The 144,179-nt window shown below is 37.8% G+C and overlaps 1 pseudogene; it reads left to right on the forward strand.

The window, feature by feature from the left end:
• The first annotated feature begins 22,888 nt into the window (after positions 1–22,888).
• On the forward strand, positions 22,889–91,469 carry LOC149247869 (putative alpha,alpha-trehalose-phosphate synthase [UDP-forming] 9; annotated as a pseudogene).
• The last annotated feature ends 52,710 nt before the right edge of the window (positions 91,470–144,179 follow it).

Raw genomic sequence — 144,179 nt, forward strand, 5'->3', positions numbered from 1 at the left:
TAGACCCTGTATTTGCTTGACAATGGGTTTGTATGGATTATGCAACAAAAATTATGTTTTCGATGCTACCCACCTCTTTTAATTGTAACAGTCCCTCCCACACCCATGAACCATCTAAGGATGTGGGAGGTGTTACTTATTAATTAACCCGACCTCCATGGTCCGTATGAAGATGGGGTTACAGAAATCCTTATACTCCAAGGTTAGCATAATTAAGTTTGTATATCACCATCACATTTAGTTCATCACAAGATTTCCAACAATATAAGCTTTTAACTCAATCTCAGATCAAAAGTTATGACCATTTATAGGCTGGCCAACAAAGAACTATCACATGGAACCCACATGTGATTGTATGTGGACCTCCCATGTCATCATTGGCTATAGAAATTCCTCATGTATCCTATGCATGTAACAACCTTGGTGAAAATTCCATGTAAAAATATATAAATACCACGAATGATGGGACACGTATTCCAAGCTAAATGGTGGGTAGGAAATCCTAGGGGGTGTTCATTTGGTTGCTTATGGCTAAGGAAATTGGTAAAGGCAATGGCTAAGGCATTAGAAAGGCAAAAAGGTATTTTGGCACATTTATTTATGAAAATAATGGAAATTAGAAGAAAAGGAAGGTGAAAGGTCACATTTTGCATGTGACATGGAAATTGAAGGAAAATAATGGGAAATGAAGAAAATAAAGGCCTTATTAATAAAAAGGCTTATGAGGATCAGTGGGCAAGACTTGGTCAGTTTAGATTTGGAGCTCTCTCATTATTCTCTCTCTCTCTCATACTCTTGGACACTTAGAGTTTTCTTGGAGCACTTTGGCATTGGAGCAAGAAAATAAAAGAATGCAAGAGGAAGCAAGGATCAAGTAGGGAAAGGCAAGATCAAGCGGCTACAACAGGCTTCATTGCAGGTATCAAATTGCATGTGTATTTTCCTTGCTAGATTTGGTATGCATGGGATTGCATGTGTATTTCCTTGCTATATTTGACATGCATGGGATTGCATGTGTTTCTTTTCTACCATGGCATGGGTTTTTTCAAGTGTGACAGTATTTTCAACCTAGCCTTGCCATTTCCTGATAGCTTCGATGAGATGGGTTCTCTCATGCGTTTTGTGGGGGATGGTTGATTGGATTCGAAGTTGAATGGGGTGGATCTCCGAATTGACAAACACATGGTGGTAGTGGTCCCTGAACCAGACTGAGGATGCACGAAGCCACTGGCCTAGTAACCCATGAACTGGATTGTGGATTGCGGTAAAGCCAGATTGTGTGCCTCGGTGGGCCTAAGAATCCTTATCGGTGAATGGTGGGATATATGGTAAAGCCAAGAGGTGTATTTTCTCTTCGTTGGGCCTAGTGATTTCGGGATGGAGTGCACGGTAAAGTCTGGAGAGTATGTCTCAGTGTAGGGCCTAGTGATCCCTGGATCAGATTGTGGATGCACGGTAAAGCCTGAGAGACTAGGAGGCACTCAAATTCCTCATGGTGTAAGTGGAGAACTCTGATGGCATCCACATTGATTAGTGTTTTTTGATGTGTTCTATGAGTCCCACATTCATGCTTGGAATATGGCACGGGGGTGATTGGCTGAAGAGAGACTTGGCTCAACCAATCTTTGGTTGGGTGGAACGTGGTAGTCCCATCACCAGTTGGTAAATTGCATTATATGAAAAATTCATTCCTTTGATTTTCATGTGCAAATGTACTGATGTATATATGGATTTTGATGGCTGATATATTTATTGTATTTCTGTTCCTATTTTGTTTTTTATATTAAAATTTATCCTAGAGGGTGTTACAAGTGGTATCAGAGCATGGTTTAAACACTTGGACTAGATGGGCTCTATCATAGGTAAAATGAAGAATAAAGGTTAAATTTTAGACCTTTCTATCATATCTGTTATAAGTTTTCTTCTGTAGAATATTAGAAGTTGGAAATTTGTCCATATTGAAGGTAAATCCCACTAATAATGTGGGAGAGAATTTAGATATTGGATCACAATACTTTAGGAATTATGATCTAAGGAAGATGACCTTCCTGAATGCACCTTTAAACAGGTCACGTTGGAATTTATGTAATAAATTTTCTTTTGTAGGCTTTCAGAAGCTAACAAATTGTCCACATTGAGGAGAAATACCAATGATTATATGGTAGAAATTTCAAATATTGGGTCGCAATATTTTAGGAGATATGAGCAGAGGGAGTCAAGCCTTCTCAATGCTCCTAAAATCAGGTCTCAAACAGGTCACACTGACATTTTTGTTATAAATTTTATTCTGGGCACTCTCAAGAGCTGAAATATTTTCCACAATGAGAGGAAATCCTTCTTATATTGCGATAAAAATTTCAGGCATTTATTCACTATATTTTAGGAGATATGACCAATGGAAGTCGAGCTTTCTGGATACTCCTAGAATTGTGCACCAAATAGGATTGTGTTGGTATTTTTGTTATAACTTTTCATCTATGAAATATCAGAAGTTGAAACTTGAACCATAGTGAGGGAAAATACCACTGATCATATGGTTCAGTTTCCATAACTTGTACTACTACAGTTTAGGATATATGCATTGAATCATTCACTATATTAGTTTGCATGCAAAGTGTTTGATGAAATGCTTAAATGGTTCAATGATTAATTGCATACAAACTGTTTGATAAAATGCCCCAATGAGTATGTTGTTTGTAGTTGGGGATAGTATTGATGTGTAATACTATTTCTGTAGTTGATATATTCTTACTTGTACGCAAATAGTTTTCTATATTAGTTTGCATGTAAAGTGTTTGAAGAAATTCTTACATGCAAATGTAATAGTATAGTAGTTGTTTGAAGAAAATGTAAAAGTATGGTAATTGTTTGAAGAAAATGTTATTTTTTTGGATGGGATAGTATTGTATTATGATAATATGGATGTAGCTGATCTATGCCTATTTGCATGCAAATAATTTGAAGAGTTGCATGTAGGAAATTCAAAAGGTTGCATGCAAGGAATTTGAAAAGTTGCATGTAAGGAAATGGAAAAGTGGCATGTTTTTAGTTATTATGTTACAACTGGAATAAGTGAAATGTTTTAACTTAATCTCATACAAATGTATGAGAAGTAAAAAGAAATTTCTTTTCAAGTATGGTTAAATTTAATAGAGATTTAAATTTACACATACACGTCATTCTGCCCCAACTCCTCTTTTTTTGTTTGTTTCATTTGAAATGAAATCCCCGAGGCTTCAATTATGTCATATCGTCCCATGTCCATTCTGAACTATGCCCCATATTTGATTAACTTAGAGTACCTGAGGTCACAAGCCTACAAAATAAGCAACTGCATTTACTCGCATTTATCACAAAGGGGTGACAAGCTAAACTTCAAATATCTAGCTTAAGGCACAAGGGCTTAACATCGAAAAGCCACTAACAATGAATAATCAACATTGGCAAAGCGAGCGCTTCTTAACTCCTAAAGACAGTGGATTCAGAGATAAGAAAGGTCACAAGAACCTAATATTGTTTCATAATGCATTCATGGCTTAGCGAAGTAATATGCTAGTTACTCAAACCATCCTAGTCTATTATTGAACTCATTTAGAGAATCTTCATTAGTAATTGACTAAGATCACACCTAATTTATAGCTCATCCATAATAAAACGTTGGGTTGCACGACCTAGATTCACATCACACAGAGCTTGTGCCACATTGAGCATAGCTAAATGGATTCATATTTTAGTCATGAACAAAGCAATGAACACTATTAATCAAACATTCATGCCTACTTATGTAGCCCATACTATGGATCAAACAATGACAACGACACAAAGTTCTACGAAACTAGCATAACCATGAGAACATGTAAGCAAGCATTCATCGTAAACATACATGAATACTAGCAATTCTCTAGGGATATCATCAATCCATGCACTTTCATATTACTTAATAGACATTATTAACTATTCATGACACTAATAAATACATGAATATATACACTTATGCAATTAACTTGAATAGCTAACAACAAATAGAGGGATTTCAACTCTCCACCCAATCATAGGCGAGCTACAAGGCAATCTTTCTTGTAGTTGAACACCTATTGAGGCCTAAAACACCCCCCTTAATTTCTTCAAAAGTATGAGGCCCTCCATGTAAATTTTTCTAATATTGCTTCTAGGATGCTTTAATTTACTTTACTTTGGGTGATTTTCATTTTGATGCCTCCATTGCTTTCATTTTGCTACCATATTTCCAACAATAATAATTTTGCTTGATTCTGACTTATGTTTTGAAAGTTGTGATTGGTCAAAGTTTGGTCTTTTTTATTGCCTGGACATTACAATATGTAAATATATATAATTTTAATGTTTTATAAATTTTATAAATCAAATCAATTTAAAATATGTAAATAAAATATAAACAATTTAGTTAATTTATTGTTAAGTTGATTATCATTTTTTTTGTATCCCAGAGGAATCTAATAGCCTGTGAGACACGTAACTACTAGTAAACCTCTTGGGGTTTATGACCTATCCTCCTTGTCATAAACTAGGCTTGCTACAAGGGGGATTTCAACCTAGATTTCATTGTTTCCATGATTTCACAAACTTTGACTTAACCAATTGAGGTATCCTTGAGACAAGTTAATTATCAATTTAATTAATATATAAATATAGCTTTAATTTAATTATTATAAATATAACTAGAATTTAATTAATTAATTATTACTATTTATATTATAATAGATAAAAAAATTAATTAATTAATTATTATTATTTATATTATAATAGATAAAAAAGAATAAGGAATTTTTTTTACTATCTAATAGAAAATTTCTTAGTTTAACAAAGTGTAAACAACATATTTATCTTTTTACCCACCTTATATTAATATATTTTGTTTTTATTTAATATCTAATCTCTTAATTTAACAAAGTGTATACAACTTATTTATCTTTTTACCCACTTTATATTAATATATTTTGTTTTTATTTAATTTACAAAGATGTATATAACCTATTTCTTCTTCAACAACCTCACTCATCTCATATATTTTGGTTTTGTTGTAACACGCTAGGATGCAAACCCAACAAAACTAGAAATTTGTTGTATGTTTCTCTTAAAAGTCTACAATCTAGTTTGTTATTTCTCCACTCAATCTCAATTAAACCCCATAATCACATTTCTATCACCTCATTTTTCCAAACAACCATACTACCTATCTCATGGTAAATATTTGACTATTTTAGATTATTTGAAAATTCAAATGCGATATTATTGATAAAACCCTTTCTTATACCCCATAGAAGAAATGCACTGATCTAAGAATTTCAACTAAAGCCTAATTATATTGTGTTTCTTCTATGTGTGAAGCAACTTACAAAATGGTAATATACTAAATATGAAAGGAATTATACTTCACTAAATTTTGTTATGCTATCTTGATTAATAAAGGTTTGTCACAATAAGTGAATATGAAACAACTAGGTAGACTTCTTAGATGCTATTATCTAAAGCTTGTTCAACCTTACCTCAAGCACTAGCCTAGGGTTGAGCCATTAATACTCATTAGTTGGGTTATATTTCATGAAGACTTTAAAATAATTCCATTTCTAGTGTGTGCACTACTAGGTTAGGATAAGCACTCCAAAGTTAAGGAAAATGTGACTAGTGACTAGACCCTGTATTTGCTTGACAATGGATTTGTATGGCCTATGCAACAAAAATTATGTTTTCGACACTACCCACATCTTCTAATTGTAACGCTCCCTCCCACTGTGTGAACCATCTAACGATGTGGGAGGTGTTACTTATTAATTAACCCGACTTCAATGGTCCGTTATGAAGATGGGGTTACAAAAATCCTTATATTCCTTGCTAGATTTGGCATGCATGGGATTGCATGTGTATAATTTTCCTTGCTATATTTGGCATGCATGGGATTGCATGTGTTTCTTTTCTACCATGGCATGGGTTTTGCCAAGTGTGATAGTATTTTCAGCCTAGCCTTGCCATTTCTTGATAGCTTCGATGAGATGGGTTCTCTCATGCATTTTGTGGGGGATGGCTGATTGGATTTGAAGTTGAGTGGGTGGATATTTGAATTGACAAAACATGGTGGTAGTGGTCCCTAAACTAGACTGAGGATTAACAAAGCCACTGGCCTAGTAACCCATGAATGGGTTTTGGTAAAGCCAGATTGTGTGCCTCGATGGGCCTAAGAATCCTTGTTGTTGAATGGTGGGATATACGGTAAAGCCAAGAGGTGTATTTTCTCTCCGTGGGGCCTAGTGATTCCGGGATGGAATGCACAGTAAAGCCTGGAGAGTATGTCTTGTTGTAGGGCCTAGTGATCCCTGGATCAGATTGCGGATGCACGGTAAAGCCTGAGAGACTAGGAGGTACTCAAATTCCTCATGGTGTAGGCAGAGAACTCTGATGGCATCCACATTGATTAGTGTTTCTTGATGTGTTATATGAGTCCCACATTCATGCTTGGAATATGACATGGGGGTGATTGGCTAAAGAGAGACTTGGCTTAGCCAATCTATCGTTGGGTGGAATGTGGTAATCCCATCACCGGTTGGTTCATTGCATTATATGAAAAATTCATTCCTTTGATTTTCATGTGCAAATGTATTGATGTATATATGGATTTTGATGGCTGATATGTTTATTGTATTTATGTTCCTATTATGTTTTTTATATGAAAATTTACCCTGGAGGGTGTTACAAGTGGTATCAGAGCATGGTTCAAACACTTGGACTGGATGGGATCTATCATAGGTAAAATGAAGAACAAAGGTTAAATTTTAGACCTTTCTGTCATATCTGTTATAATTTTTCTTCTGTAGAATATTAGAAGTCGAAAATTTGTCCATATTGAAGGTAAATACCACTGATGATGTGGTAAAAATTTCAGATATTGGTTCAGAATACTTTAGGAATTATGATCTAAGGAAGATGACCTTCCTGAATGCACCTTTAAACAGGTCACGTTGGAATTTCTGCAATAACTTTTCTTCTATAGGCTTTCAGAAGCTAACAAATCATCCACACTAAGGGGAAATACCAATGATTATGTGGTAGAAATTTCAGATATTAGGTCGCAATATTTTAGGAGAGATGAGCAGAGGGAGTCGAGCCTTCTCAATGCTCCTAAAATCATGTCTCAAATAGGTCATGCTGACATTTTTGTTATAACTTTTATTCTAGGCACTCTCAGGAGCTGAAATATTTTCCACAATGAGAGGAAATCCCGCTTATATTTTGATAAAAATTTCAAACATTTATTTGCTATATTTTAGGAGATATGACCAGTGGAAGTCGAGCTTTCTGGATACTCCTAGAATTGTGCACCAAATAGGATTGTGTTGGTATTTTTGTTATAACTTTTCATCTATGAAATCTTAGAAGTTGAAACTTGAACCATAGTGAGGGAAAATACCACTGATCATATGGTTCAGTTTCCATAACTTGTACTACTACAGTTTAGGATATATGCATTGAATCATTCGCTATATTAGTTTGCATGCAAAGTGTTTGATGAAATGCTTAAATGGTTCAAGGATTAACTGCATACAAACTATTTGATAAAATTCCCTAATGAGTATGTTGTTTGTTGTTGGGGATAGTATTGATGTGTAATACTATTTCTGCAGTTGATGTATTATTACTTGTATGCAAATAGTTTTCTATATTAGTTTGCATGTAAAGTGTTTGAAGAAATGTTTACATGCGAATGTAATAGTATAGTAGTCGTTTGAAGAAAATGTACAAGTATGGTAATTGTTTGAAGAAAATATTAGTTTTTTTGGATGGGATAGTATTGTAGTATGATAATATGGATGTAGCTGATCTATGCCTTTTTTCATACAAATAATTTGAAGAGTTGCATGTAGGAAATTCAAAAGGTTGCATGCAAGGAATTTGAAAAGTTGCATGTAAGGAAATGGAAAAGTGGCAAGTTTTTAGTTATTATGTTACAATTGGAATAAGTGAAATGTTTTAACTTAATATCATACAAATGTATGAGAAATAAAAAGCAATTTCTTTTCAAGTATGGTTAAATTTAATAGAGATTTTGAGATCCCATTTCCATAATTAGACATTGGAGATCGGACCATTATAGTAGGTTCCTCCTTCTACCTTAGTGTGGACCATGGATAGTAAGGGGGTATGCTTATAGGTTGCTTGAATGCTTGATTAAATGTGTGATATGTGTGTGTGCTTATAAAATTGTATGAAGGAATTCTTTTGTTTTAATAATATGGTTGTACTCACACAATATGTGTTGAGACAACTGATATGCACTTGCGTGCAAGTGGGTGCTAGTTTTAGTACTATGACTATGATTGTGAGTTGATTGCAGACTATGCTTATAGGTTGTTAGTATTGGTGAATGTTGATTTCAAATTAATATACACGATGTCTTGATGTTTGGAACATGTGACTGGCTGTGTATGAATTATACGTCACTTACATGTTGATTTCATGATACCTACTTACAACCTTGTATGTTAAGTTACATTTTTTAATATTTTGGTTACATGTATCAATCTTGTAGGTTGATTACAAGAATTGATCACTTATCTTCAACTACATGCATTTATGCATAGGTGTATTTGATTTGACATTGCTTATGCATACTGTTGGTTGCATGTGGAAATGTGTACAATGGAGTAATGATTGTTGTTATGCATGTATGGTCATGGCTATGATTATGCATGTATTGTAGGTCAAACATGTCTTGTGAAGTCATTGTATGCAATTTAGGTCCTCATGATGCTATTAGTCGTTATGATGCTAATGAGTTAGTTGAGATAGAGCAACAGATGCAGATTATCATAATGAGGTTGCAACATTAGACTTTGGGATAAGAGAAGATCAGCATACGGGTAGTGTATATTTGGCATGCAGGTATGTAAGTTAAGGATTATTATATGCATTAGGGTTATATACATTAGGTTTATGAACATGTATTTGATGTTATGGTTACATTCATGATAGATGTTAGATGATTAGTGTGGTTATATGCACATGTGTCAGATAGTCAAGAATGATAGTAACTTGTAGTTGTTGCATTGCTATTGTTGTTTTATATTAGATAACCTGATGATTATGTTGTATCTTGATGATGAGCATGATATATAGATTATTGTTCTTATATGCTATTAACTTGATGATTAGGATCATTTCATTGAGATATTGATGTTATAATTTGGATTGTTCATATGCGTGATGGTTATGTCCATTGCCTTGAAGACCTTTGATGTTATATGTATTGTGTTAACCTGGTTTGACCTATGCAGATGGTTATGGTTGCGATATTCAAGTATGAACCAAAATATTTGTGAGATGGTGTTATACTAATATGGATTGACTTTGCATATGTGTATGAGTTTACAATTTGAACATGTTAGCTAGATATTGTTATGGATATCATGATCTTATGAGTGCTTGAGCTGATGTGTTGTAAAGTTATATCCTTCTAACTAGATTGATTGTGCAGACAAGATCACCTCCCCTGAGATACATTAAGGTATCAGTTTCTTATGTCGTATATTTGGTGCTTGGTTGTTTGATTATGATGTCTATTTGGTGTTTTAGTGTTTGGTGCCTAGTTAATTTATTTAACATGGTATGTTTGCAAGTGGTTGAATGATTGATGAATTGCTTAATAGGAGTATGTGTTTAAATGATTTTGTTTTAAGATGATTGTACTAACATGTATGTGTTGAGACAGTTGATATGTACTTGAATGTAGTTGATAGTTGTAGCATTATGTCTAATGACTATGGATTATGACATGATTGTTTGTAAAAGTTGATTTCAAATTAATAAATATGATTGTCTTGATATTTGGAACATGTGGTTGACATGTGTGAGCATGATGTAGGGAGTTGCATGACAAGAGAGGTTGCCATGAAATCTTGAAGAAGGCTCGGGTTGAGCTTTCCTCGAGAACCATGGGGATTGAGTCATGGTGTTTTTTGTTAGTATTGTGCTTTGGTCTTTTATGAATTGTTGAGCTTGATTTGTGGCTTTGTTTATGTCTAGTGTATGGCCATACCACTTTGTTTGCAAAGTCATGTTGTTATCGGTTTTTATGGTATTCTTCTTGTTTATTTTTTGTCTTAACTTTTATGTTTTGAGTCTTGGGAATTGGCTGGGAAAGAGGAAAGTTTATGGAAATCGGGAGAGATGTGTGGTACCCAACTGATGATATAAGACGCAGATGAAGCTCCGTGTATGAGTAAGCGCAGGAGAAGGTAAGACTATGACAGTTGGTTGGATTGGTTGGGTCCATTGTGGTAAATGGACAGAAGTAGTGTAGACATGAGAAAGATAACCAGAAAAGGTAAAGTAAATGGATTTGAGGCGTCATATGCTTGGCTATGTTGGGAACAGTTGTTCTCAATGTTTCACATGTGTTTCATGAATAAAGGAATTTCTCTTAACCTAAACCTTATGTTATTTGGTAATTATGTTATGATCATGATTATCTTGATGTTTATATATGTATACATGTATGTATGTATGTATGTCATTATCTGATAGGATCATGATAATTTGTTTTATGCTAATGTTTATATACGTATATATGTATCCATGTATATATGTTACTGTTTGACAGGGTTGTTAGGGATCATTATTGTGGAGGAACGATTTCTTATGCAGGAGAACAACATGAAGAGGTTCTTGGTCTTACAAGGAATCAATTAAGAAGAATAGTCACGACAAATATATGAGGTCAGTATCATGTGGATATGATTTGATATTGTATACTCATTTTATTCCTATGTCTATGTTATAACATGTAATGTTGAAGGATACATCAACAACGTGAAAGCAGTGTGGTATGCAACATGCTAGGATAAGCATGGATGAGATACCAGAAGCAAGGTTTCTTGGTAAGGACAGTGTGGTTTCAGATGTGTGGTACTATTGTGCATATACTGTATATGTTGTACATGTTTCATATATGATGTGTGCACATGTGGTGTTTTGTATATATAGTATGTGTACATGTTTCTTATGCAACGTTATGTACAGGATGGTACAAATAGTGTTGTGTGAATATTGCATACGGGGTTTTGTACACATATTGTACTATCTTCATGATGTATATGTGGCATGTATGCATATGGTTCTTTGTGCATGTTGGATGTGTAGTGCTATGTACGGATGATGCTATGTACATGTTGGATATGATGTGCTATGTACATGTGGTGTTGTGTGCATGTTGTACATATGGTGTTGTGTGCATGATTGTACAAGTGATGTTGTGAGCATGTGGTGCCATGTACATGTTGTACATAAGGTGATATGAGCATGCGGTGTTGTGTACATTTCGTACATGTGATGCTATGTACATATGGTGTCACGTACTCATCGTGCGCATGGTACTGTGTACATGTGGTATTGTGTACACGTTGTACAATGGTGTAGTGTACACGTGGCATTGTGTAGGTGTACATGTGATGTTGTGCACATGTTGTGCTTGTGGTGTAGTGTACAAGTGGTACTGTGTACATGTTGTACATATGGTACTAGTGCACATGTTGTATTGTGTGCATGTCATTCATGTTGTGTTGAGGGCATGTGGTATTATGCATTTGCATCATGTAGTCATGGTATTGCGACATGTTTACTCGTTGTGTTGTACTATGTGTAGGTACATGTATTGGGTGGTATTACACATCATGTATAGATGGATGCACTGTGTTGTACATTGGGTGTAGGTGTATGTTAGGTGTAGATGCATGTATTGCATGGTGTGGTATGTCGTGTGGTTGTATGTGTTTGATGCACACACTGTGTCTATGCACATGGTTGAGGAGATGGCACTGGGTGTTTGTCGGGTGTAGCAACTGATCTGGAGTACGTACGGAATAAAGACGAAGCTAGAAGCTAAGGATTGATGAAAGGATAAGTATCAATATTGTATTTTGGTTTTATTATGCATGTGATTTATGATTTTAGTATATGATGATTATATTTGATTTATGATTTTGGTTTATGATGGTTAAATATAATTTATGAATTTGATGGCTATGTTTTGAGTTAACTTGATGTGATACCTTTATACATGTTGATTTGGTCAAATATGTTAGTTTGACTTGTTGTGATAGGAAGCGAACAAGATTGAAAATGTACCTTATTGATAAGCTACCAATGAGGTATGACGTGAATTTATTTAAATTTATTTTAAATCTAATGGAAGTTATGTGCTTGGTACAAGAATGCATGAAATGCTCGATTGCGTGGTTGAAATTGACTGCAAAAATTAGCAGCAACATCAAAGGAATTGAAACATGCAGCGGTATGTTGGTAAAGAACTTTAGGAGTAGGGCCATTGTGGGACGCTGGTACCCAATTGTGTCCATTGATTTCCTTGAGCATGCTATGATTAGTATGATGGTTTTGAGGTAGGTATATGACTTGGTCTTTGAATCTTCTGATGTGAGGAAGCCTTGCCAAGGGATGGACTGTCCAGGATGGGGGTGCCAGTGGAACTTGGAAGGTGAGTGACTGCACAAAAGGGGTGACTAGATTCCCAAGGGACTGTGTAGCAGAGAAGGGAAGGTCACGGATGGATTTGTTTTGGTCATTAGCATTGCCCAATGGAATTAGATGCACATTGGTAGTGCGCCCTAGAATAATGAGCCGCTAACTGTTCGTTGAGAGGACAAGTGGCGTGGGATTATAGCGTTGGACATTGGATGCATATTTGACTTTGCAGTGGATTCTGGGCTTCCTAGGTAGGAGGTGAATCCTGGTATTACTTTGAGGGTGGAGGTGTGAGCCTCTGGATTCCCTTTTTGATTGATACAAGCATCATATCCTTTATTTGTTGGTTGAGCAAATGTGTATATGTGTATATCATTGTAAATATCATAATGGGCTATGTTATAAAGCTCCAATATTTGATATGGTTTTTATATGGTCATGTTGTCATGATGTTTTTTCTTTTGAGTGGGTCGTTCATTGTAAATATTGCAATGAGATGTGTTATAAAGCTCCATGGGTAGTATGTTTTGTTTTCAGCAGTCATGTTGGTTATACGTGTCATTGAACACTGAGGACGGTGTTCCCCCAAGGGGGAGAGTTCTGTAACAGCCCTAATGAAAATTCCATGTAAAAATATATAAATACCACGGATGGCGGGACATGTATTCCAAGATGAATGGCGGGCATGACATCCTAGGGTGTGTTCATTTGGTTGTTTATGGCTAAGGAAATTAGCAAAGGCAATGACTAAGGCATTTGTTGTAGGGAAAAGTATCCGATTCGGATGACCCTATCCCACTCTAAGGGTGATAGTACCTCAGCAACAACTGTAAAGCAAACTACTTAAGGTTTACTTCTTTATGAAAGCAAAAGAGAATGGAGAAATGCACTAACCGTTGCCTTGCGCTTAATGTCGAATCCAAACTCTTCTCTTTGGCTGCTTGCTCCCAGCTCCTTGCTCTTTTGCTGGCCCAACTACAATGAGATCCTGCAAAATAACAAAGAAGGAAACTACAAGAAGCATGCAATCATAACTGGTTCAAGGATTAGTATAAACCAAATATACAATTATCACAATATATCATTGAAACAAGTGCATATAGAAGAACCTCAATAGCTTTTATTAATGAAGAAGTAAAGTTCTGAGAAGGTTACAACCATTGAATGCCCCAATCCAGCAACACCTCCCAGCAGAAAGAATTTCTCCTCTTCACTTCCTTCAAGAAATCACCCAATAGCTCTATAGTGAAACCAACAGCATATCATTACTTTGCACAAAATTCCAGCCTCCTGAGCTCATAGGAGAGAGCTCAATATATAGATGAATTGAGAAAGGATGAGTCAGCTTGCAACTGATGTGTAGCTGCCTTGTGTCCTCTCTCTCTTCAGTTGATCTTCAGTTCTTGAGTCCACTTGGAGAACCTTGCTTCCACTTGGAGAAACAGAGCCTCTGACTCATCACAAGGCGAAATCCCTGATCCAAGTGTCATTTTTGGAAGATTCCAGAGCAATGACTCAGTGTGCCAGTTGTCCCATCTCGCTCAGCGCAGGTGGCCTTTGTTCTACCTGCTTTGCAACGCAGGTACACCATGGAGGAGTTGAGTTTCAGCGCAGAAGCCTAGTGGAGCACCTGCTTTGATTTCAGGATTGCTTGTTTTTGAGTGTTTTCAGGTGGAGAACTGATCTGAGAGCTGTTGGTTTGCTGACCTTGTTCCTCTAGGGGTAGGAACATCATGTTTAGGGACTTTGGATCCCTTGGATTATTGACAATTCATGCCTGATGCTGCAAGGCACAAAATTGTTTATAACAGATGCCCCCTAAAGTATGAGGTCGTTTATCGGGTGAAATGCTTTATTAGGAGGATCCGAAGTTCATTCAATCTGCTGAGAAGTGTCCTGTAATAAGATACAATACAATACATTATTTTTCATTCTTTTTCATGATCTAGCTGAGGCGGGCATTCCCATGCTCAGCTTTATAAATTCATTTTGGTACATAGCACAGACGATCGTCTGATGATAGACTGATAATTCTCTGCTGAAATTATCATCCTTTGAGAAGGATGATCATCTGCTGTAATGATGTACATATCAAATGTCTTTATATCCTGAATATATATCGCAGCCCGGATGGATGAAACTAGATCCGGGGTCTTCAATCTCTTCCGATCTTCACTCGATGTACAAGTCGATCCATGTGAGAATTTCTTGAAGTCGAACATGGAAAGACATCGCTTGATTACCGGTCAATGATGTAAACCATTAACAAGCGCGAGAGGAATCACCGATAAGGATGATGACCCTCAAGGTACGGCAGTACAATTTACATGGTGGGAATAAAGGACTTGGCGTCGACCACCATGCAAAATCTTCTGGTCGAAGGTCATTGATGTATACCTGTCGCCGGAAGTGAGAAACTTGCCATTGAGGCATGCAAGCTTCAAAGTACTGAAGGGGTTGTTCCTAGATCAACTCCTTGGAAAATGAGCTAATGTCGACAAGGAGCGATCCGTCAAAGGAGAGCCTTAATGAATCCCACATCAGTGACACGGAACGGAGCTAGTGATTGTGATGAGGTGAAAACAAACTGTGATGTATGATTCAGGGTGGCGGTCATGAAATGGATGAAGGACAATGTATGGCAGTGGATGGGACACGGTTGACTCTTTGCAGAACAACATCTCTTGAACATATAACGACACTGATGTGATGGATTGGTAGCATTACCCCAAATGTGGATGGTGTGGCGAGGACCATGGTGATGAGACCGGTGAATGAAACAACCCAACCCGATGTGATACGGAGGACAAAGTGTCATGTTCAAGAGCGACTTGCTACCATTAAAGCTGTGAGGTTCTCCCAATTTTTCCCCAGTCATTGCTGACCAGTACCTCTTTATTTTTATCAAGCTTGAGGAGGATAACATATGCTTGTTCTATAACCTGCCCTTCGGGCAAGCCCATCGCTATGTTTTAACGAGCCTAGCGATAGGGAAACTCGTTCTCGTCTAAAGACAAGTTTGTCGCTATTTAATCATTTTAACGAGTCTAACGACAAGGAAAACTCGGTCCTTTTCATTTTTAGAGAGTCTGAAAAGGTACGGAAAGTTAACTCCAAAATTCCTTTTTCGTCATCTAATCCCTTAAGTCTGAAAAAGTATAAAACAATACAGAAGGGATGAATTTTCGATTTCTTTGACGAGCCGAACAAAACAAGCGCTCGATCTTTTTGTGCAATAATCCCTCAGGTCCAAAAAGATTAAAATCTAGAGGAGGGATAGCTCTTTCGGTCCTTTTAACGAGCTGGAAGGCCAAAACTCGGCAAACTTTTCATATTTTATGAGTCAGTGAAAAGAGCTCAAAGAAGACTCGTCTTTTGAGGAACGAGTGATGAACAGGGATAGCAGCAGATTCCAGGTACAGGTTGGAATTTTCCAATCACGGCAGTGTCACAAGGATGGCTAAGTGAAATCACTCTTCGCAGCTGTTCCTCAAAAAGGGTAAGCAAACATATGGAGATGAACGATTGGCCAAATGAACGGATGGAGGTGAGACTGCAAGAACACGACCAAGGGCTTTAATATGGCTTTCAAAGGTTACATTTCTCAAGGTTATTTACCGGTTCATTTTTTCTGGATGAGCTTGAACTGTAGGGAAAGATTGCTCACAATTTATGTTTATTTTTTAACGAGCATGAACTCTGTACAAAAACTGCTCGATTATGGATGCCCCCAGCATAATAATGCAGACGAGGCATATGCCCCCTAAACTTTAAGGGGCAGTTCATTTTTTAACGAGCTTGAATGCGTTCAAACCTTGCTCAATTATACCAGTCTTAATACAAGGAATGCCTCAGGTGAGGTAATCTTATTTAAGGAGCGATACCTCACTAATTACTCCAATTTGGCAAGTTTTAACTTTTGCCCCACATCCTTTCTTTATGCAAGCTGGAAACGGCTAATCCTACGAGTTTAACGGGTTAGACCTACAGGTTTAAAGGGAGGACCTAAAAATTTAAAAAAATAAATAGTCGTCCCGTGCTTGCACTCCAAAAGGTTCGCATGCCCCCAGGTATAAAGTATAATTTCAAGGCTCTTCTTCTCCTCTGTCCCACCTCTGTTTTTCTACTTGTCGTCTTGCTATATTTTTAACGATACTTGTCTTCTCGTTATTTTTCGGTGCCGACGGTACTTGTCTTCCCATCAGTTCAATTTTTTATTTTTGCAAGATCACAACAGATAAAACATTGGTGTTACGGAGGGAGGTCCTCTTACTTATTATCCGAAAAATGGTTTTGTTCGCTGCCGCAAACTAAACTCTCTTTTCGGCGATGTCTATCATTAGGTTGCTAAGGACGGTGACTACTTGTGGCAGCAATTTCATCTCTTTCTTTGAAGACTGCCCCTACTTATCCTTCAAAACATATGTTTTAATGGGTGAGGCTTGACATTCGAAGATGGTGGCTACTTGCCGCCACAAATGGATCTCCTCCTTAGGAGAGCCTACTTTTTTAGACAAAGGGAGTCGATCTTTTCGCTCACATAACTTTGACAAAAGAATTTTATCCTAGAACAACCCTCTCTTCCTTTTTCGGACGGGGTCCGGACTAGTCCATTCTTCTGCGGAAATTAACTTTATACCCAAGGTTTCCTCTGCCCAAGGCAGGCCAGGGTGCATGCCCCCTGGGTCCTAGTTCTTTCTTTCCAAATTACTCGCATTCATCGGGAAGTAGAACCGGGGGTGGAGGCATTCCTTGAGTGAACAAACCGTTAAGGGATGGTATTTGACTATTTGCGATGCGTGATCCTGGAAATGAAAGTTGGTCTACGAGCTTGACCATTCTTCCTTCGTGTGGAAAACACATGACTCTAAAGAGCGAGGACACTATTGCCTCCATGCAATATATATACTCTCGTCCAAGGAGTAAGTTATACACCAAGGGTCCCTGGACGACCATGACGTTCATATGAACTGTCTTCCCTTTCAATGTAATTGGAACATTGGGGAGAATCCCTAACGGGTGACTGGTTCCTTTATCAAAACCTGATAGATTTCTCGTCTCAGGTAAAAGCGCCGAGCAACCCAGTGCTTTCCAAGCAATAGAGGAAAGGATACTCACAGATGCCCCTTCATCAATGATAGTTCCAGCCATCACCATTCTGTAGATTTGGACTATGATTCTGAATGGGATACTGGCTGGTAACCGGGGTCTGCCTAGTTGATTCCAATCAAAAGATACAACCAGGTTGCTTGGTGGTGGGACCGAATACACGGCCGGATACGACCCTGACGACGTTCCTTCCTGCGATAAAGGAATGGGCGCATTGCCCTGATGCTCATCAGAGTCTGTGTTGATGAAAAGAATATGGACGGTGTCATCCTTATCCTCTTCAGTGAGGGTGTCATTTGAAGATGGGTCTTCAATGACGGAGTCATTGGAGGATGAAACCTCTGAAGGAAGAACTGGGTCAACTGCCGTTTCGACCTTTAGACTTTCGTCTGGTCTGGATTCAGTAGGTTCATTCTTAATGACCGACACTTCAGCTGACCACTTGAGCGGGTCAGCTGGATTTTCAACTATCGAGGGATTTGGCACGAGTTTTTGGTATCCAGGAGGAAGTCGTAACGGTGAAACCGGACGATCTTCCAAAACTCTCTTTGCCTCATCTAAGAATGGACATCGGTGGATGGCGTGATCGCCTTCACACAACATACAGGGTGATCTCCCTTTTCGTCCTTCACTCTCGCTAGTTGACGGAATGCAATCAACATGACTACCAGAGGTTGATGCTACCGGATTGTGCAACCTTGGGGACTAGTCCCTTAGTATCCGGGGAATACAAGGACAATCACGATGGAAGTGGGTCCCTTTGCAAATGACACATGGCGATTTAGGCCCGGTCGGTGCAGTGTGTGGATTTTTGTCAGATGTCTTTTGCTTGCCCCCAGTCGCCTTCGCCATGGGCCCCTTCTGCTTCTTTTCTCTCTTCTTCTTTTCCTTCTTCTCCATGGGAGGCTGACTTTTGCCGGCTCTACCTTGCGAAGATGAAGGATCAGAGGAAGAATTATAAGAAGTGGAAGGCTGGTGGGTAGCTCTAGACTGGTCTGACTGTTGATTCGACTGCTCAGGATTAGTGGCGATCTGAACTACATTAGTTGAAAAGAGCCATACAGGTAGGCCAATTGTCAATCCTGGAAGTGACAATGTGGCCATATGAGGCACACCAACATCTCCCCAAGAGGAGAAGGGATTGGGACTTCCGCCAAGGTTACTTCCTTGGTTGGTGGGCTCCATACTTTTCAACTGAAAGATCAACGTGGGAATAACATGTTAAACACACATGGATAGGAAAACAATAGGAAAGATAAATCAGTGAGTACTTTTTTTATTAACAATAGATGTACATTTATAGTACAATAGGTGACTCTTGGGATTCAGATCCCAAGGTCTCTTGGACTGCTTTGTCCATTCAACTTCCACGCTAACCCTTTAGGATTAGGTGTCCAACATTCCCCCCCTTAATCCGAAGGGTTATGTATGAGTCCAAGAAAAGAGCTGTAATACAAAATGTGCAAAGAATGCATGGCAGCACTAGGCTGATTGTGCTCTATGAAATGTTGGTATAAAAAAGGGTGGTGGTTTAAGGATGACCACCAACACTGGAACGCTTAGTGCAGTTCCCGGAACTCTTCCAAAACTGGCAAGAAAATGAAGTTTTCTGCTAGAGGAAGTGATCCTATTGTTTCAAAGGGGGAAACCTTCAACCATAAAAGGGAGGTCTCACCCCGCATAAAAGGTAAAACTTCAACCTGAAAAGGGAAGTCTCAACCTGTGATGGTTTAAGGATAACCAACAACTCTGGAATGCTTAATGCAATTCCTGAACTCTTCCAAAACTGGCAAGAAGCTGGTGTCTTCTGCTAGAGGAAGTGTTCTCAATCTGTGTTCACGGGCATCTTTGTCTCTGGCTGCAACTCTGAAACTGGTGTGGTAGGTTGTGGCTCAGCCTCGCTTGATGTGACTTTGAAGCTTGTAGATGACCATCATTTCCTCCCCTGTCAGATACAAGGTGAGAAGATGGAGAAAACTCAGCTGCAAGACTGTTCAATACTCTGGAACAGGTTCTGACATGTGTTTGGAATATCTTCTTGGCTGTTGATGCCCATTGCCAAGAAGCGATCCATCCAAGATGAATCTTCGTTCTTGCAGGTCGTTTGTTTTTGAAGCATCTGTGTGAAGAATGGCTGGTTTTATGACAGTGCTTACATGGATGAAGATCAAAACAATGATCTTTCAAATGGCCAACTCGGTCACAGTGTTGGCATTTCACGATCTGTTGTTTTTGTTGTTGTTGTTGCTGTGGAAGAGGGGCAGAATCTGGAACAGCTGAAGGTGAGCTGCCATGAGAAGCAGGTGAACTGTCATGAGGAGCAGGTGAACTGTCATAAATGAATCCAGCACTCTGAAACTGAATGGGCTTGGCATAGTCTGGAATATGAAAGGACAAGTCCTTGTCATATCCAAGACCGATTTTGTGCTTGTTGTGGACAAGCTGTTCCCAAGGTCTGATGATGGGCTTGGGAAGTGCAGACTGAACCTCTGCATCTGCATGTAACTTTGCTGCTTTATTTGAATGAACTGTAACATTATTAACAAGCTGTTTATGGGAGTCTGCTTCATTGTTCTGAACAGAAACAGGTTCAGAATGATGACTCCACTGGTGTAATTCTTCTTGCTGTAGCTTTGTTTCCAGCTGCAAAAACTCAATATTTTCTTGTACATTTTTCAAACAGATTTGAATGTTTGCGACAATGGCTTTATCAATCATAATTGTATTGTCCGTGGTGGAATGTATTAGAGTGTTCAGCAATTCTAATACAACACCCATTCTATCCATTTCACAATAATATCACTGGTTCTTCAAAAATCTAGATCAATATACGACACCCCAAACATTTGCAAAAGTCATAACACTTGTCTTATAACTTGAATATCTATGTATTTCAGCTGCCAAACTTGAATTTCAAAACCCCTTCAAATAGGAAGACCAATGTGAATTGCTTTGGGTCTGCTCAAAGCTTGAAGTCAAGAACATAAAGAATTTCATTACATTTCAGTCACCATAAACTTGATATGACACCTTCAATCTTCATCATCACTGTATGCATAATTGCAATTCTTGATTGCAAATCTATAACATATATTTCAAGTTTCTACAATAAATATCAAGCAGTTTCAAACCAAAGAATTCTTCAGACTACCAGCATAACAGGATCAAGAGAATATCTGGAACAGTGAAAATACAAAATAATGTACCATATACAGTCGCAACTCTGGCTCAGGAATCGATTACCCGTCCGAACTAATACCGAATTTCTGGAAAGAAGCGGTTCTGGTGAGTTTACATAATCTGTTCCACCTACTGTCTCATACAGAAATATATTATATCCTGAGTTAAAGTAACAAACACATGTATTGGAATACGTGCATAAGGACCCACTGGCTCAATGCCACAATGAGAGCAAGTGTAGCATTCCTTTGTGCAGGTTGTCTCCTATTCACTGGCGGATTCTCTCACCTATGGAATTCCACGTGAAGAGGAAGTTGTGATTTGGCTGTATAAGCGCGCAAAGGAATCTGACCCATTCATGAAGACCACAAGTTGTTCATGGATGCTGCATTAGAGAAACGCCATCGACACATTCCTCAGATCGGTAGTAGAATAACCTGTACTTACACTTCGATGTTTTGTTGTTACTGTACAATGTAATCTCAACACAAAAGGAAAGGAGTGAACTTTTAACTTTAGCACACAAAAGCCAACAACCCGTACATTATAACACGTGGGGTTTGTATTATACGTCCTTTCTCAGCACACACAAAAAGAAAATTGAAGCAGTGACTTTGTTGAACCTCCAACGCATGGAGTAGTTCTTCGTGCTCTTGCTTCTATTGTGAAGCTTGACCAATAATGCTACAATCTCGTTGTATCAGGTCATTGTTTCTCATTTTCTGGATGAAAAGCAACGCTTCAAAGATTCCACAATCGCTAGTTCACATGGGAGTGGCTGGGAGCATTTGTATTTGAAGCAATAGCTAGAGCTGGTTTCGAAATACAACACAACAAAAATTTACAAAGCTTTTTCATGCACTCAAGTACTAAGCCCCTTTCGCTGTGCACAGGTACCTGCACTGGCGAGCACGGTGTAGGAACGGGTAAAATGAAGTATCTTGAAAAGGAGCTAGGTAGTGAGGCACTGAGAACAATGTTTGTTCCACATTTCTGAATACTATAAATTGAGGAATAAGCCCCACAGGTATTTCACGAAGTCGAAGCAAGAATTTTCCTCAGCCAAGAGCGCGGGGAGAAGAGTAAGATTGTGTACAGAGAGCGCCCAGGAAGAAAGAGGGTGCATGATTTTTCTAATGGAGAGTTTGATGTGCGCCAATATCTCTCCACTTCATCCAGATATGGTGCTGGAAAAGAAGCAATGGATGATGATTATCAAAATTCCGCAGTGCCTCCCAATGGATGTACTCCGATTCTTTTAAATCTTGTGGCCAGGCATGGAACTCGTGCACCGACCAAGAAGCGCATAAAGGAGCTAGCGCAATTATCTATACGTTTGGAGAGTCTTTTGAAGTCTGCAGATGATACACTTACAGGGGAAACACATGGTTCACAACAAATACCATCATCAAAGCTTAAAAGTGAGTCAGCAGCAAACCAGAAATCTCACCAACAGTAACCGCAGAAGAAAATGTCTCAAACAGTCCATCCACAAAACTCTGCAGATGCGGATCACATTTATCGTACTTTCCTTCGTAAAATCAAATGTTCACCAGGAGAACTCGTCGCATAGTTGTTGAACTCTCTGTTGAACTCTTTTCTCGGTCGTTAGATTCTCAATCTAATTCTGCAAGGACTTGACAGAGAAGGACGACTTTTACGCAGAAATATTTTGGGTACGATGCACCGCACATGGCGTGAGGTTGGAGAGAAGCACTCAGTCCATGCCAGCATCGGAGGATTTCGCAGAGAGAGTAAGAAAGCCAAGCAACTTGCAGAATGCTTATTTCTTACATTCTAATTTTTTTTTTATTGATCGTCACATTTACCCAAATTTTCAATAGATACTTTCATTCAAACAAGCTCCCAACAAACTATTGCGGAATTTCAATGTGCAAGGATGGGTTACAGTGTTGGCAGTGTATGCGCAGAGAGGGTAGCGTGAACGGTGTATTCAGGGAAAAAACGTTACATGCATCTCTGGTCAGCGACAGAGGCAAAGAACGTTAGATGCGTTGGCATATGGACAATTCAGGCAGATGCGTTGTCAGGTCAGATTACTATAGAGGAATAATGACTGAGCAGACTCAGAATGGCAGGAAAGAAAATGGCAGAGCATCGATGGTGGGAGGACGGTGATGGTTCAAAACGGATGCGCAGAGAATTAACCAACGCATCTCTGATATGTCAGTCCAGCGACAGAGGTAGAAACACTCAAGTATACAGCCCAGAGAATGAAACGCATGGCAGAGAGGCAGCACTCAGATATGAGCAGCTTAGACACAGAATTATGGGCAGAGGTGCAGGACTGACTTGCACATAACAGGCCACAAAAAAACAAGTGGCTCTGATACCATGTTAAACACACATGGATAGGAAAACAATAGGAAAGATAAATCAGTGAGTACTTTTTTTATTAACAATAGATGTACATTTATAGTACAATAGGTGACTCTTGGGATTCAGATCCCAAGGTCTCTTGGACTGCTTTGTCCATTCAACTTCCACGCTAACCCTTTAGGATTAGGTGTCCAACATAACAGGTGATTATGTTCCGATTAAAATAAATTTTATTAACGACGCTTTAGACACAAACTTGCTTTTTCATGTTTTAAGAGTCGAGAAAAAGCTAAAGATGACTCTAGTCTCCTTCGATGTTTTAACGAGCCCGAAGTGACAAATGCTCGGATGGACTTTTTCAGTTATAGAGTTTGAAAAAGGCCAAAAGAAACTTCTCTGGAGTTCTAGGCAGAGGGTGTGCCAAACTTTTCGCGAAACCACAGAATACGTTTTACGGTACGGGTGGTCGATCTTCGTGAATGCTGTGTTCACTGCATCGTGATCAGTAAGGCGGCCGACACGGCTTCCTATGGATAAAGGCTTAGTTCCTATAGGGGTCTCCCAATATATACATGACGGTACGTGGGAGCACAAGTCCGTATTAGTGCCACCGACTCTCAGGAGGAATCACCCACCTTCGTAGAGATCGACAGTCACTATGTTTAACGACGCCGGAACACGTCTCTACCTAGACCTCTATATGTTTGCGTTATGTTTCAAAGCGTTGTTAAGTAAATTGGATTTATTTTAATGTTGATCTTGCTTAGCAGTTTGCCTTTAAGGATCACCACGAGATGTATGTAACAAATTCCTGAATGCAGTCTAAGATGGAAAGCAAACTTTTCAATCTTTCAACTTTGAAAACCTTAACTACTGAGGGAAAAGAAAGGCAAATCTTTTCGCACAGATCATAGAGCACACACTAATGCAAAATTTCCTAAATCGTCATGCAAACAGTCAAATGCAAAATGCACAATGCATGTATTTTCTTTTCCCTTTCTTAATGTTGATGGGTTACAAAAAGAAAGTTGTTATATAACTTTGATTTCGATTTAAAGCGAAAAGTAAACAAGCTTGTCCAGAATCAAAAGACACCTTAAGATTTACTTGTTTAATCACTGGAAATACATGAAATCAAACCATAATGACGAAAGTAAAATGACTAATCAGCTATGGACAGCAAACAAGCTAACTCTTTAGACCAGCAAAATGCCTAACACAGGTTCAGATCTAAGAGGCCAAAGCAAGACTAGTTTACTCTTCGTTATGGGAAATTGTAAATGGAGTAAGAAATACAAAAGAACAAGTACAATTTCGTTATATAACAGAGGCGGAATGATGGCAAGTAAGGTTGGTTTCAGAACAGGTGCAAGACTGGTAACTGGCAGCCAAATCTATAGTGAAAACAGGCAAGAGAAAGGGAGGAAACCCCAAATGCACTAGGCAAATTTGGGCCAACGCAGGTGCTGCACAGCCAGTTTGGCTCTCAGCGCAGGTAGCCCCTTCGGGACCTGCGTTGCAAAGCAGGTAGCCTGTGTACTACCTGCTTTGGAAAATGAAAGTTGCGTTTTCCCAGTTTCCGGGTCACAATTTTCTCAAAAATGCACAGTTTTTGCTCAAATCAGAAGCAATCAGTCAAGCACACTCAAAGGGATGACAAGGAAGGTGAAAAGCTATCACTAAGAGCTTACAAGGATCCTTGTAGATCAGCTCTTCAAATCATGAACATGCTTAGAAATGAGCTAGAGTAGCTGCCCTCTACTTCGCTTTTGATATAGTCAAAAGCTTTTCGATTCGGTACTCTTTTGTTCAGGAAATGAATAGCAAAATACTACAAACACAATCAAACAGATACGATCCCCAGTGGAGTCGCCAGTTTGTTGTAGGGAAAAGTATCCGATTCGGATGACCCTATCCCACTCTAAGGGTGATAGTACCTCAGCAACAACTGTAAAGCAAACTACTTAAGGTTTACTTCTTTATGAAAGCAAAAGAGAATGGAGAAATGCACTAACCATTGCCTTGCGCTTAATGTCGAATCCAAACTCTTCTCTTTGGCTGCTTGCTCCCAGCTCCTTGCTCTTTTGCTGGCCCAGCTACAATGAGATCCTGCAAAATAACAAAGAAGGAAACTACAAGAAGCATGCAATCATAACTGGTTCAAGGATTAGTATAAACCAAATATACAATTATCACAATATATCATTGAAACAAGCGCATATAGAAGAACCTCAATAGCTTTTATTAATGAAGAAGTAAAGTTCTGAGAAGGTTACAACCATTGAAGGCCCCAATCCAGCAACACCTCCCAGCAGAAAGAATTTCTCCTCTTCACTTCCTTCAAGCAATCACCCAATAGCTCTATAGTGAAACCAACAACATATCATTACTTTGCACAAAATTCCAGCCTCCTGAGCTCATAGGAGAGAGCTCAATATATAGATGAATTGAGAAAGGATGAGTCAGTTTCAACTGATGTGTAGCTACCTTGTGTCCTCTCTCTCTTCAGTTGATCTTCAGTTCTTGAGTCCACTTGGAGAACCTTGCTTCCACTTGGAGAAACAGAGCCTCTGACTCATCACAAGGCGAAATCCCTGATCCAAGTGTCATTTTTGGAAGATTCTAGAGCAATGACTCAGTGTGCCACTTGTCCCATCTCGCTCAGCGCAGGTGGCCTTTGTTCTACCTGCTTTGCAACGCAGGTACACCATGGAGGAGTTGAGTTTCAGCGCAGAAGCCTAGTGGAGCACCTGCTTTGATTTCAGGATTGCTTGTTTTTGAGTGTTTTCAGGTGGAGAACTAATCTGAGAGCTGTTGGTTTGCTGACCTTGTTCCTCTAGGGGTAGGAACATCATGTTTAGGGACTTTGGATCCCTTGGATTATTGACAATTCATGCCTGATGTTGCAAGGCACAAAATTGTCTATAACAGCATTAAAGAGGCAAAAAGGTATTTTGACACATTTATTTATGAAAATAATGGAAATTAGGAGAAAAGGAAGGCGAAAGGTCACATTTTGCATGTGAGGAGGAAATTGAAGGAAAATAATGGAAAATGAAGAAAATAGAGGCCTCATTAATAAAAAGTCTCATGAGGATCAGTGGGCAAGACTTTCTCAGCTTAAATTTGGAGCTCTCTCATTATTCTCTCTCTCTCTCTCTCATACTCTTGGACACTTAGAGTTTTCTTGGAGCACTTTGGCATTGGAGCAAGAAAAGCAAAGAAGGCAAGAGTAAGAACAGATCAAGTAGGGAAAGACAGGATCAAGTGGCTACAACAGGCTTCATTGCAGGTATCAACTTGCATGTGTATTTTCCTTGCTAGATTTAGCATGCATGGGATTGCATGTGTATTTTCCTTGCTAGATTTGGCATACATGGGATTGCATGTGTATTTTCCTTGCTAGATTTGGCACGCATGGGATTGCATGTGTTTCTTTTCTACCATGGCATGGGTTTTGCCAGGTGTGACATCATTTTCAGCCTAGCTTTGCCATTTCCTGAAAGCTTTGATGAGATGGGTTCTCTCATGTATTTTGTGGGGGATGGCCATATTGGATTCGACGCTGAGTGGGCTGGATCTCCGAATTGAAAAACACATGGTGGTAGTGGTCCCTGAACCAGACTAAGGATGCATGAAGCCACTGGCCTAGTAACTCCTGAACTAGACTGTGGGTTGCGGTAAAGCCAGATTGTGTGCCTCAATGAGCCTAAGAATCCTTGCTCGTGAACAGCGAGATATACGATACGATAAAGCCAAGAGGTGTATTTTCTCTCCATTGGGCCTAGTGATTCCGGGGTGGAATGCATAGTAAAGCCTATAGAGTATGTTTTGGTGTAGGGCCTAGTGATCCCTGGATCAGTGTTGGGTCCCTATAATACTAGTGATTACCCCATTACTATTGTAGTTATACCCATTATTTATATTGTTGTGCCCCTATTACCCCCATGTTGTTATTTCTATGCCCCATAGAATCCCTCTATTGTTATTTTTGTGGCTTTATATTATTATTGTTAGGTCGGCTGGATTATATTGTGACTCCTTAGACTCCTATATATAGAAAGGAGGTTTTGTCATTTGTATCATCCAAGAATTGTTCATTTATGTAATGTAAAGGAGGTTGCCCCCTCGAAGAGGCTGAATTATAAGGCGTTGATCTATCTTTTCTATCTTTTCTTGAGCTGGTTTCATAACATTTGGTATCAGAGCTTTGGATTCTAGGGTTTCGCTGCTCCAAACAGGTCATCGTGGCATTTTCGCTATAACTTTTTTCTGTGACGTTTCAGAAGTCGCAAAAAAACCCATTTGAGAAGAAATAGCGCTGAACCTTGGGCCCAAATTTCAGAGATTTTCGTGTGATATTTGCGGAGATATGATTTGAGGAGGTTGGTCTTTTTGCAGACTCCTGAATTACATTCAAAACAGGTGACCTGGGGAAAATCGTCATAACTTTCTCTCTGGGGATCGGATTGAAATTTCGTAAGAAGGTACAGAAAGAGAACGGATTGTAGTTTCTTGTATGCATTTTTCAGATCCATAGGTCGAAACAGTGACTTGTGGCACGTTGTACAAGTTCGCTCTACTGAACTAGTCTATAATCAAGTCACTGTGGGAGATTTCGCATAACTCTTCCTTGGAGAATCCAAATTGGGTCAGACTTGTGGCATTGGAAAGAGGACACAGAAGGCTACTATAGGTCGCAATTTCAGAATTGGAGGATCTGGAATTACAGAGATACATCAGATTCAATATCAGGCTTCTACAAAGTGAAAAAAGGTGTGTAGTTTTTTTTTTATTTTTGTGTAAGCTGGGTTTGAAGGAATTCAAAGGGCATAGTAAAGAATTATTATCGGTAACTGATGCCCCGAGGAAAGAAAATGCAAACAACTAGTAAGGAACCTGAAAGCTCTAGCATGACTCATGAAGAAGAGGAAGAAATGCTACATGATATATCAAAATTACAAGAACAAGTGCAACAAATGTCACGCTCACAAAAGCTAACAGAGGCTAAGATAAATGGCGTGGAATCTAAGATAAATGGCGTGGAATCTAAGATAAAGGGCATGGAAGCTAAGATGGATGATTCGAAGACATATTTGAAGAGAGACAGGGCAGATTTGAAGACGGACATGGCAGATTTGAAGACAGATTTGACAAATTTTCTACAAGAAATACTTACTAATGATGAAAAGGTTTTAAAGGAAACTCATGATGTGAACAAAAGTAATGTTAATCATGATTCCATAGAATCTAATGTTGGATCGAAGACCCACCATATTCCAAAAATCGATATGAGGAAGTTTGATGGCAAGGATCCTGCCACATGGATATTACAGATGGAGCAATTCTTCGATCTCAATAATGTGCAAAACACACAAAAGGTACGTATGGCAACTGTATATTTGGAACCAAATCAGTTTGTATGGTATCAATGGCTTTGCTCTCGTAAAAAATTTATCACTTGGGCAATTTTTACGGAAGAATTGATAGCACATTATGAAGATACAAAAAGCAACACTTTTTTTAGCCAATTGATAAGTCTCAAACAAAAGGGTTCAATAATGGAGCACATTGAGGAGTTCCAAAAATTGAACATAAGGGTAAAAGATATTCCAGAGGAGCATAGGATTGATGTGTTCATAGGGTCTTTAAAGGATAATATCCAACATGATGTTCGCCTTTGGGAACCTGATTCATTAGAGAAGGCATTCAGGTTAGCAAGAAAAATGGAAAGCAAAATTATGGCAACCAGGAAGCATACCACTCACAACTATAAAGACGGAAGTGTTGTTGCCCCTAGTCTTCCACAACCTATAAGGTTGACACCACAACAATTGGAAGAAAAAAGAGCAAAAGGGCTTTGTTACATTTGTGATAGCAAATACACTAAAGGTCATAAGTGTGCTGAGAAGAAATTATTCTACATAGATTGTGAAGAGGAAGAAGAAAAGGAGCAAGAAAGGTCAAAAGAAGAAGATATACTCCAGGAACAAAGCCTAGATGAAGAACAAATAAATCCGACCATATCTTGTAATGCATTGGCGGGAATTACCACTCCTCAAACCATCAAGATAGAAGGACAAATCAAGAAGAAAAAGGTAATAGTGTTGATTGATTCAGGAAGCACCCACAATTTTATTCATTGTAGGGTAGCAAAAGAATTGAATTGCTTCCTATATCCAGCACCAGAGTGTCAAGTGATGATTGCAAATGGAGGAACAATAAATTGCTCTGGAAAGTGCCATAATATCAAGCTATCCATGGGAGAATATGTATTGACTAGCCCAATGCTTTCCATTCCAATGGGAGGTGCTGATGTTGTACTAGGAGTCCAATGGCTACAATCCTTGGGTACAATAGCTTTTAATTTTCAAGAACTTTTCATCAAATTTTCTACGGAAGGAAAGGAAGTTGAATTAAGGGGTATTGCAGGGAAACCAGGAAAGATAATCAGCTCTAATGGTATGACAAAGCTTCTAAAAAAGGAGCAAAGAGGTGTAATTGCACAATTATGTTCGCTAGATGTTTCCACATTGGAATCATCTATTTCTCCAGATCTCCAAAAAGTCCTGGACAATCATTCCAAGGTATTTGAGACTCCCAAGGGTCTCCCACCTATGCGTGATCATGATCATGCTATTCATCTGATTCCAGGAAGTGTTCCTCCAAACATCAGGCCGTACAGATATCCCTATGTCAAAAAAAGTGAAATTGAACGTATGGTTGCAGAAATGCTAGAGGCTGGTATAATTCAACCAAGTCAAAGTTCTTTCTCTGCTCCAGTAGTATTGGTGCACAAGAAGGATGGATCATGGCGCATGTGTCCGGATTATAGGGAGCTCAACAAGCTCACTATTAAAGATAAGTTCCCCATTCCTGTCATTGATGAATTACTGGATGAATTGCATGGATCAATTTACTTCACCAAGTTGGATCTTCGTTCAGGATATCATCAAATCAGAATGAAGATTGAAGACATTCCGAAAACGGCATTTAGAACTCATGAGGGTCATTATGAATTTTTGGTCATGCCTTTTGGCCTTACCAATGCACCTTCAACATTTCAAGGTTTGATGAATTCAATTTTCAAACCATTCCTTAGAAAATTTGTGTTAGTATTTTTTGATGATATACTAATCTACAACAAGTCTTGGAAGGATCATGTTGAACATGTTGACAAGGTGCTACAACTATTGGAGGAGAAACAATTATATGCAAAAAGATCCAAATGTTTCTTTGGAGTCCAAGAGGTGGAATATTTGGGTCATATTGTATCTCATGAAGGAGTTAAGGTAGACCCTAGCAAAATTAAAGCCATTAAGGAATGGAAAATCCCCACATCCATAAAGCATCTGCGAGGATTTCTTGGGTTGACAGGGTATTATCGCAAGTTTGTTAAGAATTATGGGAGAATAGCAGCACCTCTAACAACATTATTGAAGAAAGATGCATTTTCATGGACTCCGGAAGCAACAAAGGCCTTTGAACATCTTAAAGAGGCAATGTGCCAAGCACCGGTCTTAGCTACACCGGACTTCACAAAAACCTTTATTGTGGAATGTGATGCTTCAGGAAATGGAATTGGTGCTGTTCTAATGCAAGATGAAAGACCCATTGCTTTTGAAAGTCGTCCAATCAAGGGAAAGTTTTTAAGCAAAGCTATTTATGAGAAGGAAATGTTGGCAATACTCCATGCACTTAAGAAATGGCGACCCTACCTAATGGGAAGACACTTCAAGGTAAAAACGGATCATGATAGCCTTAAATACTTTTTAGAACAAAGATTATCCTCTGAAGAGCAACAAAAGTGGGTCACAAAGATGTTGGGTTATGACTTTGAAATCATCTACAAAAAAGGGAAGCAAAATGTGGTGGCAGATGCACTCTCAAGAAAGGATGAGGATGTGGAAGCATTGTTGTGCGCCATTTCTATTATCCAACCAGATTGGATAAACGAAGCAAGGGAGGAATGGAAGAATGACGAAGAAGTGTGGGCACTTATTCGAAAGCTACAACAAGATTCCAGTACGTCTGATACATTTAGCTGGAAAAATGATTCGTTATGGTACAAAGATCGCTTATACCTCTGTAAGAATTCCCAGCTAAAACAAAAGATTCTTATGGAATTGCACACTTCTCCCTTAGGAGGGCACTCAGGATTTTTAAAAACTTACCACAGGGTTAAGAAGGAATTTTTTTGGGATGGCCTTAAATCAGATATTCAAAAGTTTGTGGCGGAATGTTTGGTTTGCCAACAAAATAAAGTTGAAACAATTAAGACACCAGGTCTATTACAACCTTTATCCATTCCAAGCCAACGTTGGGAGGAGGTTTCAATGGATTTTATCACAGGTTTACCCAAGTCTGAGGGAAAGAGTGTCATCATGGTGGTAGTTGACAGACTTACCAAGTATGCACACTTTTGTGCATTATCACATCCATTTAAAGCCAGTACAGTTTCTACTGCATTTATGGAAACAATTCAAAAGCTACATGGAAACCCAAAGATTATTGTAAGTGACAGAGATCCCATTTTCACTGGAAATTTTTGGACAAAATTATTTTCTTGTCTTGGTACTCAGTTAGCTCATAGCTCATCTTATCATCCTCAATCTGATGGGAAAACTGAGATAGTAAACAAATGTTTGGAAGGATATCTTCGTTGCTTTGTATCTGATAAACAGACACAATGGGTCAAATGGTTGCCTCTGGCTGAATGGTGGTATAACACTTCCTTCCATACAGCAACAAAAATGACCCCATTTATGGCACTTTATGGGTATCAACCACCATCCATCACATCATATTTAAGAGAAAATTCTAAGGTTCAGGCAGTGGAACATCACATCGAACATCAACAACAAGTCCTCCAACTCTTAAAGGATAACCTCGTGTTGGCACAAAATAGAATGAAACAACAGGCAGATCAACATCGCAGTGAAAGAAGTTTTGATGTAGGTGATTGGGTATTCCTACGGCTACAACCATATAAGCAAATGTCCCTAAAGCAAGCTAAGAAGGATAATAAATTATCACCAAAGTATTATGGTCCTACAAGGTGTTGCAAAAGATTGGTACTATGGCATACAAATTGGAGCTTCCTGCAGCTTCTCGATTGCACCCAGTTTTCCATGTTTCATGTTTAAAGAAGGTTATAGGCGACAAGCTCCCAGTTCAAACAATATTGCCAGAACTTGACGAGGAAGGAAAAATTATATTGGAACCGGAAGCAGTCACAGAAACAAGAACTCGACAGCTACGAAATCGATCAATTTCAGAGTATCTTATCAAGTGGAAGAACTTATCCGCTGAAGATTCCACATGGGAGGATGAGAATTTTATGCAGAAGTATCCAGAACTACTCAAGCGTTGAGGACAACACTTTTTTGAAGGAGAGGGGCATGTTGGGTCCCTATAATACTAGTGATTACCCCATTACTATTGTAGTTATACCCCTTATTTATATTGTTGTGCCCCTATTACCCCCATATTGTTATTTCTGTGCCCCATAGAATCCCTCTATTGTTATTTTTGTGGCTTTATATTATTATTGTTAGGTCGGCTGGATTATATTGTGACTCCTTAGACTCCTATATATAGAAAGGAGGTTTTGTCATTTGTATCATCCAAGAATTGTTCATTTATGTAATGTAAAGGAGGTTGCCCCCTCGAAGAGGCTGAATTCTAAGGCATTGATCTATCTTTTCTATCTTTTCTTGAGCTGGTTTCATAACAATCAGACTACTAATGCATGCTAAATCCTGAGAGACTAGGAGGCACTCAAATTCCTCACAGTTTAGGCGAAGAACTCTAGTGGAATCCACATTGATTAGTGTTTTTTGATGTGATCTATGAGTCCCACATTCATGCTGGGAATATGGCACAGGGGTGATTGGCTAAAGAGAGACTTGGCTCAGCGAATCTATGGTCGGGTGGAATGTGGTAGTCCCATCATCGGTTGGTTCATTGATTTATATAAAAAAATCATTCCTTTGATTTTCATGTGCAAATGTATTGATGTATATATGGATTTTGATGGCTGATATGTTTATTGTATTTATGTTCCTACTATGTTTTTTATATGCAAATTCACCCTGGAGGGTGTTACAATGCAACAATGAAGTCAACGTGTCTTTATCCTATCAACATTTTCCACATGTTCCTAAGGTTGTGGGTTCGACCAACCCACTCTTCGTTAAGATCGATCCACATGACCACATCATCACAGTCCTAAATACCTGAACCATTCTGGAAATTTAATGCCTTACACACCTAGGGTCTTGCGACCGAGGATTAAGACTAATCCCAACTAGTCACAAGGAAAATAACATTGTTGGTCATCCCTGTGCACAAATCATCTTGACCCTCAATCCTTCCAAACTACATGTAGGCCAAAGGACCTGGTTGGAGGATCCACCCACATATTTCGTTTTGACTAGGTTTCACGTGTTCATATGTCGTCCCGTCCGTAGGTATTTTAAACTATGTCTTTCTTGAACTTAACCTTGAGAGCCAGGGGCATGTACACATCATTCTACTCCAACTCCTCTCTTTTTGTCTATTTCATTTGAAATGAAATCCCCGAGGCTTCAATTATGTCATATCGTCCCATGTCCATTCTGAACTATGCCCCATCTTTGATTCAATTAGAGTACTCGAAGTCACAATCCTACAAAATAATCAACTGCATTTACTTGCATTTATCACAAAGGGGTGACAAGCTAAACTTCAAATATCTAGCTAAGGGCACAAGGGCTTAATGTCAAAAAGCCACTAACAATGAATAATCAACATTGGCAAAGCGAGTGCTTCTTAACTCCTAAAGATGGTGGATTCAGACATTAAAAAGGTCACAATAGCCTAATACCAATTCATAATGCATTCATGGCTTAGAAAACAAATATGCTAGTTAGTCAAACCATCCTAGTCTATTATTGAACTCATTTAGAGAATCTTCATCAGTAATTGACTAAGATCACACCTGATTTATAACTCATCCATAATAAAACATTGGGCTGCACGACCTATATTCACATCACACAGAACTTGTGCCACATTGAGCATAGCTAAACGGATTCATATTTCAGTCATGAACAAAAGCAATGAACAATATTAGCCAGACATCCATGCCTACTTATGTAGCCCATACTATGGCTCAAACAATGACAACAACACAAAGTTTTACAAAACCAGCATAACCATGAGAATATGTAAGCAAGAATTCATCGTAAACATACATGAATACTTGCACTTCTCCAGGGATATCATCAATCCATGCACTTTCATATTACTTAATAGACATTATTAACTATTCATGACACTAGTAAATACATGAATATATACACTTATGTGATTAAATTGAATGGCTAACAACTAATAGAGGGATTTCAACTGTCCACCCAATCATAGGCGAGCTATATGGCAATCTTTCTTGCAGTTGAACACCTATTGAGGCCTAAACCACCCCCCTTAATTTATTCAAAAGTATGAGGCCCTCCATGTAAATTTTGCTAACGTTGCTTCTAGGATGCTTTAATTTACTTTAATTTGGGTGATTTTCATTTTGATGGCTCCATTGCTTTCATTTTGCTGCTGTATTTCCAATGATAATAATTTTTGTTGATTCCGACTTATGTTTTGAAAGTTGCGATTGGTCAAAGTTTGGTCTTTTTTATCACTTAGATATTACAATATGTAAACATATATAATTTTAATGTTTTATAATTTTTAAAAATCAAATCAACTTAAAATATGTAAATAAAATATAATCAATTTAGTTAATTTATGGTTAAGTTGATTATCATTATTTTTGTATCCCAGAGGAATCCAATAGCCCGTGAGACACGTAACTACTAGTAAACCTCTTGGGGTTTATGACCTATCCTCCTTGCCATAAACTAGGCTTGCTACAGGGGGATTTCAACCTAGATTTCCTTGTTTCCATGATTTCACAAACTTTGAATTAACCAATTGAGCTATCCTTGAGACAAGTTAATTATCAATTTAATTAATATATAAATATAACTTTAATTTAATTATTATAAATATAACTAGAATTTAATTAATTAATTATTACTATTTATATTATAATATATATAAAAAATTAATTAATTAATTAATTATTATTTATATTATAATAGATAAAAAAGAATAAGGAATTTTTTTTACTATCAAAGAGAAAATTTCTTAGTTTAACAAAGTGTATACAACATATGTATCTTTTTACCCACTTTATATTAATATATTTTGTTTTTATTTAATTTACAAAGATGGATATGACCTATTTCTTCTTCAGCAACCTTACTCATCTCATATATTTTGATTTTGTTGTAAGACGCTAGGATGCAAACCCAACAAAACTAGAAATTTGTTGTATGTTTCTCTTAAAAGTCTAAAATCTAGTTTGGTTATTTCTCAAATCAATCTCAATTAAACCCCATAATCACATTTCTATCACCTCATTTTTCCAAACAACCACGCTACCTATCTCATGGTAAAAATTTGACTATTTTAGATTATTTGAAAATTCAAATGCAATATTATTGATAAAACCCTTTTTTATACCCCATAGGAGAAATGCATTGATCTAAGAATTTCAACTAAAGCCTAATTATGTTGTGTTGCTTCTATGTGAGAAGCAACTTATTAAATGGTAATATACTAAATATAAAATAATTATACTTCACTAAATTTTTTTATGCTACCTTGATTAATAAAGGTTTGTCACAGTAAATGAATATGAAACAACTAGGTAGACTTCTTAGAGGCTATTATCTAAAGCTTGTTCAACCTTACCTCAAGCACTAGCCTAGGGTTGAGCCACTAATACTCATTAGTTGGGTTATATTTCGTGAATACTTTAAATTAATTCCATTTCTAGTGTGTGCACTGCTACGTTAGGAGAAGCACTCCCAAGTTAAGGAAAATGTGACTAGTGACTAGACCCTGTATTTGCTTGACAATGGATTAGTATGGCCTATGCAACAATTTTTTTTTTCAACGCTACCCACATCTTTTAATTGTAACACTCCCTCCCACACCCATGAACCATATAAGGATGTGGGAGGTGTTACTTATTAATTAACCCGACCTCAATGGTCCGTTATGAAGATGGGCTTATAAAAATCCTTATATTCCAAAGTTAGCATAACTAAGTTTGTATATCACCATCACATTTAGTTCATCACAAGATTTCCAACAATATAAGCTTTTAACTCAATCTCAGATCAAAAGTTATGACCATTTATAGACTGGCCAACAAAGAACTATCACGTGGCACCCACATGTGACTGTATGTGGACCTCCCATGTCATCATTGGCTATAGAAATTCCTCATGTATCATATGCAACAATGAAGTCAACATGTGTTTATCCTATCAACATTTTGCACATGTTCCTAAGGTTGTGGGTTCCACCAGCCCACTCTTTGTTAAGACCAAATCACATGACCACATCATCACAGTCCTAAATCCCCAACCCGTTCTGGAAATTTAATGCCTTACACACCTTGGGTCGTGCGACCGAGGATTAAGACTAATCCCAACTGCATGCATTAATTAATTTGTTCCAACAAACCACAAGGAAAAGAAATTTCTGGGTCCTCCCTGTGCACACATCATCTCAACCCTCAATCCTTCCAAACTACATGTAAACTAGAGGACCCAGTGGGAGTTCCCACCCACATATGTCATTTTGGCGAGGTTTCACCTGTGCATATGCTATCCCGTCTGTTAGTATTTTCAACTATATCTTTCTTGAACTTAACCTTGAGAGCTTGGGGCATGTACATGTCATTTTGCCCCAACTCCTCTCTTTCTGTCTATTTCATTTGAAATGAAATCCGCGAGGCTTCAATTATGTCATATCATTCCATGTCCATTCTGAACTATGCCCCATCTTTGATTCACTTAGAGTACCCGAGGTCACAAGCCTATAAAATAATCAACTTCATTTACTCGCATTTATCACAAAGGGGTGACAAGCTAAACTTCAAATATCTGGCTTAAGGAACAAGGGCTTAATGTCGAAAAGCCACTATCAATGAATAATCAACATTGGCAAAGCGAGTGATTCTTAACTCCTAAACAAGGTGGATTTAGAGATAAGAAAGGTCACAAGAACCTAATACCGATTCACAATGCATTCATGGCTTATCGAAGAAATATGCTAGTTATTCAAACCATCCTAATCTATTATTGAACTCATATAGAGAATCTTCATCAATAATTGACTAATATCAGACCTAATTTATAGCCAACCCATAATAAAACGTTGGGTTGCACGACCTAGATTCACATCACACAGAGCTCATGCCACATTGAGAATAGCTAAACGGATTCATATTCCAGTCATGAACAAAAGTAGTGAACAATATTAAGTAGACATCCATGCCTACTTATGTAGCCCATACTATGGCTCAAGCAATGACAACAACACAAAGTTCTACAAAACCAGCGTAACCATGAGAACATGTAAGCAAAAATTCATCGTAAACATACATGAATATATACACTTATGTGATTAACTTGAGTGGCTCACAACTAAAGGAGGGATTTCAACTCTCCACCCAATCATAGGCAAACTACATGGCAATCTTTCTTGTAGTTGAACACCTATTTGGGCCTAGAACACCCGCCTTAATTTCTTCAAAAGTATGAGGCCCTCCAGTAAATTTTGCTAATATTCCTTCTAGGATTCTTTGATTTTGTTTACTTTGGGTGATGTTCATTTTTATGGCTCAATTTCTTTCATTTTTCTACGATATTTCCAACGATAATATTCTTTTCTTGATTCCGACTTATGTTTTGAAAGTTGTGATTGGTTGAAGTTTGGTCGTTTTTAATGCCTAGATATTACAATATGTAAATATATATAATTTTAATGTTTTATAAATTTTATAAATCAAATCAATTTAAAATATGTAAATAAAAATTAATCAATTTAGTTAATTTATTATTAAGTTTATTATCATTTTTTTCATATCCCGGAGGAATCCAATAGCCCATAGGACACGTAAGTACTAGTAAACTTGCATGTAACACATATTTCATTAAATTTGGGATTAAATAGTGGATCTGGAATTTCGTAATAACTTAAAAACTAAATTCTGGTGATGTCCTTGTAATAAATTTTTTCCAACTTTAATGAAATATGTGTTATGTGAAAATTTTATTTTAAGTGGTGTGTTAAAGTTTATCACATTTATTCCTTGTATTTTTCTTGGGAATTTTTAATTTTTGAATGTGAAGGGTGATGATCCAACTGCTATGAAACTAGTAGTAGTTGTTGTGACACTAGTAGCAATCTTGCCAAATTGGCATTGGTTGCTACGAAAATGTAGCCCTACATGTTCGCATAACTCCACTAGGAGAAATGAATTGGAGTTGAGTATCAGACTGAGATTTCGATGCAGTAGGCACCACTTTACTAGACCAAGGTGGAGAAGTTAGGTTTTGATAGGACTTAGGTTCGGCATCACCGATAGATTTCCTTTTTCATGTCTTTGCACATGGGACTGGTAGGAACTATGGTTCTTATGTATATAGCACTGAGACCCTCGTAATTCAAGTAGGCCCTAGGTTTATAAGTTAAATGATCAAGTGAATTCTTAACACCACTCTAATTAGAAAACAACTATTCACACCATCATTTTTGGTGCCATTGCTAGGGAGGCACTGAGAATTATTAAGATTCCTACCTTAGGCTAAATAGTAATGATAGTGGGAGTAGACGAAACAAAAGGGAGATTACCGGTTCATCCCTTTCAATAAACTAAGTCCTAAATTTCTTGCATTTAGATCATGTTGGTTAGAACACCATAGATAATAAAAATAAAAAGTTTGTTAAGAACCCAACATGTGGCACAGTAGGAGCCACGCCTGCTAATATTCTGGAAAAAAAAGGGGAATCCTTTAAAGGCCACATTTTTTCAAAATAGTATTATAGGGCAGCCTCCAAAAGGATAAACACCAAGGAGAGAAGAAATTATATTGGACGAGGAACTGGAAAGTTCTCCAGGGTTCAACAAATTTCAAAACCTTGACACTCCAAGAAGGGAAAATATGGCAAATGAAGAAGTAAATGGACATAGAAGATAGTGACATGTTACCTTTAAATTTCCCATCCAAGACCTTGATGTAATAGTCTAGATTAAGAACATTCCTCTTTCTTACCTTCCAAACTTTCATGGCCTATTCAAGGAAGTCTCGAACACTTTCTTGTTTGAGTGTTATGTCCTTTGTCACAATTACGATTATTCTATGGATGCTTAAAAAAGGAAACTATTTTTCACAATTTGAAAGATGCATCTCTCCTTTGGTTCATGGGACTTGGGGGAAACTCTATCTGGACTTGGAACTATATGAAGAATTATTTCTTGAAAAAATACTAGGGCTACTGCAAGGTACAAAATATTAAAGAATAGATCTTCAAGATGTACCAAGATATTGTTGAAATTCTAGAGGATTATGTGGTACTTTATAAAGAACGACAAAATACTCTTGACCCAGAAACCTTGCGATCTTTTTTCTTAAGGGGATACAATAAGAATACCTTGAAACATTAAACCTTATGGGTGTGAGAGATGTTTCTTTATTATCATATCAGTATATATGTGATCTGTGAAAATGGTATTCTAGAGGGAGTTCAAAAAATAATATAAACTCTTAGGATGTGGTTTCTAATATTAATAAATCTAGTGGGCAAGAGTAATTAAAGCATAACTAGGGAATCCATTGGAAAACTTTAAGACTTACATTCTTAGCACCCTGAGCTATCAATCCTATACCTTGCAAGCTAAGAAGAAGGAGGAGGCTGATTGAGCCTTAGCAATATTTTGTTCCAAATGTTGAAAAAATCACACTCTTAGGGAATTCCCTTTAAATAATGGTGATAGATGTAACATTTGTGAGAAAAACCGTTCTACTCAGGAATGTCCTTCTCTACTATGGATTAATGCCATGCTTTAAGAATAAAATGAGTAAATTGAACAAATATGCTTCATGCCTTAGAAGAAACCATGGCCCCATTGATCATCTAGACCCACACCCTCTGATCCTTCCTGGTTTTTACTCCCACTTTTGGTTGGTTCCCTCCTACACCTTGGCCATAATGTTCTCCTTAGATGAAAAATCAAGGTCGGGCCCAAGGTTGGAGAGGACCTTCTCGCTATGGGAATATGGCACCACATGCTCCAACTCAAATGCATCCACAACACGTCCATATACCTTCAAATCAATCTTCTCAAACTTAGCAAAGACCTCAATTTCTAGCTCAACCAATGCCTAATCCAAATAATAAAGTAGTCCAACCCACCTATAATGTTGAGCTACCCATTTTTCCTACGTATAACCTTTCATCAATGGATTGCAAAGATATCCACCTAATTTTTGGGGACATTATGGGAATTTTGAGGTCTAAAATGGACCTCTTAAGGAAATTATAAAATAATAGTGGAAATAAAAAAACAAGATTGGATTACATCATCAAATTTTAGAGGGAAAATATAAAAAATACTTCTTCAACTCTTATTTTCAAATTATCTCCCTATGGGTTTGCTCAACCTTCGAGCAGCAATGCTCGTTGGATGCAAGATTTGATTTCTCATCCGTGGAGTACCCATATTGCATAGTTTCGATGAACCCTACTACATGAAAAATGAGAAATGCATGAAAAAGTGATTGCAATCACGTTTTTTCCATGTGTTTCTCATTTTTCATGTAGAAGTGTCCATCGAAAGTATGCAACATGGGTACTCCTTGGATGAGGAATCAAATTTTGCATGCAACGAGTACTCCCGCTCGAAATTTGAGTAAAAGCTTAGGGAGATAAGTTGAAAATACGAGTTGGAAAAAATAGTTTTATTATTTTATTATTTTTAAACCTTTTACTTTTTACTCCAACAATGGTGAATCACCCCCCATGGTTAACATCATCATCTTGAATCCTATTGGTTCTTATAAAGTTTTTTTTGGTTATACATTTTCGTAGGAGGCCCATTTTAGACCTGAAAATTCCCCTAATGAGTACTCAAAAATCAGGCATCTCCTATTATTTAATAACAAGAATATGAGGAAGCCTCTATAGAACCAGGAGCACTTTCCTCTAAAACTCGAGGTACTTTAGTAGAGAAATATCTTGAGAAAGAATCGACACCTCCTTCTTATCTAGATTGGCTATGTCTTGAAAATTCCCCTATGCAACCTAAATTTAAATTTCTGGGAGATCTAAAGAATATATTTGTGAATATTCCTCTATTTCAAGCCATTAAGGACATCCCCATTTATGCTAAATTAGTCCAAGAATTGTATTTAAAAAATCGAGGAAAGAAGAAGAAATATCCTAATATAGTTGATATCATAGGAAAATTATCATATTTGATGTCAGGAAAAGTGTTTACGGAAAAATATGGGGATCATGGGAGACCCATTATTACCGTTAACATCAGTAATTTACCCATAGCTAGTAACTTGATAGATTTAAGGGTATACATAAATTTTATGACTAAAGAAACCATGGAGAGGCTTGGATTACTGTTTTAAACCCAACCCCCACTTTACTTTAGTTGGTTGATCAATCCACTATCAAACTAGAAGTAGTGGTGGAAGATATTGTTTTTCTATAGACTCATCAAAATACCCAATCAACTTCATGATTATTCAACCCAAATATAACCTTGGAGGCTACCTATTAATTCTGGGAAGACCATGGTTGGCGATATTAAACACTTATATTAATTGTATGTCAAGGGATATGACTATTTCCCATGGAAAATCCACAAAAAACTTACTTTTACCCTCCTTCCAAACCTTCACCAGATGATGAAAACCCTTTATGGTTTGAAGATAGAGATGAAGATTTTATCAGACCTCTCTTGACCCTTGATAGAACTGCTACTTTTAAAGGAAATACCAAAGATAATCTGATTTGTACTCCTATAGATGTTTAGTCAATTTAGTGTTCCTAAATTGATGTCATTAATTGTCAACCCGGGGCTCGTAAGCTGATGAAGTGAAGGTGTACTATATGTACTTAAGCAACCTCTTAGAGCTTTTTGTCGTTTGGGGTGTTGTTTGTGGTTAATTTATCTTCCTAAGATGGAGTGATGATTTTATAAACAGATGAGTGATGGTGTGTGTAAGGTGAATTCTAGATGAGTGAGGGTGTGTGATTAGTGGTTTCTAACTACTTGCTGAAAAGGAAAAGCTTGAAAGAAATAAATAACTTGAAATGAACTGAAAGCAAAGAACCACTTTCTAATGGCACTAGACACCATTCATGCTGCTGCAAATAAAAGGTAAGAAAATCACTTTAAAAACCAATGATAATGTTTATCTCTTCCTAACTCCCTGCTTCTAACACATAGTACTGTGTAAAACACGATTAGGAAGTAGCTAGAGATGAGTTTAAAAAGTGATCAAAAATGAGAAAAATCTACTTTAAAGACTAGTTATAATGTTTTGCTCTTTCTAACTCTCTGCTTCTATCATATGGTACTATGTAAAGCACGATTAGAAAGTAGTTAAAGATTAGTATAAAAAGTACTCAAAGCCAGCTGTAATTTATTAGTATTCTGATCTCTAAAAGATGAACAATTTGTGATAAAGAGACCGTCAATATGTTAGCAGACAACTTTGAGAAACTAAACTAAAAATCAGCTATGAAAATAAAGTAAAGGCAGCAACTTTGAATCTGTCAACTGAAAATACCACCAGATATAAAGCAAATACATAAACACACACATAATCCCGGGTTAAAAATCCTGCAAAAGAACAATACTGACCAGCTTAAAATAAAGGCTGGAAATGAAATAACATGAAAGTAAATCAAGATGTACATGTTTCAAAGAAAAGGAAATGCTGAATGGAAAATAACGAAATGCTGAACATAAAATACTATACAAGGGCGGTCATGAACATGGGCCCTCCATTCATACAACCCAAAGAAGACTCAAGGATTTGAAAACGTCAGAACAACACTGTCTTCTATTACTCCATATGCAGAAAATTACAGTCAAGAGTGCTAGAACAACACTATTAAAACAGAGTCTTGAAATGCACTAAAATTATAACAAGTTCATAAAACACAACAACTAAAAAGTAACATTAAGCGTATGCAAACGCTAGTTTTTATAGGCATCTAAACGATTGCCTAATGCGTAAAGCTAGAAACTGAAAATTAACTAATCTGTCATGCGTAATAAAGGTTCAGCAACACGTCATAAGCCTCGTGGATGAGCTGGAGGTTCTGGTCGTTATGGGAATTGAATCCAGGGTTAGATTATGTTTCCCACAACCTGCGTAACACGGACAAATCACCAGTTGCATTGACGTGACCCAACAGCTTACGCAACACCGTTTAGGCTGCCTTTGTTGACCGTGGCTTGACCCTCGTTGACCGGAGGTGTAGATGATGTGGCTGACCGAACCAATAGCACAGGAACCTTGAGCACCTTTATCCCTACATGCCCATGTGGCTCGTTTTGCAAAATGACATGTGGAACCTTGAGATTAACAAAAGGGCTGCAGAATCATCAGATGGCTGCGGAATCGTTGAATGGCTGCGGAATTGCCAGACAGCTGCGGAAACTCTGTAAATATGTCAAAATCTAAACAAAACAGTCACACATTAGCAAAGTTCACTTAATCATGCTTAAGGACATCTAATGTAATGATCTGGGTATGTTTACAAGGAAAATGAGGCAAAAGAGAAAGATGAGTGAGGGAAAACTGTAGGTAATGATGGATAATCAAGTGCAAAGTAGAGGCTCTACAATAGAAAACCTCCATATTTATCACCATTCACCATATGATCAAGTCTTAGGGAAACAATATTAGGAGACATTCTCACCTACTGAGTTGATGTGATAATTAGATGCAATAGCCCAACCAAGTACTTTTATGGAAAACCAATTTAAGGTTGTTGAAATCCATCCTAGAAAAAATCTCAATATCAATTCCCATATAGAACCCTCAAAGTTGAAGCAACTTATAGAGGTACTGCAGAGAAATAGTGGTGCTTTTGCTTGGGCCTACACCAATATGAAGTGAATTCCTCATAATCTATGTACTCGTCATATTTGGCATTAGGGAGGATGCCCAACAAGTGAAGAACCAGAAGAGGATGAATCCAACATTTAAGGACATTGCTAAGGAAGAGTTGCAAAAAATGTTGAATGAAAATTTTAGTTATCCTATCTTTGACAATAAGTGGGTCTCTCCTCTAGCTATTGTTCCCAAAATGAATGGAAAATGGTCAGTCTGTGTTGACTATTGGGAATCGAATAAATCTACCTTGAAATATTATTTCTCCTTTCCTTTAATCAATCAAGTCTTGGAGACCATAGATGGGAAGAAATTATTTTCATTTCTTGATGGATTCAGTAGCTACAATCAGATTTAATCAGCCCTTGAAAATCAAGAAAAGACTACCTTCACCTATCTATGGGAGACATATGCATACCAAGTACTTTTATTTGGACTATGCAATGCTCTGGAAACCTTGCAACAAGTTGTTGTTGGGATATTGATCCATAAACTACCGTGAATATTCCACTAGATAGTTTGTCACAATGCATATGAAAATATTATATTAAAAATCTAAGATTCTACACTATTATAGTTTTATTAAACTTTAAGATTTGTAGATTTAGCTGTAACTGATGAATTTATGCGAATGGAAATTATGGAGAAAGGTAGAGAATGGTAAAATAAGCTCACACGCACATAAGACACATGATATGCTATCTAGGAAACCATTTCAGGAGAAAACCCAACTAGAAGGTGAGGTTGCTTCTCTCTCTCTTTCTCTATTTGGAAATATGGTTGCAGGTACAAATAAGTAATGCTTGTGGCCTGTGGGATGCGACAGTGCACAAATCCTCTGTGTGTTCTCTACCTCCTATCTCTCTTGGATATCTTTGCTCAGCTATGGAACAAAATTCTTTCCAAAGAATGGAATGCCTCTTCCTCCTAGTGGCTTGGTTATAACAAAATCGATAGCCTACTAGTGGTTAAGTTTAACTACATAAACTCTTCACTAGAGTTACAAAATAGACCTTTCTAGAGTCTTTGACATCATAATTATGTGGCTAGCCCTTTTTCCATGAATAATGGGGGTTGACATGACATCCTCCCAAACTATAGGTGTGAAAAAAGTGTTGAAAATAGCAACAAGAAATGCTAAGAATAGAATTTCTAAAAATAGCACTGCTATAAATAGCAGTTCAACCAATGTTGATCTTAGCAACAATGGGTGGAAAAATGGAAGTGCTAAAAATAGAATTCTATAAATAGCATTTTGGGATACCTTCCTATTTTAGTCAGTCCCTAAACTAAAATAGTGAAGTAAAATTCAAATTTGATCTTAGTAGTAGTTTGTAAATTAATTCATCTTGAGTTAATTAGTTAAGGAAAATCAAACTTGAAGTCTATGTGGGGACATGCAACAATTTCTCCATTAATTGAGGAATTTATCCATCAGTTAAAGAGATAAGGATGAGTTGTAATATTGAGTTGTAAGTAGTTGACTTAGTTAACTGAGTCAAGTCTAGTTAGATTAATTTAAACAGTTTTTTGAATTAATGTAAGTTCAGTTAGTTAATGCTTGCATGCATGTAACTACTACACTTCAGATAACTAAGTATTCTCTCATAAATAACTCATGCATGTTAGTTCAGATAGAGACCCAGTTGAGATCAGATGGTGGGGCAGTGTACTATCAGTTGCTAGAATATTCCATTGTGAATATTCCTGGCATGCATAAGGAATTCTTTCCTTGAGGATTGCGCAGTCACTTCTTCAGGTTTAGTCAGTGTGATGAGGCCAATTCACATGTGTCTCTAGACCCCAAGGAAAACTACGCAAGGAAATAGGAGGCTTGGAGGGCTTGAGGAGGACATATACAATGTCTATTTAATCTGTAAGCTATATTGTTTGATTACAGAGAGAACAAGATAGCTTGAGAGCTGATTCCTTTTGTAACTTGAACAAGATTTCCACTTGTATGATAATACAGAGATTGGGGTTTTAGGCTGAGGCTTTCCCCAGGTTATTTCTTCTGTGTTATGTGTGATTGATTTCTCATTCTTAGTTATATGTGTTCTCTTGATCTTGCTCAATTCTATTAAGCTTCCACAAAGTGTTGTAGAAGTAGATCTTGTATTGTGTTTTAATATATTGCATAATCTGTTGATCTATAGTGGGAATTTCTACATGGTATCAGAACGAAGGTGATTAAGGTGAAGAACATTATACAAGAAGGAGAAGTTTGAAGTTTTGTTCCTGAAGATAGAAATCGAGTTCTTATCACATCTCAATTTCACCAATGGCGTTCAATGGTTTAAAACTCAAGTATGCCTTTGATGGTAGCTCAAATTATATAGCCTAGAAGGATCACATGGAGGCAGTATTAGAGGATAATGGTCTAAAGGACTTCATTGACGAAGAAGCCCCCAAGCCGACTGATGCTACTCAACTGGTGGAATGGAAGAAATGTGTGGCTAGAGCAAGGAGAATCCTCATGGTGGGAGTTCGAGACCACATTGTCTGGAGCCTCCATGGGAAGGAGACTCTATTTTTGATGTGGAAAACATTAAAAGATTTATATCAAAATAGCAGTGATCAGAGGAAGTTGGCACTGAAAGACAAGCTTTGTAAGTTCAAGTGTGAAAAGGGCGACACGATCTCTACATATCTGAACAAGCTCACTACTTGCAGGGATGAGCTTGGAAGTGTAAGGATCATGACCGCTGATGATTACATGGTGAGTCTTGCACTCCTCGGTCTTCCTAAGAGCTGGCATAGCTACCAAGACTCAGTTAATGAAAGAGAAAAAATGGCAGATTGGGAATGACTTTGATCAGATCTAATGTAGGAGGAAATAAGAAGAAGCACCATAGATGGATCCTCATCGAAGCAAGATGATGGGGAAAATATAGCCTTAGCGAGTAAGGTGAGGAAAGGGAAAGGGAAGGCATCCCATTCCAAATCCAGTTCTTCCCACGGTGGGAAGAAGATTGACAAATCGAAAGTGTGATGCTTTCATTGTCATGAAGTGGGCCATTATGCTACGAATTGTCCACAGAAGAAATCCAAGAAGGGTTCCTCAAAGGGATCTGATGGTGAGGCACTGGCCTCACAGTTTGAGCTAGATTTCTCACTTATCGCATGCATGGTTTCATCCATGGTGGGATGTGTGTGGTACCTAGATAGTGGAGCTTCATTCCACATGTTAGGTGACAAGAATCTTTTCAGTACCTTGGAGGAGAAGGATCTCTAGATGTGGATCAAGATGGGCGATGATGGAAAGTACTGTGTTTCAGGTGAAGGTACAGTTGTGTTTCAGAGGGAGCATGGAGCTCCCCTCACCCTGACTGATGTAAAGTATGTACTAGGTCTGAAGAAGAATCTTGTGTCTGATGCTATGCTAGAAGATAAAGGCTATGATGTAGTCTTTAGTCAAGAAAATGTATTCTTGAGGCATGTCGGTACTGCACAGACAAAGCAAATAGGGGTCTGAGTCAAGAATCTCTACAAGCTAGAGGTAGAAAACTGTGTTTCTTTGAGTTCCAAAGCTAAGATGGTGTAGAGCCAAGATGTTGGTGAGCTATGGCATAGAAGACTGGGCCACTTGCACCATGGAGCCCTGAAGATCATGCAACAGATTTCTACCAGATTACCCAAGGGAAAACTTGAGCAGACGACTACATGAAAAGGTTGTACCTTGGTTAAGTATGCGAAATATTTCTTTTCGGATCGAGACAATAGAGCTGGAGCAATCTTGGAGCGAGTTCACTCAGATTTTTGTGGACCTTTCTCTACAGCCTCCACTGCTAAACAAAGGTACTATGTTATTTTTATTGATGATTTTTCTCGTAGATGCTGGATCTACTTTATGCAAAAGAAGGATCAGACCTTCTTAAGGTTCTATGAGTTTAAAGCCTTGGCAGAGAAAGAATCTGGAAAGAAACTAAAAGGCTTGCATAGCGACAATGGTGGAGAGTATGTCCCCCAACAATTTAAATACTTTTGATCTGTAGAAGGAATTAAATGGGAACTTATGGCACCCCATAAACCACAGTAGAATGGGGTGGCCGAAAGGAAGAACAGATCAATTGTGGGAGCAGCTCAAGCAATGTTGCATGACCAAAGCCTACCACTGCATTTGTGGGCTAAGGCATGCAATACAACAATATACTTGCAGAACAGAAGCCTGAAACGTATATTGGGGATGAAGATACCTATGGAGGCTTATTCTGGGAAGTGACCTGATGTAAGTCACTTCTGAATCTTTGGATCATCAGTTTACTATCATGTGACCAAAGATGCCAGGAAGAAGCTAGAACCAATAGCTGAGTTGGGAATACTTGTGGGGTACACGGATACACCCCACAACTATCGTATGTACCTTCCTTCCACTCAGAGAACTGTGGTACACGTAGGGATCTAAAGTTCGACGAGTAGAAAGCCATGCACTTATCACTTGAGAGGGAGCTCAAGTTTCATGTAGATGAGAAACTTTCAGTTCCTAAGGATGAGAAGCCTCAGATTGATGCGGAGTAGATACATGCAGTGGATCTGGGAGTGGAGACATCCACTCATGTTGATACTTCCAGAGATGGGAGGAAACTCTCAAGGGAAGCTAACGGGTTGATGTTGAATGTGCGGGAGAATGTGGGACAACCATCTTCTCAGCACAGATAGAGGAGGTCGCCCGTGCAGTACACTGTGTACATGGCCTTGGTTCGTGAGTGTGTAGATACTGAACCTTCTTCATTCGAGGAGGTAGTGCAAAAACCAGTCTAGGTTGATGCAATGGTAGAGGAGTATGAATTTATCATTCAGAACAGTGTGTGGGATGTTGTCCCAAGGCCTCAGGGCAAGTCAGTGGTGAGTTCCAGATGGCTTTACAAGGTAAAGCAGGTAGCTAATGGTAGTGTTGAGAAACATAAGGCAAGGTTTGTTGCCTAGGGTTTCTCACAGGTTGAGGGAATTGGCTACGATGAGACCTTTGCTCCCGTAGCAAGGTACTCTTCGATTATATTGATATTAGCACTATCAGCTTAGATGGGGTGGAAGATCCACCAGATGGATGTGAAGATAACATTCCTCAATGGGAAGATTGAGGAGGAGCTGTACATTGAGAAACTAGAGGGTTTCAAAACCTTTGATCGTGAGTCACATGTGTGCAGACTCAAGAGGGCTTTGTATGGGCTGAAGCAAGCACCCCATGGTAGGTACACCAGGATTGACAACTATTTCACCAGTCTGGGCTTCACCAAGAGTGAAGAAGATGAAAAATTTTACCACATCATGGTAGAAGGTAAACCATTGATCATTGTTCTTTATGTCGATGATCTGATTTTGACAGGTGATGATCAGCTGATATAGTCTTGCAAGGAGAACCTTGAAAAAGAGTTCGAGATGAAGGACATGGGCCTTATGCACTGCTTTCTAGGCATGGAGGTGTGGCAGAAAGATGGGGAAGTATTTGTGTCTCAAGGCAAGTATGCCAATGAGATACTCAGGTGCTTTCACATGGAGAAGTGCAAGCCCATGCAGACTCCTCTAGTTGGGAACTGGAGGAAGGAGGATGCTACTTCAGGTGAGGTAGTAGTTTCTATTCTTTATCGCAGCTGGTGGGTTCATTTATGTATTTGGTGAACACACGACCTGACTTATGCTTGGCGGTAAACCAGCTGAGTCAAGCTATTGTTCAGCTTACCAAGCTGTTTTGGAAGGCAACGAAGCATGTGCTAAGATACCTTAGAGGCACATCTCAGTTTGGATTGTGGTATAAACGGATAGAGGGAGTGAAGCTTCAAGGCTTCAAAAATGCGGATTGGGCAGGGAGTCCATCAGATCAGAAGAGCACTTCTGGAGGAATCTTCAACCTTGGTTCAGCTACAGTTTCCTGGTACAGTAGGAAACAGAGATCAGTTGCACTTAGCTTAGCAGAGGTTGAATACATGGCTGCTAGTCAGGCTGCATGTGAGGCCATTTAGATGTAGAAGATTCTAGTGGGATTGTTTGTTAAGATGATGGATCCTATAGTGATCTACTACGATAACCAGAGTTGTATCAAACTCTCTGAGAATCCATTTTTTCATGACAGGTCCAAGCACATAGATATCTGGTATCACCATCTTCGAGACTGTGTGGTCAAGAGGGTCATGTTGTTGCTGTATGTTTTTACCAAGGAACGTGATACATATATTTTGACTAAGGCATTGTCAAAATGCAAGTTAGAGTTCCACAAAGATAGGATTGCGGTTACTGATAACCCCTTTCTTATTGAGAGGGAGTGTTGAAAATAGCAACAAGAAATTCTAAAAATAGCACTGCTATAAATAGTAGTTCAGCTAGTGTTGATCTTAGAAACAATGGATGGAAAAATCGAAGTGCTAAAAATAGCATTCTATAAATAGCATTTCAAGATACCTTCCTATTTTAGTCAGTCCCTAAACTAAAATAGTGAAGCAAAATTCGAATTTGATCTTAGCAGCAATTTGTAAATTAATTAATTAATTCATCTTGAGTTAATTAGTTAAGGAAAATAAAACTTGAAATCTATGTGGGGACATGCAACAGTTTCTCCATTAATTGAGGAATTTATCCATCAGTTAAAGAGATAAGGTTGAGTTGTAATATTGAGTTGTAATTAGTTGACTTAGTTAACTGAGTCAAGTCCAGTTAGATTAATTCAAATAGTTTGTTGAATTAATGCAAGTTCAGTTAGTTAAAGCTTACATCCATGTAACTACTACACTTCAGATAACTGAGTATTCTCTTATAAATAACTCATGCATGTCAGTTCAGATAGAGACCTAGTTGAGATCAGATGGTGGGGCAATGTACTATCAGTTGCTAGAATATTCTATTATGAATATTCCTTACATGTAGAAAGAATTATTTCCTTGAGGATTTTGCAGTTACTTCTTCAGGTTTAGTGAGTGTGATGAGGCCAATTCACACATGTGGCTTTATTGGACCCCAAGGAAAACTGTGCAAGGAAATAGGAAGCTTGGAGGCCTTGAGGAGGACATATACAGTGTCTATTCAATCTGTGAGCTATATTGTTTGATTGCAGAGAGAGCAGGATAACTTGAGAGCTGATTATTTTTGTAACTTGAACAAGATTTCCACTTGTATTATAATACAAAGATTGGGGTTTTAGGCTGAGGTTTTCCACGGGTTATTTCTTCTGTGTTATGTGTGATTGATTTCTCATTCTCGGTTATATGTGTTCTCTTGATCTTGTCGATTCGATTAGGCTTCTGCAAAGTGTTGTAGAAGTATATCTTGTATTGTTTTTTAGTATATGGCATAATCTGTTGATCTACAGTGGGAATTTCTACAAAAAGGAAGGTCAAATTCTAAGTGGCGTAACTTTTGCATACGGATTTGGATTGACACACTTCTTGTGTCATTGGAAATATCTTTGTGTGTAGAATAACATGAAAAGGTGGGCGCCAAAGCGATAAATTTTTACCCCCAAAAAATTTCATTTGATGCCTCGAAATTCTCCCGGAAGGTTTCAGACCCTATTTTTCCAAACTAGGTACCACTAGTAAAAATGGTCCTGTGAGTTGATTCCTCCACTTTTTCCACTCCAAATGCATCGAGATGGATGAAAAACAATATAATGTTCCAATCCATATCAGATATTCTCCAACTTTACCAATGACAATGTTGAAATATACATGGTTGATTTCAATGTATATAGAGAATTTTTTGAAGAAGCCTTGAATAATCTAGAGAAGGTACCAATCTACTTTCAAGAGATAAACCTTGCTCTTAGTGATGTGAAATTTCAGATGCTTCTCATTAAGGGAATTGTGTTAGGACACCATGTTTCTCCTTAATGGATTAGGGTGGATCCCACTAAAATATAATTTATTCCTATGCTATAAACCCCATCTAGACAAAAAAATGTTTGCAACTTCTTAGTCTATACAAGATACTATCAGAGATTTATAGAATTTTTTACTAAGATATCATTGTTGATGTTTCACCTTTTAATTAAATCTGTATATTTTTCTTGGAATGATAAATATGATCTATCCTTTGATACACTTAAAGAAAATCTATCCAATGCTCACATCTTACGAGGTCTTAACTGGTCCATGCGCTTTCATATCCATACTTATGCTTCAAATACAACCATTGGGGCTATATTGGGACAAAGGGAGGAAAATAAATTGTAAACCATACTCCATCTATTATGTTAGCAAGCATTTAACCCCAACCGAATTAAACTATATGGTCATTGGAAAATAATCCCTTGTTGTGGTACACATCATCAACAATTTTCACATCTACATTCGAGGATACTTTGTATTTGTGCACATCGATCACTTTGCCATTTGTAGAGTGACTAGGTGGCTACTTTTTTTATAATAATTTTATATTACTATTATTGTTAAGCCAAAAAAATAAAATGTCGTTGTCGATTTCTTGTCACAACTCCACAATAAATATGAATTAGATTCTACAAATGATGGTTTTCCGGATGAAAATTTGCTTTCCTTGTCTACTAATGCACCCTTTTTTGTATATATCACTAATTTTTTGGTTGTAGGGAAACTTCCATAACATATGTTTCTTAGAGAGCAAAAAAAGCCGTTAGAGACAACACTATGTACTCTTGGATCCAAGGGTACTTTTTTAGAATAGGGCATTTGATCAGATGATGTGTTTGGGAACATGAGATTTATGAAATTTTAAAGGCATGTCATGATGAACCTTATGGGAAGCACTTTTTTGATAAAAAAACTCCAAACAAAGTCCTACGACATGGATACTATTGGGCAACTATATTTAGGGATGCCCAAAAGTATGTTAGAAGTTGCGACAAATGTACGGATGTGAAATCCAACACTACTTAATGAAATGTTGCTATAATCACATTTATGTTAGATCCCTTTGAATAAAGGACCCTTGACATTGTAGGACCAATTAATCCTTCGTCTAAACAGAAAGTGTACATTTTGGTATGTAATAACTATGTAACTAAGTGGGTGGATGCTAAAGCTTTACCTAACGTAACCAAGTAGGCCATGACTAATTTTTTGTATGACGAAATTGTCATTCATTTTGGTGTTCCATGGGAAATTGTCACATATTAAGGAACTCAGTTTAATTCTAAGCTCATCCAATCCATTATTGAGGAGTTCAAAATCAAGCATTGGATGTCCACTTCTTAGTATCCACATGAATATGGACAAGTAGAGGTCACCAACAAGGTTTTAGAAACTATCTTGACCAAGATAGTACAACCACATCATAAGGATTGGGACAATAATCTTCTAGAGGCCTTCCGGGATTACAAAATCACTTGGAAGAATTCCACTGGCTTTACTCCTTACGAGTTCGTGTATAGGAAGCAATTTTTCCTCCCTATCAAGTTCAAAATCAATACATTAAGGACAAACTTACAAGTAGGGTGGACTTTTAAGAGGGAAATTTTTTTTGGGTGTGGAGCATGATTATTTAGAGGTCTTTGTTTCAGCTGGATGTATACCCCAGGAAGTTTGTACACCCCTCCATGCGAGGGGCACTTTTCCCCCCTGCAGGGGTTCAGGGAGGTTGATCCCCCCCGGCTGGGGGGTCCGGGGGCTAGTGGTCTCCCGGCGGGGTTTTTGGGGGCAGCACCCCGAAGCTAAAAATAGATGTAAAATTTCCTTGTAAAAGTATAGTAATTTCTAGTCAATCTGGGCCGTTCATTAGGTAGATGATCTGACGGTAGAATTTATGTTTAGTTTAGGGTTTTTTTTCCCTAGAAGGCAACCCATCTCTTTGTATGAGGGAATTGTATTGAGGCTGTGTAATAGATGTGTATTCTCTGAGCGAGAAATATAGAGGCGACACTGTGAGAGAAAACAAAGGATATTACGACAGATCTGCTGTAGGTTGTGTCTCTTCATTTTGCTGGATAATAAAAAGGAAGGATTGGCTGTTCAGGGTGGATGTAGCCCAAACTGGGTGAACCACGTATATCTGTGCCTCTCTGGTTTTATGCATTTTCTGTGTTTATATTTATGCTATATTCTATGTGTTCCATTTCTCTGTAATATATAATTTTCTAACAACTGGTATTAGAGTCAAAGGTCTATTTGGCTGACAAACTCATAGGAGAGAAGGGTTCTTGGTTCGAGTGGGAGAAATGGTGGAGGATGGTAAGTTTAGGGTCAAGAAATTTAACGACCAAAACTTCTTGCTGTGGAAGATGCAGATGGAATATTATTTGTATCAGAAAGATCTTTACCTACCATTGGGCAGAAAAACAAAGATGCCGATGGGTATGATAGATGAAGAATGGAACCTTCTCGATAGAAAGGCACTCAGAACAGTATGGTTGTGCCCCGTAGCGTTGGTCACCTTCAACATTTCGAGGGAAACAATGACATAGGGTTTGATTGAGGTGTTGGCGAAACTATATGGAAAACCCTCAGCCTCAAACAAGGTATTTCTTATGAAACGGTTATTTAATATGAAAATGTCGAAAGGTGGATCTGTTGCAGACCATTTAAATGATTTTAATACTGTTACAAGTTAGTTAAGTTCTGTAGGGGTAAACTTTGATGATGAAGTTAGAGCTCTGTTATTCTTGTGCTCATTGGCAAAAAGTTGGAATGATTTAGTAATGGCCATTAGTAACTCTGTTTCTGGATCTAGTACTTTAAAGTTTGATGATGTTGTCGGTGTTATCCTTAGCGAGGAAATGTGACGGAAAAGCTCTGGTGAGACATCAGGTAATGATTTGAGTTAGAGTCTAGGGGAAGAAAAATGGAAAGAGGAAAGAGCTCAGGATATCGCAGTAAATCAAGGAAAGGCTGATCCAAGTCTAGATCAGGGATAGTGTGTTGGAAATGCGGAAATAAAGGACACCTGAAGAAAGACTGTAGATCTCGGAAGGGAAAGGAAGGAGATGTACAGCAAGAAAACAATCATGAAGCAAATGTGATAGGTGAGGTGTTACAAGATGCTTTGATTCTTTCTTTCAAAAATATTACTGATTCCTGGGTGGTAGATTCAGGGGCCTCATTCCATGCCACACCTAATAAGAAATATTTTCATGACTATGTTCAAGGAGACTTTTGACAAGTCCATTTGGGTGATGATAAACCCTATAAAATTGTTGGAATGAGTAAGGTTCTTGTAAAATAGCAGAATGGAAACCAATGGCTACTATAGGAGGTAAGGCATGTTCCAGACCTGAAGAAAAATCTGATTTCAACAGGGCAGTTAGGTGGTGAAGGTTGTGTGACAAATTTCACAGATAAAGCTTGGAGGGTCACCAGAGGAGCTCTGGTAATAGCAAAAGGCGAAAAGGTTGGGACATTGTATTTATGCAATGGTATTTCAAACTCTGTTAATGCTTCAACTTCCAAAGGAGCAGATGCAGCATTAGGGCATCATAGGCTCAGACACATGAGTGAGAAGGGGGTGAAGATTCTTCACTTAAGGAATTTGTTGCCGAGTTTAAAGAATGTTGATTTGGACTTCTGTGAGAATTGCATTTATGGAAAATAGAAGAGAGTCAACTTTCTTAGAGTTTGGAAAGAAAAGAAGAGCGAAAAATTAGAGCTTGTGCATACAGATGTATGGGGACCTGCTCAGGTATCATCTCTTGGTGGCTCGCGTTATTATGCTACTTTTATTGATGATGCAACTAGAAAAACTTGGATTTATTGTATTAAGAATAAATCTGATGTATTTGATACTTTCAAGAAATGGAAATCTTTGGTTGAGATTGAGACAGGAAAGAAATTGAAGTGTCTCAGATTAGACAATGGAGGTGAATATTACAACAGAGAGTTTGATAGGTACTGTTCAGAGCATGGAATTCGCAGAGAGAAGAAAGTTCCAAGAACATCACAAGAAAATGGTGTGTCAGAAAGGATGAACAGAACAATCATGGAGCGTGAAAGGTGCATGAGATTGCATGTAGGATTGCCTTTACAATTTTGGGCAGATGCTGTAGATACTACTGTTTAACTAATAAACAAAGGGCCTTCAAGTTCCTTGGATGGTGGTGTTCTAAAGGAAGCATGGACAGGTAAAAAGGTAAATTACTCTTTTTTAAAGCCTTTTGGTTGTGAGGCCTTTGTCCATATTAATACAGAAAATAGAACAAAGCTTGAGGCAAAATTGAAGAAATGTACCTTTATTGGATATGGTGTTAATGATTTTGATTATCACTTATATGATTATGAAAATCACAATATCATTAGGAGCAGAGATGTAATATTCAATGAAAAGGTCTTGTATAAGAATCAGTTGCATGAAAAGAAACAGGAAAAAGAAAACAAGGAAAACATAGTTCTTCATGAGATCACTGAAAAAGTAAAGGTGCCTGAAAATAATAATAATCAACAACCACAACAACAACAACAACCACAACAGTAATAGGCACCCCAAACACCTGAAAGTGGTGTTAGAAGATCTACCAGGATAAGTATACCCCCTGAACGATACTCTCCTTCATTATATTATTTATTGTTGACTGATTCTAGTGAAACCGAATGTTATGAAGAAGAAATGTAGGTTGAAAGTGGGAAGAAGTGCGAGCTACCCATGGAAGAAGAGATGGACTCCTTAATGCATAAATAGACTTGGGACTTAGTCAGGTTGCCTGCAGGTAAAACTAAATTGCAGAATAAATGGGTTGACAGACTAAAGGAAGAAGATGGAGGAAAACAAAGGTATAAAGCTAGATTTGTGGTGAAGGGGTTTGCACAGAAGAAAGGTATTGATTTTGATGAAATATTTTCTCCTGTTGTTAAAATGACTTCAATCAGAACTATTTTAAGTCTAGTAGCAGTTGAAGATTTGCATATTGAGCAGTTAGATGTAAAAACAACCTTTCTCCATGGGGATTGGAGGAAGAGATATATATGCAACAGCCACAAGGATATGAGGTGAAAGGGAAGGAGAAACTAGTGTGTAGGCTGAAGAAGAGCTTGTATGGATTAAAACAGGCTCCAAGGCAGTGGTATATAAAATTTGACAAGTTTATGTATGAACAAGGTTATACTAGATGTCACTCTGATCATTGTGTTTATTTGAAAAATCAAAATGATGGAAGCTATATTATATTGTTATTGTATGTGGATGACATGCTTGTTGCAGGGTCTAACATGCAGGAAATAAATGTCCCCAAAAGAAAATTGGCGAATTCATTTGCAATAAAGGATTTGGGAGCTGTAAAACAAATCCTTCGTATGAGAATAACTAGAGACAAGAAAAATCGCAAATTAACATTGTCTCAGAATGAGTACATACAAAAGGTGTTGAAAAGATTTAATATGCACAATGCAAAACCAGCTAGTACACCTTTTGCTAGCCATTTCAAACTTAGTAAGGAAATGTGCCCAAAGACCCAAGAATACATGGATTATATGTCTAAAGTTCCATATGCATTAGTAGTTGGAAGCTTAATGTATGCAATGGTCTGCACAAGGCCTGATATTTCACATGCAGTGGGAGTTGTAAGTAGGTACATGAACAATCCAGGAAAGGAAAATTGGATGGCAGTGAAATGGATTCTTAGATATTTGAAAGGTACCACAAATCAAGCATTATGCTTTGGTGGTTCAAACATCTCTCTACAGGGATATGTTGATGCAGATATGGCAGGTGACAGAGATAACAGGAGGAGCACTACAGGATATGTATTTACTGTAGGTGGAACAACTGTCAGTTGGGTTTCAAAAATCCAAAGTGTTGTTGCACTTTCAACAACAGAAGCAGAGTATGTTGCTACTACAGAGGTTAGTAAAGAAATGATTTGGTTACAAAGGTTTATGGGTGAATTAGGTAAGAAGCATGATATGGGCACGTTATAAAGTGATAACCAAAGTTCCATTCATCTTGCAAAGAACTCAGAATTTCATTCCACGACTAAACACATACAGCTCAAGTACCATTTCATATGATCAGTGTTGGAAGATGAAGAGTTGAAGCTGGAAAAGATACACACTAGCCAGAATCCTGCAGATATGCTAACAAAAGTTGTAACAAGGGATAAACTGAGAATATGCTTAGTTTCAATTGGTCTTCAAGGATGACAATGAAGATGAGAAAAAACCAGGTCGAAAGAGGAGTCATTGTCTAGCAAATGAAGCAGCGGTGGAGTTGCTACAATCATTCTCCAAGTGGGAGATTGTTGGGTGTGGAGCATGATTATTTAGAGGTCTTTGTTTCAACTGAATGTACACCCCAGGAAGTTTGTACACCCCTCCACGCGGACGGGTGCGGGAGGGACTTATCTCCCCCGCGGGGGTTTGGGGGGGGCTGATCCCCCCAGTTGGGGGGTCTGGGGGCCAGCGGTCCCCCAGCGGGGGTTTTGAGGGTAGCGCCCTTAAAGTTAAAAATAGATGTAAAATTACCTTGTAAAAGTATAGTAATTTCTAGTCAATCTGGGCCGTTCATTAGGCAGATGATCTGACGGTAGAACTTATGTTTAGTTTAGGGTTTTTTACCCTAGAAGGAAACCCCTCTCTTTGTATGAGGGCATTGTATTAAGGCTGTGTAATAGATGTGTATTATCTGAGCGAGAAATAGAGAGGCGAGACTGTGAGAGAAAACAAAGGATATTACAGTGGATCTGTTGTAGGTTGTGTCTCTTCATTTTGCTGGATAATAAAAAGGAAGGATTGGCTGTTCAGGGTGGACATAGCCCAAACTAGGTGAACCATGTATATATGTGTCTCTCTAGTTTTATGCGTTTTCTATGTTTATATTTCTGCTATATTCTATGTGTTCCATTGCTCTGTAATATATAAATTTATAACAAAAACAACATTGATTAGATCAAATCAATGAACTTTATGAAATTCGTCAAGATGCCATACATCAGATGATTATTGTCCAACAATAGCAAGCAAGGTGGCATGAAAAATTAATTAAGAAGAAGTTCAAAGAGGATGACTAGACCCTCTTGTTTCATTCCAAATACATTAAATTCAAAGGGAATTTTTATACTCAATGGTTGAGATTGTATGATATTGAGACTATATTCGATAATGGATCTGTGAGGCTCCACACTATCGACGAAGCACTACCACCATTAATGGCTAATGAACACCAATTGAGATTATATCAAAAGCCTAAATCTAAAAAATAATTCATTAATGAGATGGTAAAGAAATCATAAATATAATTCATAGAATGAGTAGACATTTTTCTGTGTTCTACGAACACTTAATATTCATTCCATTTTATTGAAAAAAAGAGAAAAAAAGGGAAAAATATTTGGTGGTGAAAACTTGGTACCCATGCACTACAATCACCTAGTGATGTTAGAAAATCAGTTACTATCCAATATCACTAAGGATAAAAAGGACTTCTAGTTGTGAAAAATATTCAAGGCAAAAATTAAGGGGCTTATGCTAGAAAACTAGGATTCTGGCTAGCAGAGTTGAAAAAAAGAGAAAAAAATAAGGAAAAAAAAGATTAAAAAGAAAATAGAGTATATCTACTCTTTGATTTTTAGCATGGTCTTTATAACACCATATGATATAGACATATTATTTAGATATGATTTCAAAGTATTATAATGTCGATAAAATCTCTAAGGCTATATTTTGGAACCAAGCCACATGAGGTCAACAAAAGAATGGTGTCTATATATCACATGCTCTCTACCACGGGTCAAGTACTCTTTGAGCATCACTTTAGTATCCTTTCTAAAATTGTTTTAGAAGCTATTAACATGTTAATATTATCATAAGGTTGCCTAATTTATTAACCTCTCATTCCACTAAAACCCTATATTCCACTCACCTTATTTGTCTTTTCTCAATTTCATATTCATCCTTACCTTTTACATTTCACCCTTAATAACCCCTTAATTTATATTACCCTTTTATTAAACCTCATTCTTATCTTACCTTAATCAGGCCTATGCATGGCTTATAACCCTATTAATATGTGTCAACTTTATTATGTTATAAAAATTTCTTTAGACCTTATTATCAATCAATAAATAAATAAGTGGCACCTAGCACAATGATGCCCCGTGATTGTTTCACAACATGTTAGTCATTCCATAGCTCGTGCCACATTTCATAGCACGAGGTGTCATTTTATAGCCCCCCCCTTCACATGGTTGGCAATGCTTCCAAGATGAAAAACTAGTATCCTGGCATGAGAAAATCATGCATCAAATCATAGCTAATCGGTGAATTTGGGTAATTTCCATATCAATTGGTTTGAAAATCCACTAGTAAAAATGGAAGGGAGTTACCCTTGGCATAGGAAAAAGAGAATTGAGAGAGTAGGGTAGTATACAAGGTTATACAATGGGGATTGTGAAAAAAAGGAAGAAAATGGATACACATGAACCATGGGAGGGATAATAGTTTGCATTGAGTCGAAAAGTGTGGAAGCCATCTGGGCAAATCCAACAATATGGAATATTTGTGTTCAAGCCGAATGGATTATGTTCCTCGAGAAATTTCAAGGGCATGATACTCATATTGCTTTAGATTTTGGTAGATCTTTCAATGGAAATATTGATTTAGTCATCCAACTCACTATCATGGTGAATGAGGAAACCCTCACAAAAACTACGAGGCTTCCACAAAATGGCAAAAAATGGTATAAGAATTTTAATATTTTCAATGAAAATTGATGCCCCTTCATAGAGGAGCCCTTACTATTATTAGACTTGAAGCAATGGTGTCTATATATATATAAACACACACACACACACACACACACACACACACACACACACACACATATTGATGCACTTCACTAGAATCAAGGCCATGAATATGACTTTTTACCTTCTGAAAAGTCTGACGAGAATGGCTATGGTGGTTTGGAAGAGGAATAATCCTAAAATTTCACTCTTTCACTAGGGTATTATTAATAGTATTATCAAGGATTAACTATAATGCATTGATATCCCATGGGGACCATTTTCACAACAAGAAAAGACCAAACTGTGGGAAGCTATCTTACCAATTACCAAAAGGTTGGCAACTAGAAATGGAAAGGGGTTAGCCACATCAAATAAACCTCAACAAAAATATCCTACAAGGGCCTCATGGTGGGAGAAAGGTAAAAAAAAAATAAGAACATGTGGACATTGCTAGCGTTGATAAGTTTGAACCAATGGAGACCAACATGGTTGATACTCTTGAAGTTGACTGACCATTTCTTATTGAGGGTGACTTTCAATCTTAGGATGAGGCTATATAATTCAATTTTGGGGCGACATAAGACAAATTGAAGAAGACAAAGAAGAAAGGTAAGGCCATAATGCCACATCCATTTTGGTTCTATAGTCTAGTGTATCAAACTTTTTAAAAAGAAAATAAAAAACTTTTGTTGCAAAATAAGAAACTCAAGGCTTGGCTGCAAAAAATGCGGTTGATGTTTCATAATGTGGATACCCTTCTTGATGATATTGATTAGGCCAAAGGCCTAGAGGATAGAACTGAACATTATTCCCAGGAATGTGCCATAGAATCCCAGTACCTTATTAACAAAACCTTAGATGATATTATTACAAATGCATACACTTTCCTTCAATTGAAGCCCATCCTTCCTCATTAGCAAATGAAGGAAAATCTATTCAACCTTGGGAACTATTTGACCTTAGAAATTATTCAATAGTTTGTTCAAAAGAGGAGAAAACGTTGGAGTACAATGTACTTCATTAAAGAGGCCAAGTGGGGGGTATAAATTAATAAATGGAATGATAAGGCCACAGAAGAAGAAAACTCAAAAAGGCTGCAAGTGATTTAGGGTTACCAGCCATCACCTATCGAATTCATTCAAGGGCTTACCCAATATACTTACATGAATGTTGGGTAACTTTTCAACTTAGATAGATCTCGGCAAACCAACTTCATGTGACTAACAACCTTAGGAATATTTCGATTTATATTTCAATGCTAAGAACATTGATCAAAATCGCTCGTGGAACCCTAATCCGTTTTTTGGAGATGTAAACTTAGGGCTCTGATGTCCTATATAAATAACCTCATTAAGTGGAAAAAGTCTCACAATTTTTATGGGTCATTAGAGGCTGCAAAAAGGCTATTTGTTAGGGAGGAATATCCTTTGAAATGACCTGTCTGGGATGATCTAAATAGGCTCAAAATAGACCCTATAGATGTTGTTACTATCCAACACAATTAAAATTTCACCTCCATAGAGTACAAGGTTTTGGTTAGAATTTAATCCTTCAGAGCTCTCCTTATTACTCAAGATATTTGGATGGTCTTTCAATATACCTCCAATAGAGAAATCCTTTGGGATATCCCTATTTTTGTTTGGCCCTCAATCGAGTTGATTTTTATACTAGTTTCGTATTGATATTTGGGGCTAGATGGATTGGGTTATAATTCTATTTCCCAATCATCTAGTGCCCCACTAGGCTTATCAGCCACCCACTCATTGGGATGAGTAGGAGGAAAGGAAACGATGGTATGAATTGGAATGTTCGGGGGAGATGACGAGCTACAAAATTGAGCTTTTTGTTGGGGAATTACCTATTTTCCTTTTTACTTATCCACCAATTTTCCCTCAAAATTATCATTAGAACTTTCTACATACACCATGGTAGCTTAAGGTATGAAATATGTGTTTACTAGTTTTCTTATCACTTTAATAGATTAGAACCAGAAGGTGATATATATATATATATATATATACATATATATAAAGGTGCTATATATATATATATATATACATATATATATATATATACATATATATATATCTATATATATATATATATATATATATATATATATATATATATATATATATATATATATATATATATATATATATGTGGGGGGGGTATGAATAGAATAAATGAATTGCTATTGACTTAAGCTTGTAAACATGTCCACTTGGTATTATGTGATTAATATGCATGTGGAAATCGTGAGAAGGAAATAGATGGAACCTACATGTTTAACCATATGTTATAAAGAGGAAATGAGTCCAGTTTGGGCATCTACGAGGAATATGTAACATACTGGTGTAGTTACTTATGTATAATTACATGAACATTGTGCATAGGACCAATCACAAGCTGGTATGTTCTATGAATTTCATTTAAGTCTGAGGAAGTTTTTTGGTGTCTGAAAAGTTGTTGCATTAATAATTGACAATTGTCTAAGATGCCTCAGTGCATAACAATTTTTACAACATCGAGGGAAAATTAATTATTACCTCCAGGACTTCCTTGTTATGCTTACTCTTTATTTACACAACGAATATATCATGTGGTAAAACATTTAGGTTAAAGTGACCTCTAATTTCATATGGACTTTTGGGACTTTGATTCCCCTCCTTCATATAAACGTATGTAATCTTAAGCATATGACAAACATATAGATAGTGTGTGAATTATACTATAATTTTGATTACTCTTAATATAAATATTTCCCATGGATGCATTGGCTTGTTTACTGAAGTTGAGTTGGTGAATTCATGAGTTCTTAAGTGCAGGCCAAGTGCCCAGTTGGGTTGGTCAATGTAAGGTCTTGCGCTGTGTTTATTTCATGTACGTTGTGTTTTTAATTCTTGTAAGTTGTGTATTTGTTTCTTGCAGGTTTTGTATTAGAATTCGATTTCATATTAGGTAGAATCGACCAAATTAATTCATGTAAAGTGTGTGTGAGTGTGATAATTTAATTTTCTATAATGTGTTTAAGTTTATTGCATTTCTTCCTTGTATTCTTCCTCGGCCATGTTTTAATTTTTGAGTGTGAAGGGTGGTTATCCAACTGCTGTGGAACCAACAATAGTTGTTGTGACACTGGAAACACTATTGTGAAATCAATAGTGGTTGATACAAAACCACAACCATGTAGGTTCACTTAACGCTAATAGGACTTGTGATTTAGAAATGAGTATTGGACTGATATTTCAATGCAATATGCACCAGGTGACTGGACCAAGGTAGAGAAGTTAGGTTCTAATAGCACTTAGGTTTTTCATCTCTAGTAGATTTCCTTTTTCAAATCTTTTCACATAGGATTGGTAGGAAATCTGATACTTTTGTATACAACACCAAGAACCTTGTAAGTCATGTAGACCACGTGTTGATAAATTAAATTATTAAGTGTGTGTTTAACATCACTCTAATTAGAAAACAAGTATTCACGCTGTCACCTAGGTATTATTTCTAGTTATTTGATCCCAGTTCCCAAGGAAACAATTATTTGGAGCCCCTGCTAGTAGGGTTTCAGGGGCAACATCCCTGGAGATCATTTTTTGGAAAAATATCCTTGTAAAATATTGTAAGTTCATAGTCAGTTTGGATTGTTCATCATTTGGTCACATATTTGATAGTAGATGTTATGTTAGGGTTTTTTTCCCTAAAATGAAACCCTATGTTTATGAGGGAATTGTGTTGTGAATATGTATTATTGAGAGTATATTGTAATTGAGAAAGAGAGATGTGTTTGTGACAGAGAGAAGAGGAGGCCCTTCATTTTTTTGGATGGAATAAAAGGAAGGAATAGTTATTTATCCATGGATGTAGCCCAAATCATGTGAACCATGTATATTGGCGTCTCCTTTGTATTATTTTGTTCTACATTTTTAATTCTTCATTCATTTTAATTTTATTGCTTTGTGATTTTATTCCTAAGAACTGTTATTAGAGTTGAACGTTTATTTGGATCATAAAAATCATAGGAAAGGAGGGTTCTTGGTTTGAGTGGGAGAAATGGTGAAATAAGGTTTTATGGTTGAGAATATTGGAGTAGAAATAGATAAAAAAGTTGGATCAAGAGATCTTTCACGACCTATAATGAAGAGACATTATCTTTAAAAAAAAATTGAGATCATCCCCTTAGCTTTCAATTTATTCATTAAAATTATAATAGGTTTTATACTTATGAAAAAAAGATGTATATTTTATGCATGTAGAGTTAGAATGTGGTATTAAAGATATTAATTAGACTTATTAGTGTTAGATAATCATTTGTATAAAACCCCAAGCTCAAGGATGCATGAAAAATCACATGCATTGTTTTCCATGCTCAAGATTCGACTCACACATTGGGGTGCTAACAATTTATAGAAAGCATAATATTGAGTACATAGGAGTGATAACACTTTATATAAGGAAAAATAATGATTTGCTCACATTTTTCCTTAAGGGAACAACTGTGCACATCATGCAATAGTATTTTTTAGCTTAAAAGATCAATAAATTCAAGTCCATTTTCATGAAATTTCATGAAACATTTTTTGGGTCTTTGGAGAGGAATATTATTTCTATTATTCACCTTTTAACATTGATCTAAGTGTGTTTAAATCTCACTAAACATATGAAACCATATTTTATATATTCTTTACCATGGTCATATTGGATCCATGTCTTTATGCATGTGATCTGAAGGATATTTTCCCCAATCCATAACTTAGGAAGAGGATTTGCCATTGAACATTTATACTTTTGAATATGGTAGATACTTAAGTTTTATTTATTTTTAACAATGTGTTCATGATACATATATCCTAGATCAAAATGAATATAAGGAAATCCTTATCTATATTTGTTTGAGTAGTTTCATATCAATATTTTGAAGAATGCCTATCCTAGTTTATAACCTAGGAAGTGAATTAACTATTACACATTTACATTTTCATCATTGATAGAAACCTTTAAATACAATAATGATAGGATCATGCTTATGGGTGCATATTTGTAAGAATCAATTAAAGAAGATATTCTATTATACTCAATTTATATGGTTTGCATGTCAAAATAGTGAAATTAGGAAATTTTCAAAAGTAAATTTCTTGTGAGCTCATATGGTAGACTCTTGATATGATAATGTTTACATATTTTATCTTAGTAAAGTCTTGATATGTCACAGAATTTTTAGAAATAGCACTTCATCAGGTTGTATATCCTATTGTATTTTCATATGAATAGATAGGAAGTGGAATTATATTATGCGTATATTGTTTTAATGAATAATATATTTGCTATCGGGAAAACTAATGTCCATTCAGAGCTGCTAGTCCCACTAAGATGGGTAACTATCTTAGAAACAAACACAATAAAGTTACTTGTGTTTTCCTTTATGAGAGATAGATGAGAGAGAAGCAGAGAGTACCAACCTCAGTCTTTCGCTTGGCTCCTTGCTTGTTTCCTCCCTCCTTTGATAGAGATTCACCACTCCTTCCTTACTTGTCCCACTTCAAAGAACACCTGTAGATTCAAAGAAGCATAATACCATCAAAGCATAGAGATCTATAACAATAAACAATATAGGATCAGATGTATATTAACCATACAAATTCATATATCAATACAAGATTCAGAGATATACAAGAATATGGAGGAAAACTAAAATAGCTTTATTGATAGAAGTAGAAGAGAGGATTACAACCCATTGGTTTGACCTAGTGCCATCCTCCCAACATGAAAGCCTGTTGGAAATAATACTGAGAGGGGGGGTGAATCAGTATTATCTAGCAATTTAACAAATCTTCCTTATTTGATCTTTTGAATTATTCTTGCATATCAGTACCATAAAATAATGAGCATGAACAAAGAAAATAGACAGTCACACCAAAGAACACAAGATGTAAGGTGGAAACCCAATGTGGGAGAAAACCACCTGCTGCAATATGTCTCTATCTTCTTTCAATTTAGAAATTCTTTTACAATGATTTTGTACTGGTGCAGTCCTTTACCAGTACGCAGGCTGCAACCTGCAGAGAGCTACAACTCTCTCTCGTTTTCCAGTCTCTCCTGGAAGGGAGCTACAACCCCCTACTTCTTTTCATACAAGGACCACTTTTCATAAATTTTCAAACTGGATCCATAAGCATTAATTGATCATCAAGTGTAAGAGAATCACCCAATCAACTGTAGTAACCAGATCAACAATAATAGGACCAAAACCCAGAACACAACAATGATAAACAAGGATTTTAAGAGAAGGAAGCACCCTGCTCAACTGCCAGCCTGAGTCCGGACTCACCCTGTTCAACTGCTAGCCTGAGTCCCTGGACTCACCCTGCTCAACTGCTGACCTGAGTCCCTGGACGCACCCTGCTCAACTGCTAGCCTGCGTCCCGGACGTACTCTGCTCAACTGCTAGCCTGCGTCCCTCGCACTGAGTTTATTGAACTGCCTGCGTCCCGGCGCACCAGAACCCTTCCTGCACCTGCGTCCGGCGCACCTGAAACGCTTCGCTCCTGCGTCCCGGACGCACCTGAACCCTTACTGCACCTGCGTCCCTCTGGGCAAAGATGATTTCAAGACTTTAGAAGTAACCTAGACAATCAGATCTACAGATCCGAGCAAGAGCCGAAGAGATCTCGGTCCATCAGATTCGCCTTGTTTAGATCTAGACCAGATCTTACCCTCATAAGATGTTCAACCAAAAACATGATTAATCCAAATGAACTCCTTTGCTTTATATAGGCAAGCTCCTCCCCAAAACATGGAACAATACCACGAGCCGACACCATAGAAACACAAAAACTGTCGGCTAGAAACCGCACAAGAAACCCCCACGTGCTTTTCTCTGTCTTGAAATGTGTGCATTGGGTGGACGCACCCCCTGAACGGCTGGCCTGCGTCCCTGGACGCGGGTTCTGCATGGTATACCTGCGGGGACGCACTTTCTGAACAGATTGCCTGCGTCCTTCTTAAAAATAGAGAGCTGATCATCAAGAATAGTGATCTATCACCTGAATGGGTTGCCATCAAGGACATATCACATGGTGGAAATATCACTATTTTTTTTCACATTTCCACGACATGGAACTTGTTTATAAAATTATAAAAAGGCAACCAAGTCCCTTATAATATGCAGGTAAGCTTATAACAGAGTCTGATACCTCTACTATGCTTGTCTTCATTCAAGTGTCATAGTTGTTCTACTTAACACTGTGAATCACAACTCTCTTAGAACTCAACTCTATAGTGTAATTAAAACCTTTGGAAATTGAATCTGACAACTCTATAAAAAGGATTAGTGAAATAGAAGCTTTTGTGAATGGGCCCACTAACTATCACTGCTAAAAAATCAATCTAGACTATGAAGTCTTCCATCTTGACCACAATCGTGCTCATGATCAAGGGAGTGCGACCACTTGGCCTGACATAATGGCCATCATAGCTTCCAATAATCAACAACCACCTTGCAAGGACATCCTAGCTCATGTCTCATGAATTTTATTCATCAATCTTAACTGATATAAATCTTATAAAGATAATATTAGAATCCTCTCCAGATTCACTGTTAATATGTTAGGCCCCTATACTACTAGTGTAACCCCTTATTGTTATTAGTACAACCCACTTATTATATTGATGTACCCATGTAGTGCCCATATTGTTACTATTGTGCCACATAGAAGCCCACTATTGTTATTATTGTGCCCTTACATTATTATTGTTATGTCGGCTCAGATTATGTTATGACCCCTTAGACTCCTATATATAGAAAGGAGGTCTTTTCATTTGTATCATCCAAGAACTGTTCATTTATGTAATGTAAACGAGGATGCCCCCTCGAAGAGGTTGAATTCTAAGGCGTTGATCTATCTTTTCTATCTTTTCTTGAGCTGGTTTCATAACATTTGGTATCAGAGCTTTGGATTCTAGGGTTTCGCTGCTCCAAACAGGTCATCGTGGAATTTTCGCTATAACTTTTTTTTTGTGACGTTTCAGAAGTTGCAAAAAAAACCATTTGAGAAGAAATCGCGCTAAACCTTGGGTCCGAATTTCAGAGCTTTTCGCGCGATATTTGCGGAGATATGATCTGAGGAAGTTGGTCTTTTTGCAGACTCCTGAATTACATTCCAAACAGGTGACCTGGGAAAAATCGTCATAACTTTATCTCTGAGCATCAGATTGAAATTTCGTAAGAAGGTACAGAAAGAGGATGGACTGTAGTTTCTTGTGTGCATTTTCAGATCCATAGGTCAAAAACATGACTCGTGGCACGTCGTATAAGTTAGCTCTACTGAACTAGTCTATAATCAAGTCACTGTGGGAGATTTCACATAACTCTTCCTTGGAGAATCCAATTTGGGTCAGACTTGTGGCATTGGAAATAGGAAAAAGAGGGCTACCACATATCACAATTTCAGAACTTAAAGTTCCAAAAGTAGATAGTTATAGTAGTTTCAAGATTGAGCTCCTAAAATCAAGAAAAAGCAAGATGAGGAAGTTTGATGGCAAGGATCCGGTAAATTGGATACTTCAGATGGAGCAATATTTTGATCTACATGGTGTACCACTATTACAAAAGGTATGTATTGCATCTTCATATTTAGAACTAGATCAATTTTTATGGTATAAAGGGCTTTGTTCTCGTAAACAACTTGTTACGTGGTCAATTTTCATGGAGGAATTGATAGCACATTATGAGGATACAAAGAGCAACACCACAACAATTGGAAAGAGTAAAAGGGCTTTGTGACATATTGGAAAGAAAAATTATGGAAACCAGGAAGCATACCCCTCACAAATATAAACATGGAAGTGTTTTTTCTCCTAGCCTTCCACAACCTATAAGGGTTACACCACAACAATTGGAAGAGAAAAGAGAAAAAGGGCTTTGTTACAATTGTGATAGAAAATGTGCTAAAGGTCATAATTGTGATGAGAAGAAATTATTTTACATAGAATATGAAGAGGAGGAAGAAAAAGATCAAGAAACATCAAAAGAATAAGATATACGCCAGGACCCCACCGCAGAGAAAGAAGAAATGAATCAGACCATATCTTGTAAAGCATTGGCAAGAATTACCACTCCTAAAACTCTCAAGATAGAAGGACATATCAAGAAGAAAAAGGTGAAAGAAGTGAAAGATCACATCGAGAAAGAAGAAATGAATCCAACCGTATCTTGTAATTCATTGATCAAATTACCACTCCTCAAACTATCATGATAGAAGGACATATCAAGAAGAAAAATGTTCAAGAAGTGAAAGATCACATCGAGCATCAAGAAATGAATCCGACCATATCTTGTAAAGGATTGGAAGAAATTACCACTCCTCAAACTCCAGAGATAGAAGGACATATCAGGAAGAAAAAGGTTCAAGCAGTGAAATATCACATTGAGCATCAACAACAAGTTCTCCAAATTTTAAAGGATAACGCCACTTTGGTGCAAAATCAAATGAAACAATAGGTAGATCAACATCGTACTGAAAAATGTTTTGATGTAGGTGATTGGGTATTTTTACTGCTACATCTCAAGCAAGCTATTTATGAGGAGGAAATGTTGGCAATACTACATGCACTTAAAAAATGGTGACCTTACGGAATGGGAAGTCTCTTCGAGGATGAGGATGTGGAAGCATTATTTTTTGCTATTTCTGTTATCCAACCAGATTGGATAAATGAAGCAAGGGATGAATGGAAGAAGGATGAAGAATTATGGCCACTTATTCAAAAGTTGCAAAAGATCCCAATTCAAACAATATTTTCGGAAATTGAAGAGGAAGGAAAAATCATATTGGAACCTGGAGCAGTCACAGAAACAAGAACCCGACAGCTACGAAATCGATCAATTTCAGAGTATCTCATCAAGTGGAAGAACTTACCCGCTGAAGATTCCACATGGGAGGACAAGAATTTTATACAAAAGCATCAAGAACTACTCAGGCGTTGAGGACAATGCTTTTTGAAGGAGAGGGGCATGTTAGGCCCCTATACTACTAGTGTAACCCCTTATTGTTATTAGTACAACCCACTTATTATATTGATGTACCCATGTAGTGCCCATATTGTTACTATTGTGCCACATAGAAGCCCACTATTGTTATTATTTTGCCCTTACATTATTATTGTTATGTCGGCTCTGATTATGTTATGACCCCTTAGACTCCTATATATAGAAAGGAGGTCTTTTCATTTATATCATCCAAGAATTGTTCATTTATGTAATGTAAAGGAGGTTGCCCCCTCGAAGAGGCTGAATTCTAAGGCGTTGATCTATCTTTTCTATCTTTTCTTGAGCTGGTTTCATAACATAATACAAGGGTAAAGAAAATTTTCTAGCTCAAGGCACTAGCCAATACCAACTTTGGTATTTGTGACCCCTTTGTGGGGATGCACCTACCTTGCCTCGTTGAGTTTCTGCCTTGTAACATAGTTCAAGGATCACAATACTTTCCAATTTTCCTACTCCATTAGACACACTTTATATGCTCTACATAGTGAATGGAAAAGAAGCATTATAGAACACACAATTTCACAGAAGGAAGAAAAATCTTAGCCAGTTCAATATCAAAATCTTAACCAATGATTAATAAAGAATGACAAGTAGTGTAATGAATTGTTCCAAGTTATTTATTTACAAGCTGTAAAGAATGTAGTGGAATGAAAAATATTACTTAGGCAACCCTTCAATATTTTCTACTAATATATCTGTGCAAGTACATATGAAATTAAGAGCATTGATGAATACAAAGTTTCCTTTTCTCTTGCCTCCATTTTGACAAATCAGTGTCACTTTGAATCTCCTTTCCTATGTGGATATTTTGAAAAATCAATGTGAAATCAAAGTCACTTTGAATTTCCTTTCCTGCAAGGGATCACATCCATATTTGATTAGTAAAAGATAATCTACTATATATTATGTTCAATAAACTGACTGCAATCTACAGTGGAAACGAGACCTCAATTCTTATTCTGAATTTGAATATCTCAAGACAACATAAGAGATAAAAATGCATATGCCCTTAGTAGCTAGAAAAAAATCACTCCATCATTACACTACCACCTAGATTTCGGCACTTAATCTAAATAATGGCACTAGTTGTAGTGCTTATTTGCATTAACACCATGGAAAAGCAACAACAATGTTTCAAAACACACTTACTGGAAAAGTTGTATTGTTTCGAGAATATTTAATGATAGCATCTGAACCTCATAGCTATGGTGGGGAAACTAGGGAACCCAAATCTTGGAAGATATCTCATACCAAATCTGAGAAAAAAATAAAAAAGGGAAAAAATCAAAATCTATAAATCAAGCAATGAATTGTTTACAAATCAAATACAATTCCTTTAACCAACAATTAAATTGTGGTGATATATTCAAATATTTAATAAGAGGGGGACTTCAAACCATGGAATATTACCTTTATCATTACTGTCATCCCTCAGTGACTAAGATTATAAATCAATACTTATGGAAAGATTGTAAGAAAGTCTGTGAAATAGTAAAGCATAACCTCTATTTTCAAGCAACAAAATCAAGACATTGTTACATCAAGAGCCATAATTGATACATAATCAATGAATCAAGTCCTTGTATGGCACAAGCTTGTTTCACAACCTCTATTTTCTCAATAACAAAATCAAGACATTGTATGTGGTTATTGCCAAAAGGAAACTGCATTCTAATTTGGAAGATGATCTTCTCAAAAGACATGGATTTATTCAAAGCTACAAAGCCTAATGGTTTATTGAAAAATAAGTTGGAATATGGGATCATGATACTTAAATTGAAAAAATATGCTTTCCTTTTAGAAACATTACAGTTATACAATGTTTTTTGAAAGCATTAGAATTTGAAATTGGGCCTTTCTATCAAGACAAATTTTCATTAACAGAATGTACTTTCCTACCTGAAACGTTATATATATCCAAGAAAAACTTGAAAAGCATAAGAGAACTTAGCGTAATGTACTTTCTTTCCTTCCTTAACATTCTTAAAGAGTTGAGGTTCCCCAAGTCATCAGGTAACTTTCAAAGGAAATGATAGTTAGTAATAGTCCAATTCACAACTGAAGATGTGTCACAAATACGAGGGGGCATCTCCTCCAAATCACAAAAGTGCTCCAAGTTAAAATCTAGCATTATTGGAAGCTTAATGCTCGACTGGGTGTTATTGAACCTAGACATTTTTCCAATCTTCACTAAAAGCTTAAAGATAGCTTCTCTAAGTTCTACATGAATTTACTATGCTCTTGAAGTGGGGGCACATGAAGCCTCTCCAAGTGAATAGTCTTAAACTAAGTGAAGATAAGGCCGATAGATCATTCAGTGTGGATCTCCTTAACCCATAATTGAATACTATGTCTCTCTTGAACCCATAATGGAATACTATTAGGACTTTCAAATTTTTCATTGAACTCAAAAATGTTGGAAGAAAGTATTTGCTTCCAGAAAAGAGTAAAACTAAAGCCTCTGTTTGAGGGTAATTGATGTCACACCACTAATACTTCTCCATGGAATCTGTATAGGTAAACCATAAATTCAGAATTCCATTAGAATATTGTGTTCATTGAATACACAAATGAAATCATTGCATTTATTTAAAATATCTTTTGAAATCAAAATTACGGAAATTACATATCGATAACCTAGTGGGTGTAGGATAGAATTCACCTATGTCATTCACAAAAAGCATGAGAAAAAACCTAATACTATATATAAAACCAAGAAAAATTCAAATTCATCACTTCTAGGGACCTCGTAACCACCCTGCCAATACACAAGTAGTTTGAAGTTAGAAAAATTACCCAAATTACAATCTGTTTACTCCAGCCTATGTTGGAAAGTTATAGAAGGATGACTAGTGCAATCAATCCATTCCTTTTAGCCCTGGATTTGTTTCAGTTTAAAATAGACGTATACAAATATACTTGTCCAAACCATTCACCTTAAGATGTTTTTACAATATAATTTACTAAGTCTATTTAATATCTTCATTATCATAAAAACCAACCTATATCCATCTTAACTCCACATCTACCACTCTTAGGGGGATGAAATCTATTTATCCCTTTGAGCACTTGGTAGACCCAGAATTAAGATGGATCTAAGATGATAGAATTTCCCCTTTAAATAGTCTATGCTCACATGAATACCATGGTATTACCATGGGTCAATACCTTGGGTTATCATAAACATGGAGCTTAAAAATTACTATTCGTAATTTATAAAAGTTAATAATTGATTTTTATTTTATTTTTTATTTTAACCAAGCTAAAATGTTTAACATACATTAAATTACAACATCCATTTTTACTCTTGATCCACCAAACCCCGAGAGGGATCAATTTTTTTTTCACTCTATGCTAGTTTGCATATCATGATATTTGATAACTCTCGGGGGTTAGTAAATCCAGAGTAAAGATGGATCTATGCTGGTTTAATTCCCCCATTTAAATAGGCTACATTCCAGGTGAATACCATGGGTCAATACCATGTGCCATTTTTATTTTTATTAATACTAATATTAGGGTTAATAATGTTTTTTGGCATGGTATTAATAATAATCTAGCCCATGGTATTTGTCCATAGTATTTTTCCCATAGGTTTCACCTAAATATAACACATATTTTGAGTGTTCTTAAATATAAGGTGACTTATGGAGTACATATAAAATATTGTTTTATTTGTTTACCATACCTCTTTTTTATTTATATTTTTATTAATTTACCATAGCTCTTTTACAAATATGGTATTTGGCCCATAGGATTCACTTAAATAAAACCTCTTTTTTGAGCCTTCATAATAGAACGAGGGTTATGGAATAAATATAAAAAGAGGTTTTATTTATTTACCATATGTCTAGTTTTTTTATATTTATATTTATTTACTATACCTTTTGAGTAAGTATAAAAAGATGTTTTATTTATTTACCATACCTCCACTTTACTTATATTTTTATTTGTTTACACCCTTGCATGTATATAAGGTGACTTATGGAGTAAATATAAAAAATGTTTTATTTATTTACCATACCTCTCATTTATCTATATTCTTATTAATTTACCATACCTCTTTTATAAATATGATATTTGGCCCATAGGATTCACTTAAATAAAACCTATTCTTGAAAATTAGGGCGAATGGAAGGTTGTAGCTCCTAATTTCAAGGGCTAAATTTACCTTTTTTACCGTCTCCCTTAAAATAAGGTGGGCTATTTGAGGTGATTTGTAAAGTTGTACTATGATACAAAATATTCGCCCACTAAAAATTTAAAACCCCTTAAATTCACCAAAGGGCGAACATTTGCCCCTAAAATTTTCCATGTTGGTAAATCCTTTGAGCGGCTTCTCTTGAACACATCGACGACACTGAAATGGATTGGTAGAGTTAACCCCAAAAATGGATGGTACAGAGAACCAATGGTGATATGACCAGTGAATGGAATAACCCAACCTGACTCAATCATGGTGATGGAGTGAAAGTGTCATGTTCAAGAGAAACCTGCTACCAATAAAGTTTCTTTAAGTTTTCTTCCTAATGTTTCCCCAGTCATTGCTAACCAGTACCTCTTTATTTTTTGTCAAGATTGAGGAGGATAACATATGCTTTTTCTATAATTTTCCCTTCGGGCAAACCCGTCGCTATGTTTTAACGAGCCTAGTGACAGTGAAACTCACTCTTGTCTATATGGACAAGTTTGTCGCTATTGTTTTAACGAGTTCAATGACAAAGATAACTCGGTCCTTTTCAATTTTAGAGAGTCTAAAAAGATATGGAAAGGAAACTCCAGTTATCATTTTTCATAATATAATCCCTTAAGTTCGAAAAAGTATAAAATAATACGAAAGGGATGACTTTCCGATAGTTTTAACAAGTTGAACAAGACAACCGCTTGATCTTTTTGTGTAATGATCCCTCAGGTCAAAAAAGATTAAAATCTAGAGGAGAGATGGAACTTGCAATCACTTTACGAGCTGGAGAGGCCAATTGCTCGGCAATATTTCCATATTTTACGAGTCAGATGAAAAGAGCTTAAAGGAGACTCGTTTTTTGAGGAACGAGTGATGTTTTCAAAGAGTAGTTTGTTTCAGGTAAGGTTTAGAACTTTTCAATCACGACAGTGTAAAGAAGATGGCTAGTAGAATCACTCGTCGCAACTATTCCTCAAAAAGGGTAAACAATCAAATGGAGGCATATGATTAGCTAAAAAAAGTGGAGGTGATGGTGAGAACACGACCAAGGTTCAAAAGCTGATAATTATGCGATCGCAATGGTTGTTTATCAAAGGTGGGTTCATTTTTTAATGAGCTTAAACTCTGGTGGAACATATGCTCGTTGCTAGGTTTATTTTTTAATGAGCTTGAACTTTGCATAAAACTGCTCATGCCAGTCGTATAATACGGATATCTCATCAATAGGTTCATTTTTTAGGGAGCTTGCCCCATTTGAAACTTTGCCCCGAAGCCTTTATTATGCAAGCTAGGAACAACCCACCTACGAGGTTAAAGGGTTGAGAGCCTACAAACTATGGAAACAAAAGGTCGCTTTTCACTTGCATGCAAAAGGTTCGCATGTCCCTAGGTATAAACAAAATTAGAGTTTCCAGGTTACCATATGAAAGTTCTTGCATTTGCAAGATTGCTCCATCCACATTTGCAGACAAAACACTTCCTTGGCTCTGTCCATCGAAATAGACAAAGGTGAATGGTGGGATGCATCCACTCACATAACTTTGACAAGGGAATCTTATTCCAGTCTAATCCCATTTTCCTAAATGGACAGGTGTGTCAGACTAGTCATATATCCTCCACGGAAATCTACCATATACCTAAAGTTTTCCTACCGAAGCAGACCAGGGTGCATGCTCCCTAGGTTTTAGTCACAATCACCGAATCACTCGCGCTCATCAGGTGGACACACTGGAGATTGATGAGACATTCCTTGCGTAAAAAGACCAGTTAGGGATTGAATTTGACTAATAGCTGTGTTTGAACCAGAGAATGAAAGCTGGTCAACTAGGTGGACCACTCTGCCTTCATGTGGAAAACACATCACCCGAAAGAGCGAGGAAACAGTAGCTCATGCTATAAATGTCATCACGCCCAAGGAGTAGATTGTAATCTAAAGGTCCTTGGACTACCATCACATTTAGATGAATGGTGTTCCTTCTCAAAGTTATAGGCAAATTTGGAAGGATCCCTAATGGTCGACTGGTTCCTTTGTTGAAGCCTGTCGAAATTCAAATCTCAGGCAGAAGCGATGGTGAACCAAGTGCTTTCCAAGCAGTTGAGGAAAGGATACTCATAGAAGCCCTTCATCTATGATAGTACCAACCATGATCATTCTGTAAGCTTGTACTATGATTCAGAATGGTACGTTAGATGGTAGGTGGGGTCTGCCTAGTAGATTCCAATCAAAGGAAATGACTAGATTGCTTGGAGGAGGGACTGAATAAATGGCTAGGTAAATCTCTGACGAACTTCCTTCCTACGGTAAAGGAATGGGTAGAGTTCCCTCATTTTCATCGGATTATGTGTAACAAAAAGAATTTGAATGGTGTCTTCCTCATTCTCTTTGGTGACAGTATCATCTGAAGGTGGACCTTCTGAAGACAAGACTAGGTCGACTGCCATCTCGACCTATTGACTTTGGTCCAGTGCGGACTCAGAGGGTTTATCTTCAATGATAGGTGCTTTGACCGACAACAAAGGTGTGTCAGTCGGATTTTCAACTAGCGATGGACTCGGAAAGCGTTTCTTGTATCCAGGAGGAAGTCGCTGCGATGACGCAGGACGGTTATCCAAGACTCTTTTAGCTTCATCCAAGAAGGGACAACGGTGGAGGGCATGATCGCCTTCACACAGTCTACAAGGAAATTTATTTATTCCTTTCTGTCCATTGACTTCCTTTTCACTAGTTAACAATGTACTTTCAACATGATCATCAGAGGTTGAGGACACTGGATTGTGCAAGTGGGGAGACCAGTCCCTTAAGATCCGTGGGATGCAAGGACAATCTCGATGATAGTGGTCTCCTTTGCAAATGACACATGGAGATTTAGGTTTGGATGGTTCAGTGTGTGGATTTTCACCAGACGATGCATGGTTGCCCCCTTTTGCCATTGGCTTCTTCTTCTTCTTCTCCTTCCCTTTCTTCTTCTTCACAGCTACTTGGTTTTTAACGCTACTGGATTCACCAAGTGAAGAGGAAGAAGGAGAGGGAGGAACAAACAAAGTAGAAAGTGGGGGAGTGACTTCAGGATCATCTGGTTTCTAATTTGATTGCTAAGGAATCACAGTGCTTTGAACGACAGAGGTCGAGAATAGCCATACTGGCAGGACGATTGTAAGTCTTGGAAGGGACAATGTAGCCATATGACATGCGCCAACATCTCCCTAAGAGGAGAAGGGACTAGGATTCCCCCCAAGGGGAAATCCTTGATTGGTAGACTCCATTTTCTCAACCTAAGAACAATGAGGGAACAGTGACATTATTCCGATTAAAATAAATTTTATGACGCTTTGATGCAACTTGGTTTTCCAATTTTTAAGAGTCGAGAAAAAGCTAAAGATGACTCTAGTTGCCTTCGATTTTTAATGAGCCTGAAGTGACCAATGCTTAGATGGACCTTTCCTTTTAAGGAGTCTAAAAAGGAACGAAAGTGACTACTCTATAAATCTAGACAAAGGGATTACCAAACCAATTGTAAAACTATAGAATACTTTTTACGGTACGACAGTCAATCTTCTCGAATGTCGTGTTCAATGAATTACGATCGATAGGGCAGCAAACACAACTTCCTAAGGATAAAGGATGTAGCCTATTGTGGTCTCCCAATATATACTAGATGGTACATGGGAGCACAAGTCTATACTAGCACTTGTCATATCAAAGAGGAGGAATCACCCAACCTACAATGAAAAACAATAGTTACTAGGCTTTACGACACCGAAATACGTCTCTAGCCTAGACTTCTAGATGTTGTGCGTTAGGTTCCAAAGCTTTTTTATGTTCATTGAGAGTTATTTTACAGTTAATCTTTCTTAAGAAGTTTTCCTTTAAGGTTCACCGCGTGATGTATATATACAATTCCTAAATATGCAATCTAAGATGATAAACAGTCATTTACTTTCTTTTTGCAATGAAAATCCTAGCTACTAAGGAAAGAGAAATAGAAATCTTTCAACATAGAGCAGAGAGCACACACTAGATGCACTATTCCTAAATCTATTCCAGCATGCAGTCTAAATGAAAATGCACATGCATGTATTTGTTTTCTGCTTTCTTAATGTGTGAATGACAAAAAGAAAACTAAGTACAAATCTGAATTATTTTCTTTCAAAGCGACAATACTAACAATTTTCTCTTCAAAAAACGAAAGGAAGACTACGACGACACTGTGATTTTGAATTAAAAAATTGCTTTTGACATTTGAAATACTATTAATTAAAATCAAATACAATGGAAAAAGTGTAATCGACTATCAAAAAGAGGAAGACTCTTTTCTCTGACTGAAAATGACACTTGCGACACTTTCAAATCAAAAGACGACAATTTGATTAAGCTACTGATTGCAAAGGAGAATTGTAAATGACGAAAAATACATAAAAACATTCACAAATATTTATCAATGGAGGCTGAATAATGTACAGGAAGAGAGTTTCAACAGTGATATACTGATCACAGACAACAAAACTACTGAATAAAGATGAAGACAATGAAGAGAAAACCAAAATCTGGAGGCAGAAACAGTCTTACCTGATCATCGCACCTATAACACAGGGAAACAGGGATGCATCTCACCTACAACACACAGGAGGTGCAATGCATCCAGGTTGTCAATGAGAGACAGTGCGATGGTCCAAGGATGAGACTGAGCTTGGTTTTTTCTCACAGTTTGCAGCTAAGTTCAGGGGTTTAGGTTGAGCTAATGATAGGCAGTAAACAAAAAGTATAGGGGCTGATCTAATGAGGTTACTTGAGCTACCACCAGGGCACTTAGGATGTTTGCAAGTTAGTTGTTCAGTTCATAAAAAAACCCGGAGATAGACTGAAGTAGCGTTGATCTACTTTGCAGTTGCATAGCAAAAGCAGTTCGAAGGCTAGTTGGCTTAACTTCAGGCTCCGTCTGTAGTTTATAAAGCAAACAAATAGAAACAAGAAAACAAGCTATTCGCTCCCCAGCAGAGTCGCCATTTTGTTATCGGGAAAACTAGTGTCCATTCAGAGCTGCTAGTCCCACTAAGACGGGTAGCTATCTTAGAAACAAACAAACTAAATTTACTTGTGCTTTCCTTTATGAGAGATAGATGAGAGAGAAGCAGAGAGTACCAACCTCAGTCTTTCGCTTGGCTCCTTGCTTGTTTCCTCCCTCCTTTGACAGAAATTCGCCACTCCTTCCTTACTTTTCCCGCTTCAAAGAACACCTGTAGAGTCAAAGAAGCATAATACCATCAAAGCATAGAGATCTATAACCATAAACAATATAGGATCAAATGTATATTAACCATACAAATGCATATATCAATACAAGATTCAGAGATATACAAGAATATGGAGGAAAACTCAAATAGCTTTATTGATAGAAGTAGTAGAAGAGAGGATTACAACCCATTGGTCTGACCTAGTGCCATCCTCCCAGCATGAAAGCCCTCTTCACCTCATGAAAAGCTAGATAACCCAACAATATAATGTTGCACAGAGAAACCAACAACACTTCCTTACAAAATACAAAATTCCAGCCTTTGGATCTCTAGGATGAGGGATCCATATACAGATGTTTGCAGGTGGGTGAGTTAGCTTCCGAGATTTTGATTAGTGTCATCTCCCTGATAGTTCTTGGTTGCACTTGGAGATTTCATGATCTCTTACTTATCCCTGGGCAAATTTAGAGAGGTAAGTGTCAAATGGGTAGTTTTTAGAAGATTCTTTGGGTTTCAACCTAGCCAACTACCTCTGCCATTTGTCTGCTCTCGCTCATCGCACCCTATAGAAGGGATTTTCAGTATGCATCGCACTTTTTACATGTAGTAGGTGAGATGCATTGCACCCTTAGCACTAAGCAGTCTGTATGGTCCAGTTTTGACTAGTTCTGAGTGGTTTTTCAGGGAGAACTTCTGGGAGATGATGTAATTAGCTGACCTTGTTCCTTCAGGGTATGAAACAACAATTTTAGGGGTTTAGAAGCCATTGGTTTATGGACATATGAGATTGGGGTTGCAGTGTCCAAATATGTCTATAACAATATTTTCATCTAGAAGATGTAATGCTTGAATGACCAAGATAATGCATGCTTGGTTGTCATTCTCATTAATAGATATGACACATTTGGAACCTACTTCTATTATTTGGTTATGCAACCCTCCTTAAATTCCCTTTATTTAATATTGAATCTCTCCTACTTGTTTACTAGTAATTTATCTTTGATATTATGAGATCCTCCTTAAACATATGTTAGACTCCCATTGTTAAAGTATTGACTTGCATCTTTCCTCTCCATTCTCCTTTGTAATGTTTCATGCTTTGATTTGTGATACAGTGTAACATTTAGGTATTGTTTGCATGTGTCAACATTAGGGAATTTGAGTATGTGATAGGAATGGGTGTTTGGTGTTGGCCCCTAGTGTCATGACATATAGTAGTGAGTTTTTAGTTGGACTACCTAGAAAATTTGTACTCCCACATCATTGTTATGGTGATTATGACTTATATGGGATTTATGGAAAATTCATGTGTGATTATGGCACGGGTTTTCATGCAAATACCTTGGTTTTTTTTTATTATATTTTCTTTATCTAAATAATAAATTAAAAAAATCAATTATCAACAATTTTTAGTATAAATAATATATAATTAAATGTATATAATCATTTTAAATTTAAAAACACCAATTTTTTAATAATAACAATTAACAAATTTTATCAACTTAAATGAAAAAATGGAACTATCATTTAATATAACAATTAAGTATCTAAAATGGGTTGTGATCCCGTAACCTTAAATTTTCCTCCTTGTGATCCCCATGAAAGTGTGCCTATGAATTTTAATAATACACCTAACTCCCCTTCATGCAATTATGACATAATAGGAACAACCTATATTAAATCAATAAATTATGTCACTTTAGAAGCAATAAGATATCATCACACTCCTGTATTAAATCATTGCACTTCATAACAATTTAGATTTACTCTTAAAACACTCTTAGGGAGATTGCTTAGAAACCTTCATTTCAATTACAATCCTTTTTCAAAGAAAAATGTATGGGTATTTAAAGTGAAATGAAATACATTCTTTAAATCTTGTTTTGGAATAAAAAAAGTTATCTTTATATAGACGAGTATTGTTTATCATCAATTTTTAATTATATCTTAAAACATTGTTTTCCATGATTTGTAAGAACTTTTAAAATTATTTAGCTTTAACAATATTTAGGTACAAACCATAATATGAAAATAGAGACTTAAAAATTTTGAATTTTGTTTTGGAATCAAGCCATAACTCTTCCTCCATCATTTGATATTTACGTCATAAGGCGTTCCCCTCTGAAATAAACTCCCCTCTCATATTACGTGTACATTCGTGGGCCGTTGATTTAGGTGTTAGATGATTAAAATAGTTTCAACCATCCAATTAGTTCGACCAATATTAAGTTAGTTAGAAATTTAATTACAAATTATATACCATAAACCTCGACCTTTCTCAGAACTACTTGGATCACAATTACTTCGCACTACTTCCAGGTGCTTCTTCCTTCATAGCCCATTTCCCTCCTTTGAGATTTACCGCACCCTTCCAGTGCATGAAGATATTCTGAGGGGTATGCTCAATGCTCATCTGATTGGGTTCCATATAGTAGATTATGCGAGGCACATTCTTTCTTGCTACAGTAGGATTTTGGGATTGGAGTATGAGTCCAAGAGAGGGTATATACGCCTGGAGTATTATGGGCGCACTGTGGGGATCAAGATTATGCATGCAGGCATACATATGAGTCAGCTTGAGGGTGTATTGAAGCTTGCTGATGCCGAGTGACAAATTAGTGAGTTGAAGGCAAAGTATGAAGGTAAGATTGTGCTTTTTGTGGTTGATTACATGGACATTTTCAAGGGCATAGGGTTGAAACTTTTGGCAACGGAACATCTTTTGTATCAACACCCAGAATTGGTTGGTAAATTGGTCATGGTACAAATTTTCAACCCTACACGCAAGTGAGGTAGGGATGTTTTGGAGGTCCAAGAGGAGATATCTGTCACCTCAGCAAGGATAAATGAGACATTCAGAACTAAAAGATATCAACCTATTGAATTGGTGTAAAGACATGTTTCGTTGTATGAAAGGGCTACATATTACACAATTCTAGAATGTTCGGGATGGTATGAATTTACAAATATAATGTTTGCAGACAAGGTATTATAGAACTAGATGCCAGATTTGGAATCAGAACTCATAACCCTAAAGAAAGTATGCTGGTAGTGTTCGAGTTTATTGGATTCTTTCCTTTTCTAAGTAGAGCTATTCATGTAAATCCTTGGAATATTGAAGCTTTACCTGAAGCTTTAGTTGATGCTATGAATATTGCCATTACAATGCGAGATGTTGAGAAGCAAATGAGACGTGAGAAGTATTTTAGGTATGTCAGCACTCATGATGTAGCATTTTGGGCCTAGAGTTTCATATGAGACTTGTAAAAACCTGCAGAGAGCACTCTCAAAGCTAATGCTATAAGCTAGGAGTTGGATTGGGATTCAAAGTGGTGCGTCTTGATTCATACAAAGCTCTTATCGATCCATACACAAGTACAAGCTTACATAGAACTTTGTCTTTGTATCATTGTGCATATCAAGTTTGTCTTTGTTACAAATTTAAATGAGTAATATTAATATGCCTCTGCTTCTTTTCCATCTACGTGTTCTTGGCTTCCTAGAAATATCAAGCAGAAGGTTGAAGGTGTATACCAAGAAATCGTAGCCCATCAATAAATTTGGGAAGATATTTTGTAGTTAAGGAAGAAAATTTGAATAGTCGAAGGAGTACACATCAACATTGAAACAAGAGAATGCTGCTGAATTTAAACCTAGAGTGACCTCAACCCTTCATCAGACCTCAAATTTTAAGGCAACAGACATCAAACCATTCTCATAAATTATGAGGCTGGTAGTTTATTTGTGAGAGATAGAGGCAACAGAAAAACCAGTTAGCATTATCTTTAATGTTATGCTAGGAATACAATTCTATATCCCATTCCTACACCTACAAATATTATGATCCATATTAGAGCCATTAGAAAATTGGCTACCTAGGATGAATCCTATGCCCTACCAAAGTTATCAGTTGTAGCAGTAAATTCATATGCTACCCAACTAGATTTGGGGAAAGATAACTTCAATTCTAATTTCCAATGATCTTGGTTGTCGCGATAAATAGCTCCCTGTCCCAATGTAGGTATGACATTGTCATCTTTGGAAGGCTTCAGATTAGTAAGCTTTCATCTCTTATAAAAAATATCTCAATTTAAGTAACCAAACCTATTGAATTGGTGCAGAGACATGTTCTGTTGTATGAATGGGTTGCATGTTACACAATTGCAGAATGTTTCTGATGGTATGAATTTATGAATACATTGTTTACAGACAAGGTATTAAAGAACTAGATGTCAGATTTGGAATCACATCTCATAACCCTAAAGAAAGTATGCTGGTAGTGTTCGAGTTTATTGGATGCTCTCCTTTTCTAAGTGGAGCTATTCATGTAAATCCCTAGAATATTGAAGCTTTACGTGAAGCTTTCGCTGATGCTATGAATACTGCCATTAGAATGCGGGATGGTGAGAAGAAAATGAGACATGGAAAGCATTTTAGGTATGTCAACACTCATGATGTAGCCTTTTGGTCCCAGAGTTTTGTAGGAGACTTAAAAAGAACCTACAGAGAGAACTCTCAAAGCCAATGCTATAGGTTAGGATTTGGATTGGTATTCAGAGTGGTGCGTCTTGATTCATACAAAGTTGTTATCGATCCATACACAGGTACAAACTTACATAGAACTTTGTCTTTGTATCATTGTATGTATCAAGTTCTTTTTTGTTACAAATTTAAATGATTAATATTAATATGCCTCTGCTTCTTTTCCATCTACATATTCTTGGCTTCCCGAAAATATCAAGCAGAAGGCCAAAGGTGTAGACCAAGAAAGTGTAGCCCATCAATGCATTTGGGAGGATATTTTGTACTTAAGGAAGCAAATTTGAATAGTCCAATAAGTACACATCAACATTGAACCAACAGAATGCTGCTGAATTTAAACCTAAAGTGACCTCAACCCTTCATCATACCTCAAATTTTAAGGTAGCAAACATCAAACCATTCTCATAACTTATGAGGCTGATAGTTGATTTGTGAGAGATAGAGGTAGTGGAAAATCCAGTTAGCATTATCTTTAATGTTATGCCAGGAATACAATACTATATCCCATTCCTATAGCTACAAATTATATGATCCATATTAGAGCCATTAGAAAATTGGCTACCTAGGATGAATCCTATGCCCTCCCAAAGTTATCAGTTGTAGCAGTAAATTCATATGCTACCCAACTAGATTTGGGGAAGGTAACTTCAATTCTAATTTCCAATGATGTTGGTTGTCTTGAGAAATAGCTCCCTTTCCAAATGTTGGTATGGAATTTTCTTCTTTGAAAAGCTTTAGATTAGTAAGCTTTCATCTCTTATAAATAATATATATATATATATATATATATATATATATATATATATATATATATATATATATATATATATATATATATATATATATATATATATATACATACATACATACATACATACATACATACATACATTACATTCTTAAATTATGTAATCAAAGCTCTTATCGATCCATTTAATTGCATTACATGCATGTTACATTCCTTTCTGATGATTGGTTTAGTTTATTATTTGACATGTCCTCCATGTTATATTTTTCCTTTCCCATTGAAATATTTAACAATTCCCCATGCCATTATGTGAAAATGAACATCTATATTCTGCTTTAGTTCCTGCTGATATAAGGTCATCGCGAGTTTCTTCTATCTTTATTTTTGCAAATAATGTGGAGGAAAAATGTTGACCTTATGGTAGATGTTGGACTTAGACATCACTTCTAGTGGCATCTGCAATGCCATAAAGTTCTTGACAATTTTAACGTATTCTCACACTAATAGGAAATGTGAAAAGAGCAACTGTTCTCATAGCTTCTGAGGCTAACAACCCTCTATTAAAGGCTTAAGTTGTTTAATCTAGAAACAAAGTTCATTTTTGATATGGAGGTTGTAAAAAAATGTTAATTTTAGGTATGTTCTATGCTAGAGAAATTTATTTAAATTTTCACAGTTAGCAATCACATCAGCATTAAGATAAACTGCAAATAGAACATAAATATAAATCGCAAAATACAAGCCAAGACAAGAGGACACAAGATGTGGCGCTGGTCAGGTACAAACCCCACAATGTGGGGAAACCCTTGATCAATTCTTCTTTTATGTTCTTCAAAGTTTAGCAAAGAAAGCGAGAGAGAGAGATAGTACATTTACAACAGAAGTCAACACTTTGAGTTATCTAGATCTAGCATAGATCATTTCGTGTAGCAATGAGATTAGTTGAAGACATTCTACTTTAACTGATTCTCCAAGGTGACTCCTTCACCTATCATCGTGTTGCATATGGTTCTCTTGTTGTACCACTGCATACTGCACCATGCTACACTAATCATGATTATCATCATGCTGCCCATGTCCATGATCCCATTCAACTTCATGCTGCCCATGTCCATGATCTTATCCATCATCATGCTACCCTTACTAATGTGCATCATCATCATGTTGTTGTCCTAATAGATGGCATTCTATCACTGTTGTTCATTGTGATAGGGCTGTTGACCACCTAGGAGAGTCCCTCCTAATCCACGCTGCCACCCACACTCAATGCATACTGAAATACTCCCATGGAACAACCTTAGCTGCTTGCTATGGCTTGCAGCCTAGCAAAGTAGCTAGTTGTAGCTTATTGAATCTTCCAACAAGTCTAAACAAATCATGAATTCATGGCTATTCATGACCTTGAAACTATGTTGTCATCTATAGTGATTCTGGCTGCATTTAGGGCTCCTTAACAACGTCTTGAAGCCTCTCCCTGATGACTATAATGATAGAGCCTTCTTCTAGCTATGAGACAAAACCTTACAAGCTGTGGAGAGGTCACTTCTGGACAATGTTTAAGCTTACTTGACAGTGGCTAGATGTCCTAGCTCTTGTGCGGATACATGTTGCACTTAACAGTGTATACCTTGACCCAATACCTCTGTGGCTTCATACCTTGGCTGTGGCTAACTGCGATTTTACGTTGTTGCGTGACCATTGGTTTCATAACATGGGCTTCATACCTTGGATATGGCTAACTGCAATTTTGCGTTGCTATGTGAGCATTGATTTTATAACGCGGATACACCATGCTTCTATGCCTGCAGCTCTACGTGCTTGTTATCACTGCAACTGCATATTGACTACGACTTTACTTCACCTTTAATGCAGCTACCCTCTATGGCTTTATCACCATGACTGTGCATTGATTGCGGCTTCATGTATTGACACGATATGAACAACGTAACCATGAACAACATATGAGTGTGACTCCATGAATAGCATTTGACTGTGGTATAACCAATGTGTATATATATATGAACTGCGTGTAAGAGTATATTTCATATAGACCCTTTATTAACAGCGAGTTAATTATTCCCTGCGTATAAATGTCATGATCAACATAACTGTGTGTTTCCATGATAGTGCATAGGGTCCAGCGTACAAGGTTTTTGTTTGCATCCTCATGAGCCTGCGGCTTACTGCGGCTAGGGCTCCATGAACAGCGTTTGACTGTGGTATACCTACTCCTTAATTCGTAGATGAATACATCTCCATAGCCTATGGATTCATGACTGTGTTCTCCATTAGGGTATCATTATACTAGGCCAGCGTAATCCATAGTGTATCTCCTTCTCCAAAAACCCAAGACGTGGAGAGGAGATCACTTGAAGAGAGTTACCAAAAGACTTCAAATCCTCTTCTATTTATACTAAAATGTAGATGATGAATAGACACGTCGGTTGGGCTTCTGAGCCTACATAAGATGTTGGTCAGCTTGACAATAAATCCATAATCAAAATAAATTCATATCTCCATAAATACTTATCGGAATCGAATGATCTTTAGATCAATCCTACACCTCTCAACGAGATGGATTCAATAAAAATATCAGCTACCATAAATAAGCTGACCCACATGGAGTTTGGCCCTAGTTGCCAATTTTAACAACCATCTTTCTTAAAAATCAAATTTGCTGAGATAGTTGATTTGTGAAAGACAGAGGCAGTGGAAAATCCAATTAGCATTATCTTTAATGTTGTGCCAGGAATACAATTTTGTAGGCATGGCATTTTATTCTGTGACATGTTCATGTTTCTATTCCTTTCATCTTTATCTTCTTTGTTGGATTCAATTGTGATGTCCCAACCTCAACTCTATTCAAGGTCTTTACTATCTTCGTAAGCCTTCATATAAATATACCCACATTGACTGATACCTAGAGCACTCATTGATTTTTTTTTCAAGATTTTGTCTGGATTATTCAAAGTATCAGAACTAACTTCACAAGCTGGAGGAACCAAAATACCTCTCTGATGATTGGTTTAGTTTATTATTTGACATTTCCTCCATTCTATATTTGTACTTTCCCATTGAAATATTTAAAAAATCCCTAGGGCCATTATGTGAAAATGAACATATATATTTTTCTTTAGTTCCTCCTGATATAGGATCATCGTGAGCTTCTTCTATCTTTATTTTTGTAGCTAATGTGGAGGAAAACTATTGACCTTCTAGAAGATGTTGGACATAGACATTACTTCTAGTGGAATCTGTAATTCCAGAAAGTTCATGACCATTTTCACATGTTCTCACACTAATAGGCAGTTTGGAAAGAGCATCTGTTTTAGTTGCTTGACCTTCATCATTATCCTCATCAGAATCTATCGAATCACCATAAGTAACTAGTAGAAGATCTAGTGCCAACATTTGAAACATTTCTGAAGCACTGAAGATAGATAATCAATTTGGCATGCTTGGAACATTAAAAGTTGATGACTTTGGGGCTTCTTTCCAAATCTTTGGATCAGAATGTCGACAACCATTTTCTAAGAATTGTTTGGCCCTAGGAATTTTTCTATTTAGTCCATAATTTATGTTCTAATTTGCTAAATATACAATGAAATATAAAACAAATAATTAAGCCAAATACCCTTCAATCAATGTTGTAAAAAGGTATGAGTTGTGTGAGTCATCTTCCATGCTCCCATGTTTATGTTATTGAAGAAACATAGAATGACTAAGTGCGAACATAGTAAGCTATAGAACAAACTAACAATACCATAAGTAAAATCCAAGAAGTAATAGCTACAACATATTCTACAAAAAACATCCAACGTACAACAAATAAAATAGATATGAATGTGTGAAGGAATAAGGTTGTGGAGTCTTACTTGAATGACATAGAAGCAATAGATATGCACCTCCCATTGCCTGCAATTGCTCCTCTACCCCAACAACATGCTTAAGGAAGAATGTTTGTGGTCTTAAGAAGCCTTTGTAAGGTTTCCATAACCATGCATCATTTTCACTTTCCATTGGTGCTTCACCAATACTATCCTTCAATGAACCTGTTTTTGCAAAAATGCTCATGGTATTTCCTGCAAGATGACAAGTTTGTGGTTTGTTTTTTCTGACTAACAGGTAAGTACTACCTATACCCCTTACATTTGACTATTTTAATCCATCATCCAATTGAATGAGAATCCCAGATTGGTGATCAGAGCTCTTATTGATCCATACACAGGTACAAACTTACATAGAACTTTGTCTTTGTATCATTGTGCGTATCAAGTTCTTTTTGGTTACAAATTTAAATGAGTGATATTAATATGTCTCAGCTTCTTCTCCATCTACGTCTACTTGGATTCCTAGAAATATCAAGTAGGAGACCAAAGGTGTAGACCAAGAAAAACTAGCCCAACAATACATTGGGGAAGAGATTTGACTGTTTTAATCGATCATCCAATCGAATGAAAATCCTAGAGTGGTGACTAGAGCTCTTATCTATCCATACACAGGTACAAACTTACATAGAACTTTGTCTTTGTATCATTGTGCGTATCAAGTCATTTTTGGTTACAAATTTAAATAAGTGATATTAATATGCCTTTGCTTCTTCTCCATCTAAGTCTACTTAGATTACCAGAAATATAAAGTAGGAGGCCAAAGTTGTAGACCAAGAAAGCCTAGCCCATCAATACATTAGGGAAGAGACTTTGTACTTAAGGCAAAAAATTTGAATACTCCAAGGAGTACATATCAACATTGAACCTAGAGAATGTTGTTGAATTTAAACCTAGAGTGACCTCAACTCTCCATCAGAGCTTGACTTTTAAGGCAGCAAACATCAAACCGTTCTCATAGCTTCTAAGGCTAGAAACCCCCTATTAAAGGCTTAAGTTGTTTAATCTGGAAACAGAGTTCATTTTTGATATGGAGGTTGTCAAAAAACCATCCTTTTTTATTATAATTTTTGAAAACTTTCAACTGATCATATTGTCGAGGATTACAAAAAGAGTAATAGACAAGCCATTCTTTTGGATTATGATGGTACCATGATGCCTTAAACTTCAATTAAAGTGACTCCAAACTCAGATTTCCTATAGTTGTAAACACCCTTTGCAATGATCCAAAGAATCTAGTCTTTATTGTAAGCGGACGAGGGCAACAAACTTTAAATGATTGGTTTTCACCCTGTAAAAACCTTGGGATTGCTACGGAGCATGGGTTTTTTTCCAGGTATTTGAACTCTTAACTTTATATGCTTACATTAGAAAATAATGCAAGCCTTTGCCCACCTTTCGAAGGTTCAAATTACATCTTAACCTTTTTCATTTACATTGCCAGAGCAGGTGGCAGGAGGATGAAGAATGGAAAACTTTTGTGCCAATGATGGATTTTGGTTGGAAAGCAGTTGTCGGCCCCATTATGAACTTTTACATGAAAAGCGAAAATTGTTTATTTATTGAGTTCAAAGAGAGTAGTATTATATGGCACTTCCAGGATGTATATCCAGATTTTGGTTCTTGGAAACAAAGGAGTTGCAACATCATCTTGAGAGTGTGCTGACAAATGAGCCAGTTGTGGTCAAGAATGGCCAACAAATTGTGGAAGTCAAACCTCAATTATTGTAAACCAATCAAGTAGTCTTAAGGCTATTTTTTTAAAGGATATGAATTTTCTTTATGTCATTTTGATCTTGCATGAAGATCTTCAAGATAGGTAGTTTATTAAAATTGTTTGGATTATAAATGTACAGGGGAGTGAGAAAGGGTGTTATAGTTGAACACATTTTAACAACGATGGCTAGCCAAGGGAATCCTCTAGATTTTGTCTTGTGTATAGGAGATGATTGTTCATATGAATACATGTTTGAGATATTTGACAGTGAAATGGCAACCTTACCTAAAACTGCAAAGAGGGAGGTCTTTGCATGCATTGTTGGTTAGAAGCCAGTAAGGCTAATCCTGGATGATACTATTGAAGTAGTTAACATGTTACATGGACTTGCATCAGCAAGCGAAACATTGTCTGGGATCTCACCAAGGGCTATTACTTCTATTTCAGAAGGCTGATTCCAATTTAGTTCATGTATTATTTTCTGCAGTTCGATGAATAAAACACATATAAATATCCAAATAATTTTATTTTTTTTGATGTCATGTCATTGATCATGATCTTGTATATGTTAACGTGCATTCATGTAATCGTGATGCAATTTTGAGCAGGGTTTGAGATTAACTTAACTAGGAGTAGGACTTGTCATGCACGTTTTGGAGTGTAGGTTTTGGATGGGATTGTTACAGAGCATGGTCTTTTTTCAGGTATTTAAACTCTTAACTTTATATGCTTACATTAGAAAATCATGCAAGCCTTCACCCACCTTTCAAAGTTTCAAATTACATCTTAACCTTTTTCATTTACATTGCCGGAGCAGGTGGCAGAAGGATGAAGAATGGAAATCTTGTGTGCCGACAATGGATTTTTGTGGGAAAGCAGTTGTGGACCCCATTATGAAGTTTTACACAGAAATCACAAATGCTTTATTTATTGTGTTCAAAGAGAGTAGTATTCTATAGCACTTCCATGATGCAGACCCAGATTTTGGTTCTTGGAAACAAAGGAGTTGCAGGATCATCTTGAGAGTGTGCTGTCAAATGATCTAGTCATTGTCAAGAATGGTCAGCCAATTGTGGAAGTCAAACCTCAGGTATTGTACACCAATCAAGTAGTATTAAGGCTATTTTTTTCAAGGATATGAATTTTCTTTATGTAAAGATAGGCAGTTTATTAAAATTGTTTGGATTCAAAATGTGCAAGGGAGTGAGAAAGGGTGTTATAGTTTAACATCTTTTAACAACGATGGCTAGCTAGGGGAATCCTCCAGATTTTTTCTTGTCTATAGGAGATGATCGTTCAAATGAAAACATGTCTGAGATCTTTGACAGTGCAATGGTAGCCTTACCTAAAACTGCAAAGAGAGAGGTATTTTCATGCATTGTTGGTCAAAATCTAGTAAGGCTAATCCTAGATGATATTGTTGAAGTAGTTAACATGTTACATGGAATTGGATCAACAGGCGAAACATTTTCTGGGATCTCACCAAGGGCTATTACTTCTGTTTCAGAAGGTTGATTCCAATTTAGTTCATGTATTCTTTTCTGTAGTTTGATGAATAAAACACATATAAATATCCAAATAAAATTTTACATTTTGATGTTGTGTTCTTTGTTTGATGTCAAGTCATTGATCATAATGTTGTATATGTTAACGTGCCTTTGTGTAATCGTGAGGCAATTTTGAGCAAAGTTTTGAGATTAACTTCACTAGGAGCAGGACTTGTCGTGCAGGTTTTTGATGGGGTTGATTATGTATGTACAAAATATGTTTTATTTCATTTTTCATTTCAATGTACCTATACAACTTCAGAACAAAATGGAACCGTCTAATCTTTGTGCTTGTACATTTGCAGTGTTAAAGATAAAAACATTTGTTATACAGTTGTAGATGGAAGATGGGGACTCTTATTTGTTTTCAGTCTTTTCAACTTGCATAGCTTTACAACATTTGGTTTATTATAGTAGATGGCTTATCACAATAGTTTTCCCTTAAAAATCCTTTTTGTTATCATGGATTCAAGCCTTAATGCTACTCTTTTTTTTTTTTGGTGAAAAACTGAAAAGGACACGAAGAACGTTTGTGTCTGAATATAGGGTACATTTCAAATCCCACTTCTTTAATTGATTATGACCAAAGGTTATAATTGATTTGATCTATATAACTGTCTAGGTTTGGAATATCTTGAGCATTCACTCAAGTATGTCATTAAAAAATTGTTAGATTCACTACATACTCGACTTAAACTTGGTCTCTTTCTTTTTGGTCCACTATTAACTAAGGAGACTAAGGTATTTCAAGTGATCTAGGTTTTTCCCCTTGACAAGGGATCCCAAAATTTTTCATAGATTCTTTTGTCTTGACCATATATAAATTCAAATTCTTACCCTGTAGCTTGCAATGTTGCTAATGGCTTGAATACACCCACTAGAAAAAGTGGATGTATTGTTTATGTTGCAAGTAGACCTATAATAATATGCTCCTGTAATTTGGTAGTTTGGTTTCACATATATCCTTTTGTGATATTGATACTATAAAAAATATTGACCATTGGAACCATCACGAGTATTTTACCTAGAGAAATGACCATATTTTGAGCTTTCTTTTCACTTATGTCTTAAGAAACAATACTAAATTTGTTATCTTATTGGTTAACACCAGAGCCAACTCATTATTCTTCTTCTACTATAGTGATGTGACCAATGTTTGAGTCTAAGTCTCTTTAATAGGGACATTGACCAGTGCTTATTCAAGTGGGTTCTCTTCATGTAAAAATTAATAAACGTGGTATCCTAGAGCACCTCCAACTTTTCACCAGAATGGAGATTTGGAGCTACTAACCATATATCAAAATTGTTAGAATTGGTGTCTTTAGAGTATTTCCTAGTTTGAGGTGCCTAGATCAAGGATCTAATTTTCATGGAAATTCCTATAGGAATTATGGGCTTTTCAAATGGATGCTTAAATCCTATCCACAACCTCTATCCACCTTAAAACATGCATTTTTGACATTTTTCATTGTACATTTTGATGATTTATATGTTATGCATTGTGTTGAGTGAATGCTTAAGTGCTTAAATCATACTAATAATTTTCATTACCTTTGGCAGCCTTAGCACATTAATTTGACATGTTTTTGGTAGAAAAAATTCCTCTTCCACCATACCACCATAGAGATAGGAACCTTGTTCCCTCGGCTGCAAGTATGGAACTCCAAAACTACTTAAATCTAGGCCTTATTAACAGTGAGGAACAAATGTGTCTAAATAGTAGATCCAAGGAGACAAATTACCAATACTTTAGGGATTTTTGGAGGAGAAATTTCCCCTCCTATTGAGGAGGCTATTGCTTTAACATTTTGTATAAGAATGAAACTTGAGACTAGGCCTAGGGGAGGGAAAAGAAAATTGTTTTTTACTACATTGTATCTTTGTAACTTTCTTTATTTAGACTTATATATTGTTGATTTAAGTTTATAGAAAAAAATCTTTCTTACTGAGTAGTTAATGTTGGATTTTTATTGGATATATGAGCACCTTAGGGAAGGCCCACCCACGAGATCTCTAAAGACCCCTGCATACTATTCTCTCTTTCATTCTATGGTTAATTCTCATGTTGTTTATGTCTTTCATTTTTACTGCAATGATTTTAGTGAACGATGCACTTTGTACTTTCTTGTACAAAATTAGGAACTTGATATTTCCCATTTTTTGGTTTTTCTCGTGAATTATATATGTTAGAAATAACTTTATTTACAAGATTTAGATTTCCTTTTGTTAATTTGTTACATTAAGTTCAAATTTGGAATTCATGTAGCACTATTTGACTTTCCTGTAGCATTATGGAACTTCCTATAGGAACAATCCAGATAGTTTCTATTTAGAATTCTTTCTCATGGTTATACATCTTTCATCTAAAATCACATTAAATAGCCAATTGTTGACATGATCTCATGAATACGGGAGATTAAGGAGATGGAAATATCTCCACAAGATCACTTTTTTTCTTACATCTTTCATATAAAATCACCTTAAATAGCAATTGTTGACATGATCTAGTGAATACGTGAGATTAAGGAGAGGGAAAAATATCCACAGGATCACATTTTTTTTTACAACATTGTAGGTTCCTTTTTTTGTTGTTTTTATGTTTTGCACAATAGGACTAGATTTAGATTCATTCAATAAGAGAATAGGATATTCATTGTCACAACATTTATTTCTTTTCAAATACAAGTTAGTTTCCATTCCACTCAAAGTAGCATAACATTTACTTTCTGCGATTTTATTTTATGTAATTATTTCTATGTATGCAAAGATTAAATCAATTGAGTGATTGCTTCATTGTATGATTCCCCCTTAACTTGATCAAGAAGACATTTTTTTTCATCAGTTAGTATGCATTGAGTAGTATGAGTAAATGTGGCTTTCATATATAATACATGATACCTCTTAAGTTTGTATGCACCCCGAGTTGACATAATAAAGCTGAGACCTTTAGGGACACAACATTGTAACTTTTTGTAACACTGAGAGCCAACATTTTTTGGAACCATTATTGAGGAGATGTCATAAGTCTGCAAAGTTTTCTTTCTTATCATACATTAACTTCATTTAAAAAAAAGGAAGGGAGAAAAACAAAAAACAAATCACCTCTTAAAATAAAGCATGCATGCCTCCTAGACATAGAAATAAGCTAGGGAAATTTCTAGCAAAAATCCCCACCTTTGAACCTACAAGTAGAAATAAGCAACAATCAATTGATTGTGAGAAACTTTCTTCAATAGCAAGAGGTTTTGAGGACTATCTAGAAAAGAAAGCTAGAGCATTTGAGGCCCTTGAAGAAGGCGGTATATTTCCATCTCACTATATAATTGTTGAAGATGGAGATCAACCTAAACTCTTTGAGTTTCCTATCCAAGAAACCAATGGGAAATATAGGATGAATAATATCCATCCATTTGAATTTCCTCACTTTTATCGAATAACTATTGAATGTCTCAACACATTTTTGCTTGATTTTATTGGACTGTGTAAGACTTGTTACTATATCACAGATGAACAGAAACTTAAACTTTTACATTCTACATTGAAAGATGAAACCTTAAGGTGTTTCATGAGTCTCAAAGGGAACAAAATTACTAGTTGGTAGTAGATGAAGCAAACTTTCGACATCGAGTATGCATATTATTGCAAGGCTCAAGATAAAAAGGATGATACTATAGGATGATCCAAGGAGACAATGAATCCTTGGAGTAATTTGAAGAGTGATTATAATTAAATTACAGAAGGGAACACAATTGTATTGTAGATGAATATTCTCTAAAACTTTTCTTTTTGAGAGGAGTAAAGGAGAATTTGATGGAGATAATCTCTTAGCCAATGGCGATGTCTACTAGCTATGTTATGCAACTATCAAGAAATTGTGATGAATGCAAACTTTTATATTTATGGAAACTAAGTTTTCCTTGAATATATAAGGGAATAGATTAAGGTTCAAAAAATGTTAGGAGAGGAGAAATAAATATGCACCAAACATGTGTGGAAGGAAACAATCTAAGCATCAAAAGTACTACTTTTTATCTTCAATGATTTTTTATATGTTGCGATTCTTCTCAAATTTAAGAATCAAATGTACTAGTTTTTATCTTCAATGATTTTTTATATGTTGTGATTGTTCTCAAATTTATGCCTTACAGTGTTTCCTTTGCAACATCTAGTGCAATTTCTAGTTTATCTACTCTCTCATTTAAGTCATGATAAATATGGGAAAATTTGATCTTATAAAAAGGAATAAAAAACATCCTTAATGAGATACCAACAATATTAATATCTAGTAATAATCTAAATAAATCCACATCACATCAAGAGAAATACACTCCAAGAGGAAAATTTATTTTTAATGTAAAGTATCCATCTTCATTGAAAAGGACAATCATAATCATCATTGAATTTCTTCCAAAACTCATTAATACTCCTCTCAAACTCATCCAATATATAGGAAAAGGGAATCTCTATTTCTTATTATACTAGAACACACATCCATGCATGTCCATTGCAAATGTCATGGTTCCTCTTAGGGATAGAGAATTTTACTTGATAAACTTACATATTTCCCCCAAACAATTGAACAATAAAGGATGAGATCCCAACTCTAGAAACAACACAACAAATTCCAAATTCCAAACAACAACAACATCAACAATTTAACCAAATAACACAAATTTGCACTAAATAATCATTATAAAAGTGCACTCAACAGTCATTATAGCTTTATAAATAAAGTCACAAAGAGGATATGAAGGATTAGGTATGTTCAATTTCTCTATATCCAAAAGAAAATCTAAATAGAGAGATAATAATACTGATAAGATAGAATGAGAGAGAACAATAATAGGTAGTGAGGTAATTAAAATAAAACTAGTAGCCAACCATTGTTGTATCAAACATCAATCATGTGGACCACACCAAGATGGTGTAGAAAATCCTTGAAACTTTGCAATTTCTAATGAGAGAACTAATCACAAAAGACAAAATATTTCTCTACCAAAAATTTGTAGAAAGAAAACAATGAATAAAAGCACAATCACAAATAGAGCACAAAATTTATTTGGGGAACCGAACTGGGAAAACCCCCTGCTTGCTTGTATTAAATCAAATGAGCAATCTAATTTATTACATAGAATTTTCTTCAAACCTAAAGCTCCCTACAATACTGATCAACTCTCTACAATACTTGCCCAACACTTAGGCAAATAAGGCATGTTAGGAGCTCATATTTCTTAGTGCAATTTTGCCCCTAAAAATTAGGAATTTCTCCTATTTCCTTGTGCAATTCCCAAGAGAATTTCCCTACTTTCTTCTCAAGCTCTCTACACGAAAACCTGTGTATAATGAATAAATAGATATGTGCCTTCATTCAATCTCAATAGGAAATTTGAATTACATGACCTACCAAGGTTAAATTTAGTAGCTGCAACTAATTAATTGAGAATCCATTGAGTTAACAAAAGTAAAAATACTCAACTAAACTCAAGAAATCAAGTCTATCTCTACTATAGAACTAGATATTAGTTAACTAACATACATTAGAATTTAACTCCACTAGATAGCTAAATATTATCTATCAACGAGGCCAAACCTCACTGAAATCCATCTAACTCAAATTAACGAACAATAACTCAGTGATAGGCCACATCGCACATGTTAACTGAAAACTAGCTCAAGTATCTATGAGACTAATTTTGAATTAGCATCTTTGACTAAGGCACAAGTCAAAGAAGTCATTCCTTGCTACAATTTCAACACTCTCTCTTAGCGAGGAATGGAATCATTGAAGAACCTTGTCCACGTGGATTAGTCTTTAACTCTACCAAGTTCTCTATTGTTGTAGTTTCTCCCTCTCAACTATAAAGAACCATGTACCTTGTGTATCGGGGTACCTTCTTCTTGGTGTTGGGAGACTTAACTCTTTTTTGGGCTCCCCTAATCAAATCCTCTACCCACTAGAAGTCTCTAACTAAATGGCTACCTCCACTTGACATGGGCTAGCGTATTCATCATCATCATCCTTCTTGTCAGCCCAACTGCCAACTAGCTTAGACTAAAACTGAGATATTGGTTGAGGCTCCATATTGAGAGCTCTATCCTACTGTCACTCAACCAAAACCTCTCTACACTGAGAACTCTATACCTTGTTTCTCAAGGATACATATGCATCAACCTCAAATTGGTAGAGGTTCTCGATCTTGACACCAATCTACTTGACTTGTATTGAAGCCAAATGCTTGAGGTAGGTCTTCCCTTTGGTGAAGACTACATCATACCCTTTGTCTTCAAGGACTGCTACTGAGATAAATTTTTTTTTCAATATTGGAACATACATCACATTCTTGAGATGGAGAAGGGAATCAAGCTCCCTCTTAAAATTCACTGTACCAAAGTATTGGTGAATTCATGAGTTCTTAAGTGCAGGCCAAACCTCGAGTTGGGCCTACTCGAGGTAAGCTCCCACACTATGTTCATTTCCTATATATTGTGTGTTTAATTCTTAAAAGTTGTGTATTTTTTTCTTTGCAAGTTGTGTATTTTAATTCAATTGCAAATTAGGTACAATCAATCGAGATAATTTATGTAAAGTGTGTGTCCATGTGCAAATTTCATTTTATGTGGTGTGTTAAAGTTTATCGCATTTTTTCCTTTTATTTTTCCTGGGCCTTTTTAATTTTCGAATGTGAAGGGAAATGATCCAACAGCTATGAAACTAGTAGTAGTTGTTGCGACACTAGTAGAAGTACTGTGAAATTAGTAGTGGTTGCTACGAAACCCTACATGTTCACATAACTCCAATAGGAGCAACAACATGGAGCTGAGTATTCAAAAAATATTTCAATGAAATAGGCACCAAGTGATTAGACCAAGGTAGAGAAGTTAGGCTCTGATAGGACTTAGGTTCTGTATCACCGGTAGATTTCCTTTTTCAAGTCTTTGTACACAAGACTGGTAGGAACTATGATAATTTTCTTTATAGAACTAAGAGCCTCATAATTCAAGTAGACCCTGGGTTTATAAGTTAAAATATCAAGTGAATTCTTAACACCACTGTAATTAGAAAACAAGTATTCATGCCATCATTTTTTGTGCCATTTCTATGGAGGTGCTTAGAAGTATTAATATTCCTACCTTAGGAAAAATAGGAATGATAGTGGGAGTAGAAGAAATAAAGGGGAGATTGCCAGTTCATCCCTTTCAATAAAATGAGTCCTAAATTTCTTGCATTTAGAGCATTTTGGTTATAACACCATAGATAAGAAAAAGAAAAAAATTGTTAAGAACCCAACACGTGGCACAATAGGAGCCACACTTGCTAAAATTATAGAAAACGAAAAGGGGAATCATTTTTTTAAGGCCACATTTGTTCAAAATAGTATGGTAGGGAAGCCTCCAAAAGGAGAAACACCAAGGAGGGAAGAAATTACATTTGACGAGGAATTGGAAAGTTCTTCAGGGTTCAACAAATTTCAAAAGCTTGACACTACAAAAAGGGAAAAGATTGCAGATGAAGAATTAAATGGACCTCGAAGACATTGACATGTTACCTTTGAATTTCCCATCCAAGACCTTGATGAAATATTCTAGATGAAGAACATTCCTCTTTCTGCCCTTCCAAATTTTCATGGCCTATTCAAGGAAATCTTGAACACTTTCTTGTTTTAGTTTTATGTCCCTTGTCACAATTAATGGTTATTATATGGATGCTTAAAAATGAAAACTATTTCTTACAAATTTGAAAGATGAATCTCTCCATCGGTTCATGGGACTTGGGGGGAAATCTATCTAGACTTGGAACTATATGAAGAATTGTTTTTCAGAAAAATACTAGGACTACTGCAAGGTACAAAATATTAAAGAAGAGATCTTCAAGATGTACCAAGGTAATGTTGAAAGTCTAGATGATTATGTGGTATTTACAAAGAATGACAAAATACTCTCGACCGAGAAACCTTGCGATCCTTTTTCTTAAGGGGATACAAGAATATTTCCTTGAAACTTTAAACCTTATGGATGTGAGAGATGTTTCTTTATTATTATATCAGTATATATGTGATCTGTAAAAACAATATTCCAAAGGGAGTTCAAAATATAATATAAACTCTTAAGATGCAGTTTCTAAGATTAATAAATCTAGTGGGACATGAGTAACTAAAGCACAACTAGGGAATCCATTGGAAAACTTTAAAATTGACATTCCTAGCACCCGTAGCTCTAAATAAGATACTTTTCAAGATAAGAAGAAGGAGGAGGCTTGAGCATTAGCAATATGTTTCTCTAAATGTTGAAAAAAGAACATTGTTAGGGAAATCCCTTTAAATAATGATGATAGATGTAAAATTTGATAGAAAAAACATTCTACTCAATAATGTCCTTCTCTACTAGGGATTAAGGCCATGATTTAAGAATCTAATGAGGAAATTGAACAAATCTACTTTGTGGCTTAGAAGAAACCATGTCCCCATTGATCATCCAAACCCGCACCCTTTGATCCTTCCTGGTATTTTTCTCCCACTTTTGGTTGGTTCCCTCTATTGTAGAGGCTACAACCACCCTCCAAAATTTTGGCCTACACTAATTTCGGAGCCTCCCTTGAAGATTTTCACTTGATGATTGCACACACTCAGGTTCACTCCATGAGCTCATGTGAGTCTTTACATCCACCTTGCTTGTTCATTACATACAAGTCTCTGCATGCTGATGTCTAAGTCATGCTTGTGACCATGTTATGGTTATGCTCAAAGTCTCTGCTTGTTGTGTTTGCTATGAAAGCGTCTGTCGCACTCACACACGGAGTCACATTCACTTTCACGCAAGTGTTTTCTCGATCAATGAACGATCAATCACAAAGTGTTGCACTTTTCACCTACATTGCTGATCAGTCATGTTGAACATGTGTGTCTGGATGGTTTGGTCGTTTTGTCTTGAGGTCATGCGAGTGTCTATTCATATGATCACCTATGCATCTTTCGATTGTTCACACACTTAGCCATTTTTGCTAAAGTTCTAACGACCAGATTCCCCTTTCACCACTGGACCATCACCATGCCATCAACTCGATCAACTTTCAACCAAAACAGTGCAGAAACACCAAGCTAGTCTTTTCAAGCTGCATTTCTTGTAAGCAATTCAATCAACTCTCATGCTAGCCACCCGAAAATCAGACCTGACATTCACCCTAGGACTGACTCCCCTCAAAAATTGCGTAGAGGCCACTGACGTCACCCACTCAACTGACTGAGGAAATTGTGCAGACATGCCGGACATAAACCAAGTGCCTGTCCCTATCACCCTCAGAAAATTGTGCAATTTTCCCAGTCAGTCATCCCAACAGTCAACCAACTACTCATCTTAGAAATTGTGCAGTGTTCATGAGAAAGCCTTTTGCTTCCCATCACTCAGCTCAGATAAGAAATTGTGTAGAGATGATCAATAGGTCAGCCGCCTAGCCTCAATGCAGTTTACCTTGTTAGCAGCCCCCAGCAGCTGACTGCTAATTCCCTCCAGGAATTGTGCAGTTTCTGCTGCCAGTGACTCCAACAGCCAACTGGCAGTTCCCTCTGGGAATTGCACAGTTTTGGCTGCCAGCCTCTCCAGCAGTTCCCCCAAAAAACTGCAAAATCCCTGCTTGCTGACCCTTCATGCAGCCCAGCTCATTCCTCTGGAAAATTGCGCAAGTCTAGTTGCCCAACCCCACTGCCGATTTGTTCTGAAAAATGTGCAGAGCATGCCTGCCTTGCCTTCCAGTAGCCCGGACTATCCCACCCAAAATTTGCGCAATTTTGCCTCCTAGCCAAGCCAGACCTCGCAGACAGTCACTGTCATCTCAGATTTCGCTTCTCCATCACTTAGTGACTCTTGCACAGTTTTCATCAGCAGTGCCCAGAGCCATCATCCCACTTCACAACCATTTTGCCTCTCCCAATCACCTGCATCCTAAATGATCATGTGTCATGGTAGACTAGGAGGTTTTTGATTTGATGTCGTCTCGTCATGAGTGAATGTAGGTATAGGTACACCAACAAATAGGGTAAGACAACGAATGGGATGTACAAAGGGAGCACATGCAGAATGATAGGTTCACCAAGGGATGAATGAATGAAGCATGTGAAGTAGACGAACACGATGAACATGCACCTTCGCAAATATATGAACTTTTCAAGCCTTCTAGCATGAAAGCAAGGAACAACACACTAAAGCTTCATCAAGCAAACTAAGGACCATCAAAGACATCGCACACTTTGTCATGCAAAGGTGAAGCTATGATACACCATGAAGACATCCATCACCCAGTAGCAGTATAGCTTGACATGCAGTCTAACAGTAGCACAAATGTACCAACATTGTCATGTCAAGTCACGTCATGAGTCATGTCACCCACATCTCCATTATGGGATTTTTGTCAATCAATGTGATGGAACGTGGAAGTACAAGAGACGCACTTGTGGAACAAAGAGTCATGTAAGTAAAAAAGTCATGGAAGTCAAATGGTCATGAGGGTAGTTGAACAACCACAAGGGTCAGTTTCATCCTTGGCTATAAATACCCCCTCATTTATACATGTAAAGGATGTTTCACCTCAGCTACTCCCACATAGCCAAGGGGTTAGTGATGTATGGTGTAATGATGTGTCTTGGAACTTTCAATTAATTCAGGATCCTGCTAACGGGCTATCATGTTTTCACACATGTATTGTAGCTATTGTAATACTGATTTTAAACACTTGCAATGCATGTTTCTTTAACTTGTGTTCTACATTTGAATTGTTTCATTTGTTGTAATGCATAATCTATTAATGGAAATGTGTTGTATATTTTGTTAAGCTGACATGCCCGTGTAGACTGCTCTCCCGGACATCAGATGGACCTTTCACACAAAGGTTGTTGTAACAACCATTTCACTCGTTCGAAATGATCCATTAGTGTTGTACATGTTATCTTACCTTGTATGTTGTGTTTTCCTAGTAGTGTTTGGACTGCTCCTAATCGACCTGAAACTCACTCTCACCCTTTCCCTCAACAGTGAAAGAACCATTGACATAAGTGACACTTACACTCACCAGGCACGCGAACCTCACTTCTCAAAGACAAAGAAAAATATTTGCCTTTGCTAATAAGCAAGATTTGAGGCAAATCCTTAAGACAATGGCAACTAGGCCATCATACTAGATGGGACTCCCACACCAAACGGTGTGAGGTTTAGTGGGGACTTCATATCAGGGTGATCCCGTGAATGTTGGAAGGTCCAACACCATCAACATTTCTAGCACTAGAAAGAGGGCAACTAGTTGTACATGGCCGAAATCCCCCTCACACTCACTTATTAATAATCTGGTCAAGGTAGTAACTCGTACTCCATCTCACGCGACTCTGTAGTTGGTTACTCCTCACCTCCTAGAATTGAACATGAGATTTCATATCAACACCTACACTCCATCTGTTTCATCACTTGACAGTTTGCGAAAGCAGTCAGACTGATCCCAAGCGTACAACATTTTCCACACACATCTAGGAAGCCAAAAGCCACTCCCACAGGAGTTTTTGTATCATCGGTGGAAGAAGAAGTCATTTCCATGCTTGAAGGTCTAGAGGAAGATATTCAATACGGAGAGGAACCTCCAATCTTCCTTGAAGATGAACAAGGCACTCTTGTGATCTCGGGATCGAACTATAGTATAGGAGGTGGAGGGGAAGGCAACTGAGGAGGTGGAGTTAGAGATTAACCAATAGACTCAGATTCGGAACCATCAGACTCCAAAGGAGAGGAAGAAGATGAAGAAGACAAAGAGATGGCTGACCCAAATATTGAATGGATGACTTAGGGACCATTGGCTCTCCCGAATTTTCTGCACAATATGTCAAAGCGAGTGGAGAGAATGAACATCAAATTCAACCTTGACAACATGGTGAAGGTAGAAGACCATTTAGACAACTTATACCTATAGCTGCAGACCCTTGAGGTACTTTATGATGATGTAGCATGTAGATTTTTCCCATGTACCTTGGACGTCCGCGTAGCTACTTGGTATCATAGCCTTCACCCAACTCCATATAGAACTGGGGTTCTTTCAAACGTATGTTCCTTGAAAATTTTGTTGATGACATGACCCCAACCATGCTGCTCAAGGAATTGGGAAGCCTCAGGATGGAGGTAAAAGAGAAAGTGAAAGACTTCACCTCAGAGGTTATGCGTATTTTGAAAAATTTTGTGGCAGACAATAAACCTCATGACTCCACCCCTGTTGACTATTACATGTTTGCACTATTTACCACCATTGTGCAGTTCATCAGGCGAGCTGTGAAGCCAACACTTTTAAAAATATGTGGAGAGACTATTGTTTTTGAAAAGGACTTGCGTGCAATTGGAGTTATCAAGGATGATGAATCAATGAAATACTCCAAGGATGCAAGCAGAAATCCCCAAGCAACGGTAATCAAGGGTAGATACAAGGAAGCAATTGATATTGAGACCCTCATTCACCTTGTCAAGAACTTGACCACCGAAATGTCCAAACTCAAGACATGGAAAATGGAAACATTCGCAAGTAGCCATCCACCTAGACAGAGACAAGAAAATAGCTCATCAATTGACTCATCAAGCAACAGTCGGTTCGCTTCCAAATTTGTATAGAAGCCTGTGTTCCAACATGATCAGTGCGATGATCCTGATTTCTATTCCTTCCATGAAGAGTAACACCCCGAGAACTCTTTTTCAGATTGGAAGTGAGTCATTACCTTTGTCTACAATCATACACTAGATGCGGAAGGTGATATGCATGAGTAGCTAGAAGACACTGATGATAACGAAGAGGTTACACCTAATGAAACACCAAGTTATGGGCATGTGGTGAACATGTATCAGTGCTCACAAGTAATCTTGAAGACAAACACCGAGAAGCAGCCCCAAAATAAAAATGATCGTTACAATCTTAGGAGTAAAGGGGATCCCCCTACACTTAGGGAAATGCAAGATAAAGTGAGACCACCGATAAAGAAGGACGATCCATCGGTTGTCTCAAAGCAACAAACATAAAGCAATTCTAGGAAGATAGCATCGGATAAGAGTACATCCATGGGTAGGAAGTTGCAGAACACTCTGCCGGATAGCATGAACATCTGTTCCACCCTAGACACCTCAATGAGTCTACCACCTCTGGACTACAACATAGTCAATGACATGAAGAAAACTTGGGCAAACATCAGTTAGTTCAAGTTAGCCAAATTCCAGAGTCAAAGAGATATCCTACTGCGTTCAATGGGACAAACAGCAGCGGACAACGTAACCTCTACCAACAAGGGAGCATGCACACCTCCCGAATTACTATCTACTATGCTCAATACACTCTAGATGGAAGAAGGAAACTCAGGTTGCCCCCATTCCCACTTTCATTTAAAGTTTTCAACTACAATGTTCACAACTGCTTGGTTGATTCTGGCGTGGAAGCCAACATCATTCCGCTCTCCTTTGCTAAGAAGATCAATGCACGATGGAGCGAAACACCTGCAAGAATAATCCAACTTGATAGAACCTCAATACCAGCCATTGGCGAACTTCAAGACATGATCATCTGACTATTCTATGACGTTTGAGTCCACCAATGCATCAACATAGTTGTTGTGGACATACCGGAAGCATATGGCGTGCTACTCAGCAGAGGCTGGTCCAGCAAGCTATATGGATATTTTTCTACAGACTGGTCTCACATGTGGCTTCCATACAAGGGCAAATGCAACCAAATCCGAGTGTTATATGAGAGGTATATGAAACACAATGTCACTCTGCTTAACAGCGAGAACGAATCCTTGGCCTTCGCAGAACTCATGTTTGGCAACTACCTCCTGGAAAAGACATTGGAGTGTTATCCTGCATGGCTAGCTCCAACCTCATTACACAAGCAATTGGGACTCCTTCCTCACCCAACTGATGATAATGAAACTTGTACAATTTATTTTTCGATAGTAGAAGTAATAGCAACAATAGTACCAGCATGCCAAACGGTCCAAATACAAACAAGATGTGGGCCATGAGTCTTGAAAAATCAGGAACACATGATGGCTCAAGGACCGAGTGTATCTCAGTCATCCAAAACAATGAACAATGCATGATTTTGAGATTTTTGAAGTTCGAAGGCACAAACAATGATGTTGAGTATGAAGCAATCATGCCTAACATGCAAAGGACCAACACTATGAACGAGAAAAGAAACCTCGGAACCTACCATGATCCGAATATGGCCAATCTTGGTACAAGCTACACACTACAACAACGAAAAATCGTTGACCACTTGATCGAACAATACCGGGATAGGTCTGCACAAGTAGATGATGACTTGAGTACACACTAGATGTGAGAAATCCAACATGAGATTCCAGGTAAAGGAGGAGACAATCCATTGAAACAAGAAATCGGTAACACATACATGTTGTTTGCACTCCTTTCACTGAAATGATTGACTAATCTTTTAAGTGTTTGGATTACTTACAAAGTTCATCATCATACTTCATTTTCTAATTTCAATCCTTCACGTAAGAAATATGGGAAAATCTGTTTACGCATTGACATCAGAAACTTGAACCCTTCCCAAAATAAAAACAACTACCCCATGCCATCATCCGAGCCCATGTCACACGTAGTACCTAAAATAGTGGTGTTGTCTTCACTTGAAGGTCTCTGGAATGCCACCAGGTTCTAGTAGTGGATCCCGATGGAATTGCACTGGCCTACGAGAGGCTTGGCCTACACACATATCATTTTCAATCACTATACAGGAGGGTTGACAACCTTCCTCCCAATGGCCAAGATCTCAATCATTATTTTTAGTAGGTCGGGCCACGCCCGTGCCATGTACATAGTCTGCTTGCTGCTTGTTGTTTCATTTGGTTTGTTTTGATTATTATCTTTTCTTTTTCTTTGTTTGATTTTTCTTACTATTTTTGTTCACATTCATTTTTTTTGTTTGATATATTACTATTTTTGTTTCCAGAAATAAGTGTTGTCAACTACTACGTGCTGGATTTTGAATAGAGTATGTGGCTGAAATTTGAGGAAACTTGTGACACTACAGCACTTGGCCAATCTTGTGCCTACCTTCTTTGTGCTTGGTTGTAACTTTTGGTTGATGAAGTCCTAATGGAAAATACAAACTATCTGCAAGGGAAGTTTTGGTACAACCATGAACTTGTGTCCACACTAGGAAGCCTCGTGTCTATACTCAGCCTTCTGCTCTGTGTGTTCAAGCTCATCTAACTAGTGGAAATGGAGAAGGGGAAAATCTAAATGAGAAAACCTATGTTAGAGGTCTTACATGATTCTATGAAGGAACAACCTCTTCTGCTCTCAATAAGTCGGGATCCTTCTTCCACCCCAAAAATAAATAAGTGACTATGCACAGTCCTCTTGAGAAATACAAAGGTGAAAGCAGAGAAAGGCTTCTTACGCATAGAGGTGAAGAATGAAACGCCACCGGGGTACTGACCAGGCTCGCTGGCAGTGGAGCAATGTATGTGTTCCCGTGTGACTCTTTTGGGGTACTTTCCAAGCCTACTGGTAGTGAAGCAACACCAAAGATGAAAAATTATACTCTGAAAATCTTCAACTCGCGAGCTAAACTACCCTTCTTGGATTCAAAATATTGAGATCTAAGTTGAACTTTTGATTGTGTTTGACTGAGTGGCAAAGGGTGAACTATTTATGTCCATGGGGTAAGTGGGGAAACCGAAGTAATCGTACAACGATTCAATACTCACCAAAAGAAGAAGGCCTTGTGCTAGCAATGAACCGAAACAGAGAAGCTTGAGTTCTACTAGTTTGTCGCCAAGTGTTCTAGCGGCTACAACCACCCTCCAAAATTTTGGCATGCACCAATTTCAGAGCCTCCCTTGAAGAATTTCACTTCATGACTGTGCACACTTGGGTTCACTCCATGAGATCGTGTGAGTCTTTACATCTGCCTTGCTTGTTCATTACATTCAAGTCTCTGCATGCTGATGTCTAAGTCATGCTTGTGATCATGTTCTAGTTATGCTCAAAGTCTTCACTTCGTATGTGCTTGTTGTGTTCGTAATGAAAGCATCTATCACACTCACACACAAAGTCACATTCACTATCACGCAAGCATAGTATTGATCAATGAATGATCAATCATGAGTGTCGTGCTTGTCACTTACACCGTCAGTCAGTCATGTTGAACATGTGTGTCTGGATGATTTGGTCGTTTCGTCGTCAAGTCATGCGAGTGTGTGTTCATATGATCACCTATGTATCTTTCAATTTTTCACACACTTAGACATTTTTGCTAAATTTCTGATGACTAGACTCCCCTCTAATAGCCGCACCATCACCCTACCATCAACTTGATCGACTGTCAACCAAAACAACACAGAAGCACCAAGCGAGTCTTTTCAAGCTACGATGCTCGCAAGCAATTCGATCAACTCTCATGCTGGCCACCCAGATAGTTAGACCCAGAAATCACCCCGAGATTGACTCCCCTCAAAAATTGCACAGAGGCCACTGACCTCCCCCACTCAATTGACGAAGGAAATTTTGTAGACAGGCCTTAGTGCAGTTTCCTTGCCAGCATCCCCCAGCAGCTGACTGCCAATTCCCTGCAAGAATTGCACATTTTCTCCTACTAGTGACACCAGCAGCCAATTGGAAGTTCCCTCTAGGATTTGCGTAGTTTTGCTGACAGTGATCTAGAAGCCAACTAGAAGCTCCCTCTGGGAATTGCGTAGTTTCGGTTGCTAGTCTCCTGGGAAGTTCTGCCAAAAAACTAAGCAATCCTTGCCTGCTGACCCTTCATGCATCCCGGCCCATTCCTCTAGAAAATTACACAAATTTGGTTGCCCAGCCTTGCTACCCATTCATTCTAAAAAATGTGTAGAGCATGCCTACCTTGACTTTCAGTAGCTCGGACTGTCCCTCCCAAAATTTGTGCAATTTCCTCCCAACCCAGCTAGACCTCGCAGACAGTCACTATCGTCTCAGATTTCCCTTCTCCATCACTCAGTGACTCTTGTGTAGTTTTCGTCAATAGTGCCTGGAGCCATCATCCTGCTTCACAACCTTGCCACCTCTTTCGGTCACCTACGTCTGGATTCCGAAATGATCATGTGTCGTGGTAGACTAGCAGGTTTTGGATTTGATGTCGTCTCGTCATGAGTGGCTGCAGGTACAAGTACACCAATAAGTAGGGCAAGACAACGAATGGGATGAAAGAATGGGGCACATGTAGAATGACATGTTCACCAATGGACAAACGAACAAAGAATGTGAAGTCGATTAACGCGACGAACATGCACCTTCGCGAATAGATGAGCTTGTCAAGCCTTCCAGCATGCAAGAAAGGAACAACATGCTAAAGCTTCATCAAGTGAAGCAAGGACCATCGAAGACTCACACACTTTTCCATGCGGAGGTGAAGCTATGATACACCATGAAGACATCCATCACCCATCAGCACTATAGTTCGACATGCACTCCAGCAACAACACAAATGTACCAACATTGTCATGTCAAGTCATGTCGAGTCACGTCATGAGTCATGTCGCCCACATCTCCACTATGGGCTTGTTGTTGATCAATGTGATGTAACGTGGAAGTCCAAGGGACCCACTTGTTGAACAAAGAGTCATGTAAGTCGAAAAGTCATGGAAGTCAAATGATCATGAGGGTAGTTGGATAGCCATAAGGGTTAGTTTGACCTTTGGCTATAAATATCTCCTCATTTGTACCTGTAAAGGACTTTTCACCTCATCTCCTCCCACATAGCCAAGAGAGCTTGTAATATTTTCTTTGAGGAGTAAGTAGTGGCTCCAACGCCTCGCACTCGAGGTTAGTGATGTATGGTATAATGATGTGTCTTGGAACTTTCGCTTAATTTAGAAGCCTACTAATAGGGAAACACATTTTCACACATGTACTATCTATTGTAAGGATGATCTTTAACACTTGTAATGCATGTTTCTTTAACCTATGTTCTATATATGAACTATTTCATTTGTTGTAATACATAATATATTAATGGAAATGTGTTGTATATGTTGTTAATGTTGTCTCACCCATGTAGACTTCTCTCCTGGACATTAGATAGAACTTTCACACGAACCCTGCTGTAACAACCGTTGTACTCGTTCAGACTAATCTGTGAGTGTTGTATGTGTTATCTTACCTTGTATGTTGTGATTTCCACATCCGTGTGGACTGCTCTGCCAAAAGTTGTGCATGTCCTATTGTGTTGTGTGTTCCTACCAGTGTTGGAACTACTCCCAATCGACCTAGAACTCACTCTCACCCTTTCCATCGACAGTGAAAGAACCATTGACACAAGTGACACTTACACTCACCAGTCACATGAACCTCACTTCTCAAAGACAAAGCAAAATTCTCTCCTGTGTTGACAAGCAAGAGTTGAGGCAAATCCTTAAGACAATGGCAATCGTGCCATCATACTTAATGGGAATCCCACACCAAACAGTGTGAGGTGTAGTTGGGACTTCATATCAGGTTGATCCCCTAAAATTTGGTAGGTCCAACACCGTAAACACCGTCCTATGCCTTGGCCACAATGGCCTCAGATGAAAAATAAAGGTTGGGCCCAAGGTTGGCGAGGACCTTCTCCCTATGGGAATATGGCACCACAGGATCCAACTCAAATGCATCCGCAACAACTCCAAATACCTTCATATCATTCTTTTGAAACTCAAAAAAGACCTCAATTTCCATCTCAACCAATGCCTAATCCAAATAATAAATTAGTCCAACCCACCTACAATGTTGAGCTACCCATTTTTCCTACTTATAACCTTTCATCAATTGATTATAAAGATATCCACCTACTTTTTGGGAAAGTACTCCAATATCATGCCTCCCATATTATTCAATAGCAAGAATATGAGGAAGCCTTTATAGAACTAGGACTACTTTCCTCTAAAACTCTAGGTACTACAGTAGAGAAATCTCTTAATAAAGAACCAAAACTTGCTTCTTATCTAGATCGGTTATGTCTCAAAAAGCCCCCTATGCAACTTGAATTTAAATTTTTGGAGATATAAGGAATATATGTGTGAATATTCTTCTATTTCAAGCCATTAAGGACATCCCCATTTATGCTAAAGTAGTTCAAGAACTGTATTTGAAAAATCCATGAAAGAAGAAGAAAGATCCTAATATAGTTGACGTCATACGAAAATTATCATAATTGATGTCAGGAAAAGTGTTTACGAAAACATATGGGGATCCTGGGAGCCCCATTTTTAACATTAACATCAATAATTTCCCCATAGCCAATACCTTGATAGATTTAAGGGCATGCATAAATGTTATGACTAAATAAACCATGGAGAGGCTTGGACTACTGGGTTTACGTCCAACCCCCACTGTTCTCTAGTTGGTTGATCAATCCACTATAAAACCATAAGGAGTGGTGGAAGATATGGTTGTTTCTATAGACTCATGGGAATACCTAGTCAATGTTGGGCCATGCAATAGGTATAAATTTACCCTTTATTACACTATATTTTTTCTCCTTTTTATGCATTTTGTGCCATGACGTAATAATGTTTTGATAAGATTTCGATAGAAAATGAATGCAACTAATTTTGAAGTGGTTTGACTGGCAAAACTAACTTTCATTGTTTATTAGGTAGAAATTGGTGAAGGGAACAACTGTTGTTCAAAAGATTGAACATCAAAGGCTAAACAAAGGAAACAACACACGTCTTATGCAGTCAAAATGAGAAGCAGATAAGGAGGATCAACGCAAGATAGAAAGACTGTCTGATAATAACATTTAGTTGCAAATTCCTCGTGATCTTCTGATCCTAAGGAATCTCATTTATCTCTTTTCCTCTTTGGCTATAAGAATGGAAAGATGCATAGAATAAGGGAGAACTTATCACCGTTTACTTCATTTGTAATTTTAATATACAGAATGTTATTATGAAATATATTGTGTTGTAATGACATTTGGATTTGATGAATAATATATAATTTGTGTTGCTATTCATTTACGAGATTATGAAGTAATCAAGTAGTAATCACTGGCGGCTTGGGCCTGATCACTGGTGGATTTCATTGTTGTTCCCTGTTTTATAGTTTACCTTTCTACAGTTTAATTACTCAGTTTTATAGTTTTATGATTGATTTACTTTCACTAGTGTTGGGTTTGTATGTTCATTGCATTGGTTCTTATTCCTGTTGATTATTTCATTTATTTAAATATCGTGGATTGAGTTGATTAAGAATAATTTCTTGTTAATTGAATGCTATAGTTTTGTTGATTATATCAGATGTATTACTTTTATGCATAAGCCTAGATTCAGCTGAAAGAGCTCTGTTATCATTACAATGCACTCAGTTGATGTAATTGCAGTTAAAACTTTCAGTTAAGATTGGATTGTTATCTCGCTTAAGATTGAGTTTTTATGTTTGAATGAGTTAATTTCCTTGAAGTTACAAATTGGTAGTTTATGATTTAATCTGTTTACTCTTGTATTGAAATCAATAAGTTATTTTAAAGCATTACTCTCTATAGATTCAACAATTTACATCACTTGCACATATTGTGTACACTCTTGAAAAAAAAAGACTTACCCATGTTGATAATTAATGTGAGGCATTTAAGAGTTCTAAAAGACACCTTATTTATGCCCAAAATTTTGGCATCGTTGTTGGGGAGAGTGTTTCCATTTCACAGAAGGTGATGTGTGTTTTATGTTTGTGTGTTGCGAAAGAACTTGGTATTAAAAACGGAAGGTAAGAACCTCCATATGAGTAAGTAAAGTGCTTGCTCCCTCACCTACTTTTCAGCACAATTGCATAGGAATAGATGTTTGATGTGTGTTTGCTGTGAAATAACTGGGTATTAAAAATGGAAGGTAAGAACTTGCATATGAGTAAGTAAAGTGCTTGCTCCCTCGCCCGCTTTTCAACAAAATTGCGTAGGAATTAAAGTAGAAATAAATTTTTGAATTTCTAAGTGAATGACTAAGAAGAAAAGAGTAGAAAAATATTTAATTCCTCTACCCAGATCTGAAAAATCTAAGGGATCAGTTCCCTTGGACGATCAAACTTTATCGACAAAATCATAAGGAAAGGAAAGTCTCAGTCATCAGTAGGACCCCGAATCATTTCTACAAGAAATCCTACTGTAACCCTTCAGACCATGGGATCACCATCTGCAGCTGATGCTGAGATTCACAACAAAACTAAAAGGTTTGAAGAGAGCTTTCAAAACACTAAAAATTTGCAGTTTAGTCCTTTACAAGAAGGGAATTCTTGCAACCTCCATGAAGGAGAAGGAGAAACAAGTAGTGCTTAAAAGATTAATTCATCAGAACCCAAATCTCCTGAAGTAGTAGTTGAATAGAGGACACCCAGTATTCCAGACCAAGGTAGTGTTGTTAAAATCATTTTAAAAGTCTCTTCTAACTCCCCCAGAAACAGAGATCCAACTCCAGAAGTCCTTGAAGAATATTGACATATTTTTGACCAAGTGGCCAATAATCTGCAACAGCCTCAGACCTCCACATTGAAATACCCTATTGTTGATACAACTGTCAATGCTCCTGTTAGCTACCTATGTCAATAGGTTTCATATTTCATGATTGACAATGAAAAGGTCCAAATATGCTATGCTTTGATGATGCAAAGATCACATATTTTCAAGAGAATACAATCAGTGCTTATAACTGGTTGTGGACTCAATTTTGATGGATGGTCCAACAGCCTAATCTGGATCATGCCATGTTTTAAATTTTCAGTTGTAGAATAGAGAAAGAAGTCTGTCCAAACTGTTTAATCTTGGCAGAAAAGTAGTTTAGGTAGAGAAGAAAGGCTCCCAACTGCTTAATCTGGGACCTTGGAAGAAATAAGGGTAGAAGTAGATAGAAAAACAAAAGAAAAAAGCCAAATAAAAGAAAAGGAAAATAAGGGTCTGCAAGCCTAAGTGCACCCTCCAAGAAGAAAACAAAAAATGCTAGGCAAGTAGATGGGTAGGCAGTTGAGGTTGCAGAAATGTCATTTCTTACAAATTGCATGTGGGTTAGCCTTGTTCACAAAGCAAAATTAATGAATTGAGAAGGTGTTCTTCTCCATCAGGTGGCAGCAAAGCGAAGAAGCATGTCTAACCTCCCTTCTTCCCCTCTTCTCATTCATTACTAACATCCCATCATCAGTTGAGATTCATGGAAGAATTGATGGTTTTATGGTGGTTCTTAGTCCTATTAGAAGCCACATTTCTTGTCTAAAACTCTTTTCATTTTGATCTACTCCCTAAGCTAAGTTATTTTCAAATAAACTTAGTGATATTTCCCTTCATCCACCCTTTTTCATCCATATTAACCCTAACTCTATTATATAATTCCCCTATGTTACCCTTTCCCTAGTATTATAACACCATGGTGTATAAACCCCAAACATTGTATAAATATCCCTCCCCTTGGCATTATAGCCATATGTTCTCTGTCAGGGATCAAAATGACATCTGGTCACTTTGATAAACCTAAGCCAAAACCCCTCCCATCTTCTGAATCCATTTGGCCCATTAAAACCTTCATTTGCTAAGAAAACCTTGAAAAAACCCTTTTTACCTATGACCCGCTTCATTTGCAAATAACACACCAAAAACCCACTTTTTGCACTTATCCAAAGTATCGGCGCATATTATTTTATTTTCAAAATACATTGAAAAACATTACAAACCACCGCATCCCAGAGGTGTCCGCCGAGCACAAATCCCGAAAGAAGTATTATTTTAATCCCCGCCCCCCTTCCGTATTGACCGATCACTTCACTGACCCGTCAACCGTCCGATCGAGCGCTTTTGATCGGACGGCCATTATACATATCGGGTTGGGCCCGACGTCCGACAGTTAGCACCCGAGAAACTGTCAGAGGGTGACGTCAGGCCTCTGCCACGCGTCGCCCTCACAATTTCTCGGGTTGCCCTCTAACAAAACCATCGCTGTATGGTAGGCGGTCCGAGAAAACCATTACCGCTTTTTCCATTTACCACCAGTTTTGCCATGCGCTCGTCATCACCGCGTCATCACCACGTCATTGCCACCCCGTCGCCGCATCAGCTCCTTCGTCCACCCCCGCGCTGATATGTCCGCCAACTCATCATCCCCGTGGACCAATCATAGCTCGCCACGTCACCCGATGACGTTATGCTGACATCATCCGACCTTGACCCCACTTGATGACGTCATGCTGACGTCATCCAAAAAGTGCGCCAATATGCCAAAAAATCTATATTTTGGCCAATTTTCGCATTTTTTCATACTTTTGCCAATTCGCTGTTGTTTTCTCTGCATGTTTTTTTTCACGTCCAAACTTGCACCACCTTGCTGAAATCGACTTGGAGACCTCCGGCGCGCCATTTCTACATACATTAGTGACCGTTGCTCGCTGATTACCAGGTATTTACCCTTGTAAATCCTTCATACACCTAATTTGTCTGTGAATTCCCTCAAAAATCTTAAAGGACATCGAAACTTATAAATTGCCGGTAAAATTCCTGTGTCTAGCCCCCATTCGCAACTGTGAGGTCGAAAAACACTAGCTGAGCCTTGTTTGCCCACATTTTCATAAGAAACTGCACTCTGTTCGCGCAATCGCGAACCAGTCACTCAAACTGTACATACCTGCTAAAAGAGACAGATTAATACCAGACATTGGTCTTATTTACACTTCAAAGCAATATTTCAACTGCTGCTGCTGTTCATTTGCCCTATAGTCGTTGAAATTCACACTTCCATTGTAAAGAAACTCCTCCGGGTTGCTCTGATCATTCAGAACCAGTTTACATACAAATCAGAAGCCTTAGTAGTATGGAGACACCAATAGCCCTGAATATCCAGCCTCTGAATGCCCCTCAAAGGGAGATAACATGGAAAGCCCTGGGAGATGTAGATTATCAGATGTTAGATTGGTTTCCATTGGGTTCCAAGTTCAATATTCACATGCTAAAAGAATTGAAAGCCCAACACCTTGGTGGAGCTGATATTTTAGGGATTTGGGACTCAAATTTGCCCATTTACAACCTCCCTCAAGTCAATGCCCTCCCAGACTTGATCCACAAGTGCCAGGAATGCTATGATCCTTGCCAGAGAGCTGTTCTCAGTCCTATAGGCTCAGTTTTGTTCTTCATCACCCCAGAAACCATAAATGAGATGTTGCATTTCCATACTACAAGGCCATTAACCCCTCTTTCCATGTTGGATTTAATAAAGAAGGGGAGTAATCTGTCAAGTGCCCAGATTACCAAAATTAACCAGTTATTTGTACAGCCAAGCTCTAAAACTATAAGGACTCCCCCTATTGGATATCACTACCTGAATGACCTGGGCAGAATGCTAGTGGATTTGATCAGCTATGTCCTGGGATACAAGGGAATTGAGGATGTTGATGGCACTATAATGGCAATGCTGTCCATGTTTTCTCCTGGAAAGCCTCCAACTGTACACTATGACTATGCCACCTATATTGCAAAAAAGATCCATGAACAGCTAATGAATCTACCAAGGGAAAGGGTGTTCAGATACACCTCATACATCTACCACCTGTTCTTGTTTTATCAGCCAGACAGTTTCTCCATTCCCCTCAAGAAACTTAATGCCCAGGGAAATCCAAGGTCAGTGGTGTTTTGGACTTCAGTTTTCCATGATGTTTCTCAATCACCATACACATACTGTGAATTTATAGACCTGTTCATTCACCCAGCTATGACATTGTTGTATGGTGTCCCTCCTCCAAGGTTAACCGATGACATGCAGAGAATTCTCCATCTCTCCAAATCCTACAGCATTGGTGATTGGTATTTTTACCAACACCACACAGTAATCAGAGTATATGGCTGTGAATTGGACCCTTACAGGCTACCAAGGTATGTCCCCATGAGATTGTTTGCCCTAGCATACTTTAGGCAGTTTGGAAGTGCAAATTGCTTCCATTTCCAAAGCAAAAACAAGAAGGTACAACTGAAGGTAAGGAGCCAGCTAGGCCCTTTTTTGTACAACAAAAGAGAGGAGGGATGGAAGGAGGCAGATATGATCTTAGAGGGTTTCAAATTGCAAACCAGTTTTAAATGGATACCTTATGACCGTAATCATTTTATCTCCCTCAGGAGGATAAAACACAAATTGGGTAACTATTCACATGTTAGGCTGCCTCATATTGAAAAGTATGCAAATTCTTTAAGCTGGAAAGAGGGCACTCTAGAAGAGCCAATCTCTAGAGAGCAGATACTAGAGAGAGAGGCTAGGAATATGCAAAAGGAGGCTGACTTGGAAACTTGTGGACAAGTTTCCTTATCATATCAAAGGCAACTTGGAGCAGCGTCCTCTTCTTCAACAACACATCAGCAAGCTGCCATGGACACTCAACAGACAGGCAGCAAAGGCAAAGGAAAGCAGGTGGAACAAGAGAAACCACCTCCCATGACTGAAGACCAAACAGATAAAGAGATGGAACAGCAAGAAGAAGTGTAGCAGTAGGAAGAGCAACAACAACAACAGGAATCACAACAAAGAGTAGGGCAGCATGACATAGAGAAGCCCACACATCAAGAAGGGGCAGTTGAGGCCCCAATTCTCACTGAGCAGCAGGCTCAAAACATAGTACCTCCTAGGCAAGAAGCAGTTAATGAAACCTCAGTCCTCCAAACTCCACAAAAGGAGGATGTAAGCAAGAAAAGGGATAGAGACACTCCCTTGACTACATCAACAAGTCATGGTGAGAAGAGGCACAGGATGAATCCCCTTTCAGAGGAAGAGATGCCTATAGGGCAATCTTTGGGTATGGGCCCGCCCAGTTTGGAGGCATCTGCAAGTTCCTTCCAACAGGAACAAGAGAGGACAGTGGGAGGAGAAGTCAACTCCTCTAGCCAGCAGAGAGAGGGTGAACTGAGCATTAAACATCAGTTCATTGAAATAAAGAAAAGGAATGAGCCCATAAAAATACAGCTGTATAACCATTTGCTGAAAATGGCTCCCACCAACCAGCAGCGACTAATGTCTGCATATGATGTCCAGGAGGGCAAGATGATCATGAGTCACCTCATACCAACTACATTGCAACCACAGTCCCCTTCAGATTACTTGAGGACCAATCTTGAGGTCCTGGCCAAGGACATCCACCCAATGGATAAAATTGAATTGCACAAACAAACAGGTGAGATGGTCTATGCTTCCTTAGCAGACAAGACATTGGATAACTACAGGCTAGAAAATAGCCTTAATAATATAGCTGCCCAACTTGAGTTGGAAAGGGCATCCTCTCAAGCAAAGGACAACAGAATAAGGTCCTTAGAAGATATAATTATTGAGATTGGGCATGATCCCAAAGATATCAAGGGCATACAAGAAATATTAAAATTGAGGGATGCAGATATGGCATCTTTAAGGAGAAAGATCAAACTCCCAGCCACAATTCACCCTCAAACAGATGAAGTAGCTCAACAAAGGTATGATCAAGATGCCACAACTTTGCTGGTGTCTCTCTACAAGCAGCTTATCCAGACACAAGAAAAGCTGGGAGAATCAGAGGCTGCAATGGTAGCATTACAAGCAACTCTGAAACAAAGAGAAGAAGGTCAGACTTCCCAGCCTCCTCCTCAAATCATTAACCTTGAAGAAGCTGCTCCAATTACTATTCCTCCTCCTCAACAGACTGAAAAAGCAGCACCATCTACTTCAGCACCACCAACAACAGAGCAGGCCCCTAGCTTGGATATGCAAAAGCTAAGAAATGAGATTCAGGCCCTGGAAGCTCAAATGACAGAATTGAATGAGACCAGGGAGAAATTGGCCAAAGTAAATGATAGATATGACAAATCCAAGCAGTCTGTGGCAGAAAAGGGCAGGGAGATAAAAGCCCTCAAAGACAGGATCAAAGAGCTAGAGAATGAGCTCAAATTAGATAAGGTTGTGGCTGAGCTTAAAATAGTGCTGTGGGCTAACATTGGCCAATCTATTAATGACCAATGGCAGTATATTGAAACAATCCATGAGCAGTTAGAGCTCATTCCAAAAGCACAGACTGAAATTCAGAGATCAAGAGCTGCTCTAAGCAATATGCCTGAAATTGCCACCAGGATGATTAATGTGCTTAACAATAGAACAAGTACTCAGTTGGCTACCATGGGAATTTCAAACAGAACTGAGCACATTCAGTTAATCAAGAGGGTTCTTACACTGAGAAATTTGGTGCAGACATTAGAGAGAAGAACCCAAGACATGCAGACTGAGGTAAACAGATTTATGGAGAAATTTCAGGTATTAGAAAACAGAGGGCTCCCTAGCTTACTGAACAGCGCAGGGAGATTGTTCACACATGAGCAGTATGCCAAAAGGGTTAATGCATTTGCCACAAGTCAGATCAATGAGAAGCCCAGCACCTCAGAGGAAACAGGGCCAGCCACAGGACAAACTCTCTACAACAGAGTAGAAAGTTTATTTTTTATAATGAATGAAATCAAACACCTGTTTGAGGTGCCTCCCAATTTTTACAAATATACAGAGGCAGAGGAGACTATGGATGCAATTCTCAGGCATCAACTACCTACACTAGAATGGTGGACTAAGGCCATACAGATGATTTTATAAACAGGAAGCCATTCAATAAATTTTGTTCATGGAAAATGCAAATTGTCATACACAGGACAGTTTAAAAGAATCAGCATGCATTAAAGATAAAAGCTGAGCCAACTCAGCAGAAATCTCGGCCAGCAAGTCAAGACGGACAGCTACAGGTGTCCAGGCCGAGAAGCTACAGCAGAGCAGCTCCAAAAGCGCATTTCTCAGCATTAATGCAGATCACTCCAACTGACTCAGTGGCCTCCAAAGGCCAAAATATCTTCTGACAGACATAAAGATGCATTTACTTTGTATTCAATGATGTAATAACTTTCTTATCTAATATCTTGAAAAGTTGGTGAACGTATTCATTTCTGAGATAACTTAGCACTCAAATATTTTGTACAACCGATTGTATATATTTGCCCCTTGCACAAGCTTGTAGGGGTTGTTGTTGATTTCTCTTGAAGAAGTTCTTATGCTATAATCCTTTCAGAGTTTAATAAAGAATGTGATGGAATTTCTCGGAGTTCTGAAGTGTTGAATGCGGTCTGGTGTCTGTTGAAAAACTGCAGGATTCCTGTGTACCTCACAATACAATAAGTTTTTCTGTGACTCTCTTTGTTATGTGTTTCAATCTGTTACAATCCATATATGTTTCTAATTTCTAAGTGTTTAGCAACAAAGAAAAAGAATAACTTTCAGGACTTATTTATGCAATACCCTGAGTTCAATCTATGTTGTTAATGAATGTTTTCTTCAGCTATAATCTTGATAAGCGTAATTCTTAATTGCTGCGCTTTCAGAATATATCTTTCACAGTGACCTTTGTTTCAGGAATTCAAGTTTGCTCCTGAGCAACATGTTTCACTTCCACATCATCAGCTTAATGGAGAATTCTTAATTGCTTTCTGTTGGCTGACCACACATCACCACTTAAGTTTAAATTTTGTTTGTTTGAGATACCCAATAGGCCCTGCAGTCTGAACATCATCACTCCAGCATTTCAAAACATTTCACAGCTCTAGACTCCATTGCCCAATGATATACTACTGTCTGAACACTACATCTTAAGCACTGAAAGAAGTCCTTCAACCAAAACATAAACCAAAAACCTGAGCATAATAGCTAGCCTAAAACACTATCAAAACATAGACAAATCATAAAGAGAGAGCCCTCTCTGATTACAATTTGGCTAGAGACTGTAGTCTAAAGATTGGTTAGTGGTTACCCCGGTCGTATTCCCTTGGGAGTCATAGGGAACAACCTAGGTGTTAACATAATTGGCGACTCCACTGGGGAGTTCCTCAAGATTTTCTATTTTCTGTTTATCTCTTGAAAGCTGCTCATTCCCTTTGCTGCTAGCTTTGGAAAATATAAAGTAAGTTCAAAATCTTGTCTGGCCTCTGTAGACACAAAAATATCCTGCAAAATACCAAAAAGAAGTTTAGAAACTGGCTCCTAAAAGGGAAACCAGACACACTAGGTCAAACCCTGACCCAAACCCACAAGCTGTTTTTGAAAATCCTAATATAATCCCTAGAATAATTAGGAAGCAGCAAAGGCAGGAAAATCCTAGTGATTTGAGTCCTGAGACAGCCCACCCTGAACCGGTTCCTACCCCTATCAAGGTTCTATTTCGCTCTACCCCTGTCTCCCCCAGTTCACCATCTACATCTCAAAGCCCTCCTTTCACATCTTCACCCACTGCACATATCCCCTTGAACAACACTCTAGGTGCTGCTACACCTGTTACCCCTGTAGTACACACCGTTCCTTTTATCCCAGTTTCCCCTGTAAATCCCCCAAACCTTGTGAATATGGCTAACAGATATGCACCCCTGCAAATACCAGCTAATGCTGCAGCTCTACCCCAGGATTACCAAACCAAAATCTCATATTTTGACTCCACTGGCCCTTTGACAGCTGTTCAGCATGCCAAAAGGATGCAATACCATTTTGAGACCTATGAAATAGATGATGACAGTGTGAGAATGAGGATGTTCGTTCAAAGCCTAACTGGGGATGTAAGAACTTGGTTTAGATCCCTGAATGCAAACTCCATCACAACTCCTGATGAGCTTTATCAAGCCTTTACTAGTAGATGGGAAAAGAAGAAGGATCCTCTGCACATACTTGGTGAATATGACACTATCAAAAGAGGTCCCCAAGAGACTGTTTTGGAGTATTGTGCAAGATTCAACAATGTATATAACGCAATCCCACAAAATTTAAGACCCCCTCCTGATTTAGCTTTGTACAAATTCCCTGATGGTTTTGACCCTGACATGGCCTATCAGTTAAAGGAAAGAGACCCTCAAACCCTTGCAGAGGCCCAAAAGGTTGCTGTCACAGTGGAAGCCAACCTGATTGCCAAAAGAAACAGAGCAAGGTTGGAAAAGAGAACAACCTTCAAAGAGGAACCCTCTGCTTTTGATCAAAAGCTGGATGCAATACTCAATGGAATGAAAAGATTGGGTGATAGAGTGGAATCGGTAGAAAGAAAATCATCATGGGAAGCGCCACAAAACAACCCTCCTAGGAATCCAAATTTTAGGAGAACTCAAAACCCAGGCATTGGCAAGCCCAGTGCTGACCAAGACATAAGACCCCCTTTCCAAGAAAATTATGCAGAGACTTCCACATCAACTGAACCCAATGAAGATCCTCAGATTAATTTAATGGGTCTAGATGGTGAAAGTCAAGTTTTCTTAACACAAGAAGATCATGAGGATGATGAAATCAAACTGTTCCAAACTAAATCAGGTGAATCCTTTGACTTTAAACAAGGATATGACACTGTTGTTTATGAAGTCCATAAACAATACAAGCTAAGGAGCAGAACTGTGAATGTAAGTCAGCCTGAAAAGATAAAGGATAATCAGCAGTCTAAAAGAGCCATAGTCACAGAGCCTAATAAAAAAACAAATTCACCTACAGAAGAAGTAATTATTGAAGAGATCACTGAACCATTGTCCTTAAAACAGCAGCCTATGGCTACTTCATCCTCCCACCATAATTTAAATGTTACTCCTCAAGAGATGAGTAAAAAGGACAAGTCCCAAAATCAAGATAAAAATCAAGAAGAAGATATTGTGAACAAGGAAAGGACTGTTATCCATAACCCTAAGACCCAATCTGAAAAACCCTTTGACCTAGAAACTGAAATTGGCAAACTAAAGATAGCAATTCCTCTCTCAGAACTAGCCAAGCATGACATCTATAAACAACAGATCAAGAAGTCCCTGCAACTCACCAGCATCAAAGATGATGTCAATGTGTTGGATGACACCCCAGAATTACTGTTTGGCCCAGAAGTGGATGGAAAAACAGCAGTCACAGGGGTATTACCTTTTTATGTCAGCTTACATATTCACGATAAAATATTACATAATGCAATGTTTGACTCAGGTGCCTCTCACAATCTCATGCCAAAAGCAGTCATGGAGAGATTGAATCTAGATATAACAAGACCATACAAGGACCTGTTTTCCTTTGACTCCAGCCAAGTCAAGTGTTTAGGTCTCATAAAATATTTATGTGTGTCTCTGGTTCAATACCCAAACAAAACGATTCTAATGGATGTTGTAGTTGCTGATATCCCACCTAAGTATGGGATGCTGTTATCAAGATCATGGGGAGCTAAACTCCAAGGTTCCCTACAATTAGACATGTCATATGCCACCATCTCTGTTTTTGGGCAACCAAAAAGATTATACAGAGAAACATTAATGAAATACATGGTCAGCAGTGAAGAAAAGCCCCAAAACTTTCCCATATATGTTGTCCATTCAGACATAGACTCATACATTCTCTTCAATGATAATGAAACTCTCTCAAATAATGATGTTGAAACCAAGACACTCATACAAGAGGAAGACACTAATGAACAAACTGCTACCCATGAAACAACAGTCAATAAATCACCAGACACTGTTGTTGCTCTAGTTGTCAAGCATATTCAATCAAATGATGAGACTGTCCTAGAAGACAAGCCAGATGAAAAACCAGAACTTCAATTTACATTGCCAGCCCATGAACAGATCATTAAATCTCCTTCACAACAAGATATTCTATGGTTCCTTGAATTTGATGGCTCAGTCAACAAATTAGGGGCAGGAGCTGGAGTTTGGGTACACAATAAAGAAAACAGTCATGCAGAAGGCAGAGCCTATAGATTAAACTTCAGATGTACAAATAACATGGCAGAATATGAAGCTCTTTTACTAGGCCTCAAGTTAGTAAAGTTCTTGCAAGCTACCAGGGTTTCAATCATGGGAGATTCAGATTTAGTTATCCAGCAAGTGAAGGGAAATTTCGTCACCAATGACAAAAGACTAAGGTCTTATAGGTCTGCTGTTGCTGAAGTACTAAACTTTTTCTCTGAATTCCAAATCACTAAAATTCCTAGAACCCACAATCTGCATGCTCATAGTTTGGCCACATTTGCTAGTACTTGCAAATTACCATTGGAACCTAACAATTGTTTCACAGCTGAGATAAAACATAGACCCTCCATTCCAAACAATGTTAAAGATTGGCAAGTATTTGAGGATGATATGCAAATAAACAATTTTTTAATGCTGCAACAAGAATTTGCAGGATTAAATATTGACACTGATAGAGCAAGTCCATCACAAATACAGTTTGAACAGATCAACCACACAATATCACCTAGAACAGCAAAACAAATGCTAAATCCAACTATTTTCAACAAGGAAAACATTCAGCAAATTTAACCAATCAGTTGTGAAGAAGTGGCCAATGCTGAAACTGAAATCATAGAGCTAAAAGACAATTTTCTGCCAACAGGCCTAACTCCACTAGAGGACATCTTTGATTCAAATGATATTCCCAGAAAACCAAAAATGCAACCCTTAAATGCAGCCATTGAAGAATGCAACATTGGTACCATTGACAAACCCAAAATAATAAAATTGTCTGCATCTCTACCTCCTGATCAAAAGCCTAAATACATTGACCTCTTTAAAGAGTTCCAGGATGTTTTTGCATGGAGTTATGAGGACCTAAAGTCCTATGATACCTCTGTTATCCAACATACTATCCCTCTCAAGCCTGATCAAAAACCCTTTAAACAAAAATTGAGGAGAATCAATCCTATGCTTCTCCCAGCAATGGAACAAGAGGTACAGAAAATGTTCAAGGCAGGCATCATAGCACCTAACAGATTCTCTGAATGGATTTCAAACTTAGTCCCTACAAGAAAGAAAACTGGTGAAATAAGGCTGTGTGTGGATCTAAGAAATCTGAACCAAGTATCCCTCAAAGACAACTATCCCTTACTCAAGATGGATCACATTCTCCAAAGAGTGGTAGGGGCCTCAAGGATCTCATTACTTGATGGATTCTCAGGATTTAATCAAATCTTAGTACACCCTGATGATCAAGACAAAACTGCATTCAAAAGCCCATGGGGAACTTTCAAATATGTAAAAATGCCTTTTGGATTGAAAAATGCAGGGGCAACTTTTCAAAGAGCAATGGATATTGCTTTTGCCAAAGAGATTCATGACTTCCTTTTCATTTACTTAGATGACCTTACACCTTTCTCAAAATCAGATCAAGAACATTTGAAACATTTAAGGCAGATTTTCCTAACATGTAGGAAATATGGAATCTCCTTGAACCCCAAAAAATCCTTATTTGGTTTGGAGGAAGGTAAGCTACTAGGACATATCATTTCAAAATATGGCATTAGAATTGATCCAGACAGGATACAAGCTATCCTACAAATGCCCCACCCAAGAAATATCAAAGAATTGCAGGGATTTTTGGGAAAAATCAATTTCTTGAGAAGGTTTATCCCAAACTTAGCAGAACTAATCAGATTACTAAATAACATGCTAAAGAAAGATTCAAAAGTGAAATGGATAGTTGAAGCGAATCAAGCCTTTGAAGGTATAAAGTTGGCCCTTACCCAAACCCCGGTCTTGACCAATCCTCAATTTGACAGAGAATTTATCATTTTCTCTTTTGCCTCCCAGCATACTATTGCTGTTGTTTTCTTGCAGAAAGATGACCAAGGAAATGAGAAGCCAATTGCTTTCTTTAGCAGAGCTCTTAGAGATGCTCCCCTAAAATACCAAATCATGGAGAAACAAGCTTATGCTTTGGTTAAAGCCATTAAAGACTTTAGGATTTACATCCTTTATTCCCATGTTGTAGCATATGTGCCAAGTCCTATTGTGAAAGACATACTCACTCAAGAAAACCTAGAGGGCAGAAGAGGAAAATGGATTGCCAACATCTTGGAATTTGATATTGAGATAAAACCTACAAAACTAATAAAAGGGCAAGGTTTGGCCAAACTAATGACAGAAGCAAATTTCCAAGCCTTAGACATCAACCAGCTAGACAGTGAACCGGAGCTGGCGACTCCAAAGATCAATGTAGCCTTTGAACAATCCCTTTGGTACTCTGATATATGTTATGTATTGCAAAACCTGTGTGCTCCCCCAGGATTGTCCAGAACTAAATGTAGGTTCTTAAAAATGAAAGCTTCTAAATTCTGTGTTATGGATGGGAATTTATTTTGGAAAAACCATGAAGGGATATTGCTAAACTGCCTAATTGAGAATGAAACTGACAATATCATAAAATAATTTCATGCAGGTGACTGTGGTGGACACTTGTATTGGTTACTACTGGCCCACCATGTTCTCTGATGTCAAGAAATTCACCACCTCATGTCATAAATGTCAAGTGTTTGAGGGAAAGAGACAATTACTGCCACTTCCCTTGAGGCCTATTGCAACAAAGAGACCTTTTCAACAATGGGGCTTGGATTTCATTGGGGAAATTCATCCCTCATCTTCAGGCCAACATAGATGGATCTTAACAGCCACAGAATACTTCACTAAGTGGATTGAAGCTGCTCCATGCAGACAAGCAAATGATTCAACAATCATTAAGTTCTTGGAGAATAACATATTGGCTAGATTTGGTTGTCCTGACAAAATAATAACAGACAATGCTGCTGCTTTCAGATCCAAGAAGATGGTGAATTCCTACCATAAATTTCACATTACCTTGGGCCATTCTACTGCATACTATCCCCAAGGAAATGGCCTTGTTGAGTCATCAAATAAAATCCTGGTAAACATCATAAAGAAAGTGCTAGAAGAGAACAAAAAGAATTGGCATAAGAAGCTTGTGAATGCTCTATGGGAAGATAGACTAACAACCAAGAGATCAATTGGGACCAACCCATATGAGTTGGTTTATGGATTAGAAGCCAAATTCCCTTCATCACTAGGGGTGCCTGTTATGAAACTTCTTCAAGAAAGCCAAGCTGAACCAAATGATATGCAAAGAAGGATCAATCAAATAATATGTTTACAGCAAACTAGAGACCAAGTTTTCAGCAGAGTTCAAGTTCTACAAGAAAAATTAAAGAAGGCCTTTGACAGAAGAACTAAGGCAGAAGATTTCAACATTGGTGACAAAGTCCTCAAGTGGGATTCAAGAAGAGAGGATAAGGGAAAACATGGAAAATTTGATTCCCTTTGGAGAGGACCATTTGCTGTCCAAGCAGTACAAGGAAACAACACTTATTTCCTTAAAAGTCTTAATGAAACTGATTTGGATGAAGGTCCTGTGAATGGCAGGATGCTCAAGCACTATTTTGACTACCACCCATAAGTGCAGCCTGAGTTTTCCCTTGTACATATCCAGATGTATATATTATTTTCTGTTAAGATGTAAAAATGCAATTTCTCAAAGTTTTCTTAACTACCAGCAAAGGGTAGATAGGATCAGAGGTCTACCAAGAAGGGAAGTACACAATTTTGGCATTTCAAAGCAGCAAACTTCAAAATCTTGATAAGAGCAGTCAAGGGCCAAGGCATTCTGACCTGCTGTTCTTGGTCTTTCAAATGAAAAACCATCCCCATGTGGAGCCACTGTTAGCTACCTATATCAATAGGTTTCATATTTCATGATTGACAATGAAAAGGTCCAAATATGCTCTGCTTTGATGATGCAAAGATCACATATTTTCAAGAGAATACAATCTGTGCTTATAGCTGGTTGTGGACTCAATTTTGATGGATGGTCCAACAGCCTAATCTGGATCATGCCATGTTTTAAATTTTCAGTTGTAGAATAGAGAAAGAAGTCTGTCCAAACTGTTTAATCTTGGCAGACAAGTAGTTTAGGTAGAGAAGAAAGGCTCCCAACTGCTTAATCTGGGACCTTGGAAGAAATAAGGGTAGAAGTAGATAGAAAAAAAGAAGAAAAAAGCCAAAGAAAAGAGAAGGCAAATAAGGGTCTACAAGCCTAAGTGCACCCTCCAAGAAGAAAACAAAAAATTCTAGGCAAGTAGATGGGTAGGCAGTTGAGGTTCCAGAAATGTCATTTCTTACAAATTGCATGTGGGTTAGCCTTGTTCACAAAGCAAAATCAATGAATTGAGAAGGTGTTCTTCTCCATCAGGTGGCAGCAAAGCAAAGAAGCATGTCTAACCTCCCTTCTTCCCCTCTTCCCATTCATTACTAACATCCCATCATCAGTTGAGATTCATGGAAGAATTGATGGTTTTATGGTGGTTCTTAGTCCTATTAGAAGCCACATTTCTTGTCTAAAACTCTTTTCATTTTGATCTACTCCCTAAGCTAAGTTATTTTCAAATAAACTTAGTGATATTTCCCTTCATCCACCCTTTTTCATCCATATTAACCCTAACTCTATTATATAATTCCCCTATGTTACCCTTTCCCTAGTATTATAACACCATGGTGTATAAACCCCAAACATTGTATAAATATCCCTCCCCTTGGCATTATAGCCATATGTTCTCTGTCAGGGATCAAAATGACATCTGGTCACTTTGATAAACCTAAGCCAAAACCCCTCCCATCTTCTGAATCCATTTGGCCCATTAAAACCTTCATTTGCTAAGAAAACCTTGAAAAAACCATTTTTACCTATGACCCGCTTCATATGCAAATAACACACCAAAAACCCACTTTTTGCACTTATCCAAAGTATCAGCGCATATTATTTTATTTTCAAAATACATTGAAAAACATTACAAACCACCGCATCCCAGAGGTGTCCGTTGAGCACAAATCCCGAAAGAAGTATTATTTTAATCCCCGCCCGCCTTCCGTATTGACCGATCACTTCACTGACCCGTCAACCGTCCGATCGAGCGCTTTTGATCGGACGACCATTATACATATCAGGTTGGGCCCGACGTCCGACAGTTACCACCCGAGAAACTGTCAGAGGGTGACGTCGGGCCTCTGCCACGCATCGCCCTCACAATTTCTCGGGTTGCCCTCTGACAAAACCATCGCCGTATGGTAGGCGGTCCGAGAAAACCATTACCGCTTTTTCCGTTTACCACCAGTTTTGCCATGCCCTCGTCATCACCGCATCATCACCACGTCACTGCCACCCCGTCGCCGCATCAGCTCCTTCGTCCGCCCCCGCGCTGATATGTCCGCCACCTCATCATCCCCGTGGACCAATCATAGCTCGCCACGTCACCCAATGACGTCATGCTGACGTCATCCGACCTTGACCCCACCTGATGACGTCATGCTGACGTCATCCAAAAAGTGCGCCAATATGCCAAAAAATCTATATTTTGGCCAATTTTCGCGTTTTTTCATACTTTTGCCAATTCGCTGTTGTTTTCTCTGCATGGTTTTTTCACGTCCAAACTTGCACCACCTTGCTGAAATCGATTTGGAGACCTCCGGCGCGCCATTTCTACATACATTAGTGACCGTTGCTCGCTGATTACCAGGTATTTACCCTTGTAAATCCTTCATACACCTAATTTGTCTGTGAATTCCCTCAAAAAGCTTAAAGGACACCGAAACTTATAAATTGCCGGTAAAATTCCTGTGTCTAGCCCCCATTCGCAACTGTGAGGTCGAAAAAAACCAGCTGAGCCTTGTTTGCCCACATTTTCATAAGAAACTGTACTCTGTTCGTGCAATCGCGAACCAGTCACTCAAACTGTACATACCTGCTAAAAGAGACAGATTAATACCAGATATTGGTCTTATTTACACTTCAAAGCAATATTTCAATTGCTGCTGCTGTTCATTTGCCCTCTAGTCCTTGAAATTCACACTTCCATTGTAAAGAAACTCCTCCGGGTTGCTCTGATCATTCAGAACCAGTTTACATACAAATCAGAAGCCTTAGTAGCTATGGAGACACCAATAGCCCTGAATATCCAGCCTCTGAATGCCCCTCAAAGGGAGATAACATGGAAAGCCCTGGGAGATGTAGATTATCAGATGTTAGATTGGTTTCCATTGGGTTCCAAGTTCAATATTCACATGCTAAATGAATTGAAAGCCCAACACCTTGGTGGAGCTGATATTTTAGGGATTTGGGACTCAAATTTGCCCATTTACAACCTCCCTCAAGTCAATGCCCTCCCAGACTTGATCCACAGGTGCCAGGAATGCTATGATCCTTGCCAGAGAGTTGTTCTCAGTCCTACAGGCTCAGTTTTGTTCTTCATCACCCCAGAAACCATAAATGAGATGCTGCATTTCCATACTGCAAGGCCATTAACCCCTCTTTCCATGTTGGATTTAATAAAGAAGGGGAGTAATTTGTCAAGTGCCCAGATTACCAAAATTAACCAGTTATTTGTACAACCAAGCTCTGAAACTATAAGGACTCCCCCTATTGGATATCACTACCTGAATGACCTGGGCAGAATGCTAGTGGATTTGATTAGCTATGTCCTGGGATACAAGGGAAATGAGGATGTTGATGGCACTATAATGGCAATGATGTCCATGTTTTCTCCTGGAAAGCCTCCAGCTGTACACTATGACTATGCCACCTACATTGCAGAAAAGATCCATGAACAGCTAATGAATCTACCAAGGGAAAGGGTGTTCAGATACACCTCATACATCTATCACCTGTTCTTGTTTTATCAGCTAGACAGTTTCTCCATTCCCCTCAAGAAACTTAATGCCCAGGGAAATCCAAGGTCAGTGGTGTTTTGGACTTCAGTTTTCCATGATGTTTCTCAATCACCATACACATACTGTGAATTTATAGACCTGTTCATTCACCCAGCTATGACATTGCTGTATGGTGTCCCTCCTCCAAGGTTAACTGATGACATGCAGAGAATTCTCCATCTCTCCAAATCCTACAGCATTGGTGATTGGTATTTTTACCAACACCACACAGTAATTAGAGTATATGGATGTGAATTGGACCCTTACAGGCTGCCAAGGTATGTCCCCATGAGACTGTTCGCCCTAGAATACTTTAGGCAGTTTGGAAGTGCAGATTGCTTCCATTTCCAAAGCAAAAACAAGAAGGTACAACTGAAGGTAAGGAGCCAGCTAGGCCCTTTTTTGTACAACAAAAGAGAGGAGGGATGGAAGGAGGTAGATATGATCTTAGAGGGTTTCAAATTGCAAACCAGTTTTAAATGGATACCTTATGACCATAATCATTTTATCTCCCTCAGGAGGATAAAACACAAATTGGGTAACTATTCACATTTTAGGCTGCCTCATATTGAAAAGTATGCAAATTCTTTAAGCTGGAAAGAGGGCACTCTAGAAGAGCCAATCTCTAGAGAGCAGATACTAGAGAGAGAGGCTAGGAATATGCAAAAGGAGGCTGACTTGGAAACTTGTGGACAAGTTTCCTTATCATATCAAAGGCAACTTGGAGCAGCTTCCTCTTCTTCAACAACACATCAGCAAGTTGCCATGGACACTCAACAGACAGGCAGCAAAGGCAAAGGAAAGCAGGTGGAACAAGAGCAACCACCTCCCATGACTGAAGACCAAACAGATAAAGAGATGGAACAGCAAGAAGAAGTGCAGCAGCAGGAAGAGCAACAACAACAACAGGAATCACAGCAAAGAGTAGGGCAGCATGACATAGAGCAGCCCACACATCAAGAAGGGGCAGTTGAGGCCCCAATTCTCACTGAGCAGCAGGCTCAAAACATAGTACCTCCTAGGCAAGAAGCAGTTAATGAAACCTCAGTCCTCCAAACTCCACAAAAGGAGGATGTAAGCAGGAAAAGGGATAGAGAAACTCCCTTGACTACATCAACAAGTCATGGTGAGAAGAGGCACAGGATGAATCCCCTTTCAGAGGAAGAGATGCCTATAGGGCAATCTTTGGGTATGGGCCCGCCCAGTTTGGAGGCATCTGCAAGTTCCTTCCAATAGGAACAAGAGAGGACAGTGGGAGGAGAAGTCAGCTCCTCTAGCCAGCAGAGAGAGGGTGAACTGAGCATTAAACAACAGTTCATTGAAATAAAGAAAAGGAATGAGCCCATAAAAATACAGCTGTATAACCATTTGCTGAAAATGGCTCCCACCAACCAGCAGTGACTAATGTCTGCATATGATGTTCAGGAGGGCAAGATGATCATGAGTCACCTCATACCAACTACATTGCAACCACAGTCCCCTTCAGATTACTTGAGGACCAATCTTGAGGTCCTGGCCAAGGACATCCACCCAATGGATAAAATTGAATTGCACAAACAAACAGGTGAGATGGTCTATGCTTCCTTAGCAGACAAGACATTGGATAACTACATGCTAGAAAATAGCCTTAATAATACAGCTGCCCAACTTGAGTTGGAAAGGGCATCCTCTGAAGCAAAGGACAACAGAATAAGGTCCTTAGAAGATATAATTATTGAGATTGGGCATGATCCCAAAGATATCAAGGGCATACAAGAAATATTAAAATTGAGGGATGCAGATATGGTAGCTTTAAGGAGAAATATCAAACTCCCAGCCACAATTCACCCTCAAACAGATGAAGTAGCTCAACAAAGGCATGATCAAGATGCCACAGCTTTGCTGGTGTCTCTCTACAAGCAGCTTATCCAGACACAAGAAAAGCTGGGAGAATCAGAGGCTGCACAGGCAGCATTACAAGCAACTCTGAAACAAAGAGAAGAAGGTCAGACCTCCCAGCCTCCTCCTCAAATCATTAACCTTGAGGAAGCTGCTCCAATTACTATTCCTCCTCCTCAACAGACTGAAAAAGCAGCACCATCTACTTCAGCACCACCAACAACAGAGCAGGCCCCTAGCTTGGATATGCAAAAGCTAAGAAATGAGATTCAGGCCCTGGAAGCTCAAATGACAGAATTGAATGAGACCAGGGAGAAATTGGCCAAAGTAAATGATAGATATGAAAAATCCAAGCAGTCTGTGGCAGAAAAGGGCAGGGAGATAAATGCCATCAAAGACAGGATCAAAGAGCTAGAGAATGAGCTCAAATTAGATAAGGTTGTGGCTGAGCTTAAAATAGTGCTGTGGGCTAACATTGGCCAATCTATTAATGACCAATGGCAGTATATTGAAACAATCCATGAGCAATTAGAGCTCATTCCAAAAGCACAGACTGAAATTCAGAGATCAAGAGCTGCTCTAAGCAATATGCCTGAAATTGCCACCAGGATGATTAATGTGCTTAACAAGAGAACAAGTACTCAGTTGGCTACCATGGGAATTTCAAACAGAACTGAGCACATTCAGTTAATCAAGAGGGTTCTTACACTGAGAAACTTGGTGCAGACATTAGAGAGAAGAACCCAAGACATGCAGATTGAGGTAAACAGATTTATGGAGAAATTTCAGGTATTAGAAAACAGAGGGCTCCCTAGCTTACTGAACAGCGCAGGGAGATTGTTCACACATGAGCAGTATGCCAAAAGGGTTAATGCATTTACCACAAGTCAGATCAATGAGAAGCCCAGCGCCTCAGAGGAAACAGGGCCAGCCACAGGACAGACTCTCTACAACAGAGTAGAAAGTTTATTTTTTATAATGAATGAAATCAAACACCTGTTTGAGGTGCCTCCCAATTTTTACAAATATACAGAGGCAGAGGAGACTATGGATGCAATTCTCAGGCATCAACTACCTACACTAGAATGGTGGACTAAGGCCATACAGATGATTTTATAAACAGGAAGCCATTCAATAAATTTTGTTCATGGAAAATGCAAATTGTCATACATAGGATAGTTTAAAAGAATCAGCATGCATTAAAGATAAAAGCTGAGCCAACTCAGCAGAAATCTCGGCCAGCAAGTCAAGACGGACAGCTACAGGTGTCCAGGCCGAGAAGCTACAGCAGAGCAGCTCCAAAAGCGCATTTCTCAGCATTAATGCAGATCACTCCAACCGACTCAGTGGCCTCCAAAGGCCAAAATATCTTCTGACAGACATAAAGATGCATTTACTTTGTATTCAATGATGTAATAACTTTCTTATCTAATATCTTGAAAAGTTGGTGAACGTATTCATTTCTGAGATAACTTAGCACTCAGATATTTTGTACAACCGATTGTATATATTTGCCCCTCGCACAAGCTTGCAGGGGTTGTTGTTGATTTCTCTTGAAGAAGTTCTTATGCTGTAATCCTTTCAGAGTTTAATAAAGAAAGTGATGGAATTTCTCGGAGTTCTGAAGTGTTGAATGTGTTCTGGTGTCTGTTGAAAAACTGCAGGATTCCTGTGTACCTCACAATACAATAAGTTTTTCTGTAACTCTCTTTGTTATGTGTTTCAATCTGTTACAATCCATATATGTTTCTAATTTCTAAGTGTTTAGCAACAAAGAAAAAGAATAACTTTCAGGCCTTATTTATGCAATACCCTGAGTTCAATCTATGTTGTTAATGAATATTTTCTTCAGCTATAATCTTGATAAGCGTAATTCTTAATTGCTGCGCTTTCAGAATATATCTTTCACAGTGACCTTTGTTTCAGGAATTCAAGTTTGCTCCTGAGAAACATGTTTCACTTCCACATCATCAGCTTAATGGAGAATTCTTAATTGCTTTCTGTTGGCTGACCACACATCACCACTTAAGTATAAATTTTGTTTGTTTGAGATACCCAATAGGCCCTGCAGTCTGAACATCATCACTCCAGCATTTCAAAACATTTCACAGCTCTAGACTCCATTGCCCAATGATATACTACTGTCTGAACACTACATCTTAAGCACTGAAAGAAGTCTTTCAACCAAAACATAAACCAAAAACCTGAGCATAATAGCTAGCCTAAAACACTATCAAAACAGAGACAAATCATAAAGAGAGAGCCCTCTCTGATTACAGTTTGGCTAGAGACTATAGTCTAAAGATTGGTTAGTGGTTACCCCGGCCGTATTCCCTTGGGAGTCATAGGGAACAACCTGGGTGTTAACAACTCCCATGAAAGCTATACCATTACACAATATTCCTACCTTCCATGGGTTAACTTTAGAGGATCCTTATGCATTCCTTTTTGAATTCGACGTTTTATGTAGGGGATATCATTACACTATCGATCCCAAGAAACTGAAGTTGTTCCCCTCTACTCTAAAGGAAGTAGCTCTGTGTTGGTTTATGGGGCTTGGTGGAGGTACTATTAATGATTGGGACCAAATGAAAACAACCTTTCTAAAGAAATACCAAGATTATTGCCGAACTATAGAACTGAAGGATGAAATCTTTCAAATGGTAGCTAAGACTAATGAGACTCTTGAAGAATATGTACAATGTTTTCAATATAATATGCAAAGATCTCCTTATCCAAATCTACCTCCTGAAGTTCTTAAAACTGTGATGATCAAAGGTATGAATGACCAATGGGTAGAAACATTAAATTTATTGGGGAAGGGTGATATTTATCAAGAGGATTATGACAATATTATACAATTGTGTATCAGGTGATCCAGAGGCAGTAAAGGCTGAAACCAACTGGGCATGATGCGATCAACAGAGACAACAAAGCCTCAGGAGGAAGCATTACATGAGTCGAAATCGAAAATCTACTGGAATATTTCAAGACTAATATCCCGGGGACCTTGACCACATAATTGGATATCATGCAAGCCAAACAAAAGCATGGTGAAGTAGAACGGAATCTAGCTATTTTTTGTCTAGGCTACAGAAAGAAACACAATCATAAAGAATTTTCGTTAGATATGATTCAAACATGCACCATTTTCACTAAGGATCACACTATGGAAAGCTACCCATCACTTCCTGGATTAAATGCGGTCTTCAAGGAAGCATAAGAGGAAGTGGAACCGGTATATCTGATGAACCATCATCGTCAATGGAAAACACGTCCAACATGTATGCCTACAGAACCATCTTTGTTCTTCCCTTCTTCACAATTTAATTCTCAGCAATATTCAGGAGCAGCATGGCAGAACCAACCACCTTTCTCTACATGGCCACCTCAAGAATTTTCTATGCCACCATGGCCTAGCCAATCAAATAATAATTGGCCAAATTCCTCTTACCCTCCACCTTTCTGGCAGAACACCCCCTATTCCTCTCAATGGTCTCCTTCTACCTCACAAAATCAGAATTGGCAACCAAATTGGAAACGATCCACAAACTAGCCTATGGGAACAATTCCTCTACCTCAACCAACCTTACCAGTACCTTATAAGTTGCAGCAAAATCCTTAGCCTAATATACTACCACAACTCCCAACTCAACCCAACCCAAATCCTAATAACAAACCAATCCAGTTAATATTGAAAGTATGAACCATGAAATTGAGATGAGAAAATGTAATGAACTTAGGTCGAGATTTGGTCGCGTAATTGATCCAGATGAGGAAAACAATCTGCAACCTAAGGGTAAAGAAACTCATTTGAATAAGGCTTTGGCTGTAGATGACCAACAAATAAAACAAGGAGGAGATATAGTCAGGTAGAAAGATCTCGAGCAAATTATAATTACTTCTCCCTTGTTCCCAAAAAGATTGATAATACCTCAACCAATTGAATATCCTGACTTTGATCTTCTGGGTGAACTCAAAAATCTCTGTATAAAAATACCCCTCCTCCAGGCCATTCAAGACATTCCGATATATGATAAAACCATTAAAGAATTGTGTGCAAACAAGTCTGTGAGGAAAAAAAATAACACCAACTGTACATGTTGTCGAAACTTTGTATGGTTTATTACTAGGAAAAGAGACACCTGTAAAATACGAAGACCCAGGAAATCCCATTGTCACAGTACAAATAAATGGCCGCTCTTTTCCAAATTCTTTAGTTGACTTAGGGGAAGCCATTAACATTCTTACAATAGAAACTTGCGAAGTGCTTGGCATCACAACCTTAGAACCAACCACTACCTTGCTGGAATTAGCTGACTGTTCAATAATTAGGCTAGAAGGAACATTACAAGATGTGATGGTGTTTGTGGACTTGTGGGAATATCTGGTAGATTTTTTGCTTATTAACCCTAGAAATCGGCTAGATGGACATCCCTTAATACTAGGAAGGCCTTGGCTAGCAATAGTTGATGCTTATATAGGCTGCCGAATAGGCAGTATGACCATAACCAGAGGAAATGATGTAAAGAATTTAGCTTTATACCCTCCTTCTTAGCCAAACCTAACCATTGTAAAAAATAGGAAATAACCAGCAGCATATTTAAAAGAGAATATTCGTTCACCATTGACTATGGTAGATGCACTTGAATTCAAAAACCAAATAGAAGACGATGTCATTAACACCTTTATTAATCACCCTACTGCAGTGTCTAATTTTAGATGTCACATGATTGAAGCAGTCCTTGATAATGAGATAGAAGAAGATTCCTTGAGAGACATTAATGACCAACCAATACCAACAACCACTATCTATAATAGCAAACCTATTGAAATCGAGCAAGGGAAAATCCTAAACATTAACAGTAATCTAAGTAATGACCAGCAACAAAAAATTATCCAAGTCCTTAGGAAATATAAAGGGGCTTTTGCATGGCATTACCTAGACATGAAAGGGATTGACCCTTAGTTATGCATGCACCACATCTACACTGAAAAAGATGCAAGACCCATTTGACAGCCACAACGTAGATTAAATCATCTTCTAAAGGATATTGTGAAAGAAGAGCTTCAAAAACTATTAGATGTGAATTTTATCTATCCTATATCTGACAGTAAATGGGTTTCTCCATTAGTATTTGTCCCTAAAATGAATGGAAAATGGTGGATATGCATTGACTATAGAGAAATCAACAAAGCAATGCAAAAAGACCATTTTCCCCTTCCATTTATTGACCAGGTCCTAGATACACTAGCAGGAAAGAAATTCTTCTCTTTCCTGGATGGCTTCAGTGGCTACAACCAAATCCAAATTTCCCCTAAAGACCAGGATAAAACTACTTTCACCTACCCTTGGGGAACATTTTCTTACAAGGTATTGCCTTTCAGATTGTGCAATGCACCTGCTACATTCCAAAGAGCCATACTCAGTATCTTTGCAGACTTGATAAATGAAGGATTGGAGGTGTACATGGATGATTTCACACCCTATGGAGATGACTTTGATCAAGAATTACAAACATTGGAGAAATTCTAGATCACTTTATTGCTACTAGACTATGCTTAAGCCATGAGAAATGTCATATGATGATGACAGAAGGCCTGATTCTTGGTCATTACATTTCAACAGATGGAATTCAAGTAGATCCAACAAAGATACAGGTAATCCTCTTATTAGCTACTCCTTGCACTCAAATAGAGGTACGCAGTTTTTTGGGATTTGTTGGATATTATCGTAGATTTATAAAGAACTTTTCGCAGATTGCTACACCTTAATATGCCTTGACAGGAAATTTTAACTTTATATGGACTGATAGATGTGACACTGCCTTTATAGATCGGAAATGGTTAGTATCGACAACACCAGTATTACGAGGCTTGAATTGGGATATATGTTTTCAGATTTCATCAGATGCATCATATACAACTATTGGAGTTGTTCTTGGCCAAGAAGAAGACAAGAAAACCTACGCTATATATTACATCAGTAAAAACTTAACTCCTGCTGAGTTGAATTACACAGTAACAGAAAAAGAGTTTCTAGCTATTATTTATGCTATCAAAAAATTTGGACACTATATAACTGGATACCCTATAGTTTTGTATATTGATCACTCTGCTATCAAATATTTAGCCAATAAACCCATTACAAATGGAAGAGTGACTCGCTGGTTACTACTTTTGTAGGAATTTGACATAACTATAAAGGATCGACTAGGGAAGGAGAACCTTGTGGCAGACTTCCTCTCCCAAGTGCCAAGAACAAATGATACAGTAGCGGTAGAAGATCAGTTCCCGAATGAACAATTATTTGTTGTGGTCATAAAAATGCCATGGTATGCAGACGTAGAAATTACTTAGCAGCGGGAAAATTTCCCAAACATCTGACATCCAGAGAAAGGAAATTGATTGTGCAGTGTAGCACTCGTTTCTCCTGGATCGAAGGATACCTTTTCCACATGGGAGTTGATATGCACATCCGCAGGTGCATCAGGGAGGACGAAATTTATGATATCTTAAAAGCCTGCCATGATGGACCTTGCGGTGGACACTTTGTAGACCGCAAAACTGGACATAAAATTCTACATATGGGCTACTATCGGCCCACTATTTTTAAATATGCTAAGAAATTTGTCCAGGCATGTGATAGTTGCCAAAATATGGATCACCCTGGCCAATCTGATGAGATGCCCCTCCATCCACAGCTGGTGATAGAACCCTTTGAGCGTTGGGAATTAGATTTCATTGGGTCGTTCAAACCACCATCCAAACAGAAAAAGTATATATTGATTGCAACAAATTACGTAACTAAGTGGCTGGAAGCAGTAGCATTACCAAGAGAAATAGAGGAAACCGTTATTAATTTTCTTTTCAAATTTTTTGTGCAGTATGGCTTACCCAAAGAAGTAATTACTAATTGGGGGCCACAATTCGTGGGTCACAGGATTGCTACTACATTGAAAAATCATCACATCACAAACAAAATTACCTCTCTGTATCACCCGTAGGTGAACGGGCAAGTGGAGAGCACCAACAAAGTTATCAAAGTTATTCTGACAAAGACTGTCTCATCACATCGACAAGACTGGACTGCTCGACTACCAGAGACCTTGTGGGCGTATCACACAACTAGGAGAAACACTACTGGATACTCACCGTATCAACTGGTATTTGGTAAGGAAACCATTTTTCCCATAGAATTTGAGATACAAACACTAAAGACAGCCTAGGAAATAGGACTAGAATTAGCAGAAGCCTAGGTTAATAGGTTACAGCAGATGAACGAATTAGATGAAATCTGACTACTAGCTCTACATCATAAGGCACTTATTCAGCAGTAAAGAGCCAAATGGCATGATGTTGTGATTAAGAAAAAGACATTTCATGAGGGAAATTGGGCACCTCTTTACGACTCTAGGTTCCAAGACTTCCCTGGAAAACTGCAAACTAGATGGTTAGGCCCCTATGAAACAAAGCAAGTACATGATAATGGTATCCTTACATTGGCCACCATTGATGGGTCTGGTTCTTCTTTTAAAGGAAATGGGCAGTGGGCGTGCCTCTACCAAAAGCCACTTACCAAAGAATCTTTCTATCAGTAGATACGCGAGGACCCCACCATGCAAGTCTTAGCTGCAGAAGGAAATCCTTCAGCAGCTCCATATTGATAAATTTTATTTCTTCTTTGTAAAATATGTAAATATGATTGCTAATTTTATTTTTTTTCTTTTTTCTTTCTCTCTGCTTGTTTTGTTGTTCAATTTATTGAACAACTACTGTTTAATCTATTGAGCAACTGTTGTTCAATCTATTGAACAACACTTTCTTTCCTTGTGTTGTTTTGTTGTTCAAATAACTAAACAGTTGTATTTCAATATATTGAACAACTGCCGTTCAATCTATTCAACAACACTTTCTTTCCTTTGCATTGTGTTGCTTTTCAATTTATTGAACAACTGTTGTTCAATTTAGTGAACAACTGTCATTCAATCTATTGAACAACACTTTCTTTCTTTCAGTTGTTTTGTTTTTCAATCTATTTAACAACACTTTTTTTTGTTAACTTTGTTGTTCATTTAATTGAACAACTATTGTTCAATCTATTGAACAACTATTGTTCAATCTATTGAACAACTACTGTTCAATCTACTAAACAACACTTTCTTTCTTTTCGATTATTTTGTTGTTCAAACTATTGAACAACTGTTGTTCGTTTAATTGAACAGTTGTTGTTCAATCTATTGAACAACACTTTTTTTTTGTGTGGTTTTGTTGTTCGTTTAATTGAACAACTATTGTTCAATCTAGTGAACAACCGCTGTTCAATCTATTGAAAAACACCTCTTTTCTTTTGTGTTGTTTTTATGTTCATTTAATTGAACAGTTGTTGTTCAATATTTTGAACAACCGCAGTCCAATCCAATTGAACAACAAAATTTTTCTTTTGTGTGATTGATCTTCGCTTATCTCAGCCCCATTTTTCTTTTGTTTTTTATTTTGTTTTCTTTTCATGGCATGAAGTACACTACTTTTATGAGGACAAAGAATTTATGGATTCTATTGAAAGGAGTTAATACCATTAACGTTATGATATTTAACATGACAACTTCTTGATGATAAATTCTTTTCAAGAAAAGGGACAATTATTTATATACTACTTTACTGTATCGTTTTCTGCCATACATGATACTAATTGATCCTCTTAAAAACCATGATGGTTCCACCCTTCTTGGTTATAATATTCTCTTTCTATAACAAATAAGACTATAGGTATAATTTTCTATTGACATGTTCAACTTCTTCCACCATCCCTGCTCTTAAGGAGTATTGAACCTCCCTCTATTTATCACAAAAATGTGTAATAACAATGAAATTTTGTTTTCAGATGGAGGATAAGGGGTCTCTTTACGAGCCAACCTACCGTGTTCATAAGGTTATAGCAAAGTGACATTCCCATTACAGCCACCACACCAGGGTTATGATACATTGGATAGCCAAAATATCCTTGGAATAGGAGGTCTCATCACGAGTCGGCCTAATCATTTTTTCTACATCCTAGTCAATGGTAGTGTGGTTATCTAGTTACCACGACAACACACTGATCTCTTATGTATAACAACATTGGAACTCTGCATTTATAAATTGAGGATCTTGGCTCATATGGGTTAAAAAGCAACCCTGCCGAGGCTATGGATGCTTGTTAGCAGCAGAGGCTCTGCTTATGGTATTGAAGTTATATCTTATTGTCAATTACTACTATAATACCCTCTTCTTATTCTTTCTTTTTATCAGAGAAATTATTTCCTTAATTTACCTATGTTTTGAACCATTATGCATGAGATAATGTCTTTCAATCAATCGTATCATTCTCGGCTAGAATACCGTCAACAGAGTACCTTTTTGACATATTGATGTCATTTTTCTTTTCACATAACTTATCATCAACCCAAAGCATCCTATCTCTTATTCATAACTATTGTTACACACTTTGCTCTCATTATAACCATACCCCCTGCCATCCTATCATTGATATGCATACTCTGCCTCATTTACTGCCGTACTGTTCATTCCCTTGCCTTGTTGTCAGAACAACACTTCCCCTATCTGCTCGGTCATACACGACCTCTCTTTTAAGGAGGGGGGAGGATTTCCATTATGCCTTTGCATGCTCTATATTTATTCTGCTTATTTGACTTGATATATTCCTATGATATCCCATGATCAAATGATGTGGCAGTAGGATATTCCTCGAATTAATATTATTAATTCTCATGGAAATTCTGCTTAATATCATGGAATTTAGTTGTTACATCTACTTGCTATTCTATTTCACCAAAGCAATTGTTGTTCTCTGTTGTTTTAATCGTTGAAATTGTAAGACGAACATTGGAAGAATTCAAGCATTATGGGTGGGAAATCAGTTCACCAAGAACCCTTAGTGCTGGAGATTTTTGACAGAGCTGGGGAAATTCTGGAGCATGCAGGATGGATATCATATTTCACCAGACTTCAGACCCCTAGTGAAGAAATCGCTATCGAGTTTTTACAGCACCTACAGGATGGACAGTCCACAACAAAAGGCATAAGAGTAACAATATCAGAGCTTGTGATAGCTGAAGCTTTCGAGATACTAGCAGAAGGAGTAGCATGGCCTAGAAAACACATAATGTTGCATGATAGGGTGGAGATTTTCAGAGATGCAGACGAGGAATTAACACAAAAAGAAAAGGGCATTAAATGTTAGGGTCCCACCCTAACCCCCTTATTTATGTAATGGGATCACGTCATAGTCAAGAGTCAATAAAGCCCATATTAGTAATTGTAAGTGGTTAATCTGCAATTAATGACGGGACCACAGTTAGTTGCAAATGGGTCGTAGTATTGGATAGATGGTATTAATAAAACCCATGGTATTGGCCCGTGGTATTGCATGGATGAGTCATATATAAAGGATAGAGACTCCCTGCAAGGAGCATCGTGTCTTATTTTGTAATCAAGCTCTGCTCTATTGGAGGTTTCCCCCTCGAAGAGGCAAGTGAACATTACTCTCTGAATAATAAAATCATTGCTATTCTATGTTCTGGGTATCTTTTCTTCGCATATTCTGTATTTGGGTATCATTTTGTAGGTTAAGAGCATAACAAGTGGTATCAGAGCACTTTCCAGGGCCGGTGGGATCTCCATTTCTTAGCAAATTTTTTTTTGGCTAGAGACGTGTTCCGGCGTCTTTAAACCACGGGATCTGTCGTTGAGCGCATAAACCTGCGGATTTGGGGAGGCATGCACGCAGGAAATACAAGAGGTGGTCACGTCTGTTGGAGTCCCTTGTAACCCCTGTGGGTACCTCTTCGAGTAGTAGCGCATTAGATAGAACCGCGCATGGACTGTCTTCCACGTACCCTCTGGGTATATCGGAAGCCCCCTAGGCTCCCTTGAAACCTCGCCATAGATAAACCGTCGGCCGTCTTGCGGCTATAGTACACCAAGAACAGCACTCGGAGAGATTACTCGCCCATACGATAGGGTAGTCGGGTTGTACGGCTAAGGGTACGGTCGATCCTCCTTAGTTAGAA

Source organism: Pinus tabuliformis, chromosome 7, assembly GCF_031772625.1.
Source record: "Pinus tabuliformis cultivar Carrire ecotype Pingquan chromosome 7, CPIR1, whole genome shotgun sequence".
Classification (NCBI taxonomy): Eukaryota; Viridiplantae; Streptophyta; class Pinopsida; order Pinales; family Pinaceae; genus Pinus; species Pinus tabuliformis.